Raw genomic sequence first — 144,179 nt, 5'->3', positions numbered from 1 at the left:
TATCATAAGTATGGACACAAAACATATTTATGCAGATCCAAACCTAAGTGGACATCAAACAAGAAAATAAAGGTACATCATTAAGGAAATTCTTAAACTTAGTATTACAATACAAGGTATAGTTGTCACTACTATGGGGAATATGGTCATCTTGTTGTAAATTGCATAAGGACTCACCTTAGAGGCAGTAACAAATAACTTAGTTAAATGGAGAGATTGTATGCTTTATTTTTCTTAAGGTCAATCCTATAAGTAGAAATTTCCCAACTCGATCACTTATATCAAGCAATGAATTCAACAAAGGCAAAAAAAAGGTAGATGCTGAAAAGACAAATATGTAGATGAATAGGACATGTAGAAAGAAGGAATATTATAGCACATCAAGCCAAGATGAGGTCACTTTGTCCAATGGATTAGGTGATCACATCACTCCCAACTAGGAAATCAAAGGTATAATGGAAATGACTCGTGAAATGACATATTTTGCATCAATTCCAAACATTCAAGGTATGAAAAGGATTTATTATGATAAATTGAGATTCAAAGAAGTGATTAGAATAAAGAGATAGTTTGTCATTATGATACTTTTTATGTTTTTGCCAAGTATTGGAGGACTCATAGTAATTGTCGGGTTAGCTATATTGATCAAGCATATTGAAAATCCTATTGTGACTGAGCTTATAGTTGTGCATGCACTAAGCATTAAATGCAAGGTTTTCAAGGTTATATAGTTAATTTTTGAGTCATTCGAATTTACTAGATGATTGAAGATAAAGAAGGTAATTTGTGAAAGAGGATTCTAGCAAGTGCAAAGGCAATTCAACTACTACTAGAAGTTTTCATCGAATCAAAAATTATTTCACTTGTGTCAAGTTACATATTTTTGCAATTTTAAAACCCTAGCAAGTGAATATGGTAGAAAGTTCTTCAACAAGAAAAAGGAAGGAAGGAAAAGAGGTTACTAATGTTCAATTGATTAGTAATTTGATGTATGGGAACCTCCTAAATTTTGTGCCATACTTGAAATTGCATACAAAGGAGATCTGTCAAGTGCATTATCAATGATCCCAACAAAAAATTTAATGATACATGATGTAAGATGTTTCTATATGTGAAAAGTAGGACAAATTGGAGACCTAGAGATCAAAGTGACCTATCAAAAATTGTGTGAGAATGGAATACTAAAGGAAGAAAACAAAATCGTAGAATGTAAAGGGTTAACTCGTGCCCTAGATTTTCCATATATATTAAAAATAGAGTAGATCAAGATTGTTTTGAGCCAAATTCATGGGAACGAGTTGTAGTTGGTAGATGGTCCTGTGAAGATTACAAACCGAATCATTCACAGGGTAACAGGGTATCTTAACCTAGATAGACACAAGACCATGAGGAGTGATGCCAAGGAAGTGATTGAGAAATCTATAGGAGCAATATAAAACAAGAGGGGAATGTAAATTGATGTAATTACATAGCCAATTGTTGCATTTGCAATGTGTGTGATAGCACATAGGTTCTACCAGTCTAGCAGACTCAATAATGTGCCATGTATTGCAGTTGACATAGATTTCAAGATTGTTAAGAGAGATCACAACTACGATCTAGTTGAGCTACAACTTTAAAAATTATTAGAAAACCTTGAAGCTATTAAAAAAGAAGATAACTCTTTATGTAAGTTTGGTTCACTAATTGTTTGCATATTTTTCTATGTGTAGAACACATTTCCTACATTTGGAAAAGTAATATGGAAGACCAGTTGGTCTCTTACTCAGTAGGTACCTTAAACTTTACCAAGACATAATTTGGATGATCTTATGAAAAATCTTAAAACTATTTTACATCTAGGTACACTTGTTATGATTGTGGTGCCTAGTACTTGGGTTTAACCATTTTGAGCCCCAATTTTTTCTATAGGTTTTTGTCTATATGCTATTGGTAGTTTTCTAAATATAAGTTGATAGTGAATTCTCTACTTGTCTATTAATGCTAATTATAATCAATATCCAATTATTTAACTCATTAATTTCATGTTCACATATCAATTTCCCATCTCATTTGATCATAATAAATCTTAAGAGAACAATCAACCAACATACTTCTCAAATCTATGTGGCTAAAGATGGACCTAATTTTTTATTCTCTAATAAAAATGTTTGGAAATGGCTCTTTGTTTACCTTCTTAGGCTACATTTCATTTCCTAGATTTATTAAATTTGTCTCGATGTGATGTTTAAATTTTATCTTGCATATTTTTTTTAATATAAAGGATATATTTGAAGTTAAAAAATATATATTCATCACATCAATATCTAGTGCATCTTAATTATTTTTATTAAAAATACTTTTAATTACTTTTTGATGTTACAGTGGTTATTCTTAGAACACTTGGTGTACGACATCAACAATTTTTTCTAAAAATATTTAAAATAGTTTATTTTTGTTGAAAGGAGGATATGAATATATAGGGGAAATGAAGTTTTTAGGATTTTTTCCTAATTTCTCTATCTTTCAACATGTGTGATATAATGACCTTTGCATTTAATTAAAAACTTATAAAATGTGGGGTAACTATTGAGAAGACATAACATCTAAATGAATTTAACTTTCCCTACCAAAACAAGGTAAAATAAAAGTTATTTTATGAAAATATCTTGTGAATTGTTGAAGACTCACTTGTAAGTATGGTTTAAGATTAGATGGCTTATATCCAAGAGGATCCGATCTACGAAGGTTTTATATAATATTTTTTGATTAAAATCCTTCAAATGGAAATATTAAAATTTTAAGTCATCATGTTTTCTAATAAACAAAAAAACATTATGATAAAAACATGATCTTATAGTTTGTAACCATATTTTATGGGATTATGCCTATCATACTTATATTTTAACCAAAAGTCAATCTTCTTACAACATGATGATCATTTATATTCCTAATCCAATCTCTGTAAATTGTACTATTTCCCAAAATATCTACTAATTATTCGAACAAATCCTATTCCATCTATATTATTCATAAGCTTATTTCACTAAGTACCAAATTGAAAGGTACAAAGTCTTGTTAGTCTAATAGTACATGCTCAAATAAATATATATTATATATATATATATACATATATATATATATATATACATATATATATATATATACATATATATATATATACATATATATATGTATATATATATATGTATATATACATATATATATGTATATATATATATATGTATATATACATATATATATGTATATATATATATATATGTATATATATATATATATATATGTATATATATATATATATATATATATATATATATATATATATATTTATATTGCTCTATGAATATATCACTCCCATGAAAAAAAACTCCATTTTGCTCTAAATCATCAACAATTATAAAAAGGAACACAATAGGTGTGTTGAATAACCCATATCTCAATTTATATAATCTAAGGATTTAAACCATATTTAAGCATCCTTTCCAAACACACCATGCAATAAATTTCTTCTAAAGAATACTAAGTTGTCCCAATTCAATATTAATATCTCATATCTCATTTAATCTACATGTTAATCATTATCACATCATTTAGAAACCATGTTAAAACCATGAACATGTTCTCTTTGTTTAACCCCTTATTGATGGTGATATTGTAACATAAAAATCATATCACATATCTAAGTTGCTAAGCCCATCCATTAAAGTATATAGCTGTGATTTCCTTTCAAAGAAACCAAAATATTGCTATCAATTGGAAGCTCAACAAAATACACAATCAATGAACTTTTCTAATCTTTCAAGAGCATCTATATGACAAAATTCCATGATTTCATGAGGTCTTCAAAGTATTTTCTCTTAATAATAGACTTTCTTGAATGAAACTTAATTTTTGAATACATCGTGTTAACATGTAATTTGAAACAAGCTGAACTGTAGTAATCTTATAATAATAAAAATAGAATAAAAAAATATCCAAACTAAAAAGATTACTTCAAATATTGGAAATTCAAATTTGCTATTGTAAAAACAATTCTAATGAAGATTCTATTTATTGAATTATACAAAATTGATGATCTAAATACTAAAATAATATTGAATCATTAAGATCAATGACCATAAAACTTAACATCAAGTTATTTAACAACATTCATATTAAAATTATTATCTAATATAAAAATTAAACAATTAATTAAGGTGATCCCAAAACACAAGAGAAGCTTTTTGGTAAATATAGCTTTGAGCAACTTTTCCTGCTACGAATGAAGTATGTTGTAAAAGCGTTCATATCAATATTGTTATTTGTATGGCGCTTCTATATATTTGACAATTAATTTATGCGACTATCTTACAGTCATTGAAATCTAATAACCGATTGTTTCAACATGCAATTCATTTACGTGCTATGGAACTCAAGATTAAGCTGAATTGATAAATTCTTATATGATTCTTGTTAATCTATTGATACGATTGACTGTTTCAGTAAAAGCTGCCACAAAAAGATAACAAAAGATAAGTGATAATTTTGGTATGATAAAAATTTCTTGTTTTACGCCATTGAAATATAATTGCTACCCACTTGCACTAAATCAAAATGATCATACATTTCATATAAAATATATCGAGTGACATTCTATGATCCTTGCATTAGGGAAAAGATAAGCTTATTTAGATATAAAGACACTGCAACTGCGAAGACATTGAAAACGATGGAGGATGTGGATTCTTCTTATTCTAAAGAAACCATGTTTTGTTTTCTCCATGACCTCCTGCACAAACACCAAACACTTAATAAATCCCAGTAGAACTATGGTAATCTTCTTGTAAGGACTAGAAAGCATAACAATTAGCTAATAAGGAGTCGAAGAAAGGGTAATGACATTAGTGTGGATGAAGTGGGGTTCGTTGAAGGAGAATGGAGTACAAGTGGGGTTAATGAGACGGACAGAGTGAATAGAATGGTTGAGGATAGACCACTGGGGATGTATGCAAGGGAAGGGAAGAATAGATGAGTTGGTGTTGGGGTTCTAAGGAGAGGGAAAAGTGGAGGTTTAAGAATGTAAATGAAAACTTTGTTTTAAGAGCACATTCTAAGTTTTGACTAGATGAAATGGTGTTATTATCTAAATAAGTGTAGAAGTGAATGCTAGTTACAGCATAAACAGTGGAGAAGAGAGTGAAGGAGGTGCTGTTCCATAAGTCGGTGGTGGTTGGGGTGGTAGAGAATAGTGGGGAGGAGGAGGCATTCTAGAAATGATTGGCGGCGATGGTGGTTGTTGTTGTGGCGGTGAGGAGAGTGGAGGAGGTGGCATTCTAGAAGTCATTGATGGTGATGGGGGTGGATGGGATGGATGGGAATAGAGGGGAGGAGGAGATGTTGCAGAAGTCATTGGTGGTGATGGAGGTGGTGGGGAGTGTGGGGAAGAGAGTGGAGGAGGTGGGGAAGACCATGGCATTGGGAGCGGTACGGTTGGAGGAAACTGGTGAGGGTTTTTATGAGGGTGATTGTTACCAAATGGTGGAAATGGGGTAAGTTTCCAATAGGGACTACGTAGTGGCGAATGAGGATTAGTATTAGGGGGAACTTGGGGAGATGGTGGGGGTGGAGAGGCAGTGAAATGTGGAGGGAATGGAGGAAATGTACGATATGGGTGTTGAAATGGAGGCAATGGGGGAAAGGGACTCCAATATGAATGATGATATTGGGGAGAACTGGGGGGGTTGGGATTTTTCCAGTATGGATGGTTGTACCAGGCAGTGCATTCAACCACCATAAACGCCAGAACAGAGAGCACCAAACAAAAAATATTTGGATGCATGTTTGCTTTGCCTGGCGACATCGATGACTAGTGCCTAAAGAAAACCCAATGCAAGAGCCAACCGAAGTGAAGCTTTTGTTAGTGTGAAGAATCTATTCAATTATTCGCTCTTTTATGGTGAGAATTCCCTTCCATGTGTTCATATTTTTCAATGACATTCCAAACCCATCAGCGGTCTTCTCCGCACCCACAGCTGATCAATTCGGAAATTCAGGGAAGAATAACATTATTCTAGAACCAAGACTTTAGTTGCACTCACCTTCCAATATATCGAGCTTTTAGTGGGATGATTAAAGACCTTAAGACGACCTATAGGCAAAACACCTTTATATTAAAGTTATTAGACTTTACAAATGAGTCTGCCACTATTAAGTCGTCGCTTTGCTTATCGTTCATAATGATGACGCTTGCATTACCCAATATTTCGTCACCTATCTTTTCCTATGTCCAGTAAAAAACTTTATATTGAGAGAGATAGTATCTACCATCCGCTCTTTTTAATGAATAAGTGTATACACTGTTACTTCAAAATATACTACATATATTGAAATAAAGGGAAATAGTCACCGATCTGAATTTTATATGAGAGAATAGTTCATAAAATGTAAAGCTTTTAAGTCGTGAGAGACATAGAGGGGAAGGAGGATTCCCACCATCTAAATAGATTTCGATATGTATTAGTAAGTTTTAGGTTGTTTACATGAGAGTCTTAAAAAATTTGATATCTTCACCTTTGCCTTCTTTAGAAGTAGGTGAAATGACAATAACTAATTAAGGGAATTTACTACAACCAAACTTACAAGAAATTACTTTTACATGCTACCTAAAATTTTTGACTACAATTTACAAAAATGCAATGCATCAAAATGTGAAGAGGTTGTGTACATGACATTACACATAAGAAGGTGACCAATCTTGAGATGATGAGGGGGATGGAGGAACTTTGGCAATTCAATAGATGGGACATTGCCCTAGTGGTTGATGAGAACTTTGTTAGATGGCACATAAGTTTGAAATAAAAAGATTAGACCAAATCATTTCTTTAGTATAAAGTGAAATATAATTTTGAACAAACTAATTGAAAAAATAAACGAATCACTATTTTTTCATACATTGAATAAAATACAAACTTGAAAGCATGTTAGATCTATTAGAATTAGTGAGGAGTGTGATTCAAGATCCTTAAAAGTACCATTTCTGAAGAGAAGGGTTTAGATATAAAAAGTGTTTAAAAAGTGACAAGTCCATGTGTAAAAATTAAAAAAATTGGTTAAATTGTTTTGATAAAGATATTTGAGAAATTATATTTTTTAAATCATTGACAATATGGGCCATGGATTCCTTAATTGGGCAATTTGGACATTGCTCAAGCATATTGAGAGATAATATGCTAGGAAATGTTAGCTAGTTTTGATCCTAGAACTACATATAAGATGGTGTAAAATTTAAATTTTCAAGTACCAATAATTGAGTTCAAGCCATTGTTGATACAACTTCCAAATCATTGTAAAATGAGAGATCCAACCATATTTATTCCACGGTTCACAATACTAGAGAGAATGTTTAGACAAGACTTTCAACATTTTGACTAGAGTTTGGATTATTTGGAACCATGCTTGGAAAACTAGTCTTTTTAATCAAGCATTTCTTCTTCCAGATGAATTGAAGAAGGAGAAAAGACACAATCAATAATCATTTTAACAATGTTTCACTTTATAGGAAGGTTTGTATAGGAATATGATTTACTAGAGCAATAAGACTCCTAGGTTACGACATTAGACTTCACAACATAAATTGAGGAACCCAAAGCTAGAGCATCTAGATTAGAAGACCCTGCCAATAAATCATATTCATAGTTGTTACATAACCAACACCATTAAACTAAGAAAAATCCCCACAAAGAGATGACATGTCCACCACCAAATCAAGTAGAGGAAAATTTTCACTAGAAGAAAATTCCTGAAGTAAGGATAGAAATGCATTTTTAAATAGTGGCAAGTGTGAGACATTTTGGATTATGACTCTAGGCAAACCTTTTTTTAACAATTTAAAATATCTCTATAGTTTTGATTGTCATTACCACTGTTAAAAATTTTTTCCCTCTTACATGGGCCCTCCTCAAGGACCTTTGAAATGTCTCATATGACTCCCTTCTCAACTTTGTTGAAGTTAGTCTGAAGTTGGGCTTTCTTTTGTCCCTTTCAAAGCTATCTCCTTTGGACCCTACCATCTTTTTTTACATTTTTTGTTGGGTTTGTTGCTTACTCCTTTGTGTCTTCTCCCCCAATGCTTGTAACCTCATGTGCTCCATATCCCCATCCTTGATTACTCTTGGAGGAAATGTTGAATCCCCTAAGGTTTACTACCTTAAACCTTCCTTTGCTAATAAAGTTTTGGGTGTCCATCCATCTTCCTTGGAAGCCAAATCTTATTTCCTTAGCTATGGAGTATCTTGCAAAATCAGTGATGCTACAGTGTAGGTTCTTAATAAAAAATTTATTGATACAACTAATTCTATTGTTTTCTCATTTGTGGGTAGATTCTTCTCCTTTAGACCCTCTATGAATTATCTAATGAAATACATTAATGCTACCTACTCCTCAAAAGGAAGTGTCAAGATTAATGTTCTATCCCATGGGATATTCTTATTAAACTTTATGAACAAAAAGGACCTACTCGTGGTACTCAATAATGGTCCAAGGACTTATGGTAGCAAGCATATGAATATTTTGGCTATGTGCAACTAGAAACTAGACCTCAAATTGGACTCTAACTTGGGAGCTATTTCTCTAACCTTGGTCTTCCTCCCAATAATCCCACTAGAGTTTTGCAATAACAAGGTCTTAGTGGTATTGTAGACTCATTTGAATCACTTATTGTCATTGATAGAATTACCTAGTAAAGATATCACCTTTAGAATTTATCAAGATTTGTGTAACTATGGAGGCCAACTCAGTTCTTCTAACATATATTACTCTATAATTGCAATATGGACATTATCTACAAATTTTGCGATATGAGAATGCATAGGCATTTTTCCTAGATTGTAGGAAATTGTTGGAAACTACAACTGGAACAACTATTGTATTGTCATTGATGTCAAATCCACTAATGAGATATGTTGCTATTTGATCTAAATGTCATATCTATTTGATTGATTAAAAGGATTTGAGAAATTTCTCATTAAAAAAGAAGGTAGAGGAAATGTTGATTTATGAAAAGGAAGCTACAATGGACATTTCCTTAGTTAGAGTTTGATAAGACAACGGGACTATTTTGAAGAAGATAGTAATGTTCAAGTCTTGACAGTGCAAGACAAGATACATCTCTTATGTAATGCTTCACTAAGCAATAGAGTAAAAGACCAAGGAATTTTGAAGTTTATGTCGAGTGGTACTAGTGTCAATTGAGCCAGAGTAAATGTTGAGCAAATTTAGTGATGCTTGTTGACTGAGCATCAATGTCGACTGAGTGACAATGTTGATGTCAAGATAGAAGCTATATAGTGATTGAGAAATCTATTGATGATGGTCTATCATAACTTAATGTTGGTCGAGGAAAAATATTTTAATTATTTTCAAGAAATCATAATTTCCAGATGACTCACTTGATTTCTTAGGATATGGAAAATGTGTTGAAGATAATGATTGGTGAGTTTGATTATTTAATTCTAGGAGTGGATTGGGTAATAGATCTAAGAGATAAATTCAAAGAGAATTTTCTAGAAAGGAGAGATAAACAAAATGGTTATTCAATATAATGAATTTGATGAATTGAATCACAAACCCTAAGATCGAGGATGATTGTGAAAAATGAAAAAGGACCAAAATTATCTATTAAGGAGGAATATAAACAAATTTTATAATAGTAAATGAATGAGAAGATGCAAAAAAGAGAACAAAGGATAGAAGTTGTGTGTATTTGAAAGATTTCCAGGGAGATGGAACAAAGCTAGTGAGGTTGATAAGAAAATCTAAGTAAAAGGCTTAAGTTTGTTGTAAGGAGAAGGGTGATTTCTTGAAAGGTTGTCAAGAAAATCAAGGACAGAGGTGGCAAGGAAGGCTTATTAGAGAATCAAAACATGAACTAAATAGAGATCTAAAACTACAAAATTTAGTTGTTATTATATAGATCAAACCCTACTATTTTCTTTCTAATCATTGTAAATAGTTTGTATTGAAATTCTTTTTATCAAAGGTTGACCTAACCATCATTAATGACTTAACAATTTGTATAAATCCTTTAATTGGGTGACATTCTAAAGGAATTTTCTAAATTCCTTTGATAAGGTCACTCTTAATAAGATGTTTAATCCTTTAACAAGCTCACATTTAATAGTGTGTATTGTAACCTTTAACAAGGTTGGCTGCTATTAGGGCTCACTTCAGAAGAGTGACAAACTGGTGACATGTTGCTAGTGGTTTTTTCAAAATTGGGTTTCTACATTAAATCCCAATCTCTAAATTGTGTTGGATGTCTTTATGGTGTTTTACATTTCAAATATTTAGATTCTTCAAGATTGTTTTATATTAGGGTAGTGAACTACTAGTTAATATTATTATTGATATTTCAATAGAGGCCAAGTAGTAGGATAAATAAGAAAGAAAAATATTGAAGTGTTTAATTGTTCAATTGGTACATATGGACCTTGAGAAATTGATTCACTTCCCCCCTTTTAGTTATTCTAAAAATTCTAAAAATTGGTATCAAAGTGTTGGTGCTTATAAAAAGAAGTTTGAAGGTTGTCAAAGCTAAATATCACGACTCACAGAAGAGAGTTACCAAAGATGAACAAGGAGAAATTTCCTGTGCCATGGTAGATGGTGATGAGGCTACACATATCAAGTATTAGTGATTCTACAATAAATGTTGTGGACAATGAATATGTGAAGATAAAAACTCTTCCTTTGATTTCTCAACAACAAAAAGAAAAGTAAGAACATAATCATGCAATGTTGGACATTGCTTTAGCCCTAAGCTATGTCGATTTTGATGACATTAAAATCTTGTGAAGTGCTTCAAAACATGTGGGACAAACTAGAGACCATATATGCAATATATGAAATTTTTTTGAGAGCCAAATCATAGAGTCTAAGAGGAGATTTCAATGAAATGAGAATGATGGAAGGTGAGAACATAGTGTAGTATTGCACAAGAATCAAAAAAGTTGTCAATGTTATTCGAGGTGAAAATAAAATGATTGTAGAAGAAACAATGATAAGAAAGGTATTCAAAACTTTACTTCCTATATATGCCATTACGGTTTCTATAATACAACACTTGAGATGCACACTAGGTAAAAATTTAACTTTGAAAGGCATAATTTGTAGTCTTACTACTTTTGAGATGTCTAATTTTGATAACTACACACCTACCACCATTGAATATAATTTTAAATGATAATTGGTTCTCAGCAAGAGAATAGGAAAATGTGTGAAGCATGATAGTGACACTTTCGATGATGAACTTGATGAACTTGAAGCACTTATTGTAAAAGTATTTAGAAGAGGTAGAGGTAAATAAAAAGCTAAACTACCTATTATTTGTTTTCATGCAATAAGTTTGGTCATATTGCTACAAGGTGTCTTGGTAGAGAAGACAAGGATGAGAGAAAGGAAGGAAAGTTCAAAGGAATGAGAGATAACCAAGACTAAAAGAATAAGGATGACAAAGGTAAAAAATCCTGTTAAATTGCTAAAGAAGGAACAAACACTAAATTTGGAGGTAATAATGATGAAGTTATCTATGCTGCTATGAAAGATGGATAATTCATAGTGGTTTCTCTAATCATATGACTGGTGATAGAAGTAAATTAGAGTACATAGGACCATACAAGGGTGCCTGTGTTAAATTTGGTAATGATATTCCATATCTTGTGAAAGGTAAAGGTACAATTCAATTGATTGACAAAATTTAGTGTGACAATTTGGTAAATATTAGTAAGATGAAGAAAGTAAGAGGGTTGCCAAAAGTAAAGAAGCCTAACAATGCTATGTGTAAATAATGTCAATTGGGAAAAATGACAAAGTCTAGTTTCAAGATAAAAACATACACATCCAATGATATTTTGGAATTGGTTCATACTAACCTATGTGGACCTATTGATGTTCAAAGCTATTGTAGAGATAATTATTTCATTTTTCTTGTTGATGATTAGTCTAGGATAATGGCTGTGATGTTTTCCAAAGCTAAATTTGATGCCTTTTCAATTATCTGAGTGATATTTAGTTAGAGTTGAAAAAGAAATAGGGAAGGGTCTAAAGTGTTCAAGATCTAACAGAGGTGGTGAATTCATCTCGTATGAGTTCACCACATTTTGCAAAGATAGAAGAATTAAAAGACAAATGTTAGCACCTAGGACCCCTCCTTAGAATAGGATAACTGAAAGAAGAAATAGATTAGTAATGGACAATGACTGAACATTGGTGATAAACTATGGACTGTAACCTTGTAACCTTTAACTAGGTTGGCTCCTAATAGGGCTCACTTTAGAGGAGTGAAAAAGTGGTGACATGTTGCTAGTGGTTTATCCTGAATAGGGTTTCCACGTTAAATCCTAGTGTCAAACTTGTGTTGGATGTCTTTATGCTATTTTATATTTTAAATTTTTACATTCTGCAAGTTTTTTATATTAGGACAATGAACTACTAGTTAATATTGTTATTGAGAGTTGAGTAGAAATTGAGCATCAAGATAAGTATAATAGAAAAGTATTGTTTGATTGTTCAATTGGTACTTATGGACCTTGAGGAACTAATTCACCCCCCCACCACTACTGAGTTATTCTAAAGATTCTAATATGAAATATTGTCTCTTTAGTAACTCATGTAATGCTATAGATAAAGTTACAATCCCTAGTTTTGTCTGAGATCCCCCTAAAGTAGATATGGCATCCTCCTCTAGACTTGTATCTTAGTTAGAAACCCCTATTCCAATGCTATCTATTTTTTCTATTATTCTATTTTTTGTCCCATTGGAGTGCTTGGTGGGAGAACTCCTATTATTCCCATGTGATCATCCTCTTGGAAAGAGGAGCCAAATGTAGAAATTGAGAAACTAAACTTTAATAAGAAAAACCTCTCACATGACGTTCTAGGGGGATGAAGAAAACCTATTAATTTGGTTTGTTTATTAGCATCTGAGGTGGTCTTGAAGGAGTTATCTTTTTTTTGTTCCCCTATTATAAAAATTGATGGGTTGTTTGATCTCATGGAGAAACTTTCAATTCTTGAGCTTTTGTCTCCCCCTTCGAATCCTATGCTAAAACTATGAAAATAGATGATGATTTTTATTGGAGCCTAGCAGAGGGAAAAGTAATAAGAAAAAAAACTAGTTGCAAGAAATAATAACAAAAACTCCAGGCCTTCACATAAAGATAATAGGTATAATGAAACTAATAAAGATGTACGTAGCGAGAAATAGTAAATGATGAATGCCTACACAAATAAAAGAAAAATAAAAAAGTGAGGGTCCCACAATTGGCTAGGCCATTAGTTTCCTTGTTAGAGACAAGTATTTTGGTGTCTTACTCCTTTCCAAATTTCTGATGAAGACACTTATTTTAGAATATGGGATACTTGAATCGCCATGTAAAGAAACATATTCTTAAATGTGTTATTTATAAAAGTAATGTGGCTATGTAAATCATTCAAGAAGATAAAACAAGTAGAAAAGGTTTTTCAGAGGATTTTTTAAAATAATATTTGGTCAAGTGTTGAATGGGAAGCCTCAAATTCAATGGGTGCTTCATGTGGTCTTGTTGTTATGTGGAATCTTGGCAACCTTGTTGGATCTATTGTACACAGTTGTAAGTTAATAAACTTATTATTTCCTATATTTATGTTATTTTAGGCATTTTCTAGAAGCTTATTAATGCCTATGTTACTAACATGAGAGCTCATAGGAACTTCTTAGGGCTCTCTTTTTAATTTTTTGGGAAGTAACAACCAAGATAAAATGGATTCTTGGAGGTGGGTTTAACTCGCCTTCATAACCTTCTAAGAAGGCTGGTTGTTTGGAAGACTTCAATGAAGGTGTGATTAACTTAGGGGAGTTCTTATCTTTGGCTAGTCTTTTCAATTTAGATCTTCATGAGGTTGAGTTTATTTTGATTAACCACACTCTACATAGGAGTTATATTTAGGTTAGGATGGGTAGGTTTATCCTTTACTTTAATTGGAATAGCAAGGATAACTTCTTCATAAAAGCCATTCCTAGAACTGGATTATACCATATGAATGCTCTTTTGCTGAGCTAGAAAGAAGGGATTTAAGTTCTTCTCTTCTTTCAGATCTGAATTAATCTGGTTATCCCAACCTAATTTTAAGCTACTACATGAGAGGTGGTGGGGTGTTCTAGTTGTCATTTTTCCAATGATTAAGATAAGAAAACAACTTTAGATCATCAAGGATAACACAAAATATTGGAATAAGGATTTCCTTTGAAATAATTTTGACACAAAAAAGTTACTTTTGAACCAAATTGGGGGATATTTAGAAAATTATGGGAAAAGAAAATTTGAATTTTGAAGTCTATCAAGAATAAATAATGCTTAGAGACAAATAATCCATGTTGAGTAAGAAAAGAAAGTCTTTTTGAACCATAAAACCTATATTCAATGGATCATCCTTGAAGGGGACAAATACACTTTTTTTTTTTATCAATCTACTTTAAATCATAGGAATAGGAACAAAATTAGGTCTATTTATCTTCATGATGACTCAATTATGTAGGAGGAGGACATAGCTAGTGTTACAATTAATTTCTTCATGGATCATAGTGTGAGGGGGGAAAATATCATTTCTAATCCCTAGGGACTTCTTGAAGCTATCCTTGAGCTCATTAATGAAGAAGATTGTGAGGTTTTATCGAGTAGAGTTAATTTATAAGATGCTAGGGATGAGTTCTTATCTTTTGAGGCTTCGAAGTCTCTTGTGTCAGATGGGTTCCCCGTGCATTATTGCTAGAATTATGGGACATTATGGGTGAGGATATTTTATATGCTTTAAGTGATTGTTACAAGAAGGGAAAGGTGAACAAAAAGATGATCTCTAATTATGTTTTTCTTATTCCTTAAATTATAAATCCCAAATCTATGAATGATTTCCACTTGATTAACCTTTGTAATAGTATCTATAAAGTTATTTCCAAGGCTATAGTCAATAGACATGGAGGTAGATAGATAAATTTATTTCTCAAAATTAGAAGGGTTTTGTTCGAGGTAGAAATATTATGGATTTTAATCTTGAACTACATTATTTTTCACTTGATGGAGTCTTAAAAAAAAAGAGGGATGATGCCCAAACTAGATACATCCAAAGCTTATGCAAGAGTGGACTAGAAGCTAAAAGATAATTTTCTTGAGAAGTTCTATTAATGGTAAATTTTTGAAATTAATTTGAAGTTCTCATATAATTCCCCTTGAGGTTTTATTCAACTAAAAAAGATCTTTCCAAGGAGACCCTATTTAACCTTATATTTAAATTTTGGTCATTGACTTGTTTTTGGAAACAATATCCAATATCTTAGAGCGGATCAATCCCTTCATGAGATCTATTTTGCCTCCCATCATCGACCCCCTAAGACCAGCAATATGCAGATGCCATGATTCTTTTGGGAAAGATAATGTATCAAAAGATAAATGCTAGATGAAGGTTTTCAACCATTATGCAACCCTATCTAGTCAATACATCAACTATGATAACAATAAGATTTACTTTTTTCAATAGTGAAACTTTGATGCAAATTAAAATTTCTAGACTCTAATAGAATTGTGAGGGCCTCCCTTTGTTTGGTAAGTTTCCACTAGATACCTATTAAAATAAGACAATTGAGAGATTTGATAAAACAATGTCAAGTTGGAAAGGAAAACTTCTAAACATGGATGAATCGTCTTTCCAGTCTAGAGTGAATTCGTTAGTTGGCTTGTGAATTTACAAGGACTTGTTTCTTCTTCATAATAGTGATCAATTTTGTTTAAAATAGAGACATTGCCATAAAAGAGTAGATACCTGTATTACTAGAAATGGAAATATGAGCATGAAGCATTGTGAAAGGAATTGAAAATGAGTCCAGGTGGTGGTTGTACGTTATCCATGAGTCCAAGGGACAGTTGATTGAAGACTCACTTGTAAGTATTGTTTAAGATTAGATGGCTTATATCCAAGAGGATTTGATGTAAGAGGGTTTTATATAACATTTTTTGATTAAAATCCTTCAAATGGAAATGTTAAAATTTTAAGTAATCATGTTTCCTAATAAATAAATAAACATTATGATAAAAACAAGATCTTATAGTTTCTAACCATATTTTATGAGATTATATAAGACAACCATACTTATATTTGAACCAAAAGTCAATCTTCTTACAACATCCAAATCATATATATTCCTAATCTAACCCTCATAAATTGTCTTATTTCCCAAAATATCTACTAATTATTCGAACAAATCCTACTCCATCTATTTTATTCATAAGTATATTTCACTAAGTACCAAATTAAAACTTTAAAGTTGCAAAGTCTTGTTGGTCCAATATTACATGCTCAAATAAATATATTATTTATACTTATATTGCTCTATTGAGTATATCACTTGCATGAATAGAAAACTCTATTTTCCTCTAAACCATTAACAATTATAAAAAAGAACTCGATAGGTGTATTGAATCACCCATATCTCAATTTATCTAATCTAAGGATTCAAACCATATTTACGCAGCCTTTCCAAACACATCATGTAATAAATTTCTTCTAAAGAATACTATGTTGTCCCAATTCTATACTAATATCTCATATCTCATTTAATCTACATGTTAAATAGTATCACGCCATTTAAAAACCATGTCAAAACCATGAACATTTTCTCTCTATGTTACCCTTATTGACGGTGGTATTGTAATATAAAAAGCATATCACATATCTAAGTTACCAAACCCATCCATTTAAGAATGTAGCTGTGATTTCTTTTCAAAGAAACCAAAATAATGCTATCAATTAGAAGCTCAACAAAATAAACTATCAATGAACTTTTCTAATCTTTCAAGAGCATACGATGTTAGAACATATGCATATGAAAAATTCTTTGAAGTCATAAGGTCTTCAAAGTATATTCTCTTAATAATAGACTTTCTTGAATTAAGCTTAATCTTCAAATAGATCATTTTAACATGTAATTTTAAATAAGCCGAATTGTAGTAATCTTATAATAATAATAAAGGAATAAAAAAAAATCCAAACTAAAAAGCTTACTTTAAATATTTGAAATTCAAATTTACGATTTTAAAAACAATTCAAATGAAGATTCTATTTATTGAATTAAACAGAAATGATGATCTAAATACTAGAATAATATCGAATCATTAAGATGAATGACCATAAAACTTAACATCAAGTTGTTTAACAACATTCATATTACAATTATTATTTAATATAATAATCAAACAATTAATTAAGGTGATCCCAAAACACGAAAAGCTTTACGGTAAATACAGCTTTGAGCAACTTTTCCTGCTACGAATGCAGTATGTTGCAATAGCGTTCATATCAATATTGTTATTTGTATGGTGCTTCTATATATTTGACAATTAATTTGTAAGACTATCTTACAGTCGTTGGAATTTGATAACGGATTGTTTCAACATGTAGTCCATTTACGTGCTAAGGAACTCAAGATTAAGCTGAATTATTAAATTCTTATTTGATTCTTGTATATGTATTGATATGATTGATTGTCTAAGTAAAAGCTGCCAAAAACAAATAAAAAAAGATAAGTGATGATCTTTGTATGATTAAAATTTCTTATTTTACTCCATTGAAATGTTGTTGCTACCCACTTACACTAAATCAACATGATCTACATTTCATATAAAATATATCGAGTGACATTTTCCGATCCTTGCATTAGGGAATATATAAGTCTATTTAGATATAAAGACACTGCAACTGCGAAGAAATTGAAACCGATTGAGGATGTGGATTCTTCTTATTTAAAAGAAAACATGTATTGTCTTCTTCATAACCTCCTGCACAAACACCAAACACTTAAAAAATCCCAATACAACTAAGGTAAACTTCTTGTAAGGACTAGAAAGTGGGACAATTAGCTAATAAGGAGTGGAGGAAATTAGGGTAATGACATTAGTGTGGATGAAGTGGGGTTCGTTGAAGGAGAATGGAGTACAAGTGGAGTTAATGAGAGGGACGGAGGGACGGAGTGAATATAATGGTTGAGGAGAGACCATGGGGGATGATTGCAAGGGAGGGGAAGAATAGATGAGTTGGTGTTGGGGATTCTAAGGAGAGGGAAAAGTGGAGGTTTACAAATGTAAATGAAAACTTTGTTTTAAGAGCACATTCTTTTTTGACTAGATGAAATGGTGTTATTATCTAAAAAAGTGTAAAAGCAATGCTAGTTACACCATAGACAGTGGAGAAGAGAGTGAAGGAGGTGCTGTTCCAGAAGTCGGTGGTGGTTGGGGTGGTAGAGAATAGTGCGGAGGAGGAGGCGTTCTAGAAATGACTGGCAGCGATGGTGGTTGTTGTTGTGGCGGTGAAGAGAGTGGAGGAGGTGGCATTCTAGAAGTCATTGATGGTGATGGGGGTGGATGGGATGGATGGGAATAGAGGGGAGGAGGAGATGTTGCAGAAGTCATTGGTGGTGATGGAGGTGGTGGGGAGTGTGGGGAAGAGAGTGGAGGAGGTGGAGAAGAGAGTGGAGGAGGTGGGGAAGACCATGGCATTGGGAGCGGTGGGGTTGGAGGAAAAGGGTGAGGGTGTTTGTGAGGGTGATTGTTACCAAATGGTGGAAATGGGGTAGGTTTCCAATAGGGACTACGTAATGGCGAATAAGGCTTAGCATGAGGGGGAATTGGGGGAGATGGTGGGGGTGGAGAGGCAGAGAAATGTGGAGGGAATGGAGGAAATGTACGATATGGGTGTTGAAATGGAGGGAATGGGGGAAAGGGACTCCAATATGAATGATGATATTGGGGAGGACTGGGGGGGTTGGGATTTTGCCAGTATGGATGGTTGTACCAGGCAGTGCATTCAACCACCATAAACGCCAGAACAGAGAGCAGCGCATACAAAATATTTGGATACATGTTTTCTTTGCTTGGCGACATCGATGACTAGTGCCTAAGGGAGATCCAATGCAAGAGCCAATTGAAATGAAGCTATTGTCTGGTTAACAATAACATAGATTGATCGGGTGGTGTGAAGAGTCTATTCAATTTGTCGCTCTTTTATAGTGAGAATTCCCTTCCATGTGTTCATAGTTTTCAATGACTTACCAAACCCATCACCGGTCTTCTGCGCACCCACAGCTGATCAATTTGGAAATTCAGGGAAGAATAACATTATTCTACAACCTAGACTTTAGTTGCACCCTCGCCTTCCAATGTATTGAGCTTTTAGTGGGAGAATAATAGACCTCAGGACGACCTATAGGCAAAATAGGTGACAGGTCTATAACTTTAGATTAAAGTTATTAGACTTTACAAATGAGTCTGGCCACTAACGCGACCGCGTAATTTAAGTCGTCGCTTTGCTTATTGTTCATAACGATGACGCTTGCATTACCCAATATTTCGTCACCTATCTTTTCCATGTCCACTCGGAAACTCTATATTGAGAGAGAGTGTATCTACCATCCCCTCTTTTTATGACTCTGTGTATATTGCATATATTGAAATAAAGGGATGTATTCGCCCATCTGAATTCTATATGAGAGAGTAGTTCATTAAAATGTAAAGTCGTGAGAGACACACAGGGGAAGGAGGATTCCCACCATCTAAATAGGTTTACATATATATTATTAAGGTTTAGGTTGTCTATATGAAGGTCTCAAAATTTTTTACGTCTTCACTTTTGTCCTTTTTAGAAGTAGGCAAAATGACAATAATCAGTTAAGAGAACTTATTACAACCAAATCTATAAGAAATTACTTTTACATGCCACCTAAAATTTCTCGTTGCAATTTATAAAAAGGCAATGCACCAAAGCATGAAGAGGTTGTGTACATAACACCACACATAAGAAGGTGACCAATCTTGAGATGAGGAGGGGGATGGAGGAACTTTGGCAACAATAGATGGGACATTGCCCTAGTGGTTGATGTCAACATACAATGGTTGCTCTAAGGAGAACCCTCTTGGATAGCACATAAGTTTGAAATAAAAAGATTAGACCAAATCATTTCTTTAGTATAAAGTGAAATATAATTGTGTACAAACAAATTGAAAAGAATAATTGAATCACTATATGTTCATACATTGAATAAAATACAAACTTGAAAGCATGTTAGATCTAATAGAACTAGTGAGGAGTGTGATTCAAAATCCTTAAAAGTACCATTTGTGAACAAAAGTGTTTGGATTTAAAAAGTGTTTAAAAAGTGATGAGTTTATGTGTAAAAATTGAAAAAATAGTAAAGGTATTTGAGAAATTACATTTATAAGAAAAAGTGACAATGTGTGTCATAAATTTCTTAATGGGGTAATTTGGACATTACTTGAGCATATTAAGAGATAATACGCTAGGAAATGTTAGCTAGTTTTGATCCTAGAACTACATATGAGATGATGTAAAATTTAAATTTTGAAGTACGGACAATTGAGTTCAAGCCATTACTGACACAACTTCAAAATCATTGTAAAATGAGAGATCCAACCATATTTATTCCACGATTTATAATACAAGAAAGTAATGTTTAGACAAGACTTCCAATGTTTTGACTAGAGTTTACAAGCATTAATACCAATCATTTTAATTATACCAACATGAATGACGATTAAAGATTTTTTTATTTCAATTAGAAATGAAACTTTTCTTTAGCTTAGTCACGTGATAAGAAACTTTTGGAATATAGAAAAAAGGTCCTATTCTTTTTTTTCTATTTCTAATAACGTTATAGGGAATGAAGGTAACATCCTTTGTAGGGGTAAATAATTTCATTAATAAAGTAGTTATAAATCTATAACCATTTGAGAGAAGCCAAGGTTTCAAGGATTCCTATTAAAGTTCCAACTTCTTTTTGTTGTAGATATCTAGGAAGATGAATATAATAAATAGAATACACAATCTTAAGATGTCCTTAATTGAAACATGGAAGTAGACAATTGTGAGGAGGCCCATCTATGTGTGTGTGTGAGAGGGGGGGGGGATTATTTGTCACACTAACTTACAAAAATTAAACATCTTAACCTTATTCACATACCTAATAATTAAAATTTGAATTGTAGACCAACAAAAAATATGAACACTCATTACACTGAGATTGTTTGCATGGAAAATCAGTTAAGGGAAAATTGTCATGGGGATGGACTTAATGACATACTTTATTAGAAGTATTAAAATGGGAGTGCACATGGTGGAATGATTACAATAACTAAGAGTTGGGGGGTGAATTAGTTATAGAATGTCCAAATGTACAAAGAAAACTTTTCAGTACTTCAACTTATACCTATGCATGCATTGATCATTCAATATCTTAAACTTTTGCATATTGCTATCCTAGGTCAAAATACCTTTTCCCAATCTTCAAAGATAAGGAAAAGACTAGCAAAACCCAAAACAAATGGGGTAAGAACAAGGCAGGAGCACCTAGAAAGGTATGGAAGGAAAAAGCTTTAGAGGGAAAGAACCTAGGGGGAGAAGTAAGTGAAGGAAATGGTAATAGGGATCCCCCAAAGGAAAATAATAGTTTAGCAATTATTATTTAACCTGATAAGAGGGGTTAGCAATAGAGCCTTTCAATTAACAACATTAGGATCTTGACTACTGTTCTAGGTTCCAATAGCCCCTCGGGTGGGAAGGGTGGGACTTCTTCTCCTAAGAGGGATGGGAAGTGTTCTGTTACGGATACCAAAGAGATGGATATCTCTTGTGTTCCAGATACTTAGCAAGGGCCTATTGGAGAGTTGTTGGATTCACAAGAATCAATCTCCAACCCTAACAAAGGGGCTTCCCCTACAACTATGAACAAGACCCTAAAAAGGTTCTCAATTTCCACCCCTGGTCACCTCTCCCAGCTAGAGGCTCTCTTTGATAGCTAGAAGGAGGTTAATGATGCCGCTTGGTTTTTAGTCAAGAAGAAAAAGAAGAATAGTAGGGATCCTTCCACAATCTCTCTAGCTACCACTATGAGCAAGGTGAAAGTTGATATTGGAAACAAATCCATTACCCCAGGAAGAAAAAACAAGAACCAAATTAGAAAGGAGGAAACAAGGAGGAATCTGTTGGATGGGACACAAAGAACCATCTAGGAATCATGCAATCCACACAAAGCATAAAGAACATTTCCTAGAACATTTGTGGACTCAATGGAATCCACAAATAGGAAATTGTTAGGAATATGGTTAGGGACCATAGACTAGATATTTTTTTAATCCAAGAAACCAAAATGAAGAAGGAGAAGGTTGAGAAGATCTCCTTTGGGAAAGGCATGAAGAATATGGCTATAGACTCAGTTGATGCATTGGGTGGTCTACTAACCATATAGAAGGAATCTTTGGAAGCCAGTATCATCTTTGATGAAGGTAATATTTTGTTTATGAATTTTTTCAATCCTAAAGATCAGGTGAAATGGTTTTTGCTGAATTTCTATGACCCCAATACCAAAAATAGCAGAAGAATCTTTTGGACTAAATTTTTTGACTTGGTGGCTAAATTAAGTGACATCAAAGGCATTGTTATGGGAGAATTCAATACCCCTCTCTTAGCCTTTAATAAGTCAGGAGGGCTCGTACCTGATGTTGAAAGTAGGCAACACTTGGTTGATCTGATTAGGGATTTGACCCTTCTGGATGTGGATCTTGGGGGTTGTAAGTTTACCTAGTCCAATAGGAGAATTAGACTAGACTAAATTTAGGTTAGGTTAGATAAAGCTCTTATTTCTATGGACTGGCTGGGCAACTTCCACTACAAGCTTTCATCTCTTGTGAGGCTTGGGTCAGATCATTCTCCTATTTTTCTTACTCTTGATATAGTCAATAGAAAGAAGGCCTTCCCCTTTAGATTTGAGAAAATGTGGTTGACTCATCCTATCTTGCATGACAAAAAAAAGGATTGGTGGGGTATTGAGGTTGATGGAAGTACTATGTACAAGATAGCTAAGAAACTTAGATTCATAAAGACAGAGATTTGCAAATGGAACAACTCAGACTTTGATAACATTCTTCAGGATAAAGAGAGGATTTTGGGGGAACTGGCTGAGGTGCAGAATGATATCCAAACCTGGGGTTACAATGATAACATTCTAAGCTCTGAGAAGGAAATCCTAGCTGAGCTTTACAACATTGTTGGGAAAGAGGAAATGTTTTGGAGGTAGAGGTCAAGGTCGGTTTGGTTCAAGGAAGGGGACAAAAACTCCAAATTCTTTCACCTTCCACTACAAAACACAAGGCAACCAACAAAATTAGTGAGATAAAAAAGGGTGATGACACTTTAAAGGAAGATAATGAGATAGTGAAGGAGGCTATTAGTTATTTCTCTTTGGTTCTCATGAAAGACCTTAACTTGGATGTAGAGGACTAGAATGATGTTTTTAATACCATCCCCAAAGTCATATGTGATGCTCAAAATTGGGCCTTACTAGCTATCCCTAAGCCTAATGAAATAAAAAAGGCAATTTATGATCTTTTGGTAGAGAAGGCCCCTAGCCTTGATGGATTCCCCACCCTCTTCTTTTAGATGTATTGTGATATTATTCATGTTGATCTTGTTAAAGTTGTCTAGGAATTCTTCGGGGCTAGAGACTTGCTAAAAGAAATTAATGCTACTTTTCTAGTTCTGATTCCTAAACTCATTAGGGTGGATTATTTTGGATCTTTTAGGCCTATTAGTCTCTGCAACTCCTTTTATAAGATGTTTGCTAAAGTTCTAACAAAAAAATTGATCAATTTACTATTGGAGATCATCTTGCCCCAATAGTCAGGCTTTTGTCTTGGTAGACAAGTTTTGGATTCAATCATCAAAGTTGATGAAGTTATCCACTTTCTTGAGGTTGGTAAATAGGAAGGATTTCTTCTCAAGTTGGATCTTTCTAAGGCTTATGATAGGGTGGATTGGGGGTGTTTGGATAGAATTCTTGAAGCTTTTGGTTTCAATGCCAAAGTGAGGAAGATTATTTCCCAACTAGTTTCTACTCTTGCCTTTGTGGTCCTAGTGAATGGTGCCCCCCCTTTAACTTTTTCAAACCTTCAAGGGGTCTTCCACAAGTGACCCTTTATCCCCTATACTCTTCATCATTCTGGGTGAAGGCCTAGGAAGGCTCATATATTCCAGGAGTGGTAGAGGGGATTTGGTGGGCTTGAAACTATCTTCTGGTCCTTTTATTTTTACTCACTAGCAATTTGTCGATGATACCATTATTGGAGGTGAGGCCTCAATGAGGGAAGCAAGGACTATCAAAAGCATTATGAATACTTACTCTAGGGGCTTTGGGTAGCTCATTAATTGGGACAAGAGCTCAGTGTTTTTCTTCAATACCCTGTTAAGAAGACAGAAGTAAATAATAGACATTTTGGGATGTAAGGTTGGGTCCCTTTGTTCCATTTACTTAGGGCTACCCTTGGGGATTAAACCTCCACTTTTGTTTTGGGAAAATCTTGTGGATATTTTTTACAAGAAGCTATAGGTTGGAAAGGTATCACTTTGAGCCAGGTGGGAAAATTGATGTTGGTTAAGTCTACTTTATAGAAGTTACCTACTTATGCTATCAACCTTTTTTCTATTTCATCGAAGGTGGCTAAGCACCTTGAAGCTATCCAGAGGAATTTCATGTGGTCAGGCACTGATGATAACAAGAAATTCCCTTTGGTGGCTTCAAATACCATTTGCAGATCTAAGAAGAAAGGGGGTTTGGGGATTAGAAAGCTAAAATAGTTCAACTTATCCCGTCAAGCGAAATAGATTTGGAGAATCTTGAACAACAAAGGTGAATGGAGAGATATTCTGAAGTCTAAGTATGCTAACAACGTTAATCTTAAACAATTCATTAACATAGATTCTGGTCCTAGAGGCTTTTTCATCTGGGATGGTCTTTTGAGAACTAAGGGTTTAGCCTTTGAGAAAGCTAAATGGCATGTGGGAAATAGTGAAGATATTAATTTTTGGCTTGGTGATTGGCTCAATTTAGGTCCTTTCTGGGAGAATTAGTCTTTCAATAGATGGACTAATGTATGTATTGAAAGATTTGGGAGTAGGGTGAGTGACTATAGGATCCACAATGATTGGATTGACCTAGTTGAGGTGTCTATTGAGTTGAAGCTACTAATGGACATGGTTAGACATATTCCTTTATCCCACAAAAAAGATGCCATTGTTTTGGGGGAGATTGTGCATGATCTTTACACTATAGCCTCTAGTTATGAGACATTGCAAATTTAGGGATAGGCTCCTATCTAGGCCAAAGCTTGGTACTTGGGCCTTATCTCAAAAATTAACATATTCTTCTAGATTTTGCTTTGAAATCATATCCTCATGGTGGAAAACCTCACCAAAAGGGGTAACATGATGCCTAATAGATGTAACTTATGCAAAAAAAATAGTGAGAGTGTTGACCATATGTTTATACACTACCCTTTCATTAGTTCTATTTGGTCTCTCTTCTGATATTTTTTCAAATTGTCTCAGTGTTTTCCTCCCAATATTTTGGAGCTCTTCGATCAATGGTAACTTGGGCTACTTGGAAATGACTCCAAGACTTTATGGATTTGGGCCTTACCTCATGTTTGTTGGGGGGTTTGGAAAGAGCAGAATAATAGAATCTTCAGGGACAAGGAATCTAATGCTAAAGTTGTGTTTCACAAATGCCTTAATGCCTTGATGGAAAATTTCACCAACATAATTGGTCCTATCCCTCCTCTCAATTCTAACACTAGGGATAAAGACAAAAGGGAGGGTTACAGTTGGTCTTTCCCACCTAAGGGGTGGCATAAGGCTAATTTTGATGGTGAAGCCAAAGGCAACCTAGGGAAGGCTGGGGTTGGTCGTATCATAACAAATGCTTCTGGGAAAGGGATTGTTGTGATTGCTTCCCCCCTTGGAATTCAAACTAATCATTATGTGGAGGCCATTCCGACTCACCAGACTATTAATCTAGCAATAGATATAGGAGTGAAATACCTATGGCTAGAAGGAGATTTAGAAAACATAATTGATTGTCTAAATGAGAAGAACAAGCCTACTTGGATGATTGCAAATATTATTGATGAATGCATTCAAAACCTCAAAACATTTGAAAAAATTTATGTGGCTCATGAGTACCTGGAGGCCAACAATGTGGCAGAGAAGTTGGCGAATTGGGAAATAAAGTACAATGAGGTGGCTAAGTGGATGAATGGTAATGATATCCCATCAAAGATTCATGAGGTAATTGAAAGGGAATGTATCCCGGGTAGATTGGGTATAATTAAAAGCCATTATGAAAGTTAGTAAGTTGTAGGTAGTGATTAGAAATATTATGTGTGGATTTATTATGATAGTGATTTATGGGGAATGTGCAGAGTTGTGAGGTGGAAGTATGATATATCTCATACTACCCATATCCACAATATCCATTAACTCATGTCAAGGACCATTTGCCAAAAGAGAATTCACTAGGTAGAAAATAGGTGTAAGAAAATGAGGAGAGCTAAAGGTTTTCTAGTTTTGAAGGGATTTGATATTGACCACAGAGATTGCATAGATAAGGACACCATGGTTGGGGAAAGACATAGGAGGGAACTAAAGATGAAAGCTAGAAGTGGAGAAGACATTCCAAGGTCTGGAACATACTAAAGAAAGGGGAAATAACGAATTATATTGAATGCCTCCATGGCTAGAAACTCTCTATAACCAAAAGTATGGTCAAGAACTGGAATGAGGGCATGGTCAAAATTGATGGGGTGGAGTTCTCTATGATGGAAGAAGTCATCTCTATGATTACTAGCATTCGCATAGTTGGCAAGAAATTTTACAGAGACCAAAAAATATTGGGGCAAGCAGTAGTGGATTTCAAAAAGAACCAAGAGGAAAAAAGGTACTAGTGAAGAGAGGAACTCATTATCTTTTGAGCTCCATCAAGCCACTGTGGAGATTTGTGCTCCATGCTATAATCAAATTTACTACTTTCAACACTAGGTTTGATCATCTTTGCACTTACCACTTCGTGTTGCTCAACCACTTTAGGTACGGGGTGAAAATCTCTATCCCCTTCCACCTTTACACTTCCATGAATGAAAGAATTAATGAGTATCAAGACAAGCATAATAGGAATCTAGCACTCCATGAGGGGTTGCTATTGTTAATTTATGAACACTTCAAAGCTAGGACTATGAGTAAACAAATCAAGGATAGGAAAGAGGGAAAGAAAGGAAAAGGGGACTCCGAAGAGTCTAATGAGATTTATTCACCCTTGGATATAGAGGAAAGCCTCGAGATGCATATAGACTTGGAGGGGTCTGACTCCTTGTAGTATGGTTCAAGGAAGAAAACCCTCTAAGTAAATAACAAGGAGAAAAAGTGATCTCTAAGCCCATAGTGGACATTGACACATCCTTGGATAAGGATTATAATGAAAGGGTAGAAGGGATGGATATAGGAGAGGATAGTCCATAAGGAGAGGAGAATATCAGGGAAGGGGAAGGTAGTGAGAAAATGAAGAGTAAGTGATGCAGGAGCATCCAGAGGTATAAGGGTAATCCTGTGTCACCCAAAAAAAAAAAAAAAGTACTTAGACTTAGTTTCTATTTCATGTGTTTTCATTTTTGGACACCCATTTGGGTCAAATAAAGGTTCCAACTCTCACAGTTCAACTATCAGTGTGCTAGAAAATCCTGAAAAAATAGGAGCATGCAATTTGGCCATCATTTTGGTGACCTAGAAGGTGTGAATTGGCCAGATGAATGTAACTTTGATTTAGATCATTCTAGAAAAAGAATCAGGTCAAAAGGCCCCATGGTTTGAAAGTTATTGCAATTTTTTGAGTTTTGGAGACCTCCTAAGAATGCTTCAAAGTCAGGTTAGGGGAATTAAATGAGCTCAAAAAGGGCCAAAAAATGGGGGATGAGCAAAGCTGGTCCATAGGGCTATAGATTTCTTCGAGAGCTTTCCAAAAATGTAAACGGTTCGTCAATCAAAGCTACGGCTCAAAAGTTATGCCTCCCAGAAGTTCGATTACCATTTCTGGATTCTTCTAGATTTGTACTGACTTCTAACGTAGCTTTTGGAACCTTCTATTTGGTCGGTGGATGCCTACTAGCACTTTCTAGAATGTACTCCTAGTCCTTAACCCTCTAGGGTCTATTTAAGGAGATTTTTGGCATTGTAAAAGGCAGTTTGAAGTGGAGTTTGAGAGGAGGTACTGAAAGGAGAAATTATCTCCAGATTTATGCTATTGTAAGCCCTTAGGGCATGTCTCAAAGTTTATTTTCTCTGTACTGTTTGTACTAGCATATTTTCTCAGTTAATATAATTTCCCTTTTTTGTTGTGTCCATTCTGTTCTTGGGTTTTGTCCCCATCAAGTGGTATCAGAGCAGGTTTCCCTGACTGTGTAGACAGAGCACCGACTGTGAGGCAGTTTGCACTAGGACTGTGTGGTTGTGGGTTCAAGTTAGAAGATGCCTCCACAAAGAGAGCATGGTAGAAGGGCTAGAGCTATTAATCTTGAGGATGTTAGAGCCCTCCAAAGGAAGGTACAAGCATTGCTAGAGGAGCTCCGTAGAGGAGCAAATGTTGCCGCTGGTGACGACAGTGAGGATGACAATGAAGAAGAAGTTATGGGACCAGAAGGGGAATTTGACGGGGAAGTTCTGAGTCATGTAGAGGAAAGGATTTTTAGGGCCATTACTAAGTTTGAGAAAAGACCCACAATTGAAGTGGGTGTATTTTTAGGAAATCTGAAACTAGATGAGTTGATCGATTGGATCAATGAACTAGAAGAATACTTTGAGTATGAGGATATCAGGGACCCAGATAGGGATAAGTTTGCAAAGGCCAAACTGAAAGGCCATGCCAAAATATGGTGGCAAGAGGTTCAATTGGAAAGAAACAAAAGAGGAAAGGAGAAGATCACAAGATGGGATCGCATGGTGGATAAATTGAAGAAGCAGTTCATTCCTGTGGACTATGAGCTTGATTTGTTTAAAAAGATGCATGGGTTAAAGGAAGGAGGAAGATTAGTCCAAGAATATATAGAGGAATTTTACCGACTCTTGATTAGAGTGGGGCATGCAGAAGCAAATAAGGAGAAGGTTGCTCGTTATATCAGTGGGTTGCGACCTAGCATCCAGGAAGAATTAAGTCTGGTAAGAATGACTAGCGTTGAAGAGGTATACTAGTTTTACCTATGAGTTGAAGAGAAGCTAAATAAAAGGTTTGAAGGAAGGAAAAGAGGGTGTGGTCAAGGAGGAAGGGGAAGTAGTCGGTCATCTAGAGGCCATAATGAAATCTAAAAGAAAAATGAAGATGAGGGTACTAGTAGGAACCAGAGGAATGAGGGTTTCAACCGCTCCCATGACCAAGACTTTGGAAATCAGAGAGGAAGAGGTAGAGGACATGGACAAGGAAGAGGAGGCTTTTGTGGTACCTATTTCCATTATAATGAAGAAGGTCATCGTGCCTTTGGATGCCCTTAATGACAAGGAAGGATAGATAGGAGAGCTGAGGGCCAAGCTAGGGTTACTCATGTGGATGAAGATGTACAATCATCACAATCAGAGGATGCAGAAAGAGGAGAGACCTTGGTAAATGAAAGAGTCCTACTAAGTGGTGAGATTGAACCAGGACAACAGAGGAGTTTGTTCCATACCAGATGCAAGTGTGAGGATAAATGTTGTGATGTGATCATTAATGGTGGTAGCACTGATAACTTGGTATCAGAAGAGATGGTCTCTAAGTTGAAGCTCAAGAGGGAGAAACATCCCTAGCCCTATCAGATTTCTTGGGTAAAAGATGATCATAAGGTCCTGGTAAGTGAACAATGTTTAGTAAAATTCAAAATTGGGAGTTACCATGACGAAGTTCTTTGTGATGTTATTTTGATGGATGTTTGCCATCTATTGTTGGGTAGACCATGGCAGTTTGATAGACATGCAGTGCATGATGGACATGCAAACACATACTCTCTGAAAAAGGATGGAGTTCACCACAAATTGAAGCCCATGAAAAACGAAGGTGAAAAGGTATGTAGCAGTGCTAGGATTTTTCTTGTTGATGGAAGGAAGTTTTTAGATGGCATGAAACATCAGCATATGTGCTATACTTTGATTCCTAGGAAAGATAAAGAAGGTAGTAGTGAAATACCACTTAAAGTTTTAGATTTACTAGGGGAGTTTGAAGATATTATCTCTGATAATGTTCCAGATGGATTGCCACCAATAAGGAAAATCAGTCATCAGATAGATCTGATTCCAGGAGCTAGTTTTCCTAACAAGGCTGCTCACAGGATGACTCCTACTGAAATAGAGGAGCTAAATAGACAAGTTTAGGAGCTGTTGAGGAAGGGCTTCATTCGAGAGAGCCTGAGTCAATGTGCAGTACCTGCAATACTCGCACCAAAGAAGGATGGAGAGTGGAGGATGTGTACAAATTCTCGAGCTATAAATAGGATAACCATCAAGTATCGGTTTCCTTTGCCAAGGATGGATGATCTTATGGACTGCTTGAGTGGAGCTCAGTACTTCACAAAGATAGATCTCAAGAGTGGCTATAATTATATATGGATTTGAGAAGGAGATGAGTGGAAAATAGCCTTCAAGACCAAGGAGGGTCTTTATGAGTGGTTAGTCATGCCCTTTGGATTGACGAATGCCCCAAGCACCTTCATGCGGCTCATGAATGAGGTACTTAAGAAGTTCTTGGGAAAATTTGTTATTGTCTATTTGGATGATATTTTAATTTTCAGCAAGATTTTGGAAGAACATTTACTGCATATTCGTAGTGTCCTTGAAAGGCTAAGGGAAGAGAAACTATTAATTAATCTAAAGAAATGTATCTTTGCAAAAAGGGAGTTAGTCTATTTGGGGTTTGTTATATCACCTGAAGGTCTCAAAATGGATCCAGAGAAAGTAAAAGCCATCTTGGAATGGCCTAATCCAAGGTCTCCTACTGAGGTAAGATCATTTCATGGTCTGGTTAGTTTTTACAGGAAGTTTATTAAGAATTTTAGTGGCATATGTGTACCCCTAACTAATACAATAAGAGGGGATAGAAAAGAGTTCAAATGGACTATAGCAGCTGTGAGAAGTTTTGAATTGCTGAAGAAGAAGGTAACAGAATAGCCTATGTTGGCACTTCTAAATTTTAGAAAGGTTTTCTAGGTAGATTGTGATGCTAGTGATAGCGCTATTGGGGCTGTATTAAGCCAAGAAGGGAAGCCTATTGCATATTTTAGTGAAAAATTGAATGATGCAAAGAAGAAGTATTCTATTTATGATCAAGAGTTCTATGCAATAGTTCATGCCTTAAAGAAATGGAGGCATTATTTATTTCCAAAGGAATTTGTTTTGTATACTGATCATCAGGCATTACAGTACCTAAATAGCCAAGGTAAATTGAATTAGAGGCATATGAAGTGGGTAGAGTTCTTGCAGAGTTATACATTTGTGTTGAAGCATAGAAGTGGAAAATCTAATAGGGTTGCAGATGCACTAAGTAGGAGACAGTTGTTGCTTACAGTAATATAGGTTGAAGTAGTTGGGTTTGATGAACTCAAGAATTTGTGCCCCGAGGATCTTGATTTTGCTAAAGCATGGAAAGCTTGTAAAGAACCTATTGCTGTAGATAGAACCAAGTAGTTAGACTATTTGATTTAGGATGGAATGTTGTTCAAGGGTAGTCAATTGTGCATTCCAAGAAGTTCCATGAGGGAAAATTTGATTAAGGAGAAACATAGTGGAGGGATGGCAGGACATTTTGGTCAAGATAAGACCATTGCCATTCTTAGAGAACATTATTTTTGGCCTCAAATTTCACAGGATGTGAAGAAGTTTGTATAGAGTTGCCAGGTTTTTCAAGTTGCCAAGGGGTTTAGTCACAATACTGGCCTATATCAGCCATTGCCTGTTACATCAAGGCCATGGGAGGACATAAGTATGGATTTTGTTCTTGGATTGCTAAGGACACAAAAGGGTAATGACTCAGTATTCATGGTGGTTGATAGGTTCTCCAAAATGGCACATTTCATTCCATGCCACAAAACTCATGATGTTGTCCATATTGCAGACTTGTTTTTCAAAGAGGTGGTAAGACTACATGGTCTTCCAAGGAGTATAGTTTTTGATAGAGATACTAAATTTGTGGGGTATTTCTGGAGGACATTGTGGAAAAAGTTAAGAACTGACTTGAAATTTAGTTCTATGCATCACCCACAAACTGACGGCCAAACAGAAGTGGTAAACAGAAGTCTGGGTAATTTGCTAAGATGTCTAGTTGGGGATAAGCCCAAGGGATGGGATTTGATTCTACGACAGGAAGAGTTTTCTTATAATAACTCTATAAATAGGAGTACTAGAAAATCACCATTCCAAATTGTATATGGGAGTAGCCCAAGGACTGCACCAGAGATGAGGAAGATAGAACAAGGGGAAAGGACAAGTGCTGAAGCTAAGGAATTTTTTGAAAATATCAAGCATCTACATGAGGAGGTTCAGGCACACATTACCAAGATGAATCAAGAGTATAAAGCTAGGGCTGATCAAAGGAGAAGACATAAGGAATTCCAAGTAGGGGATCTAGTCATGGTGCACTTACGAAAAGAAATATTTCCAGTCGATACTTACAACAAGCTAAAAATGAAGAAATTTGGCCCCTGCAAAATTTTGAAGAAACATGACTCAGGAAATGCATATGAAGTGGAGCTACCAGATGGTATTCACATTTCTCCCATTTTCAACATTGCAGATTTAACAGAGTATCATGATGATGGTGTCGATGAGGAGCTGGTGTTAGAGCCATGTCCAATTCTTGCTTCTAAGAAGGAGGAGATAGAAGACATTCTAGATCATCGTGTGGGTAGGAGTACCAGAAATAGGTAGTATGAAGAGTATTTGGTGAAATGGAAAGGACGACCGATCAAGGACTCAACTTGGATTTCAGCAGCTGAGGTTTCCCATTTCGGATTTCCTCTACCATTCATAAATTGACAAGGTCACTTTTCAATCTACCCTGGCTGTCTAATGCAGGAGCATCCAGAGGTATAAGGGCAATTCTGTGTCACCCAAAAAAAAAAAAAAGTACTTAGACTTAGTTTCTGTTCCATGTGTTTTCATTTTTGGACACCCATTTGGGTCAAATAAAGGTTCCAACTCTCATAGTTCAACTATCAGTGTGCTAGAAAATCTTGAAAAAATAGGAGTATGCAATTTGGCCATCATTTTGCTGACCTAGAAGGTGTGAGTTGGCCAGATGAATGTAATTGTAATTTAGAGCATTCCAAAAAAAGAATTAGGTCAAAAGGCCCCACGGTTTGAAAGTTATTACAGTTTTTCAAGTTTTGGAGACCTCCTAAGAATGCTTCAAAGTCAGGTTAAGGGCATTAAATGACCTCAAAAAGGGTTGAAAAATGGGGAACGAGCAAAGCTAGTTCATAGGGCTATAGAGTGCTTCGAGAGATTTTTGAAAATGTAAACGGTTCGTCAATCAGAGCTACGGTTCAAAAGTTATGCCTCTCGAAAGTTCGGTTACCATTTTTGGATTCTTCTAGATTTGCACCGACTTCTAACGCAGCTTCTGGAACCTTTTATTTGGTCAGTGGATGCCTACTAGCACTTTCTAGAATGTACTCCTAGTCCTTAACCCTCCAGGGTCTATTTAAGAAGATTTTTGGCATTGTAAAAGGTAGTTCAGAGTGGAGTTTGAGAGGAGGTACTGAAAGGAGAAATTATCTCTAGATTTATGCTATTGTAAGCCCTTAGGGCATGTCTTGAAGTTTATTTTCTCTGTACTATTTGTACTAGCTTATTTTCTCAGTTAATATAATTTCCCTTTTCTATTGTGTCCATTCTATTCTTGGGTTGTGTCCCCATCAGTAAGAGAACCATCACCATCAAAATGTTGATAAGGAAAGAGAAGGTGGTCATGGTGTCAGGGATCCAGAAAAGGAAAATCCCAGAAGACAAGGAGGAAAAATAGGGGGAGGAGATCGAGAAGGTAGAAGGGGCTCCCAACCAAAGTGAAAGGGAGGGACACAAACAAGGCTACAAAGAATTTTGCACCAACACTTATAGATGCTCGGTCATGGGGAAGGATAGGAAGGTGGTGTGGTGAAACTTTGACTCTATTTTGGCTATTATGGGAATCAAATAGAAGCTGATTAGAACATTGGTCAAAGAAAATGATGAGGGTAGAATCTTGTTGGAGGAGTTGATCAACCCTACTCTAGTTATCTTTAGCAACAATGCTAAGGAGCACTCAGATATGGATATCATCAATAATGGAAAAAACAACATGGTGGATAGCTTTCGTACCACCAAGTGGCTCTTCCACGAAATTCTTGAGCTCAAACATAGGGTGAGCACTCTGGAAATGGAGACCTATAGATTAAGGAATAGGGTCAAGGAGGATGAATAGAGCATGGATAGAAGAGTGGACAAAGTCAAAAATAGGATCCATGTGATGGATAATCCAATGTAATGTATAGTTGAACAGAGCTCTAATATCCTTAAGGACAATGAGAACATCAAGAGTTTCATTCACTACATGAATGATCAAAGCATTAGAAAGGAGGACCCTGGTACCCATAACATAAAAGATAGGACCCTAGATGAAAGCTCAAGGAAGTAGATAAGATCTAGCACTAGGAAAAAGGACACCTTGGCCCTAGACTAGGATCTTTCTAAGATGAAGGAGGAAGCTGGTAATCTATTGGAGTTGGATATAAGTGTAGTAGAAATGCTGAGAGATATCATTTGAGTGCCCTAGATTTTTTTGGGTAGTACTAGGATTTTGGTGTCTCTCCTCGACTTTAGTTATGTTTCTATCTTTTTTTAGGGAGATGTTCTTTCTTTTTGCTTTCTAGCTCTATTCGAGGCCTTAAGCATTTTAATGTTGACTATACTTTGTTTTGTTTAGGTTTTAGGGTCCTTTTAAAGCTTGTTTTCCATAATCAAATTTTTTGTAGAAATGTAAACATGAAATACCACAAACTCAATCACACATTTTAACAAAAGGATTTTACATGGAAACCCAATTTCGGAAAAACCACCAATAACATGCTACAAATTTTCACTCTTCTAAAGTGAGCCTTGTGAAGAGCCAAACTTGTTAAAAGTTACAATGCACATTATTCAATGCAACCTTGATTAAAGGATTTCAATCACCTTATTAGAAGTGAGCCTTGTTAGAGGACTTTAGATCATTCCATTAGAATGTCACCCTATTATAGGATCTATACATGACTGTTAGGTCAATCTTAATCTAGACTAATACAATTGTTAGAAAGTAATAGTAGGTCTTGGTTGAATAATAAAACAACTCACTTGTAGTTTAAAGATCACTTGTTCAGTCCTCCATGCTTCTTGGAATTCATCATCTTCATCTATAATATCGTGTTCATACTTCAATCCTTCATCTCCTTAAGCCTTCTTGCTTAGTATGCCAACTATAGACTCTTCCATTCGACCATGATATGAAGCAACACCTTAGACTTCTTGTCTATCTTAGGTTTGCACTCTTGAAAAATTGCTTCTGGCCTATTGTCTCCTTATATAGAGAATTTAGATCTTTTTCAGCTTAACAAAAATCATCCATTTTAGGGTTAGGTCAGATTTATTGAATCTTCACATCTTTCCATTTTGTTCCTCCTAGAAACTTCCCTTGTAATTCTCTTTCAATTCCTCTCAAAATGGTTTATCTTGAATTATGTGCCACCAACTCATCATAGTTATCTTTGACACACTTCACACAATTCACGAAATCAACTTTGTCAGCTTAGATTCATCAAATCTTTGACCAAACTCATTTTATTATCACTCATTAATAGCATGTTATTTTCTTGACAACCACTATCTTCTTATGTTCGGTCAACAGTGGGTTTCTCAGCCTATACTAAGTTTTACTTTGGTTGGTACTGTCATCTTCTAATGCTCGACACATACTAAGATTTCTCTTTGCTTGGAACATATTGAATTTACTTCACTTGACTTCAACTATCTTTCTAGTCGACCTGCACCTAATTGCTTAGCTTCCACTATTTTCTTGGTCAGGCTTGATAGACACATTTCTTTTCTCAGCCAACTTCTAGTCTTTACACAAGTATATTTTCAGTATAGCCTTAAGCAGATAAACAATACACTATATCATCAAAGTCTTGTTTGGTCTTAGCGCTCCTTTTATACACCATATAACTCAACCTTTCTCCAGGTTCTCTTGTTATCCTTTCTTTTCAAATTCTCTTCATCAATCAATCAAATGATATCATTTAGATGAAAGTAAGAAATTTTCTTACCAACAAGTAGTAGGTTTGACATTAGTAACAAAATAAATGACCGTTCCATGATAGGTTTCATCAATCTTCTCCATTTCAACAATCTCCCTCTTTGGCACTGATGGAAAACCAATACCAACAACAATAACAAAGAGAAACTTAATACCTTTTATTTAAATCTCTCCCTCTATCAATATGTATGCCTTTTCTAGATACTCTAATCTCTTCCTAAAGTTTCTCCCTCATCTGGTCTTGTCTCTCTTTGACAATCTTTCTCCTTCCTTCTCTAATCTCTCTGATATCTCCCTAATTTCTCTAATATCACTATCTTTGACAATAATGCCAAAGACTTGTCACCTATACATCTAGATATAATCAATTTAGGTTCTTTCTCTGTCACCTTGTATGTGACTATAAATATTTTATTTTCATCTCTTTCCTTAGTTCAGGAAGGTCATTAACTAAGATCCACTACATCAAGTTGTAAAATATGTCATTCAACTCAGTGGATGTAGGTCACTACTCTTACTTCCTAAGTAGCTTCGGATAGGGGTATCACCCTTAGTTTACCTCTAAAATATTCATGTTCATCCTTAGGTAAATCCTTTGTGAATATATCAACTATCTATTCTTTTGTATTCACATATTCTATTATCACTTCTTTGTCTTGAAACAATTTTCTCAAGTAATGATACTTGATTTCAATGTGCTTTGTCTTTGTGTGCATCACACGATTATTAGACATGTTTATAACATTTGTATTGTCATAGTAGAGTAACATAGGTTCAGTGATTTCTTCCTTCATTCCTTTAAGTACCTATTCTATCCATACCACATTTGTGCAATTCACTACAACAACCACATATTCAGCTTCAACAGTAGATTGTGAAATACAATTCTATTTCTTGCTAGTCTAGGAGACTAATTATTTTCCTAAGAAAAATGCTCCCCCACTTGTACCTTTTTTGTCATCAATATTTCCAGCCCAATCAACATTTTTATAGGCTCTCAGTTCAAACTTGTCATTTTTCTTACGGTATAGACCATAATCTTCTGTTCCTTTCAAGCATCTCATAATCCTTTTAACAAACATTAAGTGATTCTCCTTGGGATTTGTAGAAAATCTTGCAACAATCCAATAGCTAGTGCAATGCTAGGTCTGCTATGAACTACATATTATAACTTCACCATTCTCACCCAATTTATTTTTGTACACCCACTTGGTCCCAATAACATTCTTGTTCTTAGGTCTAGGTACTAGTGTCCAAGTTTTGTTCTTTTGGATTTGATCAATTTATTCTTTCATGGCTTGATTCCAGTCTTCATTTTCTAATGCATTCTTCACTGATTTAGGTTCATACATGCTTAATAGAGATGTGTCATTTCTCAACTTATTCCTTTCCATTGGTCTATCTTCTTCATCTCCAATGATTTGTTCAACAAGGTGGTATCTTCAAACATACATTGATAACCTTGGCTTTGTTCTCCTTTCTACAATGGGTCTTTCATAAAATTGAATTTCAAATTCATTTTTCACCTCTCTATCAGTTAACTCAACATTCCTTTCATGTTAACTAATCTCTTAGAATGTACCTCAAATTTTCATTGCAACTCGCTTCCTAAATGCAACTCGACATCCATTGTATGTGACTCAATAATCACTAGTTCTTATTGATTACCAACTTGATTTGCAGAAATATTAGCATTCTCAAACATTTTTTCATAGTAGTACATAAAGGTTCTATAATTTTTAGGTTCTTTCTTTGGTTCATCTTCATGTACTTCTATATATTCATCAAACTTTACATTTTCACTTTCCACAACTTTTTTAGTGTTAGTATTTAAACACTTATAAGCTTTACTTCTTGTGGAATATCCTAGAAATATACCTTCTTCACTTTAAGCATCAAGTTCACCATTTCTATTATCCTTCAGAATGAAACACTTACTTCCAAATACCTTAAATTATTTGATACTGGGTGAGTATTAGTACCATAATTCAAAAGGTGTGGAATTTGTACCTTTCTTGATTTGTACTTGGTTCAAGGTATAGATAGATGTACTGACAACTTCTCTCCAGTATTTAAAAGAAACATTCTTCTTCATCATTAGTGTTCTAGCACAATCCACTATAGATCTATTCCTCCTTTCAACAATCCTATTTTGTGGAAGGATCCTAGGTGCAAACATTTTTCTTTCGATTCCTCTATCATTGCAAAAAAATTTGAACTTATTTGATATAAACTCTCCACCTTTGTCAGATCTTAGACATTTCAAGCTTTTACCAATTTCCTTTTCAACTCTTGCTAGATACCACTTAAACATTTGAAAAGCATCATATTTTTCTCTTAAAAATATTGCTATCATCATTCTATAGTAATCATCAACAAATAGGATAATGTACTTATCACCTTTGTAGCTTTGTACATCAATTAGTCCACATAAATTAGTATGAACTAATTCCATAATTTCTTTTGAAGTATGAGTCTTACTTTTAAAACTAGACTTTGTCATCTTGCCTAACTGATATTTTTTGCAAATCACACTATTAGGTTGCTTTAGTTTTGGAAAACTACTAACTCTTTTCATCATACTGATACTAACCAACTTGTCAAAATTTACATGACATAGCCTTTTGTGCCATAGCCAGACATCATCAAATTGTACACCAAGACAAGTAGCATCATTCATGTCAAGATAGAATAGATTACCTCTAGTATGATCTCCACTTCCAATTAGTTTTCCATAAATGTCATTGATCTTAGCCTTCCTATTATCAAATTCAACTTTGCATCCTAAACTATTCAATTGTGACATAATCAATAGATTATAGTTAAGTCCTTCCACATACTAAGAATTGTCACACATGATCTTGTCTATCAATCTTATTGATCCTTTTTATTTTATTAGACAGGGTGCATTATTACCAAATCTAACACTATTTCCATTGTAATACTCAAGGGTAATGAACTTACTTTTGTTTCTAGTCATGTGATGTGAAAATCCACTATCAATGATCCATCTGTTACTTTTGTTAACATAAGATATTAATGTAGCTACCTCATCTTTCATATCAACATACACAACTTCATCATCATGATCACCAGATTCATGATTGGATTCTTCTTCAACAATGTAACAAGCCTTCTTTCCCTTGTCCTTATAGCCAAAGTTGTTACTGCCATCTTTTCTACCTCTTTATTTTTCTTCATTCTTGTTGTTTGAATTTTTAGGACATCTTGCTACAATATGACCAACCTCATTACAATTAAAATATATGATGGGCAACCTACCTTTTTATTTTCCTTTGTCACTATGAAATTGCCTAGCCAATAGTGCTTCAAATAATAAAACTTTTTAGTACTTCAACTTATACTTATGCATGTGTTGGTCATTCAATATTGTAAACTTTTTCATATTGTTGTCCTAGGTCAAAATAACTTTGTAGAAATGTAAACATGAAATACCACAAAATCAATCACACATTTGGACATAAGGATTTTACATGGAAACACAATTTGGAAAAAACCACCAATGACATGCTACCGATTTTCACTCTTCTAAAGTGAGCCCTATGAGAAGCCAACCCTATTAAAGGTTACAATGTAAACTATTAAATACAACCTTGATTAAAGGATTTCAATTACCCTATTAGAAGTGAGCCTTGTTAGAGGACTTTAGAACATTCCATTAGGAGGTCACCCTGTTAAAGGATTTTCTCATGGCTATTAGGTCAACCTTAATCCAAAGGATTTATCTAGACAAATAAAATTGTTATAAAGTATAGTAGGACTCATTCTAATAAAAAAGAAACTCACTTGTAGATTACTAATCACTTTTTCACTCCTCCATACTTCTTGGAATTCATCCTCTTCATCTCTAATAGCTCATTCACCCTTCAAGCCTTCATCTCCTTAAGCCTTCTTGCTTAGGATGCCAACTATAAACTCTTTCATTAGGCCACCATATGAAGCAACACCATAGACTTCTTGTCTATCTCAAGTTTTCACTCATGAAAACTTTATTCTAACCTACTATCTATTTATATAAAGAATTTAGATATTTTCCTAGTTAACCACAATCGTCAATTTTAGGGTTAGGTAAGATTCATTGAACCTTTCCACCTTTCCATTTTGATCCTCCTAGAAACTTCCCTTAAAATCCTCTTTGAATTCATCTCAAAATGGATTACCTTGAATTCTATGCCACCAGATCATCATAGTTATCTTCCACACACTTCACACAATTGATGAAATTAATGTTGTCAGCTTAGATTTGTCAAATATTCAATCAAACTCATTTTACTATAACTCAACAATACCATGCTATTTGATTGACAATCACTATCTTTTGATGCTCTATCAACACTAGGTTTCTTGATGTATACTAAGTTTCACTTAGTCACTACTATGATCTTCTGACACTCAACATACTAATATTTCTCTTTCCTGGGCACATACTAAACTTACTTCTCAGCTTGCAATGAATTGCTTGACTTCCACTATTTGTTCAGTTAGGCTTGGAAGACATATTTATTTGCTTAGCCATCTTCTACTCTTTTCTCAAGTATCCTTTCATTATAGCCTTAAGTAGATAAACAATACACTATATCATCAAAGTCTTGCTTAGTGTTATTGCTCCTTTTATACACCATATAACTCAACCTTTCTCTAGATTTTTTTGTTATCATTTCTTTTAAAATCCTCTTAATCAATCAATAAAATAATAGCATTTACACAAAAGTAAGAAATTGTATTACCAACAACAAGTAGTATGTTTGACATCAATGAAGAAATAATGATTGTTCCATGGTAGGTTTGATCAATCTTTTTGATTTCAAAAATCTCCTTTCAAAAACACACACATTTAGGTCCATTTCCTACAACTTACCTACTTAAAAGAATAAGTCTTACTTCAAAGGAAGGCTCATTTCTTGTACAAGAAAAACTAAAATTATATATATTATGAACTATGCAAGGTAAATAATTTACCAACAACATTCAAGTTGAGATCAATGAAAACACATCAATTGATAAATTAAATATCAAACATCCACTATAACATCTCTTCAACAAAATTTGCATTAGTTATGCAAAAAAATTATAGCCATAAGGGACAATTATCAATGGAATATTTTAAAGGTTTGTAATAAGAAACCTTTGGGTCTATAGACAAGATATGGGAATGCAAACTCCAAGGTGTAGTATTAATCATAAACCACTAGATATCCTTAGAGTTGAAACACACCATATTAAAAAATTTCAGTCTAGTTACAGAATAGAGGAAGCAAAAAAGACACAATCGATAATCATAGTAACAACATTTATAGGAAGGTTTTTATAGGAATAAAATTTACCAAAGCCATATGACCCTTAGGTTACAACATCAGGCTTCACAACATAATTTGAGGAACCCAAAGCTAGAGCATCTAGATTAGAAGACCCCACCAATAAATCGTATTCATAGTTTCTACATAACTAACACCATTAGACTAAGAAAAAATCCCACAAAGAGATGACATGTCCACCACCAAATGAAGTAGAGGAATATTTTCACTAGAATAAAATTCCTACTATAAGGATATTTTTGCATTTAAAAAAAATATGGCTAGTGTGAGACATTTTGGATTATGACTAGGCAAACCTTTTTTTAACAATTTAAATTTTCTCCCTAGTTGCCATTGTCATTGTCACTACTAAACATTTGTTTTCTCTTTTTCATGGGGCCTCCTCAAGGAACTTGGAAATGTCTCATATGACTCCCTTCTCAACTGTGTTGAAATCTATCTAAAGTTGGGCTTCTTCTTGGTCCTTTCAAAGTTGTGTCCTTTGGACCCTCTTGTCTTTGCATTTTTTTTGTTAGGTTTGCTACTTACTCCTTTGTATCTTCTCCCCTAATGCCTATAACTTCATGTTCTCCCATACTCCTCTCCTTGATTACTCTTGGAGGAAATTCTAGGTCCCTTAATATTTCCTAGCTTAAACCTTCCTTTGCTAATAAAGGTTTAGGCATCCCTCCATCTTCTTTGGAAGCCAAATCTTCTTTCCCTAGCTATGGAGTGTCTTGCAAAATTAGTGGTTCCATAATGTAGGTTCTTTATAAAAAATTTTTTTTGATGCAACTAATGATATAGTGTTGCCAATTGTGGTTATATTCTTATCATTTATACACTCTATTGATTAGCTAAGGAAATACATTGATGCTACCTATTCCTCAAAGATAAGTGTCAAGATTAATGTTCTATCCCATGGAATATTATTGTTAAACTTTATGAACAAAAAGGACCTACTCATGGTACTCACTAATGTTCCATGGACTTATGGTAGAAACCATATGAATATTTTGGCTATGCACAACTAGAAACTATGCCTCATCTCTGACTTGGGAGCTATTTTTGAAACCTCAATCTTCCTCTTAGGAATCCCACTAGAGTTTTACAATAATGAGGTCTTCAAGGTATTGTGGACTCCTTTGGATCACTTATTGTGGTTGAAATAATTACCTAGTCAAGATACCACCTTTAGAATTTATCAAACTTTGTGTAAGTGTGGAGGCCAACTCAATTTAGGAAATTATTGGAAACTACAATTGGAACAATTGTTATATTGTCATTGATATCAAATCCACTAATGAGACATTGAAATGTCCCTTTATATGGTTTTATATGATATTTCAAGCCTCTAATAAGATCTTTAAGATCAAACAACCAATCTTTCAAAGATCCCCCAATTTCTCAATAAACCCCAAATCGGGAATGCCGAAAATAGTGCCAAAAACTTCACAGCTTCACATATTATTAGTAGATCTGAAAGTGGAAATTTTTATAGAAATTTAAGCAGCATAAAATCTTACAAAATTAAATTTTCATATCTATATAAGATTTACACAACAGCTCCCAAACGGAGGATAAAAACAATGCTCATTGGGCTCCCGAAAACAACATAGAATAGCTCGGAAACACCACAAAAACACTAATAATCTATCACAGAAGTATAATCATGACCAAATACATATATGAAGCTCTATTTTAACATCTAAAAGTCTAAAATAAAACATCAAACCAAAATGATATGAAATACTCAACCAGAAACACCAAACTCTTACAAAAAACACACCCAAAAAATCACAAATCTGCACTGTTCAGCACAAAGGCAAACTCTGCATGAGCATGAACATGGAATGGCTTCAAAATACCATCCTTAGCCTTCTTGGAAACCTGAAAAATCCTATTCTTGGGTCTCCTTCTCCACAGGTTTGGCAGCCTCTGAAGAATAACAAAGAAATGAGCAAAAATCAAGTTCTGGAATCCCTCCAAAATGCCTCCAAACTCCTTAAAAGAGGGCATAACCCTAACTCACATCCAAGAGGGGTTAATAAAACATATTTTAATAATAATTTTCATTTATTAGTCCATTAGCTTCCAAAGATTATCCCCTTTTTCCAAAACTTCACCTTTTTGGGCCTGCCTACCTTAGAAAAGATTATTATTTTTAATTATTTGAAAAGGGGACATGACAAGTCCTCCCCTTCCAAATATTGCTTGTCCTCAAGAAATGGCTGAAAAATAATCCAATCAATCCACCTGGATCCCAAATTTAGTCATGAACTATACTATTGTCAATTAACACAGGCTCCTGCAATATCCTCTGCAATATAACCAAGAGGAATCCATAATCAAACTGACAATTACTGCTCAACCAGACTCCAAAGTCACAACTTCCACAGTCAGAAAACCATGAGACACAAACTCTTAGAACATCAAAACCCAAGTAAAGTGAACAAATCAAACTACCAACACAGTAAATACCATCAACGCATTCCACTGGCCTATACGGAATGCATAATCCAACTCTGCAACAATGGTGAATGCTCCCAAATGAAACTGTACCAAGTATCGAGAAACCACACACTGTACAACTCCTACAGTCAACACAAATTTTTAGATCACTAACCATTGTCTCATAACCATAACTCCCATGCACCCTTGATGGTGAAAAGCCATCACAAGATAAATAGCAATAATTAGAACCCAAACCAAATTTTCCTGCCATCAACTCCTCAACACAAGGATCAAATGCTAACTGATGTACATACCTTGCAATATAATGTTGATAAAGAAAACCAACCTCAGTCAACAGCTCACCATGAACAAGTGATACAACCCACTGTGACTGATCACCAGCTAAGTCAAGAGATGTCATAGCCAAAGGAGTAGAATCAATAACAACACTTGCTGAAGCATCACTCCAAAACTCCCGCTCTAAGTCATGTATTATCAAGCTGTCAACTACATAACCTATCGCCATGTCATGCCCATCACAACTCTCATCCTGAGGCATCAAACTATCCCATAACTAATGATAAGCACTAGGAACCAAAGTACATCTCTGTATCATCATCTGATCAACATGGTCATCAAAGGTAAATTGATGAGCATACCTCACAATGTAATGTTGATAGAATGCACCAATCTCAGTCAGTGGCTCAGACTGCAATCCAAATGTAACTAACTGCAATCGATCACTAACCGAGTTGGAGCTGATTACTACCTCTAAAGACATCACCAAGGGAGTAGTATTACTAGCAGGAACCATGCCAACTATCGGTTTACCAACATCACACATGGTCTTTGATAACACATCTCTAGTCTTCGTGCCATTAGTGCTAGAGGTCACTACCATGTTAGGCATACTACAACAATCTGTTGCATCACCTGACTCAACTGAACTTGACTCTAGTGGGGATGAACCCGATATGCCAATGTTAGTATCAAGGATGGATGCATCCCCATCTCCACTATATTTGACAATCTCAACCATGGACATCCTCGGATCATTAGGCACCTCAGCTTGTGACTGTACAGAATCTAGTAAAGACTGTAGTTTCTCTAACTCCATGGTCACCTTAGCTAAATGAAACTGTGACTCCTTGAAAGCCAACTATGTACTCTCAAGAATCTCAGAAGTCACCTCAAGCTGCTCAGTAAGCTCACTCACCTCATCTTCCTTGGCCAACAATGCATCATATGCTATACTGCCCCACTCCATAAGATAATATCTGTCGGCTACCAACGCATATAATCCTGTCTCAGAATTTGGATAGCCTCCCATAAAGAGTGGAACTGTGTCAAGGAAAGATAACTTCCTTCGTGCTCATCACTAGTAGGAGAACCCCATCCATAAACTGCTAACAATTGATGAGCAACATCGAAATGTTGGCAAGCGATAGCAATGTCTCGCTCACTAACTCTCAACTGATTAGACACATGATGGCACTGGCTTGACTGTCTCCTACAAACCTCCTCTGATGCACTGTCTAAAGGAGTATCCTCAAAGTTACTAGTCTCTAGAGTATTACCATCCATATCCTGTGAATCAACTCTAAATCTCATATCAACATATAGAGTATCAAAAACTATAGCATTGCTGTCCAACTCCTTTGTACCCAAGGAAATTAAGTCTTCAAAACTGCCCACTGCATCCTCCTAGATGTCATCAATGTCAATATGATCCTGGGACTCATCTGTACACACTGCCAAATATGAAAGATCATCAACACATTCCAGCAAGTATGGTCGACTGGATATATGAACAAAGCCCAACACCAGTGTATAAAAACTAATACCAACATCGAACAAGCTGCTAGCACAAGAAAAGACAACACCATGCAATCTGCTAATCAAATCCATGATAGAACCCAAACAAACACTGCTACCAAAAAGTGTTAAAGATCTCCAGTCAACTGAATCCCAAATGCCAATATAACAATCTCGAGTCCATATCTGTAAACTAGAATCAACTGGTAACTCAAGAAAAATCCTCACTTGAGTAATATGACTAATACCAACTAACTCCATATACCTGTCATGATGAGATAATGAAGTCACATTACTATCTTTGTTCACTTTCAGCTGGTTGGACAAATCGTGTGAAGTACTACTAGCCTCAACCTCATGTGACAAAGCATCTAACTGTGCCTGGTACTCTTTCTCAACAAAGTCACGAATGCTCAATGTATGCTCATCTCTACCAGGTATCTCACCATCATGCACAACAACATCCTCATAATCATCATCTGAACCCACTATGCTGTAGTCACTACCTATTGTAACTATACCATCTTGAATACCTGTGATATCACCCTTTAACGACCTGTATACAATTGTCTCAATTTGAGTATCAAGTTGACCATTACTATCAATCTACGTAATATCCTTTCTCACTACCTCTTGTGGTGGATTAGAATCTCAGACCTCAGCCTGGCTATAAGCTAGTTTCCCAAACTCCTCATGCAAGTTCTTGGTAATTGTGTCATCTACCCTGTGAGAAAATCTGCCAAATAGAAATCTAGTCAACTTATCCACCTTAGCTGGGTCGAAAAACATGTCATTCATTATACGGTGGTTCTCAACCAACTGTTTAGACATGTCATGGCTTATTTTCCTAAGTTTATCTCGAATGTCTAAATAACCATCCTTTCTATTGTTCTAACTCTGGATATCAGTTGTCCAAGATCATGTCCTCTAAAACTCTGTACTATACCTGTCCATTCTAGATAAATTAGAGTGTAACCCCAATAGGTTATAACTTCTTCAAACACCAAGAACTAACATGTAATTGATTAAAAGTAGCATGCAACCATAGATTTTGACATGCAGTTGATTAGAAGTAACATGCAACCACCAAATTCACCAAGAGCTAACATGCAAATGATTAGAAGTAGCATGCAATAATAAATTTTGACATGCAGCTAATTAGAAGCAACATGCAACCACCAAATTCACCAAGAACTAACATGCAAATGATTAGAAGTAGCATGCAACCATAAATTTTGACATGCAAGATTTGGGTAGTTGTCAAAACTGACATGCAAACTTCTACAAACCCTCAGGCTGGCAAGATCATACCTCTAATACCACTGAAATGTCCCTTTCTCTAGTTTTATATGATATTTCAAGCCTCTAATCAAATCTTTAAGATCAAACAATCAATCTTTCAAAGATCCCCCAATTTCTCAATAAACCCCAAATCGAGTATGCTGAAAATAGTGCCAAAAACTTCACAGCTTCACATATTATTAGTAAATCTAAAAGTGGACATTTTTATAGAAATTTAAGCAGCATAAAAGCCTACAAAATGAAATTTTCAGATCTGTATAACATTTACACAACAGCTCCCAAACAGAGCATAAAAACAATGCTCATCGGGCTCCCGAAAACAACATAGAATAGCTCGAAAACACCACAAAAACACAAATAATATACCACAAAAGTATAATAATGACCAAATACACATATTAAGCTCTATTTTAAAATCTAAAAGTATGAAATACAACAGCAACCCAAACTGATATGAAATACTCAACCGGAAACACCAAACTCTTACAAAAAACACACCCGTAAAACCACAAATCTGCACTGTTCAGCACAAAGGCAAACTCTGCATGAGCATGCACATGGAATGGCTTCAAAATCCTATCCTTAGCCTTCTTGGAAACCTACAAACTCCTGTTCTTGGGTCTCCTTTTCCACAAGTTTGGCAGCCTCTGAAGAATAACAAAGAAATGAGCAAAAATCAAGTTCTGGAATCCCCCCAAAATGCCTCCAAACTCCTTAAAAGAGGGCATAATCCTAAATCACGTCCAAGAGGGGTTAATAAAACATATTTTAATAATAATTTTCATTTATTAGTCCATTAGCTTCCAAATATTATTCCCTTTTTCTGAAACTTCACCTTTTTGGGCCTGCTTGCCTTAGAAAAGATTATTATTTTTAATTATTTGAAAAGGGGACATGATAGACATGTTGCTATCTGATCTAAATGTCATATCTATTTGATTTATTCAAAGAGGATTTGAGAAGTTTCTCATAACAAAAGCAGCTAGAGGAAAGGTTGAGTTATGAAAAGGAAGCTACAATGGACATGATGTAGGAGCATCCAGAGGTATAAGGGCAATCCTGTGTCACCCAAAAAAGTGTACTTAGACTTAGTGTCTGTTTCATGTGTTTTCATTTTTGGACACCCATTTGGGTCAAATAAAGCTTCCAACTCTCACAGTTCAACTATCAGTGTGCTAGAAAATCTCAAAAAAATAGGAGCATGCAATTTGGCCATCATTTTAGTGACCTAGGAGGTGTGAATTGGCCAGATGAATGTAATTGTGATTTAGAGCATTCCAAAAAAAGAATCAGGTCAAAAGACCCCATGGTTTGAAAGTTATTTCAATTTTTTGAGTTTTGGAGACCTCCTAAGAATGCTTCAAAGTCAAGTTAGGGGCATTAAATGACCTCAAAAAGGGCCAAAAAATGGGGAACGAGAAAAGCTCATCCATAGGGCTATAGAGCACTTCGAGATATTTTTGAAAATGTAAATGGTTCATCAATCGAAGCTAGGGTTCAAAAGTTATGCCTCCTGAAAGTTTGATTACCGTTCCTAGATTCTTCTAGATTTGCACCGACTTCTAACGCAGCTTTTGGAACCTTCTATTTGGTTAGTGGATGCCTACTAGAACTTTCTAGAATGTACTCCTAGTCCTTAACCCTCCAGGGTCTATTTAAGGAGATTTATGGCTTTGTAAAAGGCAGTTCAGAGTGGAGTTTGAGAGGAGGTATTGAAAGGAGAAATTAACTCCAGATTTATGCTATTGTAAGCCCTTAGGGCATGTTTCGAAGTTTATTTTCCTATACTATTTGTACTAGCTTATTTTCTCAGTTAATATAATTTTCCCTTTCTGTTGTGTCCATTTTGTTCTTGGGTTGTGTCCCCATTAGGACATTTCCTTAGATAGACTTCGACAAGACAAAGTGATTACTTTGAAGAAGATAGTAATCTTCAAGTCTTGATAGTGCAAGAAAAGATAGATCACTTATGTAATGATTGATAGGGAAATAGATTAAAAGACCAAGGAATTTTGAAGTTTATGTCAAATGCTACTAGTCTCAAATGAGCCATATTAAGTGTTGAGAAAATTTAGTGTTGACTAAGCACCAATATTAACTGAATCACAATGTTGATGCTAACCTAGAAGCTTAATAGCGATTAAGCAAATCAGTGATGATCGAGTATCAAAACTTAATGTTGGCTCAGGAAAATTTTTTTTATTATTTCTAAGAAATCATATTTCCAGTCAACTCAATTGATTTCTTGGGATATGGAAAACATGTTGAGGATAAGGAATGATGAGTTTGATCACTTAATTCTAGGAGGATTGGGTAATCGATCTAAGAGATAAATTCAAAGAGAAGTTTCTAGAAAAAGAGATATAAACTGAATGGTTATTAGATACATTGAATCTAATGAATCAAATCACAAACCCTAAGATTGACAATGATTGTGAAAAATGAAAAAGGGACTAAAATTATGCATTTGAGGAATAACGACAAAATTTATATGCATGCACAAATAAGAAGATGCAAAAAAGAGAACAGACTCAAGAAGTTATGCATGTTTGAAAGATTTTCATTGAGATGGAACAAATATGCTAAAGTTGATAAGAAAATCTAACTAGAAGGCTTAAGTTTTTCATGAAGAGAAGGGTGATTTTTTGAAAATTTGTCAAGAAAATCAAGGACAAAGGTGGAAAGAAAGGCTTATCAATGAATCAATAGAAGAACTAAATAGAGGTATGAAACTACATAAGTGAGTTGTAATTATACAAATCAAAACCTACTATTTTCTTTCTAATAACTATAAATAGTTTGTATTAAAATCATTTTTATCAAAGGTTGACCTAAAAATCATTAAGGACTTAACACCTTGTGTAAATTCTTTTAATTGGGTGACATTCTAAAGAAATTTTCTAAAGTCCTTTGACAAGGCCACTCTTAATAGGGTGTTTAAATCCTTTGAGAAGATCACATTTAATAGTATGTATTGTAACCTTTAATAGGGTTGGCTCCTAATAGGGCTCACTTTAGAAGAGTGAAAAAGTGGTGACATTTTGCTAGTGGTTTTTCCCAAATTGGGTTTCCACATTAAATCCTAGTGTCAAACTTGTGTTGAATATCTTTATGGTGTTTTACATTTCAAATGTTTGCATTATGCAAATTTTTTATATTTCTATAGAGGTCGAGAAACATGATAAGGAAGACAAAAAAATATTTATGTATTTGATTGTTCAATTGGTACATATGGACATTGAGTAACTAATTCATCCCCCCACTGCCGCTCATCCCCCCTCTCTCAGTTATTCTAAATATTCTAACAATTGGTATTAGAGTGTTGGTGCTTATACATAGAAGTTTGAAGGTACTCAAAGCTAAATATCATGACTCACAAAAGGGAGGTACCAAATATGAATAAGGAGAACTTTCCTACATGGAAAATGGTGATGAGGCTACACATATCAAGTATTAGTGATTTTGCAATAAATTGTGTGGACAATGAATATGTGAAGATAACAACTATTCCTTTGACTACTCAACAATAGAAAGACAATAATAAACATAATCATACAATGTTGGAGATTGCTTCATCCCTAATATATGTTGCATTTGATGACATTAAATCTTGTGACAGTGTGAAACATACATGGGACAAACTGAAGACCATATATAGAGGAGATGAAAATGTTTTGAGAGCCAAATTATAAAGTATGAAATGAAATTTTGATGAAATGAGAATGATGGAAGGTTATAACATAATGAGTTATTGTAGAAGAATCAAGAAAGTTTTCAATGCTATTTGAGAACTGCAAATAGAATGATTGAAGAAAAAATAATGATAAGAAAGGTATTGAGAACTCTACTTCCTATCTATGCCATTAGGATTTCTATGATACAAGAGTTGAGATGCATACTAGGTAGAAATTTGACTTTGGAAGGTGTAAATGGTAGACTTACTACTTTTGAGATGTCTAATTTTGATAACTACACACTTACTACCATTGAATATCCTTTTAAGTCACAATTGGTTCTTAGCAAGAGAAAAGGAAAACATGTGAAGTGTGACAGTGAGATTTTTGATAATGAGCTTCAAGCACTTATTTCAAAAATATTTGGAAGAGGTAGAGGTAAATACAAAGGTAAACTACTAAATATTTGTTTTTCATGCAATAAGTTTGGTCACATTGTCGAAAGGTGTTCTAACAAAGAAGACAAGGATGAAAGAAAGGAAAGCAAGTTCAAAGGAAGGAGAGATAATCAAGACCATAAGAAGAAAAAGGATGAAAAAAGTATGAAATCCTATTAAATTGTTGAAGAAGAAACAAACACTAAATCTAAAGTCAATAATGATGGAGTTGTCTATGCTGCTATGAAAGAAGACTCTAATGAAGATGAGAAAACTAGTTTAATTTCATATGTGAACAAAAGTGATAGATGGATAATTTATTGTGGTTTCTCTAATCATATGACTAGTGATAGAAGTAAATTTTAAGATATTAGACCATACAAGAATGATTGTGTTAAATTTTGTAATGATATTCCATGTCTTGTGTAAGGTAAAGGTACAATTCAATTGACTAACAAATTCAAGTCTTACAATATTTACTAGGTGGAAGGAATTAACTATAATCTATTGAGTGTTTCATAGTTAAATAAGTTAGGACATAGAGTTGAATTCCATCACAAAAATGCCAAGATATATGATGGTGATAGCAAGATGATTGGAAATGGTGTTCAGACAAGAGGTACCTTGTTCTATCTAGATTTATCTAATGAGACATGTTTGTTTGCACAACAAGAAGATGTTTTTTTATGGCACAAAAGGTTGTGTCATGTAAATTTTTAAAATTTGGTGAATATTAATAAGATGAAGAAAGTAAGAGGGTAGCCAAAACTAAAGAAGTCTGACAATACTATATGTAAACAATGTCAATTGGGAAAAATGACAAAGTCTAGTTTCAAGAGAAAAACATACACATCTAGTGATATTTTGGAATTGGTTCATATTGACCTATGTGGACCTATTGATGTTCAAAGCTATTGTGGAGATAAGTATTTCATTTTGATTTTTGATGATTACTGTGATGTTTCTCAAAGCTAAATTTGATGCATTTTTCAATTATTTGAGTGGTATCTACCCAGAGTTAAAATGAAACAAGGAAGAGTCTGAAGTGTTTGAGATTTGACAAAGGTAGTGAATTAATTTCCAACTAGTTCAACATATTCTACAATGATAGATGAATTAAAAGAAAGATCTCAACACCTATGACCCCTCCTTAGAATGAGATAAATGAAAGGAGAAATAGATCAATAATGGACTTTGGTAGAAAATTGGTGATGGGGAAGAATGTGGTACAAAAATATTGGATAGAAGCTATCAGTATTGCTATCTATGCCTTGAAAAAAGGAAAAGTCAAGAAAGGTACAAATGCTACATGTTTTGAACTATGGTATGGATATGCTCCTAATATGAAATATTTCAAAATTTTTAGAAGAAAATGCTACATATTTAAAGATAATAGGAATGGAAAACTTGATTCTAAGAGTGATTAAGGTATATTCCTAGGATTTTCCACCAAGAGTAAAGTTTACAAGTGTTTAAACTCTAACACTAACAAAGTTGTGGAAAATGAAAATGTGAAAGTTGATGAATTTGTAGAAAGAAATGATGTTGAATGTAAGAGAGAATGTGAAGATCATAGTACATTCATAAATATGGATGATGATTCTCTTAGTACTCCTATTTAACAAGAAAATAAAGTTGTAGTTTCCCAACAGTTAGGGAATGCTAAGGTTCAATAATCAATTTTTGAGCAATAGGCAGAAGATGTTGAAGCACATATAGATAATGTCAACAATCGGGTAGAGAATGCCAAGCATGAGATCCTAAAACAAAACCTAAAAAAGGAAGAGATAATGACTCTAAGATTAATTTTTACAATGAACCTATTGAAGAACATAGAAGGAGACCACCTGTGGTAAGTAGGTATGTAAGAAGACATGACAAAACTTAACAAATTATTGGAGATGCAGAATCTAGTCTTATGACAAGGAAGAGAGTTAGAAATGATACATGATTACTTTGTGAATTTGAGCCCAAATCAATGAAAGATGCTCTAGATAATGAAGATTGGATCTAGGCAATGAATGAAGAAATTAAATAAATTGAAAACAACACATGGAATCTAGTACCTAGACCAAAAGACAAAAATGTTATTGGAACAAAGTAGGATTTTAGGAATACGCTAAATGAAAAAGGTGAAGTTACAAGGAAGAAGGCTAGATTGGTATGCAAGGGATATGCTCAAGAAGGAGGAGTTGATTATGGAGAAATTGTTTCTCCTGTAGCAAGACTAGATGGAGTTAGAACTCTACTTGCATATTTAGCTTAAAAAAACTTTAGGGTATGTTAAATGGATGTCAAATCCACATTTCTAAATAGGATATTTGAGGAAGAAGTGTACATAGAACAACTTGATGGATTTGTGGACCCAAACAAGAAGAATATGGTATGTAAACTACACACATCTCTATATGGATTGAAACAAGCTCCAAGAGCATGGTATGAAAGACTACACAATTACTTGGTGAAGATTGGTTTTGAAAGGACAAGTGATAACAATAACCTAGACTTGGAGGCTAGTAAGAACAATGAGGTACTTCTATCTAAAAAAATTGTTGAAGAAATATCATTTGGAGGAAAAGAAGAATCATGCAAATCATTTATTGATGAAATGAAGAAGGAATTTGAAATGTCAATGTTTGGTTGAATAAAACTCTTGGTTGGATTACAAGTATACAAAATGAAATTAGGTACTTTCATTACCCAGTCCAAATATATCAAGGAGATACTGAAATTTTTTGGAATGGAAGAATCAAGACATATAAGAAAACCTATGTCGGCAAGACATAAATTATCTAAACATGATGAATCTACTAATGTGAACCAAACACCACACAAATCAATGATTGGAAAGCTACAATATGTTGTTCATACTAGACTTGATATTGTATTAGCTATTGGGATAGTTGCTATATTTTTAGAAAACCCTAAAGAGAACCATATGATGAAATTAAAAAGGATATTGAGATATCTAAAAGCTACAGAAGACTATGGACTATTTTACAAGAGGAGTGATAGATTTGAACTAAAGGTATTCACTGACTTTGATTGGGTAGGAAATGTTGATGGTAGAAAAAGCACCAGTGGAGGTGCATCCTTTCTAGCAAAGGGACTAATGTGTTATGAAAATAAAGAAAGAAAACTATACTTCCAAATCAACAGTTGAAGCTGAGTATGTGGTAGTTGTAGTGATTTTTTTAAACATCATGTGTATCAAGAAATTACTAAAAGGAATGAAGGAAGAGATTACAAAATTAGTGGTTCTCTATTGTGATGACAATAGTTCTATCAACATATCAAATATTCATGTGATGCACACAAAAACAAAGCACAAATATATCAAGTGTCACTACTTGATAGAACTAGTTCAAGAAAAAGAAGTGAAGTTGAATATGTGCTCACAAAAGAATAAATTTCTAGCATATCCACTAAAGCCTTACCTAAAGATCCTCATGAATATATTAGAGGTAAACTAGGGTGATCCCCCTAAAGAAAGATGTTGGAAATACATTGGGGAAGTAAACTCGGGGGTGGAGGGGAATCAACACTTAAAACTTTCAACCTCTAAATTATTCACTACACATCCTTCTCGTATTCTATGAATATAAACCGATATACCATATTAAGCATATACATCCATAGCATGAAATTAAAACATTCAACACATGTATGGCACAAGATATTTGGTCACATAGAAACCCTCCAAGGAGAAAGTAAAATTGGAGTGGGGATGACATCCACAAATCTTCACTGCTGCAATAATAAAGTGTATCCAATGAAAGTTACAATGTTTTGATCATGAAACACGATCTACCTTGTGAAAGGTTTTCCCTATTAAAAGACTTGCAAGATTGTTAGACCTTACCCTATTAAGGGATTTCAACAACCTATTAGAAGTGTGCTTGGTAAAAGGACTTTAACATACAATGAAGTAAGTACCTTGTTAAAGGATTTACAATATCCTATTATGACTACTCTGTTAGGAGATTTAATTGATTCACCTGTTAAAATGTCTTAGCAATGATCTTTTATTTAGCACTTGGTTGCTTGATGTGAGATCACTTATTTACTGATGTGTACTTAATCTTTTCTCATCAGATGTATATTTGCTATCTTTTATATCCTTTCCTATTATCCTCTAACTGATTCTACAATGCAACTCAAATCATAACACCTTAGTCACAATGAATGCAATGTTTGTGCATGCAAAATCTCTTCAATTCTCCTTAGTTATTCATAATTTTTTTTTGGGTTTGTCCTCTTTAAGAAGACCTAGGTGACTTAGGGTTAGGTATGAATCAACAATTGTGATTCACCCATATTTTTTCTTAATCCTTCCATTTTTTTTATTGGATGCATGTCATGCATAGGGATTAATAATTAAGATTCATCCTTATCATCAAAGATCATAAGACAATCCTTAAGTTGGCCCAAAAATGGTTTACATAGAAGTTTGTGCCATTACAAACAACTATGTCCAAGCTGTATAACTCAGAACTTGACGTCCCTGATGCTAGACATCAACTACAACTTCAATGTTGTAACTCAGCCTCTAAATAACTTGACATCCATTGATCACTTGGCATCTCAATAGCTTGTCACATACTTTCTACTTGGCACTTGAGTGACTCAACACATACTAGTTACTCTCCTCATACTAAATATACATCACTCAACATATACTATCTGGTAACTTATGCTTGGAATGTATTACTTGTTTGACATGAACTAAGTAAATGACTTAAGTATATTGTCACTCATATGTCAAAACCAATCTAAGATTAACTATCTCCCCCTTTGACATGAGTAGCAAAATACCTGGTCATGCATGAGTAACTCTAGCCTTTCAAGCATAACCTAGATAATATCCACTTTTCATACAAAATTCAAAAAAATTCAAAATTTTACAAAAAACTTATGGCACATTAGTCTTACCTAAAAATTCAATAACTCCCCCTAAGTAGATTGTGCTATTCTGTATCTGAACCAAAATCATTCCTCCTGTTGATTAGATTTTCATTGGCTAATCTGTGTAATCTATTTCTGTCATTGACTCCCTCATTTCCAAAAATAGTATCTCCCTCAAAAATTTTATCTCCCCTGTACTTCTTATTTCTCCCCCATTTTGACACTTATACCAAAGGGTTATACACTTAGAGTGTATTTGTCCAAAAATGTTTTATGGACCTCAAGCATTATTTTCAAAGCTACATCCCAATTATCACAAGCTACCTCCAATGACTTAATCTAAATGGCTAGCTTGGAAACAAGGTGTACTAAGCCTTCATGAGTAGAAAGATGAAAATCTTTCTTTTTGAGTGTTTTAGAAAAGACTAGTTGCTTATGCAATATGTTGGTGTTTGAAAACGCTGGAGGGTTTTCAATTATCCCAATGAGAATATGACATATCTAGGGGCAGCTAACTCTCATCTTCAACACATCATTTCAAACACTGGGCCAACTATAACTTGGCTTGATCCTTCTTCACTTTAGGCTCTACAAGAACTAGGTGGGTGGACCTCAGATTTAATTGATATCATACTAGTGCAAAAACATATTCATGAATCTAACAAAGCAGATAAAAGCCCTTATATCTCCTAACACCTATGCAATGACACAGATCTACAGTAGCTAAATGCAAATTCTATGACATTCACAAGCTGAGTGAGGGCATCATATTTAGGTTCTTCAACATGAAAGGGAAAGAATGTTTGATTAATAATGTTGAATTAAAAAAAACCTCAGATATGCAGCAGTAAGACCTAATGATCCTATAGCTGATCAATGCCTTAACCATTGGGCAAATCCATGAATCAAAAACACACATATGGATATCTAAGACATATTTGTATCTTTAGATACTTGATCTATCCATTTAACTTGTAAATAGACATCTATGCTCAATCTAAACCTCATTCTTACATGATATCCCCATCAGTAAACTTGCAATTCTGTTGATTCCCTTGAAGCATTTACATAACCCCTTGAGTTATAGGAAACAACATACAACCTTAAAGGACTACAATTACAACCTAAGCTCTCTATTCAAAGACTATGAAACATTGAAGACCACTAATAAAGGAGACAAGATTCAAAATGAAACTTAACCATCTATTCATTGTATTAATTTCCTTGAAACAATACATTCATATGCATGAATTGAAAAAATAGAAAAACCTAATTGATCTGAACTATCTATATTATCCTTCCTAATACTATTCATACAAGAGAGAATATGCTAAAGAAAATGGTGTCTCAGTATTAGGAATACATCAAGATTGGAACCAAAACCTTGGTATGACAACAATGAACAAATTTTCTCCAAAAATTGGAACCTGTATAATGAGAAATACTGAGAAAGATATAGGAAGAAAGAATTCCTAGATCTACTATGCAATTGACATGTATCCACTTGAAGCTACCCTTCTTTGTAATGAAAAGACTCTCTCTAGTCTCTTTCTTCAATAGTTGAATCAAATCCTTGAATTTTTACCTCTCAAAGGCATCCAATGTATCAAAAACTTGATGATGAAAAAATGTAATTGATTTTGGTGTTAAAATGAATTCACGGTAAAAGTGAAAACCCAGTTACAATATGACCTCCAGAATGCAAGAAAATAGTTTAAGGATGATTTTCTCCACATTTAGATCCCAACAAGCCTTTAAAACTACCCTGCAACCAATTCTAATGCTCAATGATCAAATCTACCTGTTATGCTGCCAATACCCCAAGAATCAAAAATTGGCTTATATTCTAAATTGGTGAGGACCTGTGCAAAAATCGAATTCAAAAATGGAAAATTCAGCCCATTTTAGTTTTGGTGGTATAGTGAAGTGCCCATTTTTGATAAAAAACTCCAATTATGGCCTTTTGAAGATCAAGCTCCCATTCACAGTTACACATTAAAATGCCAAAAGATTGAAAAATTTAAAAATTAACAAGAATACTATAGTCTAAACTATAGATTATTTATTTTTGAAACAAAATGTTTTCAATCTTTGAACTAAATGAATATCATTATATGAAATATTTTTAACACTTATATCCCATCAACTTCTTAAGTAGCACCATGTGTCACTCCGTGATAGGCCCCTCCAATCGTTGCGGGTCTCACCTACACTTTTCTGAATTTCTTCAAATTTTTGGTGAGTCACCATGTCGCTTGCCAAAATTTCTCAACTTTTTTTGTGGCAACATGGCGACTGCTGAATTCTAACAACTTTTTTCGGTGACCTCACCTATACACATCAACACCACATCATCCTCGCCACATCAAGGTCGCTATCTCGCCATACTAACTTCCTTGATCTTTTCCATAGTGACTTAATGATGGCCATGCAATCTGCCATATGGCACCATCTCCTTCATTGAACTCCATGTCAACATCCTGAGAGCATGCACATTTAAAACTTATGTTGACTATCCTCTAGCTAGCTATTGACAGGGTCAGGTCCCACAAGCAATTTTGGCTTTTCAAAAACCATTGTCTCATAGAAGACTTACTTTACGTAGGCTATTGTATTTAAAAGTTTTAAACACTCCTCATATAACCAATATGGGATAAAAGTTTTAACTACTCTACCTTGGGGCTTCAAATTGAAGGTGAACTTTGTCATATCTTCCATCTTGCACAGGCCGGTTGGAGCTTTCCTTTTTAACATTGGCACCTTAAAGTCCTTTTCAAACTCTCCTTTTTGCTTGCAAAATTCATTCCAGCACTGATGGCACCTCCTTAACTAGTTGTCTCCCTTTTGGTGTGTGAGTTCTTTCAACCTACATGGGCTTCTTACTTTTTCAAACTCTACATTTTGTTTTTATATGGCAGGCATCTTGTGACATGTCATTGGCCTCTTGCGTGAGCTCTACACCAACGTTTAGTGTGGGTTCTTGTATTATGAGTGGGTTGCTCTCTCTATATATGGGTGGATTCCTTCATTTTTTCATAGGTCTTTGTGTTTGAAACTATCCTACGTGTGCTTTGATTGGGCCTTTGTTGTCTTATGCATGGGAGGAATTTCCTTTTAATATTCAATCTTTTTTTGTGTGTATTCCTTCATTGCATTGGGTAGCTTCTTCCTAATGACATGGACATCTTTTGAAACTGTGTGGAGTGCTCTTTTAAATATCTTGCCACTGTTCTCCATGCTTCCCCTATTTCTTTGTGCTCTTTTTCTTTTGAAACAACTCCCTCCTTCAATGTGTGATCTGTGAGCTGTTACTGTTTAGCCGTAGGGTCTCCTTTGGTTGTTGTAGGCTTTAAATCCTTAACACCCTGCCACATCTATAGCATGAGTCTTTTGCCTTTGACTGGCGATTTCCATTGTAAAGAAAACAACTTCTTTTTCTCATGACTTGTCCTTTATGCATGCAAATCCTCCTTTCCATTATGCGTAGATAGAGAAACTCTTAAGAGATAAATATAGGGCATGCCAATGTGATTAATTTATTTACTTTTGGGAAACAAAGGACCCAAACATCTCTTTAAAGGGTCTCCAACTTAGGCCTTTCAATACAAATCTTATCATCTCAAATGAGAGTCTCCTTGCAACTAATCCATATGTTAAGCCTACACCCAATCCTTTCACAAGATCCCTTCTTGTTTGTAGATTCAATCTAACACCATTAATGGACGCTTGTCTTGTTCAATATTACAGTTACATAGAGCTAAAGGTATGTTTATTAGATTCCATTCATATACATGATTAGAGAAGTATAAATCATTGTTTGTCTTCTAATATATCATAACATCATCCATTATTTTCAGAACCCTCAATGATTTCAATGGAGAACATTGTTAGGATTAAACCATAGATGGAAATAACAATTAAATGCAAATATAAAAAATAACAAAAAATAATATATCACACAAAAAAGAACATAAGGCACCAAGATTTAACATGGTTCACCCAATCCCTGGGCTATGTCCACCAAATAGCAAGTCTGATCTTATTACAATCTAGTGATTACAACTTGATTACAATCCATAATCCCTTACAGCTCAATAACACCACAAGAACCAAGTTTTGCATCAAAACTTAATGAAAAATACCTAACCCTAAGCCCTTTTATAAAAGTATTTTATGTCACTTTAGGGTTACAACATGTTGGCTATATGTCGATCACAACGTCGACCATGGCCCAATTTTTTTTTAACTAAGAATTTAGGAAGTATGTACAGTACTTTCCTAATTAGTCACCACAAACTAACAAACATCTCCATTATAGTTAACTGTCTGGTTCACATTAAATATCAGTATTCATTCAAAACAATATCCTTCACATGTTATCAATCTAGAGAAATCAGTCAGACCCCAAAGTGGGTCTGGCTAAAAGAAAATTCATTTTCAAACACCTGACTTCTCAAACTGGCCTATTGAACCCATCATATTGATTGGAACTAAGTTCGAACAATGAATTCATATTTGAAACTCATTTTATCCTTTTTAGCAAACCATCAATTTTATGCTTGGAGGTCATTTGAATAGGCTTAAAAATTGACCCAAACACTTGATTGGGCTCTGGAATTTGACCCACCAATTCTTTGTTCCACATACTTTCACCTTGTTAGATCTTGTCTCATAACAAATTCCTAGTCAAAAGATATTCGCTGTCAAAGTTGACCTCTCAAAATTACCTACAAGTAAACAAGTCAGAAAACAATAAATTGGGTTCAAATTTGGCTTTGAAAACTAGGTAGATGAACACTTGGGAGGATGAAAACTAGAAAGTTGGTTCTCTGTCTCAAGGATAGTATGGATTTGTGATTTGGGCTCATGATGAATAACTAGGTGCAAATGGCGATCAATCAAAGTAGGCTACTTGGAATTTGTAAACTAGAAATACTGATAGAAAATATTTTTTGCAAATGGAATTGACCTAGAAAAGTGTGCAAACAGATTTTTTATGACTTGAAACTTGGCACACTTAAAGTATTTTTAGAGAACAACATAGAGGTACAATCCATTTGATCTAACTTATCACAGATTAGGAGTTATTACATCACAAACAAGGGTACTAATCAATCTGCAAAAGTTGACACCAGTAAAACTTTAGAAATTGCATTTGGAATGACATTTGAAAACTGACCAAACGAATTGGTCATAAGTTGAAACTTGAAAGATAACAAGTCTCTAATATGTACAATGCAACACAAAAGAAATTTCAACATTTCAGTCAACTGGGTCAAAATTATAGCATGCCAAACAAGGCTTCCCAGAAATGTGAACAACTACACAAATGCATAGAACAATAAATGAACAACTTTGAAGGATTCAAAACCTAGTCAAATGGATTTGAAATGACTCAAAATATGAAACATAGATGCTCTAGTATGGACACTAAACATTTCTAAAGTAGCAAAATATGAAACATTTCTGGGTGTGAGATATTCACTTGCAAACATAACCTTCCTGTCGATATTTGCCACTTAGGGTAAAATGCAGATTTGACACTAACTCAAAATGGGACTTCACAAAACGGCTCAAAATATCAATTTAACTTTATGGGGCACTTAGACATACTAAATGGAAGGTGTTAGAAACATTAAACACCTTAGGGGCCTCAAAGGTACATCTAGGTACACATACATTAAAAGCGTTTATAGGGCTTGATTTCTTCAATAATGCTCAAAATTTGGGCTACAATTTTGAGTGCCAACACAATATATCTATATGTGGAGTCAAAATAGAGCAGATGTTGATCTATTTAGCCCTTATGTCTGCATCATCTAAGTGTAGCACTGCTAACTAACTCTAGGAGTTTAGGAGATTCTTGAAATGTTTCTCACTCTAGGCTAGAGATTTTGGTAGAGCTATGCTAGATGTCTACCTAAGAGTCCCCAAATTTAATATGTGGCCCCTAATTTCTTATGTGAAAAGTGTTGGATTGCATGATTTGGTGTGCAAAGAGAAGATGTTCTCTAGTACCTTCACATAGTCAATTTTGGTTGCTAACTCAATCCATGATAGTGAAATAACACTTGATATCTTTTTATCATCCTTATGCTAAAACTCCCTTTTTGACCATTCATGTAATTTCATATTTGAATCATCAAAACTCAAGGTGGTATCATTGATAACACACCAAATGGATCTTGCTTGTAAGAAATATCAAGAATGGCTCTAAAACTTGGTTGTCTGATCTCATTTCTTATCAATTGTAAATTCAAACTTCTTTACCCTCTTTAACCTTAGGAGCTAAAGAACTAGATGCCATTATGTATATTAGGGTTTGTGAAAATTCCAACTATGTTGCTCAACACACAATAAATACCTTGGTAAATCTATTGTGATGGTGTTGAGTGACTATTGAATCCTTCTTGTGAATGCTTGGAATGATATCTTCAATTCACCTTTCACTCTTCATGCTCTCCTTCAAATTTGAATGATGTCAAATGAGTTGAAATTGATCATATAGACCTTAAAACCTCACATTTAATTCTTAGTACTTACATAGCTGTAAGCTCGACTTCAATAGAGATTTTGACTCACTTGGCTTTCATAAAGTTTCCTTTTCACTTGGCAACTACTACAAGCTTGGTCAACACTATCACCTTTGATAGCTTGACATCAACTAGCATTTTTCTTAGCAACCATAGTGAAAATTTTCATGCTTGACAGTAACATGAAAACTATCAAAACTTAAAGATTTCTTCTAGATTCTTAACAAAACTTTACATCTTTCTTCATACAAATATAATTTTTTCATAACTAAATCCTTAGAATTGATGTATAGTATATCTTTTAAATATCAATCCCACACATACCCCTTGATTGCCTAATTGGAGGTGGTGTGATCACCTGACCCATTGGGTGAAGTGATCCCATTTGAACTTGATGTGCTACAATCTTCCTTTCTCTTCCATGTCTTGTTCATCTCATCTCTGACATTCTCAACATCTGCCTTTCCTTTGCCTTTTTTGAACTCACTGCTCGATGAATTTGACCTTGTTGGATAATTCCTACTTATGTGACTAGTCTTCAAACAACTAAAACATGTGGTTTGAGTCAACCATCTTTTGTAGTCACTTCTAAAATGTGTTCTTATGCAATGTTTAGCAACATGTCTATATTCTTGACAATAGTGAAAACTATACCTAGTATTATAATCCTAATTATAAGATTTTCCATTGTGCTTTACCTTTGTCTACTTGTTTGATGACCATTTAATATTGTATTTGCACTCATATGCTCTATGTCCATACTTTTGATAGTTATAGTGGTATCCTTTAAATCTTTGTATGCTTATGGTCTTGGTTTTGCATTCATGTGCCTGATGACCTTGTTTTTTCTATTTATGGCAATGACCCATGAACTTCTTCTTAGGATTCTGATTTGTAGACTTGCTCCTACAAACATTAGCAATATGACCTATCTTACCACAATTATGAGAAGTAGATTTAGAGTTCTTACCTTTATTACTTCTTTCTTCACCACATTTGGATGATTCTCCTTCATTAGTACTAGTGTAGCCCAATTTGGAAGTATCACTACTGGATATAAGGGATCTCTTCAAGTGCTCAAAGTACTTGATGGCTTCACTAGGTTTCTTGAAGCTTTTAACAAACTCTTTCTCTCTTTTTAGATCATTTCTTACATGTTCATTCTACAAATTTAGTGTTATGATCTCAATATCCTTTGCATTTAGTTCATGATTTGAAATTATCATTTGACTTAATGTTTCCAATTGTATTTTAGCAATCCTACTTACCTCTAATGTTTTCTCTTCTAGTTTGTTGGTCAAAATCCTTTTTTCATCTTCAATCATGACTTTGTCGTATTTAACTTTATTTTTCTACTTGGTCACCTTACATAGAAATACTAATTTGACTTCTTGTTCTCTCTTGAGATTTCTAACCTCTTTAATTAGGGTTCCATTCTTTTCCATTAGATCTACAATTGCTACATCAAATTCATTAGTGTTTCCATCTACAAACAATTTAGTAGTGGCAATCTCTTGGTATTGTGTTTCATTCTCCTCAATAGCTATTTCCTTCTTTTCAATGATCTCTTTAACTCACCTTTTGCTTCATTCAACTAATGTAGGGGAAGTTGTATTTCAATCATCTGGTTCTCAATAGTCTTTCCCAACTTATAGACTTCCATCTTCAAGATCTTTTCTCAAAGCTACAAAGCTTTAATTTCCAAAGAAGTAAGCTTTGATACCAATTGTCGGAAATACAATAGGGAAGTAAACTCTGAGAAGGAGGGGGGGGGGGGGGGGGGGGTGAATTAGAACTTAAAAATTTCAACCTCTAAATCATTCACAACACATCCATCTCACAATCTATGCATATAAATTGAAATACCAAATTAAGCATATACATCCATACTATGAAAGTAAAACATTCAACACACATATGACACAAGATATTTGGTTGCCTAGAAACTCTCCAAGGAGAAGGTAAAACTAGGATGGGGATGACACCCACAAATATTCACTAGTTTAGTAATAAAGTGTATCAAATGAAGGTTACAATGTTTTGATCACGAAACATGATCTACCCTATGAAAGGTCTGCTTTGTTAAGGACTTACAAGATTGTTAGATATGACCTTATTAAGGGATTTCAACACCTTGTTATAAGTGTTCCTGGTAAAAGGACTTTAACTTACAATGAAGTACGCACCCTATTAAAGAATTTATAGTATCCCATAAAGACTACTATGTTAGGAGATTTAATTGATTCACCTATTAAAATGTCTCAGCAATTATCCTTCAGTTAGCACTTAGTTCCTTGATGTTAGATCACCTCTATACTGACGTGTGCTTGATCCTTTCTGATTAGATGTATCTCTATTGTCTTTTGATTCCTTTCCTCTATTCTCCTCTAACTGATTCTACAATGTAACTCAATTCATAACACCTTATTCACCATGAATGCTTTGTTTGCACATGTAAACTCTCTTCAATTCTCCTTAGTCATTCACAAAAAAGTTTAGGGCTTGTCCTCTTTAAGAAGACCTAGGTGACTTACGGTTAGGTATGAATCAATGATTGTGATTCACCCATATAGCTGCTTAATCCCTCCCTTTTTCTGATTGGATGCATGTAATGCATAGGAATTCACAATTATGATTCATGTTTATCATCAAAAATTATAAAACTATCCTTAAGTTATCACAAAAATGGTTTACATAGAAGTTTATGTCATTACAAACAATTATGTCAAAAGTATATAACTTGACAATTGAAGTCCGTAATGCTCGACATCAAATGCAACTTCAATGCTGTAACTTAGCCTTTGAATGACTCAACATCCACTGATCACTTGGCATCTAAATCGCTCAACACATACTATTTCTCAACACTTAAGTGACTTGGCACTTGTTACTTGGCTCATACTAAGTATTTGATGCTCAACATATAGTTTTAAACGACTTATGCCCGACATGCATTACTTTTTTGGCATGAACTAAGTAAATGACTTAAGTATATTGTCACTCATATGTCAAAACTGATATGAGATTAACAAATGATACTTAAGATACAAAGAGCCGTTGCATTAAAATGCGTTGAACAACCTATGTTACACATTGATGTAGATAGTTCTACTTTAGGTGTTTCCTAAGGTAGTAGTGAAGAAGAAGATGAACAACATAACAAACTAGTCATAGATTGATGATAAATAAGGAATTCAAACCTGACATGCCCCTGTCTATATAATTAAGATGTATGATGTATAAGATAGTTTCTTTGGCATTGTTGTCAAAAAGGGAGAGATTGATTACACAAAATGCTAGAGGGAGATCACTCAAGAAAGAGAACTTGATTACTTAGAGGGATTTTAGGATGAAACTATGGATATTAATAAAAATTTTTTGATACATTGAGAGTGTTAATCAAAGTCTAATTTTTTTTGGATTGTATGATAACGTGGAGTATTTGTGCAAATAATCATTTTGAAATATTGAGGTGTTGCCATCAATGTCATACAAGGAGATTGTTGGAAACTACAATTGGAAAATTTGTTTTGTTGTCAACGATGTCAAATCTACTGATGATACATGTTTCTATCTAATCTAAATGTCATATCTATTTGATTGATAAAGATGATTTGAGAAGTTTCTCATAAGAAAAGCACCTAGAGGAAAGGTTGAGTTATGAAAAGGAAGCTACAATAGACATTTGGTTAGTTAGACTTTGACAAGACAAAGTGAATTTTTTTTGAAGAAACTAATATGAAAGTTTTGATAGTGCAAGAAAAGATAGATCACTTATGTAAGGCTTAACCAAGAAATAGAGTAAAAGATGAAAGAGTTTGAAATTTTTTTCTGAGTGATGCTAGTGTAAACCAAGCCACAATAAGTGTTGGGGTAAAAGTAAAAAGTTGTGTCACCTTTCAGGTTGACTTATCAGAATGACTAAATTCGAGTATTTCTATCTAAAAATTAATTTTGTTCAAACATATGATTGAGATAAATTCATTCCATCTAAGTTATATATGGTCACACATTTTTACAATTGAAAATGTTTATTAAATGCATGTTTTATATTAGTTTTTATCCAATTACTAAAGAAATAAAATTATTTTAGAAAAGTGGCATTTCAATAACCCTTACTATTTTTTATAGTATTTTTTTAATAACATATAAAAACCATTTTATAGAGCTCAAAGTGAAGAATATTCTCATATATATTTTATAGTGTTCTAATTAGATATACTATATTGTAATTAACAAAATTTACAAGCATGTATTTTAGCACACCAAAAGATGTTGATTTTGATAAAGACAAAAATATTAAATCATATCAAAAAAAATTAAAAATTATATGCCACTCTAGAGGAGAGAGTCCTCTTTGAGAATGTATATTTTTTCTTTTTCTTAGAATAGATTTATTTTGAAAAATGTGGTGGGAGATGAAAACTATCGATTTTAGGTGAGTTGAAATTTGAATCATTATAAAAGAGAAAATATAGGTCTAAAGCCAATTTTTATTTTTGGTTGTTCTATCAATATAAATTATCTATAACATATTTTGAGATCAAAGATAAATAATTTTATTTCTATATAGTTCTGTGGTAAGAACTAGATCCCTATTTTTCAACATTTTTAACAATTAAATAATTATCTATAAAAATTAGGAAAATATATCAATTCTTATTCCAAATAATTATTAAAAATTATAATCCTAAACTTCATCCATTTCTATACATTTCATTAGTTTACTTCATTTTCAAGTTCAAAATAATAATACTAGTTTGATGTCATTGAAGGTAAACAATTATACTTTTGTTAGCCTTTTCCTTTACAAAAGGGTGACACAAGTTGCCATGAAAATTTAGTGTTGACTGAGCATCAGTATCAACTGAGTCACAATTCTGATCTCAAGGTAGAAGCTCTATAATGACTACGCAATCCAATGATGACTGAGTGTCAGAAACTAATGTTGGCCAAGGAACAAAATTTTAATTATTTGTAAAAAATCATAATTTCTAGCCAGCTTAGTTGATTTCTTAGGATATGGAAAATGTGTTGAAGATAAGGATGGATGAGCTGGATCATTTAATTCTAGGACAAGATTGGGTAAATGATATAAGAGATAAATTCAAGGAGAAGTTTCTAGAAAAGGATATATAAATAGAATGGTGATTAGATGCAATAAATTTGATGAATTGAATCGCAAACCATAAGATTGATGATGATTGTGAGAAATGAAAAAGGGACCAGAATTTTCTATTTAAGGAGACACATAGATAAGCTTTATAAGAGTGTGCAAATGATAAGATGCAAATAAGAGAATAGAGTGGAGAACTGCGTGTTTGAAATATTTCTAGTGCCATGGAACAAAGCTACTCAGGTTGATATGAAAATCTAAGAAGAAGGCTTAATTATTTTGTGAAGAGAAGGTGATTACTTGAAAGGTTGCCAAGAAAATCAAGGATGTAGGTGGAAAGGAAGGATTATTAACGAATCAACACATGAACTAAATATAGATCTAAAACTGTAAAAGTAAGTTGTAAATATATAGATCAAACCCTATTGTGTTCTTTCTAATCATTGTAAATAGTTTGCATTGAAATCCTTTTAATCAAAGGTTTATCCAACAATCATTAAGGACTTAACACTCTACCTAAATTCTTTAATTGGGTGTCATTCTAAAGGAATGTTCTGAAGTCCTCTGACAAGGCCACTCCTAATAGGGTGTTTAAATTCTTTAACAAGGTCAAACTTAAAAGTGTCTATTGTAACATTTAACAAGGTTGGCTCCTAATAGGGATAAATTTAGGAGAGTTAAAAATTGTTGACATGTTGCTAGTGGTTTTTCCTGAATAAGGTTTCTAGGTTAAATCCTAGTGTCAAGCTTGTGTTGAATGTCATTATAGTGTTTTACATTTCAAATATTTACATTCTATAAGTCTTTTATATTAGGACAATGAACTACTAATTAATATTGTTATTGAGAGTTTAGTAGAGATTGAGCATTAGGATAAGTAAGATAGAAAAATATTGTTTGATTGTCCAATTGGTATTTATGGACCTTGAGTAACTGATCAACTTAGTTATTCAAATTGTTCTAATAAGAAATATGGTCTCTTTAGTAACTCATTTAATGTTGAATCTAAAGTTACAATGCCTAGTTTTGTCTGAGATCCCCCTAAAGTAGATATGAAATCCTCCTCTAGACTTCTATCTTAGTTAGAAACCCCTATTCCAACCCCATCTATTTTTTTCTATTATTTAATTCATTTTCCCATTGGAGTGATTGGTGGGAGAACTCATATTGTTCCCCTAGGATCACCCTCTAGGAAAGAGGAGCCAAATGTAGCAATTGAGAAACTAAACTTTACCAAGGAAAAACTCTCAAATGATGTTCCAAGGGTATCCAAAAAACCTACTAATTTTGTTTGTTTATTGGTATTAGAGGTGGTCTTGAGGAGTTTTTTTTTTTCCCCTATCCTAAAAACTAATGGGTTGGTTGATCTTAGGGAGCAACTTTCAATTCTTGGGCTTTTGACTCCCTTTTGGAATCCAAGGCTAAAACTATGAAAATAGATGATTTTGATTGGTACCTAGTGGAGGATAAATGAATGAGAAAAAAAACTAGTTGTAGGAACTAATAACAAAAAAGCTAGGCCTTCAAATAAAGATAATAGAGAAAATGAAACTAATAAATATGTACCTTGTTGGAAATATAAAATGATGAATGTCTATATTAATAAAAGAAAAATGAAAAAGTGACGGTCCCACTATTGGGTGGGCCATTGGTTTCCTTGTTAGAGACAAGAGTTTTGGTGTCTTACCCATTTCCAAATATTTAATGAAGATAATAATTTTAGAATACGAGATGCTTGAATAGCGATGTCAAGATATATATACTTAAATGTGTTATTTATAAAAGTAACATGGCTATGTTAATGATTGAAGAAGTTAAAACAACTAATAGAGGATTTCAAAGGATTATAAATAATATATGGTCAGGTGTTGAATAGGCAGCCTCAAATTCAATGGGTGCTTCATTTGGTCTTCTTGTTATGTAGAATCTCAATAACCTTGTTGGATCCCTTTTACACTATTGTAAGTTAATAACCTTATTATTTCCTATATTAATGTTATTTTAGATATTTTCTAGAAGCTTATTAATGTGTATTCTACTAACATGAGAGGTCCTAAGAACTTCTTAGGGACTCTCTTTTTAATTATTTTGGAAGTAACAACCTAAAAAAAATGGATTCTTGGAGGTGAATTTAACTCCCCTTCATAACCTTGTAAGAAGGTTGGTTGTTTGGAAGACTTTAATGAAGGTGTGATTTAGTTAGTGGAATTATCTTTGGCTAGTCTTTTTGATTTAGATATTCATGGGGTTGAATTTATTTTGATTAACCACACTCTACTTAGGAGTCATATTCAGGTTAGGTTGGGTAGGTTTATCCTTTCTTTTAATTGGAATAGCAATGATAACTTCTTCATAGAAGCCATTCCTAGAGCTTGATTATACCATATTAATGCTCTTTTGCTGAGCTAGAAAGAAGAAAAATTCTTCTCTCCCTTTAGATTTGAATTAATCTAGTAATCCCATCCTAATTTTAAACTACTAGTTGAGAAGTGGTGGGGTGTTTTGGTTGTGGATTTTCTAATGATTAAGATAAAAAACAACTTTAGATCATCAAGGATAACATGAAATATTGGAATAAAGATTTCCTTTAAAATGAATTTGATAGGAAAAAGTTTGTTTTCAACCAATTGGGAGATATTCAAAAAATTATGGGAAAAGAAAATTTGGATCTTGAAATCTATCAAGAAGAAATAATACTTAGAGGGAAATAGTCCATGTTGAGTAAGAAAAAGAGGTCTTTTTGAAATATAAAACCTATATTTAGGGGATCCTTGAAGAGGAAAAATATACAATAACTTTTTATCAATCTACTTTAAATCATAGTAATAGGAACAAAATTAGGTCTATTTATCTTCATCACAACTCTATTGTGTAGGAGGAGGAGATAACTAGTGTTGTAGTGAATTTCTTCATGGATCATAGTGTGAGGAGGTAGAATATCATTTTTAATCCCTAGAGTCTTCTTGAAGCTATCCTTGAGCTCATTAAAGAAGAAGCCTACGAGGTTTTATCAAGTAGAGTTAATTTATAAGAGGCTAGGGATGACTTTTTCTCTTTTAAGGCTTTGAAGTCTCTTGGGTTAGATGTGTTCCCTATTGCATTATTGTTAGAATTGTGGGACATTATGGGTGAGGATATTTTATATGCTTTAAGTGATTATTACACAAAGGGAAAGGTTAACAAAAAGATGATCTCTACTTATATGTCTCCTATTCCTTAAATTATAAACCCTAGATCTATGAATGATTTCCACCTAATTAGCCTTTGTAAGACTATATATAAATTTAATTCCAAGGATATAGTCAATAGACATGTAGGTAGATAGACAAATTTATTTCTCAATATTAGAAGGGTTTTGTTGGTGGTAGAAATATTTTAGATGTTCTAATCTTGACTTGCAAATTTTTTCACTTGATAGAGTCTAGTAAAAAGGAAGGGATGATGATCAAGTTAGATACACCCAAAGCTTATGCAAGAGTGGACTAGAAGTTCAAAAATAATTTCTTGAGAAGTTCTATTAAAAGTAAATTATTGAAACTAATTTTAAGTTTTGTGATTATGACTATGTACTCTATTCTAGTAAATAATTCCCCTTGAGGTTTTATTCAACTAAAAAGGGTCTTTCCAAGGAGAGCCTCCTTAACCTTAGATTTACATTTTGGTCATTGACTTGTTTTTGAAAATGATATCCAATATCTTAGAAAGGATCAATCCCTTCATGAGATCTATATTTCCTCCCATCTCTAACTCTCTATAGACCAATAATATGTAGATGCCATGATTTTTTTGGGAAAGATAATGTCTCAAAAGATAAATGCTAGATGAATGTTTTCATCCACTATGCAACCTTATCTAGTCAATACATCAACTATGATAAGAGTAAGATTTGATTTTATCAATAGCTAAACTTTGATGTAAATTAAAACTTCTAGAATCCTAGGTTGCAAAATTTATTCACTCTCATAGAATGGTGTGCGTCTCCATTTATTTGGTAACTTTCCACCTGATACCTATTAAAATAAGACAATTGAGAGATTTGAAAAAAAATGTCAAGTTAGAAAGGTAAACTTCTAAGCTTAAGAGGCAAAATGAAATAGCTAATATCTTGTCTCTAGAGTATTCCTATCTTCTTCATTTCTCTCTTCCTTATCTTGGTCTTAGTTATTAACAATATAGAGAGAATTCAACAATCCTTTATTTAGTTAGAGACTTGGAAGAAAAACCATATGGCTCTAGTTAGTTGGGACAAAGTCTGCACCCCTAGAAAAAGGCTGGTCTGAGTATCAAATTAGGTATCAGGACAATGAAAAAATCTCTTTTATATAAGGTATGTTTGTATCATATTGAAGGTAAAAGGGAATAGACTAAATTTGTAAGATCTAAGTATATGAACCATGGAAGTTTTGATTCCTTCCTCTATTCTCTTTATTTGACTAGTGGTTCCTCCCTATGGCATAGTATTCAAAAGATCAACAAATGTCTTATGAGTGGTTGTAGAAGAATTCTTAGGAACAATGAGAAAACCAATTTACAAGAAGCATTGCGGATGGGTAATTATTGTGATCATGTGTGTTGCACACATTGTGTTATATTTTATATATCATATTATTTTATTTTATTATGTAATATTGTACTTAGGAGCACTTAGATGGACATGTAATATGGAGAGGTTCCCATGGGATATACTTGATGAGTTGCATTGTAACATTGTGATAATATTAAATGTAATTATTTAATATTAGGAAAAATGAATTAAATGTGGGGTCAATGGGATAGGTAGCACATGGTTTTAGAACATGGTTTATGTAATACCACTTGGTCCTTTTGTGGAACTTGTTACTATATAAGCAATTACAAGGGTAGTTGTAGATATTAAAAAAAAATGGAAAAAATGAAGAGTTGAGCAAGACAAGTCTTAACAGGCTATCCAAGTGCACAATTGTGAAGGCTAAAAGCATGGCATCAGATGTGTGGATTCATGGTTGTTCACATAGATTGGTTGGTTAAGGCTATGACTCTGAAGGGTTCCATGGTTGTATTGCAATGATGTTTTTGCTAAATAATACATGATGATGGATGCTTTTGGAGGCTAGATTTTTTTCCCTGAATGAGGATTTCCCAGGGTATATCTTCTGTCACATGATTGTGGGTATGTTTTCTATTCACTTTCATGTGGATTTTAATTACATATTTATTTCAGATCTATTATGGGACATGTGGAAACAATTTTTTTTTGTTGCAAGTTTTGTTACAAGTGGCACCAGAGCTATGGTTTTCTTATTGTAACCCTAGATTGAGTCCACAAGAATGCATGGGAGGATGAAAGAAAGGACAAAATATATAGTTTTGTAAGTTGATTATTGTAGATCTAAGGGTTTTAGGTTTATTGTTATGATGGAATATTGATATATTTTGGGCTAGTGAGGTTATTGGACAAAATAATTTTTTGGAGGTTTCATTTGAATAAGAGTTTTAGGAGGAAGCTTGCAAAATTGACTTCTTGGGCAAAACCAGATCTCACTATTGGATCTGGTTTGGCTTTTCCATAAATTTTGATATATAATATGCCTTAGTTTGGCCATGTTGATAGAAAATACAAAAGGTTTTTAGTTTTAGCCCAAGATGGCAGCTAAATTTAATCCCATCAAAATTTTCGTCATTAAAGCAAAATTGCAGTGAAAATGGTAAAAGCCCAATCTTGGTAAAATGACCATAACTTTCTCTAAAAATATCAAATTTGAGACTTCTTATAGTCATTGGAAAGCTAATTAAGAGAACTATAACTTAGTGTATATTTTAATTTATTATTTTGATAATTTTTAAGATTTGAAGAGCTCGAAAGTAAGATGTTATTTATTTTGAGCACATTTTTGGGCATAACTTGGAATATGGAGCTAGATTTTGGACATAGAGTAGTCAATAGAAAGCTCTTGGATAGATTTATATAATGAATTAGATTTGATGTAGGTTTGACATGATTTATTTGGTGATATATTGATTTAAATGGCTTATGATATATATAATGACTATGATAACATTATGAGTTTATGACATTGTATATTTTGGAGATTTGAGATTTGATGTCATTATATACTGAGCTTATATTTTAGATTGATCTCCTAATGATATGGTTATCAGTTTTTGGTTTGGATATGTATGATGAATTGTTGGGTCAACAATTTGAGTTCTCAGTCTACTAGGTAGTTTACTACTTTAGAGGTATAACCTATTATTTCTCTCAAGTGCACTGTGTTTAAATGCTTGTCTTCCATGGATATGGATCATGAGTTAGTTCTAAAGGGTTCATATGAGAGATGGTTTAGCATTGGTTATCTCCTTGTGCATACATTGTTATGCTAGTTTATTTTGGGATATGATTTTATATTTGACATATTCCTTGGATTAGGAATGGCTATTTGTTGATTTAGCAATGGTTTATGAGTTTGATTTTCTTGTGATAGGCTTGCATTCATGATTAGTTATATGGTATGGTTTTGGTGTTTTTATGGATTCTTGGTTTGGGTTTAATGGAGGAGATCATACTTGTACAATCTACATCTAGAGGTGTTTGTAGAAGTATATGATAGATTTTATGATTTGCATTGTTTCTCTTTGGTCTTGGTTATTTTCCTAGATATTCAAATTTGAATTACATTAGATTTGAGATTGGTTGGAGATTATGATCACTGGTTTGTGTTCATGTATGTCATGTGAGAGATGGCATAGTTTTTCATTTATCTCTTTCTATTATTAGTTGTGGAGAACTTAGGAGAGTGTTGGAGACTTATTATGAGAGTTTTTCTCATGGATCATTAGTTTATGTGTTCTGGATGTCCTTGATACTACATGGATTCACTTCTTTGAGATATTGTGAGTGGATTGGTTATAGATTTGACATTATCTTTTGTATTTGGATCTTTTTGGTGTATATGTGGTAGGTATTTCTCTTAAGGCTTGTGATCACAAGTTACAAATTGGATATGTTAATGATGCAAGACTCACTTGATACACGTTTGGAGGTATGGATAGTTGAATGGGTTAGCACTTGTTGTGGGTGTTATTTTAGCTATGTATATTTGAAAACTACTAATACATATGATTACCTTTGGATCAAGTTTTTTTTTCTTGGCATTTCAGTTGGTACAAGATTCTATGATTCTTATGTGGCAAGTTTTGTGGATTTCTCTTTGGATGACTTCTATGTATGTCTAGTGGTATTAGCATAATAGGAGGTAGGATCATTCATATTGAAGATGCTATATACTTTGATTTTGTTGCGAGTGCCAAGATCAAGAACATGATGAACTTTTTTATCCTTGATGGTGGATGTGCTAGGAGGGATTGTTTCCTTATACGTTGATGTGGCTACAGATTAACCCTATGCAATTTATAAAACAAGTGAGAGATTGTTGAGATTATCTGTGTTGCACAAATTGCATAATATTTTTTATATTGTATTATTTTATTTTATTATGTAATGTTACACTTAGGAGCACCTAGATGGATTTGCAAAATGGAGAGATTCCCAAGTGATATACTTGATGAGTTGTATTTTAAAAATTGTGATAACATTTGATGTAATTATATTAAATATTGTAGAAAAATAATTAAATGTCCAATATTAAATGTGGGGTCAATGGGTTAGGCAGCACATGGTTTATGTAATACTAGTTGGTGGTTTTTTGGGACTTTTTACTATATAAGCAACTACAAGGGTAGTTGTAGAGACACAACAAAGGGACAAAGACAAGAGTCGAGAAAGATGAGGCTTGCCAAGTTAGCCAAGGGAGCATTTGTGAAGTTTGAAAGCATGTCATGAGATGTGTGGATTCATGCTTCTTCACATAGATTGCTTGGTTGTGGCTATGGATTTCAAGGCTTCCGTAGTTGTATTCCAATTATGTCTTTTTCCTGAATAATAAATGGTGATGGATTCTTTTTGAGGCTAGGTATTTTTCATCAATGAAGTTTTCCCAAGGTATATCTTGTGTCACATTTTTGTGGGTATGTTGTCTATTCTTTTGCATGTGGATTTAAATTGCATAATATAGATCTATTATAGGTAATGTGGATTTGGTTATATTTTTGTTGCAAGTTTCCTTACAGTAATTCTCCTCTTTAGGACATGAAGTCCTTGTATCATCTGAAGGAATGGCTACCTTTGGAACTAGGTCTCAAAGTGGGAAATTATTTGACCTAGAATGATGGAAAATTTTCTTGGAAAGAATTTTTGTCTTTTAGAAATGCAAATATTGATGTCTAGAGGAATATATTGTTAGTCTCAGAATGGTTTTGACATTTGAGTGCCAACACACTTAACCACTTTCTACATTGAAGTTGAGCAACCTTTGGGTGATGAGTGATCTTTAGGTGTCGAGCAACTTTCAGGTGTCGAGTGACTTTAGGTGTCCAGCATGATATAGGAGCCGAGTGATCTTTAGGTGTCAAGTAGCCTTCAAGTGTTGAGTGACTTTAGGTGCCGAGCATGATATAGGAGCCGAGTGATATTTGAGTGATGAGTCATAGATGATGTCGAGCAAAACATAAATGCAACAAGAGCCGAGTGAGATAGTTTTGTTACATGTCCTTAGCATCATAAATTAGTAAGTGTCGAGTAACACAGAATACACATATGAGTTTGTAACATCACAAATTTAGATGTAATCCATTTTTATGGCCGACATTGAAGGATCTAGAAGGATCGAATCTTTTATTTTTCCTATGCAAACAACATGCAACCAATTAAAAAAATGAAGAAGGCATGCAACCAATAAAAAAAGTGCAAGGAATGAGTCAGAAATAGAGATTCAATATGGATCGTAGATCCACACCTAACCCTAAGTCTTCAAATGTCCTTATAAGTAAGAAAAAATCTCATTGTATTATGTATAGATGAAGGAGTGTATGGGGAAAATATAGTGGCTTTCAGAGTGAAGAGTGAAAAGACTTAGAGGAAGAGAGCAGCAGTTAGACATTCATTTGATTAGAACAAAGCAAGGGATACAAACAAATATCAGATCTCAGAGGATCAAGATCAGAGAAAGTAGATCAAGTGCTTGTATTCAGAAATCAAGGATTGTAAGCTATCAAGTTTATTATACCTAATACTCTCTAGCCATTGTATTAGAAAGGAAACCCTATGTTGATAGGTTAGCTTAACAACTATTTTGTAGATCCTTTAAAAAGGTGATTAAATCCTTTAACAGGGTAACATTTCATGTGAAGTGTTTGTAAATCCTTTAACTAGGTCACTATTAACACAATGCAAAGCCTTTAATAGGGTAGGCCTTCAACAAGGCAGACCATCAGAAGTGGTTTAAAATTATTGTTGCAGTGATTTTGTGGGTATCATCCCTACCCTAGTTTTACCTTCTTATTCTTGGAGGGTTTCTAGGTTACCAAAATCTCAAGTGTTATGTGGTGATGCATATTTTTTCTTTCATGTTTGTTTGATATGTTTACATGATTGCAATTTACTTTCAATTAAAATTTTTAATGGTGAAAGTTTAATACTTCTAATTCAGCCCTACTCTCAGAAGCATTCTTCCCATTTGAATATTCCAACATATATACATTATAAGCAAAGAGATGGAGAAACTAACTAGTTCAATGTTAGATTGTGTCCTCTTTAATCAGACTAAATATGATACGTAGAATTGGAGATATAACAACCCAAGGAAATTTTCTATCAAATCATCTTATATGACTATTGAGAATTTTTTTGTTTTGAATTACCTTTAGAAGTGTATTTGGAACCGAAAGATAATTGCTAAAAGTAACGTCTTTTAGAGGATTATTTCCCATGACAAACTACTGACTATGGATAACCTAATTATAAAAAGTTTTCAATGTGTTAACATATGAACTTTGTATAGAGAAAGTAGAGAATCCATTGATTATATTTTCCTTTAAAGTTAGTATTACAATGATAATTGATGAACATTACTTAATACATCTTTTATTACTGGTTTAAGTAACCCAAAAGACATCTTTTGAATATTAAATTGTGTAAATTTAGTAAGACTTATATGCATTTATACTTAGATTATTGACTCTTAAAGTTAACATTGAATTAATTAACAAATGTTTATATTTGAATGATAATGCAAATTTTGTTCTTATCAATTCAAATAGATTTTGTGAATCTATGGCATTATTATGCATTTTACCTTTTCTAAGATACTCACAGATTCGAAGACAAGATATTTGGAAAGATGCCAAACTTTATGCACAAGAAGGTCCACATAAGTGAAGTTTGAATGATAAAAATAGAAAATATAGAAATAGTCAACTGGAGAAGAATTGCACATTTCATGCATACTTGGCATGTATTTGATATACTCGGTCCACCTAACAAGACTCATATTTTTTTCTTTTGATTCATTCATTCCAAAACATTCAAATTATTGTTTTTATTTTTCCAATAGGGAGTACTTTATATATTCCATCACTTCTCTTTTTTGAGTTTGCATGTCTAGAATGGTCTTCTTAGTAATAGGGAGCTGGTTAAAAGTATGATAGTTTAGGAAGTTAGTTGATAGTTTTATTTGTATTTTACAATTAGTAAGTTGTTTTCAAACTCATACATTAAAGCTTGGATAATCAAAGGAATTACTTGGATCTTATTTGTGTTTTGAATTCATTGAATGTGGAAGTCATTATGCTCATATGGATCTCCAGATCAAGGTGGATTCTATTACTATAATTTTAAGAGTGTTTGTTATTTTCAATTGTAGAAATCATTTCATTTCTCATTAATTCAAGATGTGTTAAACATAGGGATACTATTTGTTTGAATACTTTTCAATAGATAAAGACATCTAGATAAGAGTTAAAAGAAATTCTTTAGATTACGTTATTTGTTTCATTTCTTAAAGTAGAAGTATTTTCTTTAGTAACTATTTAAGTTGTACCATCTTTAGCGAAACATTGTTTTGGATAGATTAAGTTGAATTGCTATTGTTATTCTCTAAATTGCTAAATAGGAAGGCAACATGTTATAAATCTATTTTAGGAATTGAATTGGGTGTAAGGGAGAAAAAAAGAAAAATTCTTGTTAGAGTATATTAGATTAAAAGAGTTCCAGATTGCTTTGGATAACTTGAAAATCACAAGTCAGTCACTATTCATCGTGCAAAAACCCCCGCAGTCATTTAGTCTTTGTAGACGATCCTTATAGTGTAGATACCCTTATACACACCCTGATTGATAATTTAATTAAAATATAAATGATGTCATTTGATAATGCAACAATATTGCATATCAATACTTGATGTAGGCTCATTATGTCTTCTATGTAGGTGGATTGGGTTATGCCACTTTCTATCAACTTGTTCAGATGTCTGTGGGATTTTATCCCACTAAACCACCTGATCCTCAAATATTTTTGGCACCTGATGGAGAAAAATAGAGTTCAAGAAGAAGGGATAAGATCTCTCAAGATGGAAGATGAATCATAGGCCATAATGTTATGTGAAATCACTGAACAAAAGAAAAGAGTGACTGAGGATAGAGTCATGATGGAAGATGAAAAAAGGAATCTTGCAAGTAGACTTGAAGAAAAATGTACTGAATTAACAAGAATCTCAAACATGCAGATGGATACACTTGTCCAAATGATGAACCTTCATCGTGAACTCAATATGAAAGATATTGAGATCTCTACTTTAAAGATGCAGAATGAACAACTACAAAATGAATTGTATAGAGAAAAAGAAACAACAGAGAATCTCAACAAGTCAAGTGAAGCCATCTAGTATTTTGAGCAGTTACTAAAATCTCCAAGGTCCAGCCATGACACTCAAGGATTAGGATATACTAGTAGTGAAGAAGGAGAGTCATCCAAGACTGCAGAAGAAACAAACAACAAAGGTAAGAACACCAAACCTACCTTTCATTTTTGTGGTAAGAAAGTACATACCTCTAATGTATGTAGAAGCAAGAATGCCCATCAACATGATAAGCCTAAGAGTACAAGAACCAAGGACATCAAGCACATGAATGCAGAACTAGGACTATCAAGACACGAAGATTTGAAGGTCATTACTACAACTGCAAGAAGTATGGACATAGAGCCTTTGAATGTAGATCAAAGCCTGTGTGGACACCAAATTAGCATGTAAGAAGGAACAACTATGTAAATCATTACAATTGGGACTACAATACAAGGCAAAGATGTCATTATTGTTAGGAATATGGACATGTCCCTTAAAATTGTATAAGGAAATAGTTTAGAGGGAATTATAGCAAGTGGCTAAGTCAAACTACTTGTTTCAGCTACTTGAAAACTGGTCATATCAGAAGAAACTATCCTACAAGGTCAAAAGCACCAAAAATTGAAGCCAACAAAGGAAAAGAAAAGATTGATGTCAAAAAAATAAGAGGACAAATGAATAAGACTTGGAAGAAGAAAGATGAGTGCAGCACATCAAGTGAAGGGATCACTTCACCTAATGGGTCAAGTGATCACACTTCATCAAACTAAACATGAATAGATCCATGGGACTGATATACAAAGTTATATCATACACCAGTCCCAAGAAAAATAAATACTAAAAAGAAGAAATCAGCATAAGAAAAGATGCCAAGTCATAATATGAAGATTCTTACAAAATTGCCAAGTTGTCCTCAGAGGCTGACTAAAACTCTAGTGGGTGCCAAGTTCCTAATAGTGACCAAGTTGATGACTGATGCTAAGTTGAGTAACTCCAATGGAAGTCAAGTGAAGTAGAAATGTAGTGCAAGTCGAGTAATGTTAAAAATATTTTAGAAGTCGAGTGGGTAGTTGAGCATTTAATGCAAAGGAAATAGGGTATATTATCGTGATTTTAATCATTTTTCTTCATCGTGAATGAGAAACAAAGAAGAGAAAGAGAGAAAAGTGACTTTATAGCAAAGAATCTAGTGTTCCAAGTAGATTCCAACCTCTTACAATGTGTTTTCATCGATCTTGAGGTATTTTCATTTGTGCCAAGCTACACAGTTTCATATTCTTTGTAAAGGAAACCCTAGTTTGCACAAATGGCTTCCAGTTCTAAGAAAACCCATGACAAAGAGTCATTTGAGGTCTGGCTAGTATCTAATGAGGTTAAGCAGCCTAATTTTCATCCCATCCCTAAAGTTGCATATAAGAATGATCCTGTTGGAGCCCTTTCGCACATACCCTCAAAAGTTATAATGGTTTAGGATGTAAGGAGATACTATAACTATAAGATAGGAGCCATAGGAGATATGGAAATAAGGGAAGCCTCTAAGAAGTTGTGTGTCGATGGAGTTTTGAAGGATGAATATAAAAGTGCTGAGAGGAAGGGTTTAACATGAGCTTTGGGTTTTCCCACTGTATTTAAGATAGAATGGATTAGACTTGTGTTAAGTAGAATTCATGATGGTAGTCTGTGGTTAGAAGATGTTCCCATAAAGATCATGAAAAGAATCATTCATAAGGTAACTAGATATCCTACCCTAGATTGATACTAGACCTTAAAAAGTGATTCCAAGGAGGTTATTGAGAAAAACACAAGTGCCAAGTGGAATAAAAGAGGAATGACAATTTACACCATTCAAGATCCTCTCGTTGAATTTCTTGTTAGAGTTATTGCCCATAAATTATATCAATCCAGTAGACTCAATAGTGTGTCATGTATTGCAGTAGATGTAGGCTACAAATTGGTGAAAAGGGATCATACTTATGATCTTGCAGAGCTGCAACTACAACAGATTAATGAAAACTTAGAAGTTATAAGAAGGACAAAGGGTGCCCAATGCAAATTTGGTGCAAATTTGGTTTGTATATTCTTCTATGTTCAGAATGAATTTCCTTCTTTTGGAAAAGTTGCATGGAGAAATGATAGAACTATCATAGCCCAAATGAATGAATATATAGAACAAATGGGAGACAATTTTGACACATTGATGACAAGTTATTTTGAAGATTTTAAGAAATCAATGAAGCAAAGACTCAGGATTCTAGTTTCTTTAGTGGAGAAACATGTAAATGATGTTTTTTTTCTTGTAGATATTGACTATACCTATGTACAGGCCATCATACCAAGAGTGAGATGGTTAAGGCCTCTTGGTTATGAGATCAACATAGATGAAGCATCTACAACAATAACTGCATTATTGGTAGAAGAGATAAACAAGAATGCCCCACACTTTGGCACTTATGATGTGGTAAGGTCAAAGGTGGATATGGAGTTAAAGACTACCTCCACACTCAAGAAAAAGAATAAATTGGTTAAAAAGCTAAAGACAAAACTTGGTGAAGGCACAACAGAAGGGGATGAAGAAGATGAAGAAGTAGAAGTAGATGAAGAAGAGTAGGAGCAAGGACCACTTGCATTAACCCAAGGCATGGGTGAAGATGTTGAAGAAGAGGAAAGTGTAGAGAAGGATACACCCAAGGTTGAGCCCAAGAAAAGGAAAACAAAGAAGCAACCAGTTGCATAGTCTAAGGCACAAAAAACTGTGACAAAACCTAGCCCAGTAAAGCCAACTACAAGGGCAGATACAAGGGGAATAGCCAAAGAAAAAAAGGAACAAGAAAAGAAGAAGGCAATAGAGAAAGGTGGGCTTGGAGAGAAGAAGAGAAGAAAGTTTATTGCACCACAGGAGTCAGAGAAAGAAGAAACAGAATTTGATGAAGAACAATTTAGAATGGTAAGATGCTCCACTTAATCTAGATTAGAAAGTATTTGTAATGATATTGGAGATAATGCAGATTTGTCTGGTCTTAAGACCATAAAGTTCAATAAGTTGTCTATAGAACAAGAAAACATAGTTGAGGAGTCCATCTACACTATGATGGCAAAGTTTAAGACTACTCCACTTGAACTTCATGACTCAATACCCAAGGAGCTAAGCACATTAATTGAGAATAAGTGGAATTACTGCCTCAAAGTGGAAAAGGAAATAAGAGAGTCAACTTTAGCTTTTCTAATGCCAGACCTTACAAAAGGTAAAATCAGTAAGGCAAGCAAAAAATATGCAAGAAAATTTGTACCTAAATACCGAGCCTTCAGTATCCTACAGAATCAAATTGAAGATGTTGTCAAAAAGTCAACGCAAATATGGAAGGTAATCTATGGATTGACTATAAGAAAGGAGGAAGAAGAGGACCCTTTTGAAGGGAGAAATGAAGAAGAAGAAGATATTGATGAAAGTGAAAAAGAGGAAGATGTGGAGAAAGATGCTCAAAAAGGTGAACAAGAAACAACTGAGGAGAAACAACAAGAACAGAGTGTCTAAGACACCCAATTGCCACCACCTAGTCCTCCACATATTGCAACTACACCTACAAAATCTATAACAATAAAGGATGTTCCTAACACCTCTTGTTAGAACATCAATCTAATCACTGCAGAGGATCTCAAGAAGATTCTTCACCAAACAACATTGCAATCACAATTGTGCAATAGCCCTATTTTAGTGAGTATAGAGGAATTGCAGAAGGTAGTAGCTAAAATTATCAATGAAAAGGTGAATCCAAAAGAACCACCTTCAGAAGTTCCTACAGCTACTAGTACTCAACCTAAAGAGCATAAAGTCCAAGATACAACTACTAAGGTTGACACTTCAGTAAGTACACCTGCAGGGGAGACAACAAAAGAGAAAACTAGACAGAAAGATACCTTTGTATCTATAGTACAAAAAAAAGGTGCATTGCCTAAGATAACTATCATTGATCAAGGTAGAAAAGAACAGAACAAGGAAGGGGAGAGACCTAAGGAGAAGGAGCAACAAGAAATTCAAACATTGGCCAACTTGCCTAGAATAGGGACTCCCACTGAAACTTTATAGCAACTAAGCTCTATAGTACCATTGCATATATCTATACTAGGATCAAGTTCTACCAAGGTTGCAAGGGTACTTCACTATGGAGACCCTACTCTTGATGAAGAAATAGTCATTCCTAGGTATGACTTTAACACCATGACCATTTCCCAGATGACTGAAGTGCAAGAGGCACTTGAAAGGAAGAAGAAGCAAGAGGTACTTATGAATGAGTACAAACATAGGCAAGCATTAGTAGAAATTAAGGATATATGTCTAGATGCTTTCAATTTACAGGTACCTAATGAAACAAAGCTCATAATGGAGCAACTAGCCAATATAGTGGACCAGGTATAAAGTGAAGACCAAGAGACCAATGGAAAACTAATAGAATGTTCTGAAAAGAAATTTCAAGGGAAAGTAAACAAGAAAATTGAAAATGAAATAGCACTATCACAAGTTGAACTGGCCAAGAAAATTGAAAAGGTCAAACAGGTACTTGAGAATATATTCTCATTGTACAAAAAGTTGTGTGACTTCTCATATTTCACACAAGAGATCAGCCAGAGGATAATGAGCTTGGAGAGGAATCTAAATATTTCAAGCATGCAGCTACCTAAGGATCTAGCTCAAAGTGAGAAGCATTTTTCTCAAACGCTTCATACTCAAAAGGAATTGGCTAAATTGACAACAGAAGAGTGCACCATAAAAGCCAAATTGTATAGCTTCAATCTTCCATCACCCCACACTTGGAAATCCTCCATAAGGAACAAGCCTATGCAGAAGATCTTCTAGAGAAAGACCCTAATTCATCTACTTTAGATGTCTTGCTCATCTTGCTACAGAGATTTCCATCTAGTACAAATCTCTTGAAAGTGCTTTGAGTAATTGGGATGCTTCTCTCAGGATGATTATGGAGGTAAATAGTACATTTTTGGTGAAATATGGTCTTAACCCTTAGAACCCTTTGACATAAGTGTCAAAATAAAGGAGGAGATAAAGAGAATGGGGTAGATGAGATAAAGGTGAAGATCTAATTTTATATCAGCATTTAGCATGAGACATATTCAGCACAAAAAATTTGGATATCAATACAGAATAGATAATGGCACAATCAAGTCAGGGGGAGTTACAATAATTTTGCGATATATATTGTTTCTTACAAAATTTTAATCAAATTATTTTTAACCTCTGTATATATACTGAGAAGATTAGTGAATGTACTCATAAGGTCAGATAAATAATGCTTAGTTAAGTGTTTTTGACACTCATGTCAAAGGGGGAGATTGTTAGTCTCAGAATGGTTCTGACATTTGAGTGCCAACACACTTAACCACTTTCTACATTGAAGCCGAGCAGCCTTCAAGTTCCAAGTGATTTTTAGGTGCCAAGAAACCTTCAGGTGCTGAGTGACTTTAGGTGTCGAGCATGATACAGGAGCTGAGTGATATTTAAGTGCCAAGTCACAGACGATGCCGAGAAAAATAGAAATGCAATAGGAGCTGAGTGAGATAGTTTTGTTACATGTCCCACGCATAAAAAATAAGTAAGTGCCGAGTAACATAGAATGCACATATGAGTTTGTAACGTCACTAATTCAAATGTAAACCATTTTTATGGCTGACATTCAAGGATCTAGAAGGATCAAATAGATAAGATCGAATCTTTTATTTTTCCTATGCAAACTACATATAGCCAATTAAAAAAATGAAGAAAGCATGCAACCAATAACAAAAGTGCAAGGAATGAGTGGGAAACAGAGATTCAATATGGATCTTAGATCCACACCTAACCCTAAGTCTTTGAATGTCTTTATAAGGAGGACAAAATTTCATTGTATTATGAATGGATGAAGGAGTGTATGGGGAAAATATAGTGGAGTTCAGAGTTCAGAGTAAAAAGACTTAGAGGAAGAGAGTAGTAGTTCGACATTTAGTTGATTAGAATAAAGCAAGGGATACAAACAAATATCAGATCTCAGAGGATCAATATTAGAGAAAGTAGATCAAGTGCTTGTATTTAGTAATCAAGGATTGTAATCTATTAGGTTTATTATACCTAATACTCTCTAGCCATTGTATTAGAAAGGAAACCCTATGTTGATAGGTTAGCTTAACAGCTATTTTGTAGATCCTTTAAAAAGGTGATTAAATCCTTTAACAGGGTAACATTTCATGTGAAGTGTTTGTAAATCCTTTAACGAGGTCACTATTAACATAGTGTAAAGCCTTTAATAGGGTAGACCATCAGAAGTGGTTAAACCTTATTGCTGCAGTGATTTTGTGGGTATCATCCCTACCCTAGTTTTACCTTCTTATTCTTGGAGGGTTTCTAGGTTACCAAAAACTCAAGTGTTATGTGGTGATCCATGTTTTTTTTTCATGTTTGTTTGATATGTTTACATGCATGCAATTTACTTTTAGTTAAAAGTTTTAATGGTTAAAGTGGAATACTTCTAATTCACCCCCTCTTTTAGAAGCGTTCTTCCCAATTGAATATTCCAACATATATACATTATAAGAAAAGAGATGGAGAAACTAAGTAGTTCAATCTTAGATTGTGTCCTCTTTAATTAGACTAAATATGATATGTAGAATTGGAGATATAACAACCCAAGGAAATTTTCTATCAAATCATCTTATATGACTATTGAGAATTTGTTTGTTTTGAATGACCTTTAGAAGTGTATTTGGAACTGAAAGATAATCACTAAAAGTAACTTCTTCTAGAGGAGTATTTCCCATGACAAAATATTGACTATGCATAACATAATTACAAAAAGTTTCCAATGTGTTAACATATGAACTTTGTATAGAGAAAGTAGAGAATCCATTGATTATATTTTCCTTTAAAGTTAGTATTACAATGATAATTGATGAACATTAATTAATATATCTTTTATTACTGGTTTAAGTAACCCAAAAGACATCTTTTGAATATTAAATTGTGTAAATTTAGTAAGACTTATATGCATTTATACTTAGATTATTGAATCTTAAAGTTAACATTGAATTAATGAACAAATATTTATATTTGAATGATAATGTATATTTTGTTCATATCAATTTGAATAGATTTTTTGAATCTATGGCATTATTATGCATTTTACCTTTTCTAAGATACTCACAGATTCGAAGACAAGATATTTGGAAAGATGCCAAACTTTATGCACAAGAAGGTCCACATAAGTGAAGTTTGAATGACAAAACTAGAAAATATAGAATCAGTCAACTAGAGAAGAATTGCACATTTCATGCATAATTGGCATGTATTTGATATACTCGGTCCACCTAACAAGACTCTTTTTTTCTTTCTTTTGTTTCGTTCATTCCAAAGCATTCAAATTATTGTTTTTGTTTTTTAAATAAGGAGTACTTTATATATTCCATCACTTCTCTTTTTTGAGTTTGCATGTCTATAATGGTCTTCTTAGTAATAGGGAGCTGGTTAAAAGTATGATAGTTTAGGAAGTTAGTTGATAGTTTTATTAGTATTTTAGAGTTAGTAAGTTGTTTTCAAACTCATACATTAAGCTTGGATAATCAAAGGAATTACTTGGATCTTATTTGTGTTTTGAATTCATTGAATGTGGAAATCATTATGCTCATATGGATCTCAATATCAAGGTGGATTCTATCACTATAATTTTAAGATTGTTTGTTATTTTCAATTGTAGAAACCATTTCATTTCTCATTAATTCAAGATGTGTTAAACATAGGGATACTATTTGTTTGAATACTTTTCAATAGATAAAGACATCTAGTTAAGAGTTAACAGAAATTGTTTAGATTACATTATTTGTTTCATTTGTTAAAGTAGAAGTATTTTCCTTAGTAACTATTTAAGTTATACCATCTTTAGTGAAACATTGTATTGGATAGATTAAGTTGAATTCCTATTGTTAAATAGGAAGGCAACATGTTATAAATCTATTTTAGGACTTGAATTGGGTGTACGAGAGAAAAAATTAGAAATTCTTGTTAAGGTATATTAGATCAAAAGAGTCCCAAATTGCTTTGGATAACTTGAAAATCACAAGTTAGTCACTATTCATAGTGCAAAAACCTCCCAATCATTGAGTCTCTTTAGATGATTCTTATAGTGTGGATACCCTTGTACACACCCTGATTGATAATTGAATTAAAAACTAAATGATGTCATTTGATAATGCAACAATATTACATATTAATACTTGGTCTAGGATCATTATGTCTTCTATGTAGGTGGATTGGGTTATGCCATTTTCTATCAACTTGTGGACATGTTTGTGGGATTTTAGCCCACTAAACCACCTGATCCTCAAATATTTGTGGCACCAAACCCTCTCCTTCACGTCTTAGAATATTTTGAAAGAATGTAATAATAGGATCTTTCATGACAAGGAGAAGTTTTCTTAGGTTATCATTTTTTTCAAAAAAAAAAAATTGAGAGAACCTTGAATGTTTTTGAAATTAAAAGCGACCAAAAATAAGGGGGTCGGCCCTTAATAGTCAAAAGGTTGGTAACTAGCACATTACCATCCAGTAACAAAAACAGACAAATAGAACATGAGTACCAGTAGGCAAAGACTTAAACCATTGACCAGAAAGCTAGAACCAGAAAGGAAACAACCTAGCTACTAACCACATAGTCCATAAATGCACCCAGGCCTAATAAAAACCTTGAATGTTTCTACCTATAAAATGAGATATTTTCATACATCCAAGGGTTAAATAAGCTTGGGGTATTAAACACAAATTATTTAACATATATTGATAGAGTATTTGGAGAAGGGGAAAAAAAAGATAGGAACCTCCTATCTTTGGTTTGCATAAGTGCAATGTTGATGACTACTCAAAAGGTACATCTAGATTCTCTATGGATGGAGGGATTATTAGAGATTAGAAATGAGATATGACTATGGAGTTTAGAAAATTCTTGGGTACCCATACAAATAATTACACTAAAGCCACTTTCATATGGTATGGTATTACAACTCTTTTTGGAATGGGGTTTGAAAATGTGGCTATGGAAGGAGATTCTAAACTTATTATTGATATCCTTCTTGATAAAGATTCTTTCACTTGGTAGATTATGATTATCTTAGAATACTACAAAAGAATTTTATTTTGATAGGATTAATATTTTCCACATATTGAGGGAAAGAAATAAAGAAGTTGACTTAATAGCTCCTTGGTTATCATGAGTGGACTAGTATTGGTTTTGCATCCAAGCACTAGTACATTTGTCCTCTATTTTCGATGAAAGTTTTTGATGAGAGGCCAAATTGGCTTGTGAACTTCTTTCTTTTTGTTTATGCTCATGTGTTCATTGAAATAGTGATGAATATGGGATGTCAAAATAGCAACAAAAAGGGGATTATATTAGAAAAAGAAAAGAAAGTCGAAACATAGTTTTCATTGTTTCTATTGACATATCAGTCAATTTTGTTAATAGTGACACACTGATTCAAATTTTGTACATCTACCAAGCTCATTAAATAGTTTATAATGTTTTCCATATAATCTAGTAGTCACCAAGCTTCTATAATGGCTATTGAGTCTTTTGGACTAATATGAGTGATTACTTAGTAGATTCAATTAGTGTGAAGTTTAGTAGTTCAAACTGAGTATTTCATTGTACACCAAGTTTATCAGTGGTTACCAAGTTCATAGTTCATGTGATGTGAAGCCTATGTTTACTAAGCATTATAGTATCTACCAAGTTTGTGGTTTAGGTGGTGTGAAGCCAGTGTTAGTCGAGCTACTTAATGGTAACCAAGTTATTTAGTATTTTCTGAGTTGCATAATATCTACTAAGTCACCAATACAAACCAAGTTCAAGACTATTTGAAAGTGATTAGTATGGACTAAGCTTCTATGTCTACTAAGAGCACGATGATGCCAAGTATCAGAACCTCACCAAGTTAGTCTTCAAAACTTGAGTATCTTCATGTGGGCTGACTTGGTAATATTTGTGTTAACTTGTGTCATGGCCAACTTTGTAATTTTGTAAATTCGATTGGTATATATATGTGATGTATTGTATCATATCCAATGTATGGTAATGTAAGCAAGAGCAGAAGGAAGTGGAAGAATGTGAATGTGAAAACATATCTATTGTGAATGTAGTAGATAAAGAATTGTAAAGGCCATATTAGTACAAGGAGCAAAAGTGACAAATCTATCACAAAAGATGATCAGTGCAATAAGGAACCTCTATCAACAAACTCAGTTGCAAATAAGAGATCTTCTACTTCATCCTAATAGGTGAACTACTCAAAATCCTCTAACAAGTTAGACCTAACAGTCTTTTCTAAATCTCTTTACCGAGTGAATACTTCATTCTATGTTTGTAAATCCTCTCACAAGGTGGATCTAGTAGTCCTAGTTGCTCCTAGCAGGGTAGATCATCAGAAGTGATCAATGTAAGCCTTAATATGCCATCTTTATGCTATAAAACTAAAGTTTGTGGGTATCATCCCTACCCCAATTTTATTTTCTATTTGGAAGCTTTCTGGGTCACCAAATCTTTATGTTTAAGTGTTGTGGATGCTTTCATGTTTTTAGTTTCACATACATGCAATTAGATTATATGTGATGAATTAAATGCTAATTGGTTTATTGGATTAAGAATTGTAATTGGTAGAAGTTTTAGAAGTTACTGATTCACCCCTCCCCTCTCAGTAAGTTAGCATAGTCTTGAATATTTCCAATAGTTTCATTGTGCCAAAGTTCTTTTGGGTGGGAAGAGGTAGGTGTGCATATAGACGCATTCCCATACAAAGGCAGTAAGTAATTTTTAAGCTAATGCATTGCAATGCATGAAAAATTTGAGAGACCCATTTTGTATATACTGAGAATCAAGCATTCTTTAAAATCCCTACACAAAAACCCCATAGCCTAACTTAGGTGATTTATTTTTTGAATTATGCTTATTTTCACATGGAATATCTTTTCTCGTTGCACAAAAAACTCTAATTTTTAACAGACACAATTGTATTGTTTGGTAGGGTCTCCTGATGACAGACCCAAACGCTACCTTTCCCAACTAATGGGTGAACTTGCCCATCACAATTCTAAGCTCTCTTCAACTAAACCTTTTTGGTGATCAAGGTATGTGATCATACTCAACCTTTCAAAGGGCTTCACACCTAATTCTCTCCACTTCTTCCTCCATTGGGTGCAGTTTATGAAAAATTGAAGAAACCAATCACCAAAGTAGTGATGCAAGAAGAACAAATTAAGCTCCCATTTGCTCTATTGTTTCAAATGCCCTTCAATAATAACTATCTACTATAAAATATGGTTAAAATTAGTAAACCCTACTCAAAGTAGAATCCCCACAAAATTGTTCTTCTTAAAAGTAACAAGGGTTATAGAGTTCTTAAGAATGTTGTGATAACTACAAGAGGGTTTCCATATCTTTGATTGATGTAATTCATGAGACTTCTAATACCCCATGGAACAATGCAGAGCTATATGGAGGCACCCTGTAGGATTAAATAATCATTTAGAAAAATCAAGATGAGTAATAGTAATTTAGGAGATGTGTAAAATGAATAAATCTTATCAATTATAGAGTTTTTATAGTGTACACAGTCTCCTATTGAAACTCCCTTATGAAAGGCTACAATCACATACAGTTTTGAAGTAAGTCTTACTATTATAATAGAGGAATGTAGAAAATCAGTAGAAGAAGTTTCTAAAATTTATCTTTTTTAGTTTACTAACATTAACTATTTTATTGATTTAAAAATATTCTTTTTGGATCTATATGAACTCTCTAGGAAGTGACTTTGTGTCTTTTTAAATTTTTTTCATATATATATATATATATGAGTTATCAACTTATTTATATTTTCAAAAAACTCACCACTTATTAAAACTATAGAATTTGAACATGCATCTTTTATAATTCTCTATGAATTTGAATTTTGTCATTTTGGGCATATAATCTTGTGTAATGGTTAATACCAGAAAAATCAAGAGAATCTTTGAGAAACTTGGACTACTCTTTAGAGAAATTGTGTAGCTTGTTACCCATCATCTACCTCATAGATGGTGGATAATCCCCTTTGTAGACGGGATCCATAAACCTACAAAAAATGAGTTGGCAATTTATGTCAAAGTTTTTCAATTGATATTGGGATTATTCATTTTTTTTCATTTTGATAATGGATCATTAAATGTGTTTGATTATTCTTAGTTTCTATTACTCTTTGATGCCCTTATATTCTTTTTAAGATTCACTACTCCTACGTTACTAATCTTTACATATCCCATGTTTTCCACAATATTATTATTCCTCAATAACTATGTATATTAATGTCTTTGTCTTCAATTGGTGTAATAAACTTTTGATTGCTAATAAAGAGTGGCTATCGACATTTTCATGTTCATAAATTTGTAAAGACTTGTAGACTGAATTCTATGTGTTGAATGTTATTTTTTGAGAATAAAATGCACAAAAATGTTAGTATCTTAAAGTATCTACAAATAATATTTTCAATCACCTAATTGAATGGTCTACTTTGGAAGATATTGACTTTTTAAGATTAACTGGCAAACCTTTAATCTAGGGTAACCTGAGAGCATTCCAATGTAATATTTTGCATGATTCAATTGAATAAAGCCTGACATTTAGTAAATAATGTGGAGAGGTGTAGATAAAAAATTTCCAAGTAATTATTAGGAACCCATGCAAGGAAAGAATGTAAATTTGATTACTAGAATGTGACTAGTAAACTGTCATAAGGTAAGGTTTTTGAGTGTGTGAAGTTGTAGCAGGGCTTTCTCCATTAGATGGGTGGTTAAAATATGGATATAATATTGTGACAATAGTATATTAAGATTTTATTGATGTGTGAAAGATCCGTATTATGTCTAAAAATAATTTTTTTCGATTGGATACAAGAAATTGCAGATTTGGAGTAGATTGTTATGACACAATAGCAAGGTATAAAACTTGTTTTTATTTCATTTGATTAAAGATATTTAGTGTCTCATGATGGTTTTAGTTTTGGAAAATCAATAGAGATGTTTAAAAGTGTCTTTAATGGTAGGGGTAGGAAAGATACTATATATGTTAAGGTAACTAGATGGTTGCGTTAACCTATATGCTAATAGGAAAGTGCAAACTTGTAAAGTTTGGGTTATGGATAATTTAAATGCTGATCACATCATGATAAAAGTGTCTGTAATGGTAGGGTAAGGAAGATACTATATGTTAAGGTTACTAGATGGTTGCATTAACCTATATGCTAATAGGAAAGTGGGAACTTGTCAAGTTTGTGTTATGGACAATTTAAATGCTGATCAAATTATGATTCCTTGTAAAGTATTCCAAGGGTGTAGCTTTTCATCAAAATAAACTTGTGGAAGGGCTTAGTATCCTCATTAAGCCACGCAAAACCTGATTAGATTTTCCATTTTTTGTTGTAAAGGATGATTGGATTGAAATAGGATAGTGTTGTAGTAGGTTAGACAAATACAATCATGGTGAATGAAAAGAATTAAATAGGGAGAGAGATAATGAACTATGAAAGATTTTTCAAATGATATGTTAATGATGTTTTATGTTCATACAGGTGAAGATTGAGAACTAATCTTGTGATACAGAATATGTATGAGCACAAAATTCTTGGACCAAGTGAGAATAATGTTCTCATTCAAGTTATTGGTTGGTGGATACAATGTTATGGTTTGGTAATCCTATGGTCTTGGTTTAGAAATTATGGATGATACCTTAAGATGACAATGTTTAAAATTACTTATGCAAAATTATTATCCATATTTATATCAAGGGTTGCAATTTATGTCAAAGTTTTTCAATTGATATTGGGATTTAAAAATAAATAAAATTGGGATAATGGATCATTTAATGTGTTTGATTGAAAATGCAAATGTTTAAAAGTAAAAAAAATCATATTCTAGTTTATAGATTGTGAAAAACTAATATGAAGAATCATTTAAAAATAAATCTTTATTCCTCATTCTTTGAATGTATTTACCATCCAAGTTCAAAGTCTCGTGCTCTCTGAGTAGCATCTTGATCTTCAACTAAATTTGACATTGGTACAAACCATTTGGCATCAAGAGTTATACCAATGCACCCTCTTTGTTTCTCTTGCATGCAAGAAAGATTATTTAACTTGTAAGATCATCTAAAAAGTTTAAACTTAGATTTGAGTGCTAGCCAATCAATGAAAAGCTCAACATGTGCAGAGTTCTCATGGAGGGAGTCACATCTTCCTTTTTCATATTTTTCAAAAGCTCACAAAGGAAGTACCTTTCTCCATTGAGTTAGCCTTCCTAAACAAGGCATCTTTTTATTCAAAATAGAAATCTGAAAAGTAGGTTGAGACCTTGAAATGTTGCTTGTACATATTGATAGTAGTAGAGTGGGATAAAAGTATGTTGTGAGCAACTATGTAAGGTTCTTTAGTGACGATATACACACTCATCAACTCAATATCTGACAAAGGTGTTTATGAATGTGGTGCTCAATGCAATATGCCATGGGTGCCTATAATCAATTTATATACCAATCATCAATCTTCTTGCTTTATAGATGTGTGCATGTCCTGCTCTTTCAATAACCTTTATATAATCTTACACTAGTTTTGGTAGAGATGATTTTTACATGAATTGAGATGCCTATACATTGGAGTATTTACTAGTAGAGACATTGATTTTTATCATCGATATTGCTATTTATTAATATTTTCCTTCTTCTATTTATAGATCTATTTGTTTCATGTATTGTTGATTGATACTAGTCCCTAACATAATCAATGATTATATAATAACTGGTGATGTAAAGACATCCCTAACCAGTCTTGTAAAATAACTGAGGCAAAATAATGCAAGGTTAGATAATATATGATTGGTTTATAATGTGAATATTAATGAGTGTTAAATACTAATAGATTTTTATGTTGGTTTCAATCCAACTATCACCCTACCAAAAGGCATCTTGATTATTAATGTTGGATTTTATTTTAATACACTTGATATAGAATCTATAGGTTGCAAACAAATCACCCTTCTTCCATCAATGACTTATTCCATTCAAGAAAGACCATGTCTAACAATATCAACGCACAACAAAATAGGGAGATAATTTCTAGACTATAGTCTAACTTAAAAAGAAAAGGTGATGGAAAATGTTATTGTCCTTGCAAAATTTGTAAGGGCTTAAAAACTCAAAGATATCTAATCAAAACAACTGAGGAACATTGTAAGCAACATGGTCACATTAAAGGGGGAAATGCATTTTGTCCATTGGTATGTATTTTAATAATTTATAAAATACATAAAACATGATTTTATGATGACATCATGGTCATGGTTAATATAAGGTCATCATTTTGATATAGGTCAACCACCCTGGGTTTCATGTTATGGACCATGACAATTCAAAGAATGTGGATTTTGAAATGAGGGAAGATGGAGGTGTGAATATAGAAGTAGAAGGTAATGATCCAATTGAAGAAGATCAAAATGATGATGATGATATTGATGCAGACTTTGATGTACCTATACTTGAGAAGGTGCACTAGCCCTTATAAAAAGGCTCCCAAACAACTCTTCTTGCCACTATATTGTTGTTGGTGAACTTGATTGTTATGAATGGTTTATCCAACATAGAAATGACACATATGTTAAGGTGTGTCATCTTTTTTCATTTTTTCAGTTGTAATTCCCTTACAAATAACATTTGGTGAATTGTGTAGCAATTAATTTTCTTTATATTAAAAATTATATTTTTTGTTGTAGGTTGATAGGTGAGTGCTTGTTACCAACATCAAACATTCTACCTTGCTCGTACTGAGAATTAATTTTCATTATGAAAGATATTAGAATTGAGTATCAAACAATACATGTGTGCTTGAATAATCATATTATATATCATAAACAACATGAATTTGCAACATAGTGCCCTATTTTTTCATATTAGTAGATATCAATTAGGTTGAATAACAAAAAAGGTGCCTCACAAAATTCTTTGAGTTATTCCCATTATTCCTTGTCTGCAACAATTATTTAGGTGCAATAGCTTGGGACATTTTATGGATTGCCATGTAAGCAATAGAAGTTAAGATGAAATTATGTCAATGCATATGAATTTTTTAGCATTTAAACAAATAGAGGAAAAATAGCCACACTTTAAGGAAGAACTTCATAATCCCAAGCTTTCATTGGTAGCGGATAGTGTCAATTTGTTTGGAGAGATGATATCTACTTACTTGGTGTGGCCTATTTTTTTATATCAAAAATAACATTCCTCCTTGGATGACCACAAAGAGGGAGCACATAATGTTGGCATTGATTACTCCAGATATTTTTTCATTTAGTAGTCATCTAAATTATTTTATTATAAATAATCCATCAAAACGGTCATAATAATTATGTAATATTTTTGTTCATTCAACTAGGTCAGTACCAAGTTAATGATATCATTGTATATATTGAGCCCCTTGTCAATGAGTTGATGGTATTATGGAATGGGATCACTATGTATGATGTCTTCAGACCAATAGGATAGAGACAATTTCAATTCCATGCAATGCTTGTATGGGCAATACATGATGCCCCTGGGCTAACACATTTATGTGGTATGTTCTCTTCTTAACACCTCTTTTTTGGTATGTTATAGTGCTAACACAAAGTTAACATTTTTATCCAATTATACATATTCTTGTAGGTCTTCAAACAAAGGGAAAATTTTCATGTCCAATTTGTGATCCAAAGATGAAATCTCATGATTCAAAAACTTTAGAAAAGTAGGTGTTCGATGAGAATAGGCACTTTCTCTAGAGAAATCATAAGTACCAAATTATAGAAAAACATCTTTTCAATGGGAAACAAGAGATTACATCAAAGATATCGAGAATGAAACCTCACATGTGGAAGTTGGAATACAATAAAATAAATCCCAAAGGTAATGTCATTCCATCTGATGGTTGTTTGTTTGAAATTCATATTTGGATTTTGTTTATTGATGATGTAATTGATGTTCCTAAATTTCTTCAAAGCATTGATGACCAACTTCTAAAAGGAGTAAAAAGTTATCCTATGCAATATATTAGGTTGTGGTATTATGAGCAATTCCCAATCATGCATTTTTTTGATCCTATGCATATTGGAAAGAATGTAACAAAGACATTATGGAAAATCTTTAATGGAAGGCGTGACAAAGACAAAATTGTCAAAATTTGTAGCGACATTGAAGAATCCAACCATGTAATGAAAAATTTTATTCGGTCAAATAAAAATCGAGACCAAATTGATACAAGTTCCCTTAGTTGGTTATTGTTAGAGTAGCAGAGTAATGCTATAAAAGAAGTCATAGAAAATATGTTTTCCCACAGGATTTGTTGCCAACATAAATGTTCTCATATCAAAGAAAAGTGAATTTGGATTAGGGATGAAAACATATGATTGGCATACATTTATTAAGGTAATTCATGCTATTTTGTATTCACTATATATTTGTATATTGCACATAGTTTTCATTGCATTCTTTTATAAAATATTGATAATCACATTTTACAAATATTACAGTACGTTCTACCTCTATCTCTTCCACACCACTTTGAGAATAGTGTCAAAAAAGTTATATATGATCTTGGATAATACATGAGGTGGTTGTCATCAAAAGAAATCAATAAAGAAGATATAAATTATTGGAAGAAAAAAATTCCTCATCTTATGTGTGAAATGCAAAAGTGTCTACCTCCAACTTTTTTCAATGCACAAGAACACTACCTCATACATCAAGTTAAGGAGATTGAATTGTGTAGACCTTCACCAACTAGGTCAATGTGGATGGTTGAGAGGAACTTGAAATTTTTGAAAGGCTTAGTTTGACAAAGAGCACATCCTGAGGGTTCTGTGCTGGAGGGATATATGGTATACCAGACCATGGTGTACATTAGTGAATATCTTTCTAAGTTTACAGCAAAGATCCATGTAGATCATATTTGGGATTCAAACTCCATTAACAAATTTGAAGGGGAGTACTTGATGGGAAAAGATAGACTAAGGAAAGTGAAAGGTAAATATAAGATGTTATTGTAGTTAATTGATTCTTATAAATCTTCAATATAAGCTATTTATAATTGGTGTATTTTTTTAATATAACTAGTCGAGAGTGGGATGCAATACATTTTTATATTGTGAACAATCTTGATTGGATGATGATATGGATTGAATGTTTTCAACAAAATCAATTCTCATTAACATGGTAAGGTGTTGCTTCATTGGTTATAGAAGGTCACCGTAACAAAGATTCCAATGTTAAATTGATGGTAGTTGATCTAGTAAAGGGTTTAAGAGGTGGATAGGTATGTCCAAATTTATTAATGATCATCACTCATATGTTTCATATCAAATTATGATGCAAATAATTGTCACATGTTTCAAAAATTTTAGGTCAAGAATCACAAAGATATGTACTATCATGGACACAAATTTTAGATAAAAAAGTTGGATGACACTAAGAAAACTTGTGATTATGGGATAACTGCTATTTTTGATGTCACTAACATATCATCTAGAAATGATATACATCCTCAAAAATCTCAAAATCAATACTATGGCACCTTTAATGATATAATTGAGTGTGACTTTAACTCCTTCAAAGTAGTTCTATTCATCATCAAATGGTACAGGCTATGAATGAATCAAAATGATCTAGATAGAATTGTTAATAGAATTGTTATTCAACATGATAATGATTTACAATGATTAATACAAGGTCATTTGAGCTAGTTGGATATGAGCCCTATGTTCTTCCAAGCGAGTGTGAGAAAGTATTTTACTTAGAGGTTCCACATAAATAGGGTTGGTCATTTTTTGTTAGTCATGAACCAAGAGGAAGGCCAATAAAGTATAATGTTATGGAAGAAGATGTTGAAGATGATGAAGATCAAGATGATGGTGATGATGATGATAGTGCTAGTGATTATGATGATGATGGTGGTGGTGGTGGTGATGATGATGATAATAGTAATGATGATGATTGTGATGATGACAATGATGATAGTGATGATGATGATGATGATAGTGATGATGAGATAGATAATGAAGATGATCAATGAGATGATTGAAATGTACAAGGTATGTGATCAATGACTCCTACTAAGCTTTTATCACTAAGTACAATATACAACATTTAAAAAATAAAAAAAATGTGCAGATATAAACATTAAGTATAATATGTCCAAATTTTTAAAGACATACATGACTCCTAGTAAGCTCTAATCATTCCACACATAGGTGTCTTGAAATAAATTGAGTGAAATGTTCATGTTTTCTTCTAAGTTATTTGTAGCTAACTTAAGATAAATGATTAGCATATGTAGATAATTTAACCCCCTTCACGAGGATTGTGCACAATGATATGGATCAATAGGTATAAGTCAATAAATAGATATAATTTTCTTATATTCTTCCTTTTTAAATAGACAAAGAAGAACCATATAGACATGTAATTATATAATCACTTTCAACTTAGTATATTTTATATCTCTCACATATAGACAAAGAAAAATCATACGTATGGGTCACATGTGACTTTAGTATTCTATGTATATTACTTAATTATTATCAAAATTCTCTAGTAGTTGAAGTGGGTATGTGACAATATGTCATTTGATGTATTGTAGGGACCACCAAATAGGTACTTGTCAGATCTATCTACATCAAATGAGGAAAATGAGGGAATGGTAAATGAAAATTCTACATGTGTTATGGCTAAAATGGGGAGATCAACTAGATTTCAAAAGATTAGAAAAAAATTCAATAAACACATGAAATTTTTCCTTGCTAAAGGGGCATTATGTTCTTATGATGATGATAGAAAAGGCGACATCAAGATGCCCTTTTGGTACACACACAATTGCATCCTCATTACATGGTTTGGGCCTATTTTCCATGGATAGATAAAGGTATGTTACAACAACTTTGTTGAATTGATGAAGTATGTCGGCCCTTGTTACAATTACAATGATTGGATGCAAATTGTTCAATATAAAAAAAAGTATGCGTAGGTATGCACTATCAGAAAATTATATACAATAGAATGAAAATTATCAAAGTAAAAAAAATTTTGAGTACATTGATGGGAGACCAAAAGCAAAAGGTGATATTGTGAGTTTTATAAATAGTATGTGACCTCCCTTAACTAATAAGCAACACAATTACATTTCTGAGGCATGTGAGGGGAATCAAGTTTTTGTATGTGCGATAAAATCAATAAGTGTAAGGGAAGAACTACTAATAGATTACTATTTAAATCGCATAGATACAAAAAAAGTTACTATCATGAGGGTGGTAAGTACTAGATGCCATTTTATTAATAAGATTTTTTGCTAAGATTAGTGGTCTAAAGTTTTTATATTTAATCTTTGTCATAGGATGATGTGAATCAAACATGAGATAGAGGCCATGAGGATGATCCTCCTACCCATTCTTCGGCCATGGTAAACCTTATTTTAATTGTACAAATTAGATAGTTGAAGAATGCTATATTATTATCAAGATTGCCCTGGGACGGGGGTACTTTGTATACTTAGGGTATTGGTACCAATACCAATACAACTATTTTTCATAATAGTGGATGGGGGTACTTGGTTATCAAACTTAATTTTTAATTATACTTTTATATTCATAGAGAATCTGAACTTATGAGTCATGAAAAGTTTTTTTAAATAAGAATAGTGATAAAGTTTGCTAATGTAATGTATTATTTTTAGTTTCAGAATGTTGTATGTTTGTAATAATAATATATGATAACTATTTAGATGAATAACAAAGAAGGAAGACTTTAAACATGAACAAGAAGATCAAAAATCATATGACAGTGACATATTGCAAATGATAAACTTTTGACTTGAACAATGATAAAGTTTATTGTTAATCAATATTGTATCAAAGTTTCAAACTGATTAGGTATTTAACTATCTTCCCATTAAAAAAATTATAATTTATCATCCAAAATTTAACTACATGTTAGTATAAAGCCAATTGAGACATGATCTTATGAGTAATAAATGTGGGGAAGACTAAAAAATTGTATCCTTTGATTTAACTATTATCTTTAAGTGATATTAGATTTCCACAATCCATTTCGTAACTATAAATCCATGTTATAAATGTATCTTGTTGGATGGTAAAAGAAAATACAAAATGAACATTCCCTCATTACAATAGTGATGGCCCTGCCTTGGATGCCCAAGTTAGGGAAAACACATCAATGTTATAAAATTGAAAAGATACATGAATGTCTTGAAGACAAGTCATTTTAACTGCTGTGGAATCCCTTGTGGATGGAAGTGAAGATTTAGGTAAAAAATTTGCAATGGTATACTGGTATCATTTTAACTATTGCAGAATCACTTGGAGATGGAATTGAAAATCTAGACTAAAAATTTTGTAGTAGCACACTGATGGGTCAAGGCACACCCAAAATAAAATTCAAAAATTTCTTACCGGCATGCAAATGTCAAACAAACTAAAACCATAACCATGCGCCATTCTTAGGCATGTAAAAGCATAAATCTCCAATGGCAAAAAAAATTCCACAATGTATCCATTTGGCTATGAACTGGCAACCACAAAAAAATCATTTAGTTTCCTACACTACCATACATCAACAAAATAGAAAATTGGTAGAGAACTGGTTTAAACTTGAAATGTTGAAGCCTAGTAGGATGAGAAATCACTAGTGTTTGAATCACCCATAAATGCTTTTAGACTTTTATTAGATAAATAATAATTTCATCCCCCTAGTTAATAATTTGTTGTAACAACAACCCTTTCCTAGAGCTCTCTTGTCGAATGGACACCATATAATACAAATAGAAATTTCTTGGCATGTAACATAGAATTGCAAAACTAAATTATTACATGAAAAAATCATTTCATTCTTTGAACCTTTCACAATGTGAGAAAATAGAACATGTCATTTTGGTCAATTATCCATCTAATTGATAGAGGACAATTGATAGCCTCAAAATGTTAACTGCTATATAGAAAATCTGAAATTATGAGTCATGAAAAGAATTTTTAAAAATGAGAACAATGATAAAGTTTGCTAATCTAATGTATTGTTTTCAGTTTTAGATTGTTGTATGTTTGTAATAATAATAAATGATAATTATTTATATGCATAATAGAGAAGGCATACTTTTAGACATGAACAAGAGGATCATAAATCATATGACAATGACATATTGCAAATGATAAACTGTTGACTTGAACAGTGATGAAGTTTATTGGGTATGTGCAAGATCATGGTGTGCCAAAAAGTGGTGATCTGAAAAATCTTTAGTTTTGAAATATCTCAAACCATTTCAAAATATATTCCAACTTTTTTCCCACCCACCCTGATACTAAACAAAAATAATTAATATCTTTATAAGGTGTACTATATCTTTTGATACCAAACCTATATGGTCAACTTTTAAACATCCTAAAAATGTGCTTTTGGCCTATTTTTATATGATTTTTTCTTGAAACATGTAGCTGACAACTTTTTTCACCAAAATTTGATGAAATGAAAAGTGTTTCTTAAGAATGTTCTTATCTTTTAGTAAATGTAAAGTTTGTCAAATTATGAGTTTAGTAAGTAATTATTACTTGTTTTATAATGGATTTACATATAAAGTGTTGACTGGCACACTACTTGAAAAACAACTATAACTTTCAAATGGTACAACTTTTTTTAAATCCTGAAGATGCATCACTTTCTATATTTCTTCTACTATAAGGGAAAAAAATGAAAATTTGAATTTTGCATGGTTTTGAATTAGTTAAGGTGGCCAGACATGAGATTTTTTTTATTCCAAAAATACTAAACTCAAAAAATATTTATTAATTATTTATTTAGAATAAAAATACCTAAAAATATGTGTCACATCTAGGCATGAGTCTACTACTTATATCTACAATATTATTAAAAAATATTATCATTTGATTTTGATTAAGGTGGTCAGACATATGTCTACTTCTTATTTTTGTTCTAAATTTTTTGTAATATTGCATTAAAATTCAAAATTTTGACAAATCAAATTTTTTTTTTTTTGAGATAAGTCCTAGTAGTTTAGAAAATACATTTAATTTTCTAGAGATTCTTTTCTCTCAACTTTTTGATATAAAGTTAATAACAAGTAGAAAATTGCATGTCAAGTTGACATAACCCTGATTTTCTAATTTTTTATTACCACTTAAGAGCATAGTTTGGTTGACCATGATTCTGCACATACCATTTGTTAATCAATATTGTATCAAAGTTTCAAATTGATCAGGTATTGAATTAAGCTTGATAAACAACAAGCTAATACAAAAATGAAAAACCAAAAAAAAATCAAAAATCTTAATCAACGTCCTTAGTAATGATTTTAGAGTTTTAATGAAAGGTTTACTAATATTTCTATCACAATTTGTTATTCAGGATCGGGGAACAACACCTGCAAGGATAGAGGTAGCTACTACCCCTTCTGATGAGGATATCACAGATGTCCTTAATTTAACATACAAGATGAAGAAAAACTAAAAAATATCAATATAGAAATAATGAGCATTTTTAATGATTACTGAAGATTTTATATTTAATCTTTGTCACAAGGCAATATGCATCCCCACAGGATAGAGGCCACAAGGATGCTCCAACTCCCACCCATTCCTTAGTGATGGTAAACCTTATTAAATTATATAAATTAGATAGATGAAAAATGTTATATTATTATGTTATTTCATTTAGGGTTTTGGAATTTTTATGAAAATTTTACTAATATTTCTATCACAATTTGATGTTCAAGATAGGCAAAAAGTGCCTACAACAATAGAGGCACCTACCCCTTCTAATGATGACATTGTAGAGGTGCCTAATTTAACATATATGATGAGGAAAACACTGAAAAAGAAATTAATTTAGAAATTATGAGCATTTTCAAAGATCCAAATCCAATGGAGGAGGTGCTAAAGGGGCAATAGGAATCAATGGGCATAGCACATCATTTTGAAGTAAGCATCAATGAATCTTTAATTATAACCAAAGTTCAATAAAGGTTAATTTAATGTTGTGAACTAAAATATGTATGTGTTCTTGTTACAGGATTTTTTTCAAACTCAAGTGCGTAGACCAAGACATCATAGTGAGGATGGTACTAGTGGAGCTCCAACTACCTTAGGTAAAATAATCCTTAAGTTTATAAGTTAAAAAGAATTGTTTCTTTGATCGAACATTCAAAAACTTCTTAAGTTAACTCTTACTTTTATTATGTCAGAATGTCTTTGCTAATAATGTATTGTTCACTAGGTCATTAGTGTAAGAGAATCCTAGGAGGTTGACAAAGGCCTATCAGAGATTTTTGACTACAATGTTGGCGACAAGGGCCATGCAAACATCGATGCCTTCATGGTTTATGCCTAGTAAATCCTTGTTTTACTATACTTGGTTTTATATTCATTATGATTTGATAATTTTTACTTTAATCATGGTGCATCTAGTAGTACATTCATTGTCCATGTCTGTGACACCAGATACAGATCATAGTACATGTATTGGTGATAATTCATCATCATTTCCTAGATCTACCTGTGTTTCTAGCATGGGAGCTATGCAAACACCATTGTTGATTGACGACAATGAATTGATGCCTTTGAAATTTCCTACACTTCCTGGTACTTTTAAAATATATATATATATTATTGTAATGTGCATTTACCTATTCATAAAAAGTTTTGAATTGATGATCCCATGAAATTTTTTGTAGGAAATAATTGCTTTTATAAGATGCTTTATGACCATGCACTAAAGATATCCAGGCCCACCATACGTATAACATACACAACTTTATTTAATTTTTCTATCTAACAATTTTTATGTTTTTTCTTAAAAAGGTGGAACTCGCAAGATAAAAAATTAAAGGATTAGTTCATTGCAGATTTAAAACATGAGTTTGGTAATATTTTTAAGAAGAAGAAAATTTTGGAAAAAATTGCAAAACATTTGAACACTATAAGGGGCTCCTATAGAAGGAGTCTCATCCACAATCCAAAGTATGAGCATCCTTCCTTTTTTTAAGTGAGGGATTGGAATGACTTCATTTTGGATGGAAAGGAAAAAATGGATGTTAAAAGAGGAGTTACACCTACAAATGATAGAAGAAGGTATGCAATAGTATTAACTACTAGTACAATATAATAATGTACTGATTAGGCATCTTTATATCTATATCATCTAACATATTTCAAACTTTTTATAAGTTGTAGGATACATCAAAGGCAACAAAGGCCATGCTGGAAAAGATTGGGCAACACAAACTTGGCTCTGTTGGATATTCAAAAATTAAAGCACGAATTGTAAGGAGTAAATAAATTTCTAAAAAAAATTATTTACAAAATGGAAATAATTGTGTTTAATAAAAAAATGTAGGGCTCTAAATTTAATTTAGAGGCCACGTGAGAACACCAAAAAATTGCCTTCAAGGAAGGCTATCAAGCCATGGCAGCTTCCAATAGCCCAACCCAAGAGCCCTTGCATCATGTGCATAGGTAAATATGCAATAAATAAATAAATTATAAATTCAGTACTTGAGCAACAATCTATTTGATAATAATGTGTGCATGGCATTGCAATGTAGCCTCCTAATTGTAACACGTATCCTTATTATATGCCGCATGATGAAGCCCCTAATGTGCATCATAGTATCGATGGAGGTGTTCATTTGCTATTTAAAAATAATTATGTAATTATTAATATAATTTAACATCTTAAATTAAATTTGGTATAACAATTTTTGTGTATATTTTAGAGGATACAAAATGCCATGTTGAACAAGTGCCAAAGGATGTTTAGACTGATCATCATGTAGATCATGTCGAAAATTCAAGTAAAGAAAATATATGTTTTTTTCATTTAAATAATTTTTTGATTTATAGTACTTTTACTTAATTAAATCCATGTGATTCACTATTATAAATGGTTTGAATTTAACTCATGATGTAGTTGTTTTTGTAGTAGACTCCCCTTTGTGGCAACAACCACTTGTTCCTAAATAGATAAGGAGGAGACATGCGTTGGCATTAGAATTAGTAGAGGAGGGGAATGATGAGGAGAATGACAAGGAAATTGATATTCCTCTTACAAGATACTTTAAAAAAGAGAACATTAGGAAGCCTAAAAGGAAATGATGTTAATGAATTTTATGTGTTAATGAAATATTCATGAATGTTGTGTGTTAATGAATTTTATGTGGTAAAGAAATATTCATGAATGTTGTGTGCTAATGAATTTATGTGGTAATAAAATATTCATGAGTGTTGTGTGTTAATGAATTATTCATGAATGTTGTGTGTTAATGAATTTTATGTATGAATGAATATTATCATGTGATTATAATGATTGAATGTTATATTTAAAAGATGGTTGAATGAATGAATGAATGTTATTAAATGTTAATGAATTTTATGTGTTAAAGAATGTTATCATGTGATTATAATGATTGAATTTTATATTTCAAAAATGGTTGAATGAATGAATGAATGTTATTAAATGTTAATGGGGAATTTAGAGTGATATTTGGGGGGGGAGGGGAGGGGCCAAATGAGCTTCCACCTTCACATGGTTGGCCTTGTTAAGTTGATAAAATTAAACTATTATTGAAACCAAGTGAAGCTCAAACTAAATTAAGCATAAATAAAAATTTCTAAGGCCAACTATATATAATCATCTATGCCTTATTAGGCAGAGGATGTTGCTTATCTTCTAGGCACACACTTCGTAGCTTATAACTAACCACTAAACTCTTTTCTTCTCATTCATTAGTACCATTCTCCTCAAATTTAGGTACATACATGGTATGGAAAGAAGATAGAATATTGCATTGTCTAATTTAGATTTTTGGATATAAGATTAATGATTTCTTTCTCACACAATTCTTGCTCTTTTCATTTTATCAGGAAATAGTTGGCTTTTCTTCTTGGAAGAACTGGCATCCCATCAAGCTAAAGTTTAGTGGTAACTACCTTCAAGATTCCTCTTATATTTGTAAAGGTATTTAGTTAAACTATTTCAAAGAAATCCTGCTTGATTTTTCCAAATTTTGGTTGTATTTCATTTTTTTGGTTCAATAACTAGGTCTACTTCACCAGGGTGGAAGAAAATTTGCAAGGTTGCAAAGGAAAATACATGAGAATAGGCATAGGATTCATTGAGTTGTGGGACTACGCTAGTAGAAAACATTATTTTGGTACCCCAAAATCCTATGGCATAAGGTCTCTATTTTTGAGTGTTGCCACCAATAATGATATCATACCAAGGGACATGAAATTGGATAAATGGCATAGATAGGGTACTATGGGGAATCTAGAGTGGAATGATGACTTTGAAATTGGATTAGTAGGACTTTTGGTTGACTAAATCAATCCTAGTAATTCTAGATTGATAAAGATCATTTGGAAGACATGTAGATTTAGCTGCATAAACAATAGCTTCAGTATTGATCAGTGCTCAAAGCTCATAAGGTTTGATGCTAGGGATGTTAGAATTATTTAGAATAACTGAGAGGGGGGGTGAATTAGTTATTCAAGGTTCAAATGCCCTATTAATACCTTTTTACTACTTTTAATAAATCCATACAATTTTCATCCATCCAAACTTAAATCAATCATATAAGCAAGTTACAGTAAATCAACATGCAAGATCAACACATGACACAATCATTTTTGTGGAAACCCAATTTGGGAAAACCACTAGTAACATGCTACTTGATTCTCACTTTTTTGAAGTGATGTCTTGTTAAAGGCTTGCCCTATTAAAGGCTTACAACACATTGTTAAATGTGACCTTGTTAGAGGATTTCACCAAACTGTTAGGAATGGGCCTGGTTAAAGGTCTTTAGAACATTCTCTTGGAATGCCACCCTATTAAAGGATTTATCTTATGGCTATTAAACCAACCTAAGTCCATAGGATTTAAACTTACTATTACAATTGCTAGAAAGTAATGATAATGGTCTTTTGATCTGATATAACTTACAACATACTTTGCAGATTTTAGATCACACTCTCAGTTCAATCTTTATGCTTGGCTTCAATCACTTCAGCTCTTTCTACTTGTCTTCCTCTCAAGCTTCATCTCCTTGAGTCTTCTTACTCATTCTACCAATGCAATCATCCTTGTGGTCGTCTATCCAAACAGAATTCTTGTGTTGTCTTTTCCCTTAGCACCTTCTTCAATACTTCATGCTTTTATGCTTGACCACCACTCTCTTTTTCACTAACTTATGTCTCCTTAAATAGAAAATTGATTTTCATTTGCCGCTCAATTCTCCCTCTCAATTTTAGGGTTTCAAAATGGATTAGGTAGGATACAATGTATCTACCCCATATCTTGTTCTCTTCTAAAAACATCGCCAATTATATCCTTAAAAACATTCTACATGGTGTTCTGTGCCACCAGCTCATCATTCTTATCTTCCTTTTTAATTCTCAAATTTCTAGATAACAACCTTGTCAGCTTAAATCTGGCGAATCTTCGATTTCCAAAATAATGCAGCAACTTGGAATTATTGAGTTACTGATGCTCGGCATCTCTGTGGTACTTAGAACCTATACCTACTCAACACTTGGTTATGCTCGGCACTTGGTTTTTCTCGGCACTTAGTTCTACTCGGTACTTGGTTTTGCTCGGCACTTGATAAACTCTGTGTCACTGATGACGGGCCACACCACCCATACCAACTCATAACCAAAAATGCAATTATATGGAGACAAGAGAGATGACAAAATGCTTCATAAAAATTTCATTAATACTTGAAATTCATTAGAATATTCTCCAAATGGAAAAACTCCAAATTCTTACAATATAAGAGAGATTGCTCACCAAGAGCTTCTACAAGAAATTACATCCGAAGAGCTTCTACTTGAAGAGCTTGTCTTGAAGAGCTTCTATTTCTCCAACTTCCATTAGAAGAGCTTCCATTCCTTCAACTTGATTACAAACGATTATAAGCCTTTCTTAAATAGGCACTTCTAACCCAAGACATTACAAACAAAAGCAATGTGGGATAAAAGGTAAATACAACTACCTTTAAATAAATATTAAATTCCCACCCAAATACAACTAAGCACCCAACAAATATTAAATACATGATTTAAGGATCTTTCCACAAACTTCTAAATTGCCACCTATACACCTTGATTAATGGAATGACAACTATTTTTATTATTTTTCTTTTTACGCCACCTATGCGCCTCGAAAATAGAAATCTCCTTTTCCTTTCTTTTCTCCTTTTTATTTTTTTATTATTTCTCCTCTAATTTTCGTCACTTTCTCTCCTCCAGAATTTTTTTTTTTTTTTTTTCTTCTTTTTTTTTTTTTTTTTTTTTTCTAATAATTTAATTTTCTCATGTAAGATGCTCCTGCATCAGACTCCCTTGGTAGATAGAAAAGTGTGTCCCACACTTTGATGCCAAAAGAATGATATACCACCATCTTCATCTTCACCACAAGCTACGACCTCAATAGGGACAAGAAAAACCAACATGCAAATCTTCCACCTTTTTGTTTTGCTGATGCATGATGCTCCTGCATCCAACTCCCATGGTAGGAAAAATTTTGTGAATATGGATTCACAAAATGAAGTAGCCACTGTTGACAGATTTTTTTCCTCTTCCTCCAACACATAGCTGGAACAAGTATTTGGTGCCGATATATTTCCTTCTTTCTTCTTTTCCAACACCTGGCTGGAACAACTATTTGCTGCTGAAAATACTCCTTTGCAATGAACTCTATCCAAGTATAACTCTCATCCTCATCCAATCTTGTTGAATTAATCACACCTGTAATAAATCCAGCAACACCATACCAATCTTCCTTTGCATACCATACATCATGAACAAAATCCTCATGCAAACCATCATTAATATCTTTTAAACTCATATCAAAGACAACATCCCATGATTCATAAGAATTTACCTGTTTGACATATTCATTTTCGCTTGCCTCTTTTATGTCATCAACAATGCACGTAACTACTCCACCTGCTTGATCTCCAACGAAGGCACTATATTCTTCCTCCATTGCTACAATCTTCAAATCATCTTGATCTATTTCAGGTTCATAAATCTTACCATCTTCATGCTCTTCCTCTTCTCTTTCATCTTCTTCAACTTCTGGTTCGCAAATAATATCCTCTACATCCTCTTGCTCTTCTTTTGTACCACATGTCTCATACTCCACAGGATCCTCTTTCTTTTCCACATCCAAGGAATTATCAACATCTCTTTTCTGGTGACATGCTCTTTGTTTCCACAACTCAGCTTCTAATTCATTCACTTGCTTCTGCAAATCAACTAGCAATGATTGTTGATTTCTTGCTGTAAATTTCTCAAGTCGAGGAATCCTCAGAATCCATCCAATCACAAAAGTCATCTTCATCTGTCTCTTCTCCATAATCAAGTCTTCAGAAGACAAATCTTGTCCAAAACAAGAACCTCGTGCAAACTACCTCACAGTTGGCGCTCTGTCTACACAATCAAGAACTTCTTCACAAACTTCACCCAACTCAAGGTGCAAACTGCCTCACATTCGGCGATCTGCCCGCACGCTCAGGAACTCCCACTCTGATACCACTGATGATGGGCCACACCACCCGTACCAACTCACAACCAAAAATGAAATTATATGGAGACAAGAGAGATGACAAAATGCTTCATAAAACTTTCATTAATACTTGAAATTCATTAGAATATTCTCCAAATGGAAAAACTCCAAATTCTTACAATATAAGAGAGATTGCTCACCAAGAGCTTCTACAAGAAATTACATCCGAAGAGCTTCTACTTGAAGAGCTTGTCTTGAAGAGCTTCTATTTCTCCAACTTCCATTAGAAGAGCTTCCATTCCTTCAACTTGATTACAAATGATTATAAGCCTTTCTTAAATAGGCACTTCTAACCCAAGACATTACAAACACAAGCAATGTGGGATAAAAGGTAAATACAACTACCTTTAAATAAATATTAAATTCCCACCCAAATACAACTAAGCACCCAACAAATATTAATTACATGATTTAAGGATCTTTCCACAAACTTCTAAATTGCCACCTATACACCTTGATTAATGGAATGACAACTATTTTTATTATTTTTCTTTTTACACCACCTATGCGCCTCGAAAATAGAAATCTCCTTTTCCTTTCTTTTCTCCTTTTTATTTTTTTATTATTTCTCCTCTAATTTTCGTCACTTTCTCTCCTCCAGAATTTTTTTTTTTTTTTTTTTTTTTTTTTTTTCCTCTTTTTTTTTTTTTTTTTTTCTAATAATTTAATTTTCTCATGTAAGATGCTCCTGCATCAGCTCAGCATCTAAACTTGCTCGGCATCTGAAGTTTACTTGACATTAACTAGAGATTCGCTCAACATTAACTAGGAATTTTTTCGGCTCTTACTAGCTTTCTCGGCTCCTTCTCTCTAATGAACTTAGTTGAGCTTTACAAAAGACTTAGCTAAAGCCTTAAATCTTTGATATGTTTCAGTGTGCCCATTCTTTGTATCTTATAGTATTTCATCAAATACACTTTTTCATCAATGGCTTAGCTGATCCTTGTACTTCATTACAACATCATAACTTCAACCTTTCTCTAGATGTTCTAGTTACATCTTATTGATTTCCTCCTCCTTGACAATCAACTAATTGATAGTATTTGGATCACTAAAGCAATTGTCATTCCTACAAGTAGCAAGTTTGACATCAATGACAAAACAATGATTGAGGACATTCTTTACCAGTGACATATATTATTTCAAAAACTTTACTTATGATCATTTCAATCATTTTCAACAGTCTCCCTCTTTGGTATTGATGGAAAATCAAACTGATCAATTAATCAACTTAGTTACCACCAAGATTGTATATGTTGTCTTGCTGTATTTTTACTACTGATATCATATATGTCCCTCTTTCATATATATCTCCCTCTTTCTTTGTATTGATCAGTTTTTTGTATACTTCTCCCTCTTTGACATAAATGCCAAAGATGTAGCATCTTTATCATGCAAAATATAAGCTTTGGCTTCTTGTTGATTTTCTCCCTCTGTCACCATTCTTGTGACTAATTTGGAGTTTCTACTCCTGCTGTCAACCTTTGCATCAACCTGTTAATATTTCAATGATTTATCCCTGTTGATGCAGGGCAGCTTCCTTGTTGCCTTAAACTGCTTGAGTTAGGGGTATTACCCCCAACTTGCCTCTAAGATATTCATAGGCATCCTTGGGCAATGGTTTGGTGAAGATATCTGTAGTTTGTTCTTTTGTGTGAATGTATTCAAACTTTACTTGTTTGTCTTCTACCAATTCTCTGACATAATGATACTTGATTGCAATATGCTTGGTTTTTGCATGCATCACTATATTTTTGGATATGTTTATAGCACTTGTATTATCACAATACAATATCACAGGTTTTGTTACCTCTTCTTTCATTCCTTCTAATAGATTTGTGAGCCATACAATGTTTGTGCAATTGATTGCAGCTGCCACATATTCTAATTCTGCAGTGGACTAGGATGTACATGTTTGTTTCTTGCTAGTCTAGGTGACTAGTCTTTTGCCTAGAAATAATGCACCTCCACTTGTGCTTTTTCTATCATCAATGTTACCTCCCCAGTGTGCATCTGTATATGCATTGAGCTCAAATTATCCATTTTTTTTGTAGTATAGACCAAAGTCATCAGTTCCTTTAAGATATCTCATTATTCTTTTCACTGCTATGAGATGATGTTCTTTAGGATTAGCAGAGAACCTAGCCACTATTCCAACTACTAATGCTATGTCTAGTCTACTATGTACAACATATTGTAGTTTTTCGATCATGGATCTGTACATTGTTTGATTGACTTTAGCTGACTCATCATTTTTGGACAGCTTATTTCCCATTTCCATTGGTGTGCTAACTGGTTTGGATTCCTCCAATCCAAACATTTTAAGAATTTATTTGATGTATTTTTATTGTGTAACAAATATTCCATGTTTGAGTTGATGTACTTGCAACCCAACAAAAAATTTAATTTCTCCAAACATCGACATCTCAAATTCATGTTTCATTTTGTCAGCAAAGCCTTTGCAAAGTACTTCCTTACCACCAAACACTATGTCATCCACAAAGATTTCAGATACAATAATGTCTTTACCTTCTTCTGCTTTGATGTACATGTTGCTATTATCATCAGTTCTTTCAAATCTGATTTGCACTAGATACTTGTGAAGTCTCTCATACCATGCTCTAGGTGCTTGTTTCAAACCATAGAGTGCTTTATGTAGCTTACACACCATATCCCTATTTTTTTCATCAACAAATCCTTCTAGTTGTTCAATGTAGACTTCTTCTTCTAGTATACCATTTAAGAAAGCAGATTTTACATCCATCTGATAGACTTTAAAATCTTTGTAGGAAGCATATGCAAGTAAAGCTCTTACTCCTTCCATTCTAGCAACAAGAGCAAATGTTTTCCCATAGTATATTCCTTCTTCTTGAGCATACCCCTTGCATACTAGTCTAGCTTTGTTTTTGGTAATCTCACCATTCTCATCTAGCTTGTTTCTGAATACCCATTTGGTGCCAATCACATTCTTGTCAGTTGGTCTGGGAACCAAACTCCAGGTTTTATTTTTTCTTATTTGATCAATTTATTCTTCCATAGCTTTATACCAGTCATCATCTTGTAATGCACCATATATTGTCTTGGGTTCAGATTTGTTGATCGGACATGATTCTTGTCTTAATCTATTCCTTGTCATTGGTCTTCCATCTTTGTCACCAATTATCTATTCAGCAGGGTGATGTCTTTTTACATATTTGGATAATCTTGACCCTATCCTTGTTTCCATATTTGATCTTTCAGATTTAGGATCACTATGCACTTCATTGTCAGGTTGTTCTTCATTATGTGTACTGTCTTCAGAATCAGATTGTGCATTTTCTTCATTCTGCAACTCGGCTTCTGAATGCAACTCGGCATTCATCGGTTGAGATTCGGCAGAGACTGAAGTTTTTTGTTAAGTTTCAATTTGATTGACATCATCCTTATTAATAGTCATTCCTTCATAAGAATGCACAAAGGTTCTGTACTCTTCCATTTTCCTTGGTACTTTAGCTTCGGCTTCCGTGTGCTCATCAAAGCTTACATTTACACTTTCCACAATTTTGTTAGTGTTAATATTCAAACACTTATATGCCTTACTTCTAGTGGAGTAACCAAGAAATATGCCTTCATCACTTTCTGCATCAAATTTTCCATTTCTAACATCTTTAAGGATAAAGCATTTGTAACCGAACACTTTGAAATGTTTTACATTGGGTGAGTAACCATACCATAATTCAAAAGGTGTTGTATTTGTACCTTTCTTGACTTGTACTTAGTTCAGTGTATGAATAGCTACACTTATCGCTTCTCTCCAGTATTTTAGAGAAACAGTCTTTTCCATCATTAATGTTCTAGCGCAGTCAATCACAGATCTATTTCTTCTCTCAGCAATTCCATTCTATGGTGGAGTTCTAGGAGCTGATGTTTGTCTTTTGTTTCCTTTATTATTACAGAATATCTCAAATTCATTTGATGTAAATTCACCACCTCTATATGATCTTAGGCATTTCAAGCTTTTTGTAGTTTCCTTTTCAACTCTAGCCACATACCACTTAAACATTTGAAAAGCATCAGATTTTTGTTTTAAGAACATAATAGTCATAATCCTAGAGTAGTCATCAACAAATAGCATTATGTATTTATCTCCTCTATAGCTTTGTATTTCCATTGGACCACATAAGTCAGTGTGAACTAACTCAAGTATCTCTTTAGATATATAGTTTTTGCTTTTGAAACTTGACTTTGTCATCTTTCCTAGCTGACATTGTTTGCACATGATGTTATCAGGCTTCTTCAATTTTGGTAAACCTCTGACTTTCTTCATTTTACTGATGTTGACTAGATTGTCAAAGTTGACATGACATAATCTTCTATGCCATAACCATTCATCATCAAATTTTGCAAATAAAAAAGAAACATCATCCATATCAAGGTAAAAAAAATTACTCTTTGTTTGATCTCCTTTTCCTATCAGTTTACCATCAGTATCATAGATTTTTGTAGTTTTGTTTCCAAATTCCACTTTGCAACCTATATTGCCTAACTGTGAGACACTCAGTAAATTGTAGTTTGATCCTTCAACATAGTATGCATTGTCACATGAAATTTGTTTTGTAAGCTTAATGGAACCTTTTCCTTTGATTTGACATGGAGCATCATTACCAAATCTAAAACTATTTCCATCATACTAAGTAAAGTTAACAAACTTACTTTTGTCTCATGTCATGTGATGTGAGCATCCACTGTCTATGATCTATTTTTCATTCTTGTTTATACATGTTACCAGTGTTGTGGGGTCTTCTTCATCAGATTGGTCCTTCATGGCTACATAAACAACTTCATCATCATTGTCATCAGAATTTTCTTCAACAATATAGCACTTCTTACCTTTTTCTTTGTAATCTCTCTTATCATCATATCTTCTATACTTGTATTTGTTGCCTTCCTTGGAATCTTTTTTATGTGGACACCTTGCAGCAATATGACCTACTTCATTACAATTGAAACAAATGATAGGTATCTTACCTTTGAATTTTCTTTTGCCCTTGTGAAATCTTCTAGTGAGCAATGCTTCCAATTGTTCCACATCTTCCTCATTAGTGCTACTGTCACTGGATACATACTTCATTTTTTTTCTTTTCTTTGATTTCACCTGTTCAGCATCTTTTAGTGATAACTTGGCCTTAAAAGTAGATTCAACATTTTCAGATCTGTAGTTATCAAAGTTAGATAACTCAAATGCAGTGAGTCTACCTATTATACCTTCAAAACTTAGATTGTTTCTTGGTATACATCTTAGCTCTTGTATTGCTGATACTCTAATAGCATAGATAGGGAGCAAGGTTCTTAAGAACTTACTATTAACAATATCTTCATCTAGTTGACCACTCAAGCATCTTATTGCACTTACCACTTCCTTTATTCTTGCACCATACTGAGTAGCATTCTCATTTTCTTCCATTTTCGTGTCATCAAACTTTCCTCTAAGACTTTCTCTTTTTGCTCTTTGTACATTTTGATCTCCTCCATAGATGTCTGATAGGGCTTTCCACATTTTGAATGCAGTATCACATCCTTTGATATCATCAAATTCAGCATAGCTAAGTGCAGAGGCAATTTCCAGCATTGTCTGATTGTGTTCTTGCTTGTTTTTCATGTCTTCTGCAGTAGGAGCACCTATTGGATCTACATGTTCAGTGACAATTGAGTTTTGGGCATAATCTCCTATGGATCCAAGATGTAGCTTCATCAAACTTTGCCATGCAACAAAGTTGTCTTTTTTGAGCTTGGGAACTTCTCTCTTTGGCATTTTGATCTTTTTTGCTTGTAGTCCCTTTAAACTGAATCAACAGTCAGGCTCTGATACCAGTTGTTAGAATTCTTTAGAATAACTAAGAGGGGGGGTGAATCAGTTATTCAAGGTCCAAATGCCCTATTAATACCTTTTTACTACTTTTAATAAATCCATACACTTTTCATCCATCCAAACTTAAATCAATCATATAAGCAAGTTATAGTAAATCAACATGCAAAGATAAAACATGCAAGATCAACACATGACACAATGATTTACGTGGAAACCCAATTTGGAAAAAACCACCAGTAACATGCTACTTGATTCTCACTCTTCTGAAGTGATGCCCTGTTAAAGGCCTGCCCTGTTAATGGCTTACAACACACTATTAAATGTGACCTTGTTAGAGGATTTCACCAAACTGTTAGGAATGGGCCTGGTTAAAGGTCTTTAGAACATTTTCTCAGAATGTCACCCTGTTAAAGGATTTATCCTATGGCTATTAAACCAACCTAAGTCCATAGGATTTAAACTTACTATTAAAATTGCTAGAAAGTAATGATAATGGTCTTTTGATCTGATATAACTTACAACATACTTTGCAGATTTCATATCACACTCTCAGTTCAATCCTTATGCTTGGCTTCAATCACTTCAGCTCTGTCTACTTGTCTTCCTCTCAAGCTTCATCTCCTTGAGTCTTCTTACTCATTCTACCAATGCAATCATCCTTGTGGTCGTCTATCCAAACCGAATTCTTGTGATGTCTTATCCCTTAGCACCTTCTTCAATACTTCATGCTTTTATGCTTTACCACCACTCTCTTTTTCACTAACTTATGTCTCCTTAAATAGAAAATTGATTTGCCTTTGCCGCTCAATTCTCCCTCTCAATTTTAGGGTTTCAAAATAGATTAGGTAGGATACAATGTATCTACCCCATATCTTGTTCTCTTCTAAAAACTTTGCCAATTATATCCTTAAAAACATTCTACATGGTGTTATATGCCACCGGCATCTGAACTTTACTCGACATTAACTATGAATTTTATCGGCTCTTACTAGCTTGCTCGGCTCCTTCTCTCTAATGAACTTAGTTGAGCTTTACAAAAGACTTAGCTAAAGCCTTAAATCTTTGATATGTTTCAGTGTGCCCATTCTTTGTATCTTATAGTATGTCATCAAATACACTTTTTCATCAATGGCTTAGCTAATCCTTGTACTTCATTACAACATCATAACTTCAACCTTTCTCTAGGTGTTCTAGTTACATCTTATTGATGCCCTCCTCCTTGACAATCAACTAATTGATAGTATTTGGATCACTAAAGCAATTGTCATTCCTACAAGTAGCAAGTTTGACATCAACGAAAAAACAATGATTGAGGACATTCTTTACCAGTGCCATATATTATTCCAAAAACTTTACTTATGATCATTTCAATCAGGTTCAACAAGGGATATGAACAAAAAGGATTATTCCTAGACATAGAATAGAAGATCACTTTTGATACATATAAACTTAATTTGAATGAGGAGACTCTTCAGAGATTAAACTGTATGAGGGAGTAGAAAAAGGGGGTTCTATACAAAGTATGGATTGTGTTACACACGAGTGAACACCACTATCCTCTGAAATATGTTTCTCAAGATTAGAAGTTGTTTCTTCTTTGTTTTTAGAATTTGGATTCACATTCCTCTGAATCTCGTAGTCCACAAAAGGTGCATAAAATAATCATCAGTCACTTTTAACAAGTTTTTTGGTCTAGAATCATGGTTGTTTTGATTTTCTTTTTGTTTGTACATTTTAAAATGCTCATTGAGGTCAATAAAACACATAATTGCATTTATATATCTCATGCATTTATACATCTAGAAATGCTTATTGAGGTAGACAAAACACTTAATCATATGTAACATTGCACACAATTGCATTTTGATATATCATATTCAAGACATCCACAATGTTGATTTTTATTTGCCATCTTTGATTCTTTAGTGTTCCTCTTGTGGAGATAGGAAACTTTCAAAGAGTCCAAATCTAAGAAGGTGTATGCTCTATTCATAGCTTGGGCTTGTATGCTCATTTCATTTTTTACGTTTGATTGATAATTTTTCTTAATGGTTCTATAGGCATGTGAGAGGAAGGAAAAACTAGTCCTAGAAGTAGGCAAAGTAGTTCAAATTCACCTTAAAAAGGAAACACATAAGGGTAGGGATTTTATAGTATTTGAGGGCAATTTCACTATGATTTGCAAGTTTTTTTCAAAAAAATGGGTAGCCTTGGATTTGAGTTGGTAGGCCTTGGACTTGGAAGACTCAATTTTTTCTATGTGAGTAATATCTAGGTTCAAATATTTGTATTTGCAATTTTTTTTACATATGAATGTCCCCCAAAGCTTTAACGTTGAATCTGGTTGTTTGTGCGTAGTAGGAAAATGATCCTTGATTTTGTAGTATTGCAGTGGTAAAATTATTATTTTTTGTCAACCAATTTAATATTGGTAGTGTTAATTGGGTCATCCCATGAAAATAGTCTTGCTTCTCATTTCTAGATACCTTGTCAGGCAATTCACATGTATCTTTGCAACAAATAGTGGTTTCATTATTATGCATTTATCACTCTTTTGCTGTAGGCAGTGATTAAAGTAGAAGGGATTCCCTTTGCTGCATTTGACCACACAAACAATATTTTTGAGACAATTCCCTTAAAAAATATTTTGTTACATGTTTGGACCATTCTCTTCAGCTCTAACAACTTGTCCTCCTTTCAAGCTTTGTCTCCTTGAGTCTCCATCTCGATGTACTAGTGCAATCTCCTATATGGCCACTTATTGAAGTAGAGTCTCTGTGCCATGTTCTTCCTTCTCAATATCTTCTCCTTGACACTCTTCAAATAACTTCACAACTTGGAACCCTAACAACTCTTGCTTCTTGGCTTGTGACTCCTTAAATAGAAGTTTGGAATCCTTTTTCTCACTTGAATCTTTCTGCTTTTAATTTTAGATCAAATGGATTAGGTAGGATTCAATGAATCTACCCCATATCTTGTTCCTTTTAGAAAAATCATGAAGAATCCTCTTGAATTCGCTCAAAAATGGTTTACCTAAAAAATTTAGCCTCTACCTCATCATCCTTATCCTCCATTTGGTTCACAAAATTCAAAGTAATAAACTTGTTGGCTCAGATCTAGAGAATCTTTGACTTTTAAAATAATGTAGTAGCTTGACACTATTGAAATTTTGGTGCTCGACACTGATTGTGTCACTCTATACCAACTACATTTTACTAATGCTCAACACCTACTATGGATTCACTCAGCATCCACTAAGTTTTTTTGATGGTCAACACCTATTACTTGCTTGGCACCTTCTATTTCACTCGACACACACTAGATTTTGCCTTTTCTTGGAACTAACTAAAAATTTATTTGGCATGAACTAGCTTGCTCAGCATCCACTAATGAACTTAGTCAAGCTTTGTAGATGACCTTGTTTCAAGTTATTCTTCCATAATTTCTAAGTGTGGCCAACCTCTATATCTTCAAGTATATTATCAATACATCATTTTATCATTGTCTTAACTAATCCTTGTTCTTCATTACAAAACCATAACTCAACCTCTCCCTTAGGTGCTTTTGTTACATCTTGTTGATTAAATCCTCTTCATCAATCAACTGAGTGATAGTACTTGGATCTTATAAACAATTTTCATTCCAACAAATAGCAAGTTTGACATCAGTGACAAAAAAATGATTGAAAACATTCTTTATCAACATTCTTCCTCTTTGCAAACAATCTAACTTCTTCAATACTAATCTTTTCAATTAGATTTCCAACAATCTCTGTCTTTGGCATTAATGGAAACCAAAACTGATCAACCAAGTTTTCAAAATGAAAACTAGGTTAAAATAGTAAATCAAATGCCAAAAAGAAATATTGTTACCATTTCTATTTTCATTGGCTTTCAAATCTCCCTCTCTAATCTTCTATCCTGATTTCTTTGCTTCTACTTCTCCCTCTTAGCTGATGTTTCTTATTTTTGCTATTTCTTCTTGTTCTGCATGTCTAATCAGTTCTTATATGACTCCCTCTTTTTTGTAGCTTACTACTTTGATCATCTTTTCTATTCTTAACTACTATTTCTCCCTCTTAGATTTTGTTCTGTTAAATGTGTCACTATTTCACTCTTTTTCACATTATTTCTTCCTCTATATGAATTGATCAATTTTTGCTATTCTGGCATTAGCTACTTCTCCCTTTTTCCATTTAATTCTGTAGATTTGATCAATTTCTTCTATTTCTCCCTCTTTGAAAACAATGCCAAAGATATATTATTCGAGCATCTTATCACGAAGGTGTAACATTTGCAAAAACTGCAATTTCTCCCTCTATCACCTTACTTGTGACTTGTTTGGAATTTCAGTACTTTGATTACTTTAGGTAGAAACCTAAACTGAGTGTCCTCTTCATCAATTTGTAACATTTCATTATTCAACTCATTTTAAGTAGGGAAAATTTGTTGTTTCTCAAACAATATTGGATAGGGGTATCACACCTAACTTACCTCTATGATACTCAAATGCATCTTTAGGTAGCGCTTTTATGAAGATGTCAACAATCTGTTCTTTTGAGCTGACATATTCCATCCTTGCTTATCTTCCACCAATTATCTTACATAGTGATACTTAATTGCAATATGCTTTGTTTTGGCATGCATCACAGGATTCTTTGATATGTTGATGGCACTTTTGTTATCATGATAGAGTATCACAGGTTTATTTACCTCTTCCATCATACCTTGTAGCAGATGTTTGATCCATACAATATTGGTGTAGTTTATAGCAACTACAACATATTTAGCTTTTTCTATGGACTATAAGGTACAACTTTGATTTTTGCTAGTCCAACTAACTAACCTTTTGCCTAAGAAAAGTGATCCTCCACTGGTGCTTTTTTTTTCATCAATATTGCCTCCCCAATTTGTATCAGTGTAGGCTTTCAACTCAAACTTTTCACTCTTCTTGTAGTATAATCCAAAGTCATATGTTCCCTTTAGGTACCCAAATATTCTTCTTACTTCCGTCAGATGGTTTTCTCTTAGGTTAGCAAAAAATCTTACAACTATTCGAATAGCTAATGCAATTTTTAGTCTACTATGCACAACATACTATAGCTTTCCAATTGTTGTTTTGTAGATTGTTTGATTTACTTCAGCTAACTCATCATTCTTGGATAACTTATGTCTTGTTAACATTGGTGTACTGACTAGTTTTGAATCTTCTAAGCCAAATGTCTTGAGTATCTCCTTGATATATTTTGATTGGGTCACAACCATGCCATGCTTTAGTTGATGTACTTGCAATCCAACAAAGAATTTGATTTCTCCAAACATTGACATCTAAAACTCATGTTTCATCTGGTCAGTAAAATCTTTGCATAGGAAATATTTTCCTCGAAATATTATATCATCAACAAAGATTTCAAATATCAAAATGTCTTTATCTCTTTCTACTTTGATATATAGGTTGTTGTTGTCATCTATTCTTTCAAATCCAATCTTCACAAGATATTTGCGTAGTCTCTCATACCATGCTCTAGGTGCTTGCTTCAAACCATAAAGTTCTTTATGCAGTTTTCAAACCACATCCTTATTGTTGTCATCAACAAATCCCTCTGGTTGTTCTATCTAGACTTCCTCTTCTAGCATTCCATTTAGAAATGCAAACTTTACATCCATTTGGTAAACTTAAAAAACTTTGTAGGAAGCATAAGAAATTAGTGTTCTTACTCCCTCCATTCTTGCAATAGGGGTAAATGTTTCTCCATAGTCTAGTCCTTCTTCTTGTGCATAACCTTTGTAGGCTAGTCTGGCCTTATTTCTTGTAATCTCACCATTCTCATCTAGCTTGTTCCTAAATACCCATCTGGTACCAATCACATTCTTATCAGCTAGTCTTGGGACTAAGGTCCAAGTTTTGTTCTTCTCTATTTGATCTATTTCTTCTTTCATAGCTTTATGATAATTATCACCTTGCAGTGCATCTTTCACTATTTTGGACTCAATCTGGCTCAGCAAACATGATTCATTCCTTACTCTATTCCTTGTCATTGGTCCAGCCTCCTTGTCACCAATGATTTGTTCAATAGGGTGATGTCTTCTCACATACTTGGATAGTCTTGGTTTTGTCTTTTCCATGTTTGATCTTTCAACTTCAGAGTCATTGTGCACACCTCTTTCTAATATTTCATCATCTCTTCCATGTGTACTAATTTTAGAATTAGAATGTGCATTTTTTTCATTCTACAACTCAGCTTCTGAATGTAGCTCAACATTCATTGGTTGTGACTTGGTTGATATTGAAATTTTTTGTTGATTCCCAACTTGATTGGCAGCTTCTTCTTTAGTAGGAATTCCTTCATAGAAATATACAAAGGATCTATAATCTTCTGGTATCTTAGTTTTATCAACTTGAGCTTCTACATGCTCATCAAAATTTACATTTGCACTCTCCACAATCTTGTTAATGTTAGTATTCAAATACTTATATGCTTTACTTCTAGTGGAGTATCCAATGAATATGCCTTCATTACTTTTTGTGTCAAACTTTCCATTTATAGAATCTTTAAGATTATAGAATTTTCAACCAAATACTTTGAAATGTTTTACATTGGGTGAGTGATCATACCATAATTCAAAATGTATTGCATTTGTACCTTTCTTGACTTGAACTCAATTCAAGGTGTAGACAATAGTACTTACAGCTTCTCTCTAGTACTTCAGAGCAACATTTTTCTCCATCACTAATGTTCTAGCATAGTCTATCACTGATCTATTCCTTCTCTCTGCAATGCCATTTTGAGGTGGAGTTCTTAGTGCTAATGTCTGCCTTTTGATTCCTTTGTCATTGCAAAATGTCTCAAATTATTTTGATGTGAACTCTCCTCCTCTGTCCGATCTTAGGCACTTCAAAATCTTTCCTATTTCCTTCTCAACCCTAGCCAATCACTACTTAAACATTTGAAATTCATCAGGTTTTTACTTTAAGAACATGGCAATCACCATCGTAGAGTAGTCATCCACAAACAACATTATGTATCTATCTCCTTGGTAGCTTTGTACTTCTATTGAGCCAGATAAATTAGTATGCACTAACTCTAGTACTTCTTTGTAAGTGTAGGTTTTTATTTTGAAACTTGACTTGGTCATCTTTCCTAATTGACATTATTTGCACATTTTATTTGTAGGCTTCTTCAGCTTAGGCAGACCTTTGACTTTCTTCATTTTTCTAATGCTAATCAGATATTCAAAGTTGACGCGACATAGCATTTTATGCCATAACAAAACATCATCAAGTTTAACAATAAGATAGGTTGCATCTTCCATATCTAGGTAAAACAAATTACTCCTAGTTTATTCTCCTTTTCCTATCATATTTCCATCAATGTTATAGATTTTGGCAGATTTATTTCCAAATTCTACTTTGCAACCTTCATTGCCTAAATTGTGACACACTCAGCAGATTATAGTTTGATCCTTCAACATAATATGCATTGTTACATGAAATTTTCTCTGTAACTTTAATTTAACCTTTTCCTTTGATTAGACATGGAGCATCATTCCCAAATCTAACACTATTTCTATCATACTAAGTAAAGGTAATAAACTTACTTTTGTCTCCTGTCATGTGATATGAGCATCCACTATCTATGATCCATTTGTCATTCTTGTTTAAATGCGTTACTAGTGTTTTTGCCTCATCTTCATCTGATTCATCCTTCATGGCTACATAGACTATCTCATCATCATTTTCATCAGAATCCTCTTCTTCAACAATGTAACACTTTTTTCCTTTGTCTTTGTAATCTCTGCCATCATCTTCTCTTATATTCTTGTTCTTTTTGCATTCTTTGAAATTCTTTTTCTATGTGCATCTTACAACAATATGTCCTACTTCATTGTAATTAAAACAAATGATAGGAAGCTTACCTTTGAATTTACCTTTGCCTCTGTGAAATATTGTTGCCAACAATGCTTCTAATTGTTCCACATCTTCTCCATCTATGTTTTTGTCACTTGATGAATACTTTACCTTTTTGTTTATCTTCTTTGGTTTCACCTCCTTAGTGTCTCTTAATGAAGGAAAAAAAACTAGTAACATGCTACTCAATTTTCACTCTTCTGAAGTGATGCCCTGTGAAAGGCCTACCCTATTAAAGGCTACAACACACTGTTAAATGTTACCTGGTTAAAGGATTCAAACCACCCTATTATAAGTGGGCCTAGTTAGAGGACTTTAGAACATTCACTTGGAATGCCACCCTATTAAATTATTTTAAAATGGTTGTTAAACCAACCTAAGTACATAGGATTTTACCGTAATTGACAAAATTGTTAGATAGTAACAACAAGGGCTTTTGACCTGATACAACTCATAACTTAACTTGTAAATTTTAGATCTCTATTCAGCTCACAACATTGCTTATCTTTCAACCTCTTTAGCTTTGAAAACTTTTCCTCCTTTCAAGCTTTGTCTCCTTGAGTCTCCATGCTCATGTAGCAATGCAATCTCCTATATGGCCACTTATTGAAGAAAAATCTTTGTGCTATGTTCTTCCTTTTCAACACCTTCTCCTTGACACTCTTCAAATAACTTTGCAACTTGGCACCCTAGCAAATCTTGCTTCTTGGCCTGTGACTCCTTAAATAGAAGTTTGGAATCCTTATTCCTGCTTGAATCTTCCTACTTTTAATTTCATATTGAATGGATTAAGTAGAATTCAATGAATCTACCCCATATCTTGTTCCTTCTAGAAACATCATGAAGAATCCTCTTGAATTCACTCAAAAATAGTTTACTAAAAGTTCTATGCCTCCAACTCATCATCCTTATCCTCCATCTGGTTCACAAAATTCAAGGTAACAAACTTGTCAGCTTAGATCTGGTGAATCTTTGACTTTTCAAATAATGCAACAGCTTGGCACTATTGAAATTTTGGTGCTCGACACTTGTTGTGTTACTTAGCACCAACTACATTTTACTAATGCTTAGCACCTACTTTGGATTCACTTGACATCCACTAAGTTTTTTTGATGCTCAACACCTATTACTTGCTCAACACCTGAGCTTGCTTAGCTCCTTCTATTTCACTTGGCACACACTAGATTTTGCATTTTCTCAGCACTAACTAAAATTTTTCTTAGCATGAACTAGCTTGCCAAGCATCCACTGATGAACTTAGTCAAGCATTGCAGACAACCTTGTTACAACTTATTCTTCCATAAATTCTAAGTGTGGTCAACCTCTGTATCTTCAAGTATATTATCAATACATCTTTTTATCATTGTCTTAACTGATCCTTGTTCTTCATTACAAAACCATGACTCAACCTTTCTCTTAGGTGCTTTTGTTGCATCTCGTTGATTAAATCCTCTTCATCAATCAACTAAGTGATAGTACTTAGATCTTATAATAAATTGTCATTCCAACAAATAGCAGGTTTGACATTAGTGACAAAACAATGATTGAAAACATTCTTTATCAACATTCTCTCCCTTTGAAAATAATCTACCTTCTTCAACAGTGATCTTTTCATTTAGGTTTCCAACATCATCATCATGGACTGCTATTTTATTGGGCATATGAAATATTTTGTAGAGTATTTAGTGAATTTTTGACAGATAATCACAAAGCTTTTAAATCTATGATAAACACATTAATCAAAAGACTAGAAACTTATTTTTGGTAGCATCTGAATGAATTTTTCCTATTGTTTACAAATTTAATATTGCTACCAAATATTTATTCCTTATGTTTTGTGCCTGGCATTCTTGTACAATAAATATAGTTCAAATCAAAGTTCAAGAATGAGAGACAAAATTATTTCTACTAGAGTAGAGATGCATATGATTGAAAATATTTGAATAATGAATTTTATTTTTTGATTACCTTGAATTGTATTCTCATTTTTTTTCATCTTTTGGTGTTCCCTTGAATTTAATTTTAGATTCAAGTAACCAAAATTTCTCCACTAATTTGTCCTTGAATGAAGGGATTTACCTTCTTTTATTTGTCCAGATTATTTGAAATATATGAACAAATATTTGAGGTTAGGGAATATATTTTCATCATTATTTTGTAGTCCAATTGTAATCTCTATTTTTTTCTTGAATGCACATAAATGTATCAAAAATGGGTGGGTCTTAAAATTTAAAAATAATGAGAACTATAAACCCTTGACAAAGAGGATTACCAAGCTAAAGTTGATAGACCTTTATGTCTTAGGTGTTATTAAAAATTTGATACAAGACTGAGGTAGCATCTTTAGAGTAGGTAAGAGAATGTGGTCACACCATTTATAATGAAGAGGTTGGGAAGAAAGAGATATCATATCTGCCTTGTCTGGTATACCTCTATAAAATCAGTGACGTGAACATGATCTTCAACATGCACTTCACAAGAAAATGACTCTCCTACTTGCAATAAATAAACAAGACATTCTTAACAATATATCAGCAATAGTGTTTATCACACCATGCTTATACTTGACCACAAGAAGGAACTGTCATAGAATTCCCATCCATTTGTAATATCTCAACTATTGTAATACTAATTTTTTTTGTGCCTACCATATATATGCGTACTACAATCTCATTTTACATGAGGTATGTTTTCACTTCTTTGCTAAACCAATGCATAAGTTCCATACTGTAGGTTCTATAATTCAAAATGGACCCCTTCTGAACTATACCAAGTGATCATAGATTGGCCATCCTCCTTGCAAAAGCACTACATTTGTAGCATAATCAATCAACATTTGTCTCTACCTCAATTGTTACTTGTAAGTAGGGTAAATCTAGGAAACTTCTTCTTCTTATTTTACTTTTCAACTACTCTAAAGATTTTTAATGTTTATTTCCCTATTGAAACTTTCATAATTACTAGTAGATGAAGAAACTTAGAGACATCAGAGACTAGTATGGATACCAATATGGCTAATTTTCATAGATAGGAGATACAATAGGAGACACAAATACTTGGTGATGCCATTTTTAAAATATATTTAATAATTTGTAGAAAATATTGTCACATAGAACATGGAAAGTAGGAATACCAATTCAACCATACAAGAACGCTAAATAGTAAAAAAAAAATCTCTTTAGAACACCACAATGATAGGAAACCAGTCATACAACTATTTTTGTCCATCTCAAAATGTATACACTTTAGTAGATCTAAGCATTATAGCTTAGCATGGATTACTGCAGCATCCAAAATATTAGCATGAAATCTTATGTAGACTTATATTTTTTATTTGTCTTACTTTTTCAACTTATAATGTGTTTTTCCATAAGTTTTTTGGTGGGAGATGTCAATTTCCTAGTCAAGAGACATTGGAGATGACAGGAGAGGGTGGCCAAAAGAGCCCTATGCTTTGGGAAATTTGTAGAGATGTCTCTATAAAAGAGACATGTCTCAAGTGTTAGAGATGGGTCTTCAGGTAACAATGGAAACTTTCTTCCTTTACCAATGACTTCATTCAATAGCAAAAGAATGAGAGTTCTTTACAAACATGTTGACATATTGTGTTGCACATAGAAAGCTTTGAGTCCCACTCATGATTGTGAATTTTGGTCATTAACAATGGCCTCAACCTTGGAAGGATCTACCCTTTTTCTCCTCATCACCCAACACATGACTAGTGTACAACAATTTTTTTTTGGCATACTAGCACTTCTTATCAGTCAACAATTTTTGCTCCCTTAAAATTTCAAATACCTTCTCAAAATGAGACAAATTCAATTTATAGAGTTAACTCGCCGTAGATATGTCATGTAAGTAAATGATATATAGGTCAAATAATTTTCTTGATAGTTCTTTCATAAGATGCTTAAAATTCCTGGTGCATTGCACAATTCAAACAATATAGCACTTATTCATAAATGCATGATATGTTTTTAAAGCACTCTTCCACATACCCTCTTCCTTTGACCCACACTTTGTGAAATCCAAAATTAATGTCCCAATTTGTAGAACATTTTGCATACAAAAATTGTTCCAACAAATTATCAATTTTCATAGTAGATATCAGTTCTGTGCAATCTTATTCAATCCTTATTGCACATCCACCATATCCTATCTTTCTTTGACACAATGCATAATGTAAGAGCTATCAATGAAACATTTCTCAAATTTGCAACAATATTGTATGTATAGTATACATTTTCTTTATAGGCATTTTATCAATTCATGTTTGAATTTTTTTTTATTGATTATAGCAACACAGAAATTAAGAGGAGAAATAGTTGCTAGATATATCATTAAGAAATTAACTTACAATCACCCATGCAAGTCTAGATTATAATCTATCTAAGCTAAGAACTCACAAGAACAATTATACATATTTTATTTGATAATATATATAAACGGAACTAGATGTTGCGATTTTGACAAAAGGGACCATAGCATTTCAATGACGATGCTATAGGTGTGATGTGAGTTTTGATGCATATTCATTGCAATTTTGACGACAAGGAGCATATCATTTCATTGAGGATGCTATATGTGTGATGTGATTTTTGACAAGTATTCATCACAATTTCAATGAAAGGGAACATATAATTTTGACAAGGATGTTATACATGTGATGTGAGTTTCGACAAGTATTCATTGCAATTTTGAGAAAAAGGAGCATACCATTTTGACAAGGATTCTATACACATCATGTGTGCAACGTGAGTTTCAATGAGTATTCATTACAATTTTGATGAAAAGGAGCATAGAATTTTGAGGAGGATGCTATATGTATAACATGAGTTTTGACAAGTATTCACCACAATTTTGATGACAAGGAGCATAACATTTTGATGAGGATGCTATACAATGCTTGCGGGTTGAGGCAGATATCCCGACAATAGTTTCATTGGTATATCTACCATAGTAACATCAAAATTTTAAGAAATGTTTAGGGTTTCATAAAATCGATGAAAAATGATCGAAAATAGTGTTCTTTGTTTTGTCAACATAGTGGTGTTGAAATTGTGATGAATCCTCATTGAAAATTAGGTCTAAATTTACTAGTGAACCCCCCAGGCTTAAAGGTTATCCTTGCCAATCATAGAACAATGTAAAAATGATTCGGTAATTTTTATAATGCTTTGATAAGGATACTTCTTGTTTATATATGATATTCGAAAATTAGTTGAAATAATGACAATAATTAGGTAGAAGATTTATGAAGAGATGATCATTCATGATTTCTTAGAATGGTGATAGATGAAAAGAAAAAGATAATATGATGGAAATCAAAACTATGGCAAGAACCTGAAAAGTGTTTTTAAAATATGTGAAAAGGACTTGGCCAGTTATGGCCAGATTTATATCCTCATTTAGAATAGGATTTAAGAAGGGAAGATCAAAATGGTGATAAAACTATAATTGTTAAAAGTACAAGGAAGTATAATTTTTTGTGTATGTATGCTCTCTTAGTTTGAAAAGGAGTAATTATCTTAAGATATGGACTAAATCTAGGATATACTATTAGCACACTTATGCTATCTTTTTACTAAAATAAAGGATCATTTACATGCCAATTAATCCTCCTATTATTGTTAAACATTTCATCTCATACATGAAACTTATTTATTTTACCTTTAGATCCTCATTAATTAACCCAATGATTGTCACAGTAAAATAAAAAATTAAACTATTTGTAGTTCAGGATTGTTCTTGTGTCCTACTTTTTATTCCATGATTTATTGTGTATAATCTATATTAAGGTGGGCTTGGTTTTGATATTTTTTGGGGTTAGATTCTACATTTAACTAGGTTAGAATCATCAAGGTTCTTCTTAAGAAAGTGAAACCAAATGACTAGAAAGATGTTTCTGAGAATGTAGGCATCTAAGATATCTTTGAAAGGGTTGGCCTATCTTCCTACATACTAGCAATGAGGGTATTTAATAGACAGACATCTATGAAATTTGTCAATTCTTAGCATAAAGGTCAAGCAACTAGAATGGATTTCTCTGGAGAATGTGTTGAAAGGAAAAACATTGGTGACTATAAAAATATCGAAGAAATTTTATGAGCATAATGAGAAATACTTGGTTGTTCCTAGACAAAATAGGTATTTTAGGTCTTCCCTTCCCACTTCATATTTTTTGGTTTACCTCTTTGTGATGAATTTTCTATGCTTAATAATAATTTTACCACTTCCCATGGATATCAATTTTCACTACTAAACAACATTCGATAAGGATTAAAAAATAATGTTCCATTTTTTTCTCTTTTCTTCCCTCTTTAATAGTATTGATAAGTGGAAAAATCCTCTTGTACACTAGGGCCTAATGCACATTATTTACCAAAAACTTTTTTACCAAGGCCCTTCTATTGGTCATTTCTTGAATTAGCCATGATCCTCTCAGAACTATAGCTTTGTCAGAATTGAGATCATCAATAACAAGACATTGAAAAACAACCTAAAACCCCTATCCAACACTAATAAATCTTCTAAATCTTTCAAAAAAATTGCTAAAGAGAGAACCAAGTGAATTGTCTCCTTCAAAGATGTTTCATTTCTATATACAACACAACTTAAGAGAAAGTCCCATATTAAAAAACCACCCTCTATCAAAGGAAGAAAAACCAACAATAAATGAGAATGATGCATTGAAATAGACCATGATGACTTGGTCGATAAGGAGGAGTTAGAAGAGATTAAAATGGGGTTGGAGCATGAGAAAAATAAGTAGAAGGGTATTTATAGGGAGATATGATCTTTAGGATCAAAGACATAAAGGAAAAAGAGAAGGCTTGCTAAGAAGTGGTTCTAGAAATAAACTAGGAATGAAAGTGAAGATTGTGATGACATAGAAAACACCAAGGATGAGGCTTGCAAATCAATAAGGAGGTAGATTTTGAGGACACTAAGGAGTTACATTTAACTTTTAGATTGGGATAAACTTGGGTGATGGAAGAAATCAAGGTATTTTTTAGTGGCTAATATTCATAAATTGGCTAATTTTAGAATTTTTTGGCTACTAATTTGACTAATAATTTATGATTTACTACAACTTGAATCATGTCTTTTTTATAAAATTTAGTTATAAAATATTTAAAATCACTCAATAATTTATTTTGTTAAAAAACTTAAACATAAAGATTTGCCACAATATTCAATACATGATTAGATTTGATTCACTAAATATTACATATTATTGAACAAATCAAAACTAACTCACCAATAATTATCATAATTATTAGTTACTTTAGGGATATATCACCAATATTTAGTTTTCACTATTGATTTAAAATATAATGCAATGATCCTCATAATATTCATTAGGTTAAAAATGTTAATTTTCATTTGTAATATTCAATGGTGATTAATGAACTTCCTATTATTATTGAGATTTTCCAATATTTTCTACATAGACATTAAGATTTCAAAATAATTGCCAATATAAATAATATTTAAAATTTAAAAAATTGAGAGATTCACCAATAGAAATAATTTTGTTTTTCAAAATAATGAAATATCCACCAATATTTTATATCTTTCTCTAGAGGGGATTTTCTTAGAGTTTACCTTGGAAGAAATACATCACTTTGGATGCACATTCTCTATTTGTGTACATGTTGGTACAGAAAAGAGAAGCCCTAGGCATGTTGAGGAAGGTCATATCGATGAAGAAAGTGTGAAAGGATACATAGAATTTGTCCAAAATATAATATTATGCCTATAAGAGTTCATTCCCTTACTATAATTTTGGATGGCTAGAATATGACTAGAATATGACAATATCCTCTCTATGTAAGTTTCTTGATGGTCTCATTTGAACCATGATGATGGGAGTGGTTAAGGATAAAATAATGATAAGGAGACACTTAGAAAAAAATTAGTAGGAGATGGAGGACTCAAAACATGAGAGGAAGGAGCTAAAAAGTGGAAGAACTTGCAATGCTTGACCATGATTTGGGAGGCCATTACTAAAATCATTTGATTTGATGTCATATAATTTTCTATAGGTTTTTATTATTTTGGTATGAGAGCTTGATTAGTTATGGCGATATTGTTGAAACCTTTCCATTTAATTATCCCACTATCTAAATACATGGGAATATGAACTCCAACATTGGTAGTGACAATATTCACTTCTGTAGTGATAATAATAGTTTGAACTTTTTATTAGTTAGATTAAGATGAACTTATCATTTCTTTTCTGTTTTTAGTATCATAGAATGTAAACTATTATATAGATGTCTCCTAAATTATGTTTTTTAAAAAATATTTTTCTATACATTGGCTCATGTGCTTCAATATGTAATGGCCTATTGTTTTGCTTTGATGTTATTGTAATATTGTAGTGTGTCTCTTTGTGCAGGATAAATACCCTTTCCCTACAAACTTTAAAAAAAATCATTTAAATCCAAGATATCCTAAAATTTAGTTGGTAGTTCATACAAAAAATTAGTGTTATAATTGATTTCTTAGATGTCCACTATTCCTTTGTCCACTTCAATACTTAAATTTTTACCTCAACCAAATACACCACACTATACTATCAAATAGTTATAAAGAAAGCATTTAAAATCAATGTTGTATAATTTTTATTATAATTTTAAATACATAAAAATTTAATAATAATAAATAATTGAAAATATATACATCCATTTAATAGAACCCTAATTATTTTTTAAAAAAATTATTCCCTTGTTATGTTTGATGACCATCTAAACCCTAATTGTTAATTTTTCATAAAGGAGGTAGGGAGGGAACCCTAAACTCAAAGTTAGAAATAGAAAAAGTCAAAGCCCAAGGCCATTAGAGGTGAGTAGCTTGCCAAAACAACTAGAACTTACAAAGAGTACCGACAAAGCCTAGGGACATTATGACTAAGAAACTTGCTAAAACATCCTAAAGCAACAAATAGTACATCTCCACAAAATAAAATAAAAGATCCAAAAAATACCAAAGCTACTAATACACATCACAAGAATAGCAATAACTAATCAAAGATAGCATCAAACATAATCTACTAAACAACCTACTAAAGAACTTTCAATTACAATAATCAATCTACCATATAGCAATCAAATATAACTATCTCGAAATGAAAAATCAGTAATAGTCTAAAGTCTTAAAACATCATAAGTACTTAACATCAAAAAAGTTGCAAGCCATAAAGTAACATAAGTGCATAGTAGAAAATAAAATCTTAAATTTCTTAGAAATAATAATATTTTTTAACATGTCTACAATAGGTAATAAGAAGACTAAAACATAAAAATACAACTAAGTTTTTTAATATCATCCCAAACTTTGATGAGCTTGGTAAGTTCTTCTTTCCAATTAGTGATGTCTTTAGCTTTTCTATCATTGTCCTTCTTTTTCTTGATCATGTCCACATCCTTTATCTTCCTCAGCCTAATTTTGCTAGTGATTACACCCATACCCATTCTCCCCATTATCTCCCTTTGGATTCTATAGATGGACTCAAAAAAGACCCCAAATTCAGGATTGGTAATTGTATATTTTTACAGTTTATCCACATAGTCCATTTTAATGTGAAGAACATCCACTCTATAGATAAATTGTATTTGAGTGTTTTAACCCTATTGAAACAAGCTTCCCTTTTTGTTTTCCTTTCCTACTTTTCCTCATCGTGGCCCTTATCACCCTTGTTCAGCTCATTGACCTCAATAGGAATAAACTGGATCATAGTAACCCCTTCTAGGTCAACATTAATAATAGCCTCATGTTCAACTATTTCCACATACAGATCCTCCCCATCATAGCTAACATATTTGATTTCAATACAATCTACATCCATCGTGCCCTCATTCTTAGTCTCATCCTCTACTTTAGTTTTAGCCTCGAGGAACTTGAGTTCCTCAATACAATAATAATACTCCTCATCGTTCTACTACTTTTTTTCTTTTTTATTTTGGATCCTTTTATATCTTCTCTCTATAGAGGTAGCATCATGGTGACCACCTTACCCCACAGTATTCCTATCTTTTCTATCCTTATCCTTAGTTTCTTGTTTGTCAACATCAATGATATCTTTTTCAATTTTACTCTTTTTAGGAGTTGGCCCTTGGCTACTTTGGAGAGAATTATTTCTTTTAGAAGAGGTTTTAAGAAAAAAATATTACTCAAGGGAATTTTTAGGGTTAGTAGTAGGGCATGACTAACCAACACTAGTCTTTTTATGGGTCCCAAGGTTATAGCTATCTTTACTAGGGCTCGTATTAGGGTTGGGATTAATTTCCTCGATTTTCACAAACAATTTTGTATTGACCAAATCTTTACCATTATCTAGGCTTCTTCTGAAGGATGAGTGATGGAAAAGAACATGATGATATACAAAATAATCCTAACCCTTGATGGAGAGGTGAGTTGTCACCATTATCAATAGTACATTTTAAGGAGGAAACCAACAAGAAAGGGACATTAATTTTCTTCCAATGACACATGAAATTCAATAGGGGGAATGATAAGTATGGTAAGGGCTAAATATCCTTTCACATGTAAAGTACTTCATATCCTAGAGGTAGATTATAGCAAAAGGAGGGAAAGAAAGTTTTTCATACCTATTTTTTTCATTACCCATTTTTCCTTCTCATTGCCAACAAAGAATTTTTCCTTGTAGTTGTTTTACTTTCCCTGACACTTTCTTTCAACCCAGTGTCCTTAACAATTCAATTGAGTGGCCTCTACAATTAACTTTGACATGACCACAAAATCTATAATGCCAATAGTCACTATGTCCTTATGCCAAGAGTTGGAAAACTTAGAAGAGAGCTCCAAATTAAAGGCCCCTCATAACTTTGATGAAACTGGTAAGAGTAATGTCCTAAAAGTACTTCCATATTTCTTAATTTTGTTTCAGTTCCCTATTATACCTTGGCTCCACTTTCTTCAATGACCTACCCATAATTTTAACCTTTCCTAACTCCTAAAGAACTTTGTAAAGAGATTTATTATCTTCCATAGTAATGTCATTCTGAGAAGCCTTACACATCTGCATATTCCTCATAGAAGAAATCTCTTTTCTAAGAATGGAGAACTAGGAAAATTTGAGAATGGTGCAATCATACAAATTTTTGAGGCTTAATAAAATATGATTGTAATAATTCTTTAGTAAAAACTTGCTAGGTAATTGAAAAACCTTGGTTTCTGTAGATCTAGTGTAATCAGCATTGACATCATTGGCACAATCAATAATTAAAGGAGTATGGAAAATTTTTCTTAATTCTTCATACTTTCCTGCTTCCTTGCACTTGTAAAATTCTCTCCATGTATTTTCATTAAAAGTGAGAAGGGGGTTCATTTTAATGATGACATTTTTATTAAAACTTGACAATTTAATCTTAGCTATTGAATGAACTTTAGATATTTTCCTACTACATTTAGATATATTCACTTTCTTACTCTTGATCCATTTATCTAACTTAAAGGAAACTTATGTTTCCTATCAATAGTCAAGACTTTCCTCTGAGTAGTGTATCTCTGATAATTAAAGTTGCCATAGGCCCAAGTATGTGACCATTTATTATTATTCAAAACTAAGTAATCTAAATAATCCTCTTTAATCAACCCCACTCTAGACAATTATGTGTTTATTGTTGAGTAAAATAATTTTAAGTTTTTTTGGGAAATTGAAACAAGTAACCACTTTCCCTTCTTGGCATCTCAAACCCTAGTTGGCTAGGAAGTTTGTAGTCCACTTCCTTCCATTAAAGCATGTCTGGTCTTACCTTCCTTGAACATGACTAGCCTTCATTTACAACCCTCCATAAGACTAAGAATTCTCTAGGAGATATAAGATTTTTCTAAAAGGATATTAGGGTAAAAGAACAATTATGTGTCACACTTTTATAAAGGAAAAGATTAACAACAATAAAAGTAATAAGCTTCAATGACCAAAATGTCATATTTCTATTAAGAATTTCAAGATACTTTAAGTTGATGAAATGTGTTAAATAATATGAGGATTACTAATATAATTAAAAAATAATAATTGAACAAGAATTTATATGTTAAGAAAAAAATTAAGTTGATTTTTTTATTGCTGAAAATCCTTAAAAAATTAGGGATTTTACTTCTTGCCACTAAACTATATGCTAAAAATATTTTTCTAATCTGAATAAAAAATATATGTCACAAGACATATATATCTAGTGCAAGAAAAAATAAAGAATTATTTTCAAGCTATATTTTGTGATTTATAGCTTTTCAAAGTCAAACTTCTCAAAAATTGATAGTTTTATCTCCCACCATCATTCCCCTATTAAACCTACCATTTATACAAAACAAATTATGTATTCTTGAAGATGACTCTCTCCTCTAATGCAACATATAAATTTAATATTTTTAAAAAATAATTTACTATTTCTCTTGTATTGTTGAATCTACTTCTTTTATTTTTATGAATAGACCTTTTTCATTAATTAAATTTTAAAGATTCATATCCACAAAAAAAGGGGTTGTGGGATACAAGAGCACCTTGCAAGGTCACATGACATGAAGCTAGATAAAACAACTATTCATCAAAACAAAATATTAACACTACCCTGTTTGAAAAATTAACATACCTACTTTCATTATTGTATAAATTAAAAATTAGTTTTATACTCTAAATTGCATAAAAATTATATGGTCAGATTCATGTTTGAGAGATCTACAAAACTATTTTTTGGTTTTATATTTTTGTAAAATTTTAATGGGAAATTGGACCTTAAAATCCATAATTTCAATAAAATAGATATTTGGTTGATGCGGTTGCCACATCGAAAGCCACATTAGGGTACTCGGTTGAACACCCCTTGGTCAAGTACCCCTTGGTTGAGCATATGGCTAGTTAGCCTAGCTCTACACCATCACCTTGGTGCTATTGCTCATATAGAAGAAAGATGAAAAAAATGATTTTGAAAATATGATCCAAAGACGGATGACATAATGGAAGGTCATACAAAACATGCTCAAAAAGTTGTTCAGACAAAGAGGTATCTATTTATGTTGAAGATGAAGAGGTACCTCTTAATGTTGAACAAAATACAAGTCAAGACCAAGAAGATGTTGGTACCAATACTTGAAAATTTTTTTGTCTGGCACAAAATATTTGATGGAATTGAATGAAGATTCTCTTTTTAATCAAGTTTCATCTAAAGACAAGGTACCTAATAGTACAATCAAATTGTATCTTAGAAATTTATGGGAAGACTGTTTTGAGAACAAATCTTTCATATGAAAAGCATAAAATTTTTTTCAGGTTATTTAGGAAAAGGGAAATGACACTAATTCTAGATTTTTTGGGTGTCAACAATAAGAAAACCTTAGGAGGTGAAGTAAAAGAAATAATAATTGAAAATGTGCTTGATTCTTTGAACATTGTCAAGAGTAAACATCAAGGAGTTGATTCAGTTGATGAACATAGATCATTGATGACTATGATTTCTAGCAAGAGGTTGACATGTAGAAGACAAGTTCAAGAAATTTATGGTTTATTGAATTTTTTGAGAAGAATTGTTCAAAGATATATTCGAAGGAGAAGCATGTTAGATGAAACTATTGAAAACAACTGGGTCTATATTTGTAGAATAGAATTTTTGAAAATGTAAGAAGATGTGTCATTGAATATTGCACAAGTCACTCTTGCATTTCATCTAATAGAAGGGATGTTATAAAAATAATAGATGAAGAAATGGGTGGAAAGATTTCACATCCAAAATATTTTCTTGATGCAACACAAAGTGAGTTTTTTGATGAATTCAAAGAAGAATTTACAAATGTGAAAATAGGTCAAAGAATGTTTGAGATGTTGTGTCATTCTTTGATATGCATAAATAAGGTTCGTGAAACTTTTTTTTTTTGTCAAAATCATGTTAAGTTTCATCTATTTTTTACAATCGCATAAAAACTTCATGGTAGAAGGTAATACAGATGTGGTTGTCTCTAGAAGTACAACACAATTTGGGAAGTCAATTATATGTGATTAATTAGATAATGCAAATGATTTCAACATCTAGTATATAGAATGTGAATGCATTCATTGTGGACATTTAAAAAAAAATTCATTTCAAACTAAGAATATTGATATTACATAGTTAGTTTTTTGGAAGTGATTTTAATACAAGATATACAAAACAAAGCTTAGAAATGAATCGAAAAAAAAAGTATTGAAGAAAAGTAGATTTCCCTACCTTAAGTTTATGACTAGATTTTGTACTATGATTTATCCACATATTCAACATTGTCATGGTGCATGATGGAAAGACAAATATTTTCATGAATCTGAAATTTCTTTCCCACTTGGTTCTATTCTTTCAATTGTAAATTTTTCTAAGAACTACAAATTTTCCCCTCAATTGTAGGTTCAAGCACAATATTTTCATTTTGACCAAGTTGTAATATTTCTATAAGTGACTTACATACATGCACAATTTGGTTTGGATGGGGTAGAAAACACTTTGGATGAGTGCATTATCATCAAGGAGGTGCATTTCTATATTAGTGATTATAAGGTACAAGATAGGAGCTACATGGCTCTTTGTTTTTGAATATTGTTTGATGATATTGCATAATGTGGGATAAAGAATTGACAAATTTGGATTTTTTCATATGGTTGTGCAAGTAAGTTACATATGTATTAGATCAATCTATCTTTTCAAAGTTAATTTAATTTTTTTTATGTCATTTAAATTTTGAATTTATCTTGATTTTTATACATGTATGTATGTACATATTATATATTAACAAATTTGTAAATCATAGGCCAATTTAAATTTTGAAAAGCATTTAATTGGTTATCAATGCAACATTGTACTAGTAACAAAGCTAATTTCATTTGGGACCTTTTTGTAAGTGGACATGGAAAATGAGAGCATGATGGAGCATGAGCATGTGTAAAGCATGGACTCCAACAACATGAAATTCAAGGTAGAAAGACATTGGTTTTAACTTTTTTTTTAAATTTCATGTAGCTCAGTTAAGTTTTTTTGGTAGGTAAACAATAGAGAATTCAAATAAAATTGTTGAATGGTATTGATCTAGTTTGCTAGCCGAGACACAAAATACAAAAAATGCTATTTTTTGGAAGTGAAAGGTAAAAAGTGTTGAATTCATTCAAATAATTTAAAATAAAAGTTCTCTCTTTTTCACTAATTTTAACTTTCTCTATATATGTAAGTTTCTTTCTTTCTATTGTTTATCTAGATAGTCTAATATCATATTTTTATGTTCCTTCTTGACATATATTGATAGTTCTAATCCATATAATTGTCAACCCATTGTTGGAATAAGAAGTATGCATCAAGTAATGACTACAAAACAATGCAAGCCTCCAATGATTCAAGTAAGAGATAAATCATATCATTGTGATGACTGTGTTGAAAATAATCCAAGAGTCAATGCAAGAGTATTGTAAATGGATATGTTTTAGGGTGGAATTTGAAAGATATAGTTAGATATTCTCATTTTGTAGAAGATGGTGAAAACCTAGATATTCATCATCATGTATATCATGTTGATTACAAATGTGTCTCTGATTTAGTTTTACAGTTGTGCATTTTTGTGCATGCACATGTATTATATATACTTATGTACATGTGTTGGACCTTTATATTATAATATAAAGTGATTCATCATGCAGATCAATGAAGCTAAATTAATTTATAAATATCTAATCTAGAATCATGTGTGCATGTACATGTGATACTTTTGTTGTAGTTGTTGATACTAATAATATAGAAGGTGTGGACTACTATCTTCTCAGATGCACTAAACAAACAGTCAAGTTGCCAAAAACAACTGTAGATGATGATGAACAATCTTATCCAAATAGTTTAGTTGTTACTAAAGGAAAATATTATTAGAAAGAAAAAAATGAAAAAAAAAAAATTCAATTTATTGAGTACATGCATGGCCAAAAAGTTCTACATTATGGTCACTTGGTCATAGTGATAAAACTAGAATTTAATACAATGCAGAGAACAGGATGTGGCAAGCAAAAGTCAGAGCTTCCTATAAAAGAGAATGAAGTTTTCTTAGAGATCATAAACATTTGGGAGGATAAAAACTATATATATGAAGAACTTTAGACTATCTAGATTTATTTTTGTAGATCTCTACATTCAGATTTGAAGTTGAATTTGAAATTGAATTCGTATGGCTTGGATGGTTCAATGACTATATTATTTCTCAATGAGTTATTTGAATTTTGAAATGACTTTACATTTTTTTGAACTATATTTTAATATGTAAAGATATGCTATATACATGTATGTTTAATGAGTGAGTTCAAATGGCTTTGATGGATCAATGAGTACATATTATTTTTCGTATCCTAATTACCCTATTTGTACCTATAAGTGTATATTGATCAATATGATCAATATGTCTCATATCTCCCTGACCTAATTGTGCACCTATTATAGGGATGATCTATGAGATGTATTATTACCTAATGAAACCTATTACACCCTATTAAGATCTATTAGGACCTATTTTGTATGTTATAACATTTAGTGACCTAGTTGACTCACTAGGTCCCCTTAATCCAAACATGTATCCTAATTACCCTATTTGTACCTATAAGTGTACCAAAAGGGGTTCCTATATGGAAATAACTAATATATGATGCATTATTACCTAATTGAACCTATTACAACCTATTAAGACCCATTAGAATCCATTGTGTAAGCTATAAGACACATAATCCCCTAGTTGAGTCATTAGGTCCCCTTAAGCCAAACATGTATCCTAATTACCTATAAGTGTACCAAAAGAGGTCCTTATGTGGAAAAACCTAATATAAGATGCATTATTACCTAATGAAACTTATTGCACCCTATTAAGACCCATTAGGGCCCATTGTGTAAGCTATAACACACATGTTTAGGACTTATATATGTTGATTCAGGTAAAGTGAACCTAGTTTACCCTATTTAGGACATGTAGGTCCATACATCTACAAATGTTCATTTCATGTTTTCTTCTTATATGTATAACTTTATTTAATGCTTAGGACTTATATATACATAAAACAAGTTCATTTCATTTTCCATCTTATATGTGTTGGTTTATTTCATGTTTAGGACTTATATATGTTGATTCACATAAATTGAACCAATAATGCCATTTTTAGAAATTATAAATGTATATATGTTCATTTTTTGTTTTCCTCTTATATGTCTATCAATGTTAGATCTAAATTTTCAAATCAATCACATTTAATAATTTAAACCTATAAATCATCTATAATTGAAAGAATTGAATGTCTAGAATCATTAATCAATTGCAATCCATGCACACTTATATGTAATGTCTAATCATATAAAGTTTCAAATCAATCACATGTAATAATTTAAAACTATATTTTAAATCACCTAAATTTAACCAATAACATGCACATCTAATCATAAACTATAAATATATATATTTCTATTACATGTCTAATCATAAACTTGAAAGATATATATCAGATTAAATATTAATCATTAGTATTGAACCAAAAAAAAACATTACACTAAATGAAATAGATATAAATATAAATATATACACAATAAATATGCATACATGTATCAACTATAGAAGACCAATGACCAAAATATATCTAAATACATAGACCTAGAAGTATCATGCTAAATGTATCAACAACTAAATATAGATCAACAAGTATCATCAATGTGAACAAGAAATGTATCAACAAGTATCACCAATTTGAACAATCTAACTAGATAAATTAAAAGATATATCTAGATGTACAAACTGACTCATATGGGCCTACTCTCTCACCTGATGGTGTACCTTCTATAGGGGTCATCATAAATCATATATTTTAATACATTAGATATGTACATTAGAGAATAAATTTTAAAGAAGAGAACAATCTAAATACTTTTGTTCAAAAAAAATAGTACATCAAATTAAATTCAAATTAACATACCTATGTATACTAATCAATAGGATCCATATGTCTTGCAAGGTAAAAGTAGAAAGCTATGTCACCTTTTAGGCTAACATATCAAAATGATTGAATTTGAGTATTTCTATCATAAAAAAAAATTTCAAACATATGATCTAGACAAATTCATTGTAGATATGTTATATATGGTCTCGCACTTTTACAATTGGAAATGTCAATTAAATGCATGTTTTATACTAGTTTATATCTAATTACTAAAGAAATAAAATTATTTTAGAAAATTGACGTTTCAATAACTCTTACTATTTTTTATGATATATTTTTAATAAAATTTAAATACCATTTTATAGACTTCAAAGTAAATAATATTCTTGTATAGAGTTTATAGTGTTTTAATTAGATATAGTATATTTTAATTACAAAATTCTACAAGTATATATTTTAACACTCAAGAAGATATCAAGTTTGAGAAAGGAAAAAAATATTAAATCATACAATTTTTTTTCAAAAAACACATGATGTTCTAGAGGAGAGAGCCCTCTTCAAGAATGTATAAATTTTCTTTTGGTTAGAAAATATTTATTTTCAAAAATGTGGTGGGAGATGAAAACAATCGATTTTAGATGAGCTAATTTTGAATTGTTATAAAAGATAAAATATAGGTCTAAAGCCAATTTTTAATTTTGATTTTTCTAGCTATATATGTTATCTATAACATACTCCAAAATCAAAGGGAAATAAGTTAATTTCCACATTGTTTTGTGGTGGGAACTAGATCCCTAATTTTCAACATTTTTCAACAAGTAAAAAAAATCTTAAAATTTTAAGAAAATATATCAATTCTTATTCCAAATAATTATTAAAAATTGTAATCCTAAAAGTCATTCATTTCTACACATTTTATTAGTTTACTTCATTATCAAATTCTAAATAATACTACCTTTTTTATGTCATTGAAGATGAACAATTATACTTTTGTTAGCCATTTCCTTTATAAAAGGGTGACACAGGTTTGTGCTTTTACCAAGGCTCATGTCTCCCTCACCTAATGGTGCACCTAGTGCAGTGACCTGTAAATTATATTAAGAAATAAATTACATATACATTAGAATATAAATATATTTTGATTCAAAATATTATAAATCTACAAATTATATGAATTATCTTACATGTTTATCCTATTCAATAGGATCACTAGATGCCTGTAGATCTCCATATGCAAATGAAGTCATCGTACTATGACCCTCCACCTAAACAATATATATATATAAACATATTAATATATATCAAATTACTTATATATAATATATACAAAAAATACATATAAAGTATTTAACATGATTTAAATTTAAATCAAAATTCATCTCAAATAACTTAGAAGAGTATATGGAGAGTGCATTAGGATCAATGGAATCATCAATAAGAAGAGATGAGAATCCACTCATGAATCGCGAGGTGGTAGGTATCTATTAGAGATAAGGAGGCATAAACCATACTAGAGGTGTTTTGGACTATGATGGAGGTGTTACTGTACTATAGGAAGTGTCTTCTCTAGATAAGGTCTTGGAGCCATAGGACCTATCAAAATGTCCTCCTATCTAGATCCACTGGACCCTACATTTCCATGTGCCTCACTACCACCACTAGAGGATCTCCTAACCAATTCTCTAATAAAGTCAAGAAAATTAGGTAGACTGATCCCATGGAACATAATGATAGTTTGATATGCCTCAAGGAGATCTCTGACTAGAATATTACTCATCATGTGTAGACTACCCTTGGATAGTTGTGTTATCTCATTCATTGTAGGAAGATCATAATGAATGTATGGATCATAATGTGGATGTGACGCATCAAAAGATGGACAAGTACGAAATTGTACCATATATCTACCAACGTGATTAGATGACAACTCATGAACCTAAGTAGTGATAGTTGCAATGCTAGAGTAAATGTCAACATAAGCATCCTCAACTACATAATCTTCAGTTCACGTACATGTCTCCAAACCTTTTAGAAGAACTAAAAGGTTTTGACCCACTAGAGTCCTCTTATTAGGGGGATGTGGTAGGTCAAGTGGTCTAAAATTATCCCCAAACTTACCCTTCCCCTGGCCTGCATAACTTGGATAGTATGTATAGTCCACATCATAAGCCAAAAATTTTTTTTGCATACAATTGTTTGCATAAATAAAGTGCCACCTCATCCTTTAGCAGCCACATAGGATGTGCCCCTAACCATCTTGGATATATGAATA

The sequence above is a fragment of the Cupressus sempervirens genome, chromosome 1 (genome assembly GCF_028749045.1).
Source record: "Cupressus sempervirens isolate cs-2001-9-10 chromosome 1, ASM2874904v1, whole genome shotgun sequence".
Classification (NCBI taxonomy): Eukaryota; Viridiplantae; Streptophyta; class Pinopsida; order Cupressales; family Cupressaceae; genus Cupressus; species Cupressus sempervirens.
The sequence above is the reverse complement of the archived record's forward strand: the minus strand, read 5'-3'. Positions refer to the sequence as shown.